Below are 144,179 nucleotides of genomic sequence, written 5' to 3' on the forward strand. Positions count from 1 at the left end.
GGTTTTCCTGGCATTTCTTTAAATAAAAATTCAAGATATTTAGATTATATTGCAATAACATGAAATGTACCTGGAAATCTTTTGAGGTAAACAATTTCTACCTGATCTCCAAAAATAAAGATTTCCATCTGTGATAAATTTTACTGTGCATTGTTCTAGAAATTTATGAATTTATTCATTCATTTAATGAGCACGTATGCCTATCATTCTTAAATTACCCTCTGAGGTGTCATGGAGGGAAGGAAAGAAAATAGCAAAACTACATTTCTTACCTTCAAGTTCTAAGATACGAGGCTAAGAAACCTTATCAGAGAAGTCCACCTTGTGGAAACTCAATCCTTACCCATTCAGTGGAAACTGATGTCTCATTTTGATAAAGCTTTTCTTGGTTTCAATATTGCAAATGTTGCCATTGGATTACTCTTCCCATCCTTACGCATAACTCAATTTTCTGCTTTTCACCTTTCTACAATTCTTTTTTGTCAAGCATATGTTGTTAATGCTGGGACTAAAAAAGTAACCGGAGGTGGGCAAATGGGGGCAATCTGCTTGGTACATTGTAATCCTATTGAGAAGCCTATGGGAACAGAGATGATTCGAAAGAATGGGGGAACTACTTAAATTAACAAAATGGCGACAAAGTCTCCTTAAGTTGAGAAAGTCAAATGACATTTAAAGATGATATTTGGCATATGGTCACAGAGCTGGTCAAACACTTAGAACCCAATTACACTACTAACACTCAGGGAAGGGATTAGGAAATCTCACAGAGACCTCATGAAGGAGGTCCAAGAGCAGCACACGTTCTTTGTGCCAGGCTCTGTGAGCATCATAAATACATCCTTGGAGAAGACCTTTATTTCAGTTGTGCACTTATTTTCTGTATTTTGATGTGTCGAGTATTAAAAAGTATGGAATGCCTGACAGTTCTCACATATATATGAATGATCTTAGCAACTGTGATCTAATGTGGCCTGCACAGTTATTTCATGTTATAATGGGTGAGCTCTTCCCCAGAGAGGTTAAGGAATCCATTGATGATAGAAGTTAGAGTTAAACCCAGGTCTTAGTGAATACTTTTTTTGTTTTAAGATTTCATTTCTTGATTCATTCCTGAGAGACACAAAAAGAGAGGCAGAGACACAGGAAGAGGGAGAAGCAGGCTCCCTGCAGGGAGCTCAAGGCAGGACTTGATCCCAGGACCTGGGGATCATGACCTGAGCCAAAGGCAGATGCTCAACCCCTGAGCCATCTGGGTGCCCCTAATGATACTTTTCATTGCAAACTTTAACTTGACCAAGGACCTTTCAAGGAAATTCCATTTAATTTGGCACCTTATGGACAAACCCAAGATGGAGCTAATGATGAATGAGGGTTCATACTAATTAATGTTTTAAGACCAATCGGTAGGCAGCTCAAAATGACTTGACTTCCATGTGTTATATTTAGGCCAAAATCAAGTTCTAAGTGATTGTTACATTTTTAAAAGTCAGACATGGCTCAGTCGTATCCAAGTGAAGGTAATTGATAACATTTTAAACTCAAAGTCTACATTTCCTCCAGATCCTTCTTTAAAATATGCTTTTCTCTCACAATTAAAATATTTGGGTTGAAAATTATAAATGTGTTTATTTTTTCAGTAAAGACAATGGGTCGAAATTACCCAATTACACGTATCCCCTAAGAGAACAGACTATTTAGAATAAGTTTTGAAGTAATTTTGATTTTTACAAAGAACAATCTTCAACTGTATCATTAAACATTTTGTGCTTACCCTCAAGCTCTCCTGTATTTTCTTGATAGAAACAGGTGAAAAAAACTTTCCTTTTTATAAAAGTGCGCAAGCAAAAGGAAAATTTGGAAAATATTTTTAATTGAATTTTAACTCACTTTTGTTAGTCTTAGAACAGAAGAATAACATATATATTTTTTAAGTCGCCTATCTTCTAACATCCTAAGCTTAAAGAATAAGCATGTGTGGCTGATATATGATGTAAACTATTTTAAGGTAATGATTTCAAAGTGAATACTGTGTTTCAGCTTATAATCTGTCTCAGAAAATGACGTATTTTTATTATTTTTATAGTTATGCCTTTTGAATGCTGAGTCTGTTCAATGACTCCTCCATACAATGAATAGATGCCATGACTATGGGAAAACCAGCTTCATAAATGGAATCAGGTCATTGGAACACCTCGAATTTTATATTATAAGACTGAGCCCATTACTTTATTCTCTTCAAAGCCTAGCTTTCCTATTTTTTTTTTTTTTTTTGTGAATGGCCCCAACCTTCCTCTACTCATACAACTTGAAAACCTTTACACTCCCTGTCTCAAACATAGCTCTCAACCTGAGCAAGTCAATCAGACATCAATTTGTCTTTAATCCTTTCTTGGACTCTGTCCCCCCTTTTTTTTTCATCCAAGTACCCCTACCTTTGTTCAAACATGTGTAGTCTATTTCCTGAACTATTCTGGCTTCCCTGTCTTTGATGTCTCCTTCATATCCTTCATTCAGACTGCTGCCAGAGGTTTTTTTTTTCACTGAATCACTGTCTAGATTTTTTTTTTTAAGTAATCTTTAAAAGAAAACGAATTAACAACAGAATGAAATCCCAAACTTATTTTTCATGGCATTTAGGGTATTTAAATCCCCTTTAGGACTCCCTGAAGAGGAATAGCTGGGTAACTGGTGAGTCTTCGCCTTTGACAGGCTTCTGAGCATAGCATGGCTGGGAGCACTGGCTGGGGCAAAACAGATGGGTTTGAGCTCAATGTTCTATCCCTGGGACTTGGGTCCTTGGGACCAGACTGGGTCATCGCCCCACTGAGGGCCATGGCTTGTTGGTCTTGTTGCAGAGAGTGCAGCCTCTCTGCAAAGTAGATTCTCAGTAGGTGTTTGCTGAATTAAACCGAATGCCCAGGAGACATCAAAAAAGCTGTGCCCAGCTGCTGACAGGGAAAAGGGCTTGTCCTGATGGCACAGACATCGGTCATTCCTCTCCTTTAAGTCAACTTTACTGACTGTTTGATGAGTGTGGACCAAGGCGTGCCCTTCTGAAACTTGGCTTCTCCCTGGTCGGGTGGAGCGCACACCGGCCCGCGCCCAGGGGCGCCCCCAAAGCCCAGGTCCCGCAAGGTGAGGCCCCGCCCTCTGCTGGGAGCCGGGGCGCAGCGCCTCGCGGCCCCGGGGCCTGAAGCGCGTCGGCAAGTAAAGGAGCAGCGAGTGCGGGAGTGGGGGCCCCGGACGCCCCCGGACGCAGGTGTGGGCCCCGGACGCCCCCGGACGCAGGTGTGGGCCCCGGGCGCCCCCGCACGCAGGTGTGGGCCCCGCACGCAGGTGTGGGCCCCGGGGGCCTGCAGCGCGCCCGCCGCCAGGTCGAGGCTCCCTCCCCCGGGGTCCGCGCGGCCGGGACGGGCGTGACCCGACGGCCCTGGCCCGCGCCCCCGCGGCGAGGCCGGAAGGGTCCGGAGGAAGCGGCGTCACCGGGACGAGCGGGGCCGGGCCGCCAGCCCGTCGGGCCCAGCCGCCGCCGCCGCCGCACTCGCGCCCCCGCAGCCCCGCGGCCCCGCCAATGACACTCCTCCCGCTCCTAGGTGAGTCCCCCGGGCCGCGCTCTTCGGGCGGGGGGGGCGGGGGGCTCCAGGGGGCTCCAGGGGGCTCCAGGGGGCTCCAGGACGGTGCTCCCGGGACTGCGGCGCTGCAGCTCGGCATTCAGGGCCCCGGGGACTGGAGTCCGGAGTCCCGGAGTCCCCAGAGTCCCCAGAGTCCCGGAGTCCCCAGAGTCCCCAGAGTCCCCAGAGTCCCCAGAGTCCCCGGAGTCCCCAGAGTCCCCGGAGTCCCCAGAGTCCCCAGAGTCCCCGGAGTCCCCAGAGTCCCCGGAGTCCCCAGAGTCCCCGGAGTCCCCAGAGTCCCGGAGTCCCCAGAGTCCCCGGAGTCCCCAGAGTCCCCGGAGTCCCCAGAGTCCCCAGAGTCCCCGGAGTCCCCAGAGTCCCCGGAGTCCCCAGAGTCCCCGGAGTCCCCAGAGTCCCCGGAGTCCCCAGAGTCCCCAGAGTCCCCGGAGTCCCCAGAGTCCCCGGAGTCCCCGGAGTCCCCAGAGTCCCCAGAGTCCCCAGAGTCCCCAGAGTCCCCGGAGTCCCCAGAGTCCCCGGAGTCCCCAGAGTCCCCGGAGTCCCCGGAGTCCCCAGAGTCCCCAGAGTCCCCAGAGTCCCCGGAGTCCCCGGAGTCCCCAGAGTCCCCGGAGTCCCCAGAGTCCCCGGAGTCCCCGGAGTCCCCGGAGTCCCCAGAGTCCCCAGAGTCCCCAGAGTCCCGGAGTCCCCAGAGTCCCCAGAGTCCCCGGAGTCCCCGGAGTCCCCAGAGTCCCCGGAGTCCCCGGAGTCCCCAGAGTCCCCAGAGTCCCCGGAGTCCCCGGAGTCCCCAGAGTCCCCGGAGTCCCCGGAGTCCCCGGAGTCCCCAGAGTCCCCAGAGCCCCCAGAGTCCCGGAGTCCCCAGAGTCCCCAGAGTCCCCGGAGTCCCCGGAGTCCCCGGAGTCCCCGGAGTCCCCAGAGTCCCCAGAGTCCCCAGAGTCCCGGAGTCCCCAGAGTCCCCAGAGTCCCCAGAGTCCCGGAGTCCCCAGAGTCCCCAGAGTCCCGGAGTCCCCAGAGTCCCCAAAGCACCCGGAGTCCCCGGAGTCCCCAGAGTCCCCAGAGTCCCCGGAGTCCCCGGAGTCCCCAGAGTCCCCAGAGTCCCCAGAGTCCCGGAGTCCCCAGAGTCCCCGGAGTCCCCAGAGTCCCCAGAGTCCCGGAGTCCCCAGAGTCCCCAGAGTCCCCAGAGTCCCCAATGTCCCCGGAGTCCCCAGAGTCCCTGGAGCCCCCAGAGTCCCCAAAGTCTGCAACGTCCCCAGAGCCCCCAAAGTCCCGGAGTCCCCAGAGTCCCAGAGTCCCCAGAGTCCCCAACGTCCCCGGAGTCCCCAGAGTCCCCAGAGTCCCCAGAGTCCCGGAGTCCCCGGAGTCCCCAGAGTCCCCAGAGTCCCCAGAGTCCCCGGAGTCCCCAGAGTCCCCAGAGTCCCCAGAGTCCCGGAGTCCCCGGAGTCCCCGGAGTCCCCAGAGTCCCCAGAGTCCCCAGAGTCCCGGAGTCCCCAGAGTCCCCAGAGTCCCGGAGTCCCCAGAGTCCCCAGAGTCCCCAGAGTCCCGGAGTCCCCAGAGTCCCCGGAGTCCCCAGAGTCCCCAGAGTCCCGGAGTCCCCAGAGTCCCCAGAGTCCCCAGAGTCCCCAATGTCCCCGGAGTCCCCAGAGTCCCTGGAGCCCCCAGAGTCCCCAAAGTCTGCAACGTCCCCAGAGCCCCCAAAGTCCCGGAGTCCCCAGAGTCCCAGAGTCCCCAGAGTCCCCAACGTCCCCGGAGTCCCCAGAGTCCCGAAGTCCCCAAAGTCCCCGGAGTCCCCAGAGTCCCCAGAGTCCCCAAAGTCCCCGGAGTCCCCAAAGTCTGCAAAGTCCCCGGAGTCCCCAAAGTCCCCAAAGTCCCCAGAGTCCCCAATGTCCCCAGAGTCCCCAAAGTCCCCAGAGTCCCCAGTGTCCCCAGAGTCCTCAGAGTCCCCAAAGTCCCTGGAGTCCCCAGAGTCCCCAGAGTCACAAAGCCCCCAAAGTCCCCAAAATCTCAGACATGGACTTTGTTTTTTTCTTTGTTTTCTGATCTCCCTTCAAGAAATCTGGGAAACCCAAACCAGTGACACTTGCGGGAGGTTTCCTGGCATTCTAAGGGGACAGCCAGCCCAGACGGGGGTGCCTTTCAGGTACCTTTTTGATGATGCTGTGCAGAAGGATAAATCCCTTCTGTGAAGCTGAATTAATCCTGGTTTCGACAGTCTACACAGCCCTGTGTGACTCCGGGATCCCCAATGGAAGGGGTAGCAATGTCTGGTGACCAGATGAGGACAGTTTATGTGTCATGAGTGTTTTGCGAACCTTTAACTTGCAGGATTCCTGGCTGTCCTTCCTCGAGAAGGCCCAGAACAACAGTAAAAAACAATCGGCCCACGCTTTTCCTTGTCTTTTCCTAAGAGTCCAGCTTCATTTCCAATGACTGAAACTCAGTCGGGTTCTCCCTTCTGCTTCATTGTGTTGGTCGCATCTGTGTCGGTGTTCATTTCCCAAAGATGGGTCTTTGACCAACACAGAGTTTACCTTGAATTCCCCTAGTGAAAGAAAACGTAGTTTACGTTTTATGATGGGAAATGCAGAATGTATTTATTTATTTATTTATTTTTAATTTTTATTTACTTATGATAGTCACAGAGAGAGAGAGAGAGGCAGAGACACAGGCAGAGGGAGGAGCAGGCTCCATGCACAGGGAGCCCGATGTGGGATTCGATCCCTGGTCTCCAGGATCGCGCCCTGGGCCAAAGGCAGGCGCCAAACCACTGCGCCACCCAGGGATCCCGGAAATGCAGAATTTAAAAAGAACATTGGAATACAGAAAAAAATAATAGTAATGATTGCATTTTGTCCTCCTGGATGTGATGGTATGTTGCTCCTCATCTTAAAATTACACAGATTTGAGTTTGAAAAGACCCCACCAATCAATTCATCTTGATTTCTTCGCAGAATCATTCCCAGAGGAGGAAAATTGCCATATAACCATGCAGTTCCCTCTAAATATATCTCACCTCAGAGTGAAGAGGCCAGTGATCTAGGAATGCTGTTTTCTTTCTAGAGCTCGGTTGTTTATTACATTATAGCTTTGTTGAGATTTATTTGATAAGCACAGATTGAAGAAAGTGCTAATATTTTTGCCTACTTGCTCCGGTGCTGTTATTTAGCTAAATACTCCCTTGGGAAATTCTCATAATCCATTTATCTAGAAAGAAAGAAGGGTTCTTGTGTTATGTAGGCTAACTCAACAATGGGAAGGGGAACTTTTTCTTTCTTTTTTCTTTTTCCTTTTTTTTTTTTTTTTGAAAAGATATATTTCTCTGTTTTCCTTAGTGGGCTTTTCCATTTTGCTAAATTGTTCCTACGCTCAAAATTGCACCAAGACACCTTGCCTTCCGAATGCAAAATGTGAAGTACGGAATGGAGTTGAAGCCTGTTACTGTAACATGGGATTTTCAGGAAATGGTGTCACGATTTGTGAAGGTAAACACTCTTTATTGTTTTCCTCTTTTGGATTGTTTTGTAAGATTAAATTCTGATGTGATTGCTTTTTCCTTGTCCAGAAATTGTTTTGCATTAAACTATCTGATTTCAGGGTTTTGATTTAAAACAAATAGCTTAATTAACTCAACAATAAGCTTGAACTTCCCACCTGAGCATTTATATTCTATGACTGATTTTTGAGGAGTCTGTGTATATCTTATTTTTGTGTAACTATTAAAGAATGTCCTTGAACTGAAGCTGGAAAACGGAGCTGCAGAGAGCAGAGTCAGTACATTCTGGAACAAAAGAACAGAGAATTCATCAAGTCTAGGCTATACTGCTATGTTGCCTTCAGGGACCTTCTTTAGTACGACTTCCTAAATCTGAGGACAGTATTAAGAGATTCAAGGGTTTTGCCTATAGACCTGCATGATACCTTGGGGGGGGGGGGGATTTTTAAAATATATTCTTTTCCAAAAAAGTAGATCTCATTTACAGAACTTGAGGCTACAGTCCAGAGCAACAACAGTAGAAAAGGTCCTGGCAGGGTTCAGTTTAGCTCACTGATTTGATAAACAGAACGCTATCTGACAATCACGTCTCCGTCATTTCTTATCTGTGGTTTCCACTGCCACTCTTCCTCTTCCCTCAAGCCTCACTCTGTCCTTATTCTCTTTCATTTTTAGTAGAATCTCAGTTTTAACTGGGTCAATGGAAAAATATTCTGTGTAGCAGAGAGAGAAAGAAGGAAAAAAAAAAAAAAGAAAATAGTTCCAAGTCATATAAATTAGTTTTAAAATATAATTAAATGACAAGTTCAAATTAGAACTGTGTGGTTTTATACTCCTAAATGTATTTAAGATAACATGGACTTTTTGTAATTAAGCCAGGATATTGTACATTGTTAATATTGCATGTGTTTGCTTATAGCGTAAACAAGTTGTATCTCGTGATTCAATTTGATAGGCTCTTAAAAAAGATTAAATATGCAGTACATAGTAAGACTAAACCTCATCATAATTAGTTTAATGTTTAAAAAATGTAGAGCACAGCTACAGTTGCTTAATGGTGCATTAGATCAGGCGTTTCTGCTTGTACATACAGCCGGGATTTGTAATATACTATTCTACAAGCACTACAAAATTCTATCTATAAATAATCTTAGATTTTTATTGTGTATTTAATTTAATGGCATTATGGCAAGTTGAATGTCGAGTGACCTTCAAAATATTGCATCAAACATATTAGTGTGCTTTTCCGCTAATCATTACAAATTGTACCATAATGCTCGAAAATGGTGTTGCCTTTTTGTTATTTAGATACTTTTCAACTGTCATGATTACCGTCATTAACATCAATAATTTTTCACAATTTGGACCTTCAGCAGCTAAATAGATTATAATCATCTTTTTAATGATTTTTTTAAACACATCTCCCATTATCCAGGGCACTTTTTTTTTTTTTTTTTGTTTCCCCTGCTAAGTCAATAGTCAGCTGAAGGGCAGAAAATACTTTCTGTTAAAAAAAAAAAAAATACTTCAAGATCTTTTGGCCTGTGATTTCTTCTCACACAGAACACAATTTGTAACAGCATTTTTTTTCTTTTCAAGTTCTTTTTAAGTCCCTTATTTAAAGAATGCTATAATTCACACTATATGATGTTTATAATGTCCCCTTTATTTTTTATTTTTATTTTTTTATAATGTCCCCTTTAAAACTGTTCAAACAGTGGTTCTCACCTTTGTCACCTTTTCTGAATCCACTGATAAATTTTTGACATTTTTCTCCATAAGCATATTTGATATGCTTTTTAGAATTAAAATATTGTGTTCTCAACTGCTGAATAGTCTAGGTTATGTATTTGGTGTGAAGAGTCTTGGCTTTCTTCATCTTTTCGTACCGTTCTTTAAAATTGGTATTAGGTCAATAATAACCAGACTGCACTTTTGTTACCCAGGATGCCTACTTCTTTTTTTTTTTTTTTTAAGATTTTATTTATCAATGAGAGACACAGAGAGAGAGAGAGAGAGAGAGAGAGGCAGAGACACAGGCAGAGGGAGAAGCAGGCTCCACGCAGGGAACCTGATGTGGGACTCAATCCCAGGACACCAGGATCACGCCCTGGACCAAAGGCAGGCGCTAAACCGCTGAGCCACCCAGAGATCCCCAGGATGTCTACTTCTTGAGAAATAAAAGTTAGTTTCTTTTTGGTATCATTACCATCATCTTCCCCACCTCCATCAAATTTGGCTCCCTCAGAGACCTGCCAAGTAAATGCTATAGTAATAACCAGACCTCACTAAATGTACTCTGTTCCAAGAGCTAGTTTTGAACAAGTCATTTAGAATTTCAATAACCTGGTCCCAGAGAAACAAGTTTTAGTAATAGTGACTTTATTTCATTTAATTATCTTTTTATTGAATAAATATTTATTATTTTCATCATCATCATCATCATCATCATCATGACCATCACATCAAGGTAGCTAATATCCACCATGCACTAAGTCTCAGATATTAATTAGCACAGCTCCTTCATCTATTATTATTCTCACTTTATGTATAAAAAAATGAGTGTTAGAAAGGCAAAGTGAATATCACAAGTGATGCAACAGATAAGTGGTAGAGCTAAGGTTTGAGCCTAAGTCTGTCTCCAGAGCCTGTACTCTTTCTCACTATGCTTGACCATAAGGCCTCTGCCTAGCAGATACTACTAGGTCTTTGGATTAAAATGATAAATAAGAAATCAGCCGTGTTTTCCAGGACATCTGGGGACAGTTACAGAACTACATGAAAGGCTTGATGCAATTGCATAAAATGTATAAATACAGGTAAATTTGACATGTGTAACCGACTGCAGGGGGACCTTTCCAAGTGAGGGTGATATTTAGGCTGAGAATTGAAGAATAAAAAGGATTGATTAAGATCGACAAAGTAACAAAGTCAGGCAAAAGGAATCAATAGTAACAAGGCCTAGGAGTTTAACGTGTGCAGTGTGTTTGAAGGAGCCCCAGGTATTGCATGCTGGATGTATTTCACAGGGTATATTGGCTGAGGGGACAGTAGGAATTGAGTTGGGATGTCAAGATATAGACTTTATTCTCTTAACAAAGAAGAGCCATTGGCAAGTATTACATAGCTGACTCACATGACAAATTGGACATGTGAGAACGATGACCCCACGAGGTAGCATAAGAATAAATTAACAAGGGTCAATCTAACTTATACAAACAGTAGTACTTTGTACAATTCACTATAGTTTATGTCACTTCTACCCAATATATTTTAATTTTCTTAATAAGCTTTTGGGATAAAAAGTACAGATACTGTCTTTTATTTACAAACACCATTCAGACTGGTTATCGCTAGCTCTGTTGAGCTCCACATCATAGCTTTTTGATGTGAGAGAAGCAGGACTCTGAAAGCCTGAGTTTCTCAGTGTCCCAAGGCTATTGTGACAAAGCTAGGATTCAAACCCTAGGGATCTCAACCTTCTCTAGATTACCAAAAATGCCACCTGACGTAATGAGTGTATTATAGGCTTTTAAACCAAATTGGTAAAACAGTATCATTTTCACAGGAATGTAGTTATTATTTTCAACAACTTTACTGAGGTGTTAAGAGGAATTTATTTACACACTTATACAAGGCTATTTTAGGACACAAGACGGAGAAGTGTTTGTGTAGAAATTTAGGGGTACGTTTAAAGGCTTTTGAAATTGTTGATGAGATTTTCCCCAAATTGAAGTTATTTTAGTCTTCCAAGCATATATTAGTGTTGCTCTGTCTTATGCTTCTCAGCACCGGTGTTGGTGTTACTCTCTGGGGCACAGTTATAAATCTGGAAAGTGAGACATCCCATCTCCCCTGGGTAATTAGGAAAGTTTTATAAAGGGAAGGAGGGTTGGAAGAGTTGAAAGAATCTTTCTATACACACGAAACATAACATTGCCTGAGCTGAAGTAATCTGAGTAGGAAGAGGTGAGAAGCGAGAACTAGGGGGAGGGTGCGGTACGATGTGGGTGTGGGTGTGTAGGGGGGAAGATAGACTCTCTTCTCTACTCTCATACAAACTTATTAAGTGGTGCTGTGTTTTGGGAAGTTGGGTGGAGCTCAAGTGGGGAGGAGGAAAACAGTTGACCCAGGCGAGGATAGGAAAGGTCAGGAAGGCTGTAACTGACAGCTTGTACGCGTGCATAAAAATCTTTCATAGTTTGGGACATGCCTAATACGAGCAACATCACAAGCTCTTTATAAGAAATAATGAAATCTCAGTGCCTGCACTCAGGGAGACATACTCTATGCTTAAAAAACAGTTTTTCATCATTATCTAATAACCATATATATGCTTGTAAAATTCAACTGGAAGGATATTGTAATAAACTAGAGAGCATTGTGACACTGGTCAATGTAGAGGGAACAGTGTCACGGTAGCTATCTAAGAGGTACCAAGAAGAAATGGTCTATGGGTTCAGAATATGGAAGAAATACTAATTAAAACAATCCTGCTCTCATGGTTCTGTCCAGGCTGCAGGATAAGCACTGAGGACGTGTGATTCTTTCCACAGCAGGTTGTGTTTAGTAATAAAGAGGATGCTCATGAAAATGGGCAAACCAAACGTCATCAGAACAGATGCAAAGCACACAAAACGTGTGCGTGTGTGTCATGTGTCATCAGTTAACACAGTCAGATGTACTATCTAAACTCTGTCCTACAAAAAGCAACTGCAGTTTTAAAATTTTAACAAAATGACCATTAGTAATTTCTGTAATAGAAATGTGACCAGCAACACTTAAACGATTCAAGTCCTTTCTTCCTTCTCCTTTTAAAAATAGAATATTAGGGCATCTGGGTTTCTTAGTCAGTTAGGCTGTTGAGTGTCTGCCTTTGGCTCAGGTCATGGTCTCAGGGTCCTGGGATCAAGTCCCCCTTAGGGCTCCCTCCTGCTTCTCCCTCTCCCTCTGCTGCTCCCCTGCTTGTGCTCTTTCTCTCTCTGTCAAGTAAATAAATAAAATCTTTAAAAAAATAAAAAATAAAAATAGAATATTAGCTTAAAGGAAGTTTTTATAAGTTTTTTTTATAATGGTTTCTTCTTTTATTTATCTCTTCCTATATGTTAAAGGAATTTGTCATCTTATGGAATGCATATTTTTGAGGAAATCCCACATAATTATTGTGGTAGAGTTTGTTCTCTCTATTGTGTAACCCCTCTTGTCAACAGACACAGGAGGTCACACTTCTAGTACAAGGAAAACGATTTCTGGAATTGGCAAAGGTATTTTATTTATTTAGAGGAAGTTCATGGAAATCATGCATCCTGGAATGTAAGCCTTGGGTTAATTTAGACTGTCACTTCTTAGATTGGTTACATTTTCCATTCAGTACAAGAAATCCCAAGGAAATATGTACCTCAGTTTAAACAAACCTGCTACTTGACTATCTAGAAGCACTTCAGAGTTTATCCTTTTTCAAGTTTATATCAGTATTCATTTACCTAAGAAGATGATTTGGAGTGTGTAAGAATGCATTTGTTTTACAAAAAAAAAAAAAAAAAAATTCCTCAAGAATTTTTTTAGTGTATCACATCTGAAGGAAGATGAATCTGTAATGTTATGTACCTTTCTTCCATCTAGCACCTGCAGTTGTTCAAATATTCTTTAAATATTACTTAAAAATTACCTGAAAAGGAGGAGCCACCTCCTTCTGAGGATTGCAATAAGAAAGAGAAAGAGGGTGTGGAAGGGAAATGAAGGATGGTACAAATAAAAAGGAAAGTGCTGGTCCCACCTGCTACTTACATCATTTGAGTTTTGCTGAGGAGCTACACAGTTGTTTTGTTGTGGTTGTTGTTTTTAAGATTTTATTTATTCACCTACAGAGAGAGAAAGCAAAGCAGGCATGCAAGCAGGGGTTGGTGTGGTGGGCAGAGGGAGAGAGAGAATCTCAAGCAGACTCCCCACTCAGTGCAGAGCCAGATGTGGGGCTTGACCTCCCAATCCTGAGATCAGGACCAGAGCAGAAACCAAGAGCCCAATTTCTATCGACTGAGCCACCCAGGTGCCCGAATCAACTGCACAGCCTTATAAGTAAACATTTACCTGATCTGACTTGACAATGTCATTTTTTGCAGACTGTTTCAGAAATCACTTTTTAAAATCCACCTGTCTCATATTTATCGCACAGGATAATTGGAAGAATTAATGAGATAATAAAGTAAGAAATAGGGATCCCTGGGTGGCGCAGCGGTTTGGCGCCGGCCTTTGGCCCAGGGCACGATCCTGGAGACCCCGGATCGAATCCCACATCAGGTTCCCAGTGCATGGAGCCTGCCTTCTCCCTCTGCCTGTGTCTCTGCCTCTCTCTCTCTCTCTCTCTCTCTGTGACTATCATAAATAAATAAAAATTTTAAAAAAATGTTTAATAAAGTAAGAAATAGTCTGAAATCTTAAAGGACCATTCAATATGAACATAGATTTTGGGTTTTCCCAAGTAATGTGTAATGAAATATCATGGAAAGTTTTCTTCCTGTGAAAGTCTCATTTATTTTTAATCATTTTTAGATCAGTATTATCTAGGTGGATTCAGAATCAGCATAGGGAATTAAAATAAATACATTGCCTCTGAGTTCTAATTTCAACAATCAAAAAGAATTGTTCAAAATTCTGTGTTAAATCAATTCCAAATAAGATTTGCCATCTGATTTGACATTATATTACAGTGCTGATTTTTTTTTTCAAAGTGAAGACTATCATTTTTGTTTTTTACCTCAGGTTAAAGATCAGTTCATAATTTGTGTGTGTGTGTGTGTGTGTGTGTGTGTATAAATATGTTGTGTGTGTTTGTGTATATATATATATATACACACACATCATATAATGTGTGCTGATGATAAGGCATTACTAAAAAATGGGTATTGTTTTTCTAGAATTAGTTTCCATTTTGCATGCAAAGTGAACATGGCAGCTGTGCCATCTTATACTTTCTGTTAGCCATATCTTTAGGAGCTGCTAGGAAATTAAAATTAAATGGAAATTGTGCTCTAAATGTAGAATTTTCATACATTTTAATCCTCTCTCACTTTTCAAGAAAAATACTGGTAGAAATAAGAGCAAAGGGACGATAGACTTAGCACCTTCAATACTACAAAGTAAGTCACCAAGTCCCAATTTCCTGCTTTGTTTACTCTAGCTCCGATCTTTCATCAATATTTTAAGTTTGGAAACTATGTGGCAAAATTGATGATATTTCCTTTGTCCTGGGATAGCTCCAGTTTTATAGGACATCAACATACTTCATAGCCAACCCCTGCTTATTTCTGAAGCAAAATGATCCAGTCTTCTCATTATCCATTTTTCTATTATTTCTCTTCTTCCTAGTTTAAATAACTTTCATATTTATAGTTTATTTACCAAAAAGACTCATAATGTTGATGTTGACTTTAGTGCTTTCTGTAAGCTACACACTTTACATGATTTTTATAAATTTATAAATTTAATCCTCATAACAGCTCTCCAAAATAAGGGCTAGTATTATCCTCAATTTGTAGATTAAATCATTTTCCCATGAAAACACATTCCAACTATGGCTTTTTACAGGTCTCAAACTTCTCTGTGAAGTAAGTCTGCAAACAAGGAAACTGAACCTCGCTGAGACAAAAATGAATTGTTTTCGTTCCAGCTCCCTACCTCGAATCTGCTTTTCTTCCCCACTACCCTCTCAAAACAATTGATCAAAAAGAAAAAAAGCAAGAGGTGTGTATTTACCGTTTAAAATACAGTAGGAATAAATGCAGGGAAGTGAAAACAATTTCTAAGTTTCATTATCTTGATGAAACTCATAGATCAGATACAATTGTTGAACTTGTGTACCTCCACCTCCTTAAAGCCCAGTGGACTGATAATAAAACCAGTGAAATGGAGGCCAGGAAGTTGGGCATGAGAAGTTGTGCTTGGAGAAGCCAACTCCAAGCAGAATCCAGGGGCACGAAAGCAGGCAGCCCAGTGTACACAGAGAAGGCTTCCATGAAAATGGCTCCATTTCCTTGTGGTGATAATCCTATCCCCTTCCTGGAAAGGGAGTGGCAATCTCGGTGACTGGTTTAGACATTATTTTCCAGAGGTTGAGCTGATTGGGCTTCTTATTCCCCATTTGTGTTTAATCCCAAGTAAAGCCAAGGAAAAAATACCCTCACAGGAAACGTGGGCATCTGCCTGGAAGGAATGCTTGAGAGTAAAAATTGATGTCTTACTTCCCAGTCTATGCTACCTGGAAGAATGTTTGGAAATTGTTCTCTCCCCCTCCTCCCCCCACCCCCCTACGGGGAATTCTGAACTCTCTTGCACTAAAAGGGTCGGAATGGCCGGCAGACAGAACTTGAGCCAAGCTACCTGTGATAATCAACATTGTTCTTTAATTAAAAACATGAAGGTCACGTAAGGATAAGCAGTCATTGGAGAAAAGCCAAAAATACGAACACAAAGATGAATAAATAGAACAATTGGCCTGGAAAAGGATACCTTTAGGAAGAAAAAAGTGGTTGAAGAGAAGAGTCTAGCTTAAATCTTCCAAGTGATTCTGGAAAGATTTGCATCCAACAAACAAAACAACTAAAATAGGCTTCTGTGTATGAAGGAACTATCATACCACAAAATACTTTCTTCTTCCATATATCTTAAAACCTTTTTGCTGCTCAATTCCTCGTACCCTTTTTCTCCTCCTGTGCTTCTCATTTTGCAGCAAGGGGCACCAAGACAATAAGCCGGTAAGGTTGGCAGTAATGCAAACCAATGCTTACAAATCACCAGAAGATTGAGACTAAAGTCTCCATTCCTGGGTTTCCTCTCCTACCAGGATGATCACACATAGAACAGGAAAAGCTACAAATATAAAATGTATTAACCCATCAGTGCAAGATACGTCAGGACTCCATAAGTCAAGATATTCTGAGCTGATCAGCTCAGCACAATCACCCTTTTTTATAACACAATTTCCCCCTTGTGTGATCGTTTCCTTCATCAGTGCCAAGACCTCTCCCAAATTCTTTCCATGCTTTATCTCAAAAGTGAAACAGGGTAGCCAGTGTGATTTCCGATCCTAATTGTGTGATTTATCTGTGGTTTTCACATCCTAATGTCATTAATATGCAGCCCATATACAGTCTCCCCATGTTGTCTGTTTTCCCAAGTGATTTCCTGAATTCACCGGCTAATACTTTTTGATGATTCCTGCCAGACACACCTAATGTATTTTTCTCCTCCAATAAAATGTTATTTATCATTTGATCAATATTATTCCCAAATCGAGTTGATAATATATAGCAGAAGGGCTGAGAAGTAATACCCAATGTATTGCAGAACTAAAAAGCTCAGATGAAAAATATGAGAACAAAACTAGGAAACAGGACCAGACACGCTGCGAACCTGATATCCATTTAATAGAAGTCTTATTGAAGAAAGGATCAGACAAGATTTAGCAGAGGAAATAATAAAAGATCTGACAATTTCGCAGAGCTCAAGAAAGACATGAATCTTCAATTAAAAGAGCTTTCTAATTCCCTCCTATCTTCTCCTAAATATGTTTGTGCTTCACTTCTCAGCTTATGCTTGAGGAATGCCTATTGATTGATAACACTGCTATAAAAGAGGAGTATAGTTTACTTCATAACCTGTCACTTTTATTTATACATTCAGGTTGTTTATTACCTTTATGCCCTTAAATAATAATGGAATATACTGACTGACTTATCAGCAGGCTGCTCAGTTCCTGGAGCCCAGGGTGAAAACCTATGCAAATCATAGGGACAGAATGCGAGAAAGGACATTGGGGTGGCTGTTGCCATCAGGAGAGTGCATGATGCCTAAAAACATAGATGCCCACTATAGGAAACATTTTTAGCAAAACTTTGAGCCTTATTTCTGCACTTATCCACTTTCATTTAACCTCTGCTTAGTTTAATTCCTTTTCTGAGACTAAGGAAGGGAAGGGGAGTGTATTTCAGAAATCCTGTGGTATTAATCATTATCTTAAAAATAAAGTAATTTTTAAACCAAAGTCTAAAAAAAATTAATAATAAACCAAAGTCTTATTTTTCAAGTTCCCATTAGTAGATCCATCCCTTATGCCCTTATATTCCAGTAGGTAAGACCAAGCCCTATAAATTGGAGTCTTCCTAGTATGTCATGCCCTAGTTACTAGATTCTCTGACATAAATATTGCTGTTCTAAGGTCTCCAAACTTGTTATAAATATTCTAGTCCTGTTCGACTGGAATTCTCATGGTAAGTCACACAGTGCGTCTGAGCCTGTTTCTCTGTGAAATGAGCAGATTTCACTAGGACACTATCCTCTTCCAGTTTTAAATCTATTTGATTCTATTATTGGGAGGCATGTATTTGAACTGTGGTTAATTTTCACTTCAGTCAATTTTAGGGTAACTAGCCTGGATTTGGAGCTTTATTTGAAACCTCAAAGTGAAAGAGGTTTAGGCTTTACTCTCTTGCCTCTATACTCAGTATACTTTTCATTGCATGACTCTGCTTTTTAAAACTCTGATCTCTGGAACTGGCATGACCAATGCAAGCAATGCTTTCATCTACTCCTTCTGCTCCCTTCCTTCTTCCAACTCATGCTCATCACATCCTGATACTCTTTCCTGCTGAGCCAGAATGGGACCTCAAAATTCTTCTCTAGGCAGGTGCTACGAATGAATAGAGACTGGCACATAGATGACACTTATTTTTTTGTTTTCTCTAATGGCTTCCACCATTGGAAGAAATTCTGGACAAATCTTCAGTGAACCCTCCTTTATGGCAGTGCTGAAGAGTTAGCTATTAAATATAACGTAATCAGCAAGATCAGTACTGTATTAGAGTCATTTGAACCATTAAAAACAAACAAGGCTATCAAATCTTGATTTCTATATTTGCTCTCCTTTTGGAGAGGTTTAGTTTCTGTCTTACATGATTGAGTGTACCCCCTTTGAGTAAGATGGTGTGCATTTCCATTTTGTAGGGAAGTGGGTTGTGATTCATGGGCTTTTATGATCGCCATTTAACAAACATCTGGAACAAAATGCTACAAATGGAACTTGTCCTTGTGTTGCAATTCCGAAAGAACGCTGATAATTGTGTGTTTACGAATATGTGATGAGCCAGGGATGGTGAGAAGGGCATTGACCAGAGGTCCAGGTCTCTCCGCTGGAAAGCTGGAGCCAAATTTCTCCCCTCTGAGGGTTACCTGTATTTACAGGCATCAAAGTGGCCTTGTGTCAGGCTCAATAAATGGGACAGGATAATCAATTATGTGGTGTTCAGGGGAGAAACTGGGCACTTTCCATGTTATTGGTTATTATAAACCAAGACTCATTATGTAAGACACATGCTGTTGTCTTTGCAAGGTTTTGTCATTTCTATCTATTAAGAATAATTGTTTCTTTTTTTTTCATGTTCTCTTTATAATTTCTTTTTATCTTTACATTTATACATAATGTTGGAGTAAGTTTGGATGGGGTCTACCTGCTTTTCAGTAGTCCCCGGAGGTATCTCAATAATGACGGCTCTTTGGGGACAGGGACTGGTTCTTATTCTTGATTGTATCCTTGGAAACTACCAAAATTTCTTGGATCAAATCTATAAAATATTATGGATTGTTTTTCAGTGGCTATTCTGACAAGTTGATACACACTATTTTTATTGTTCCTTGCCTGTGCCAAATGTATTAAGACATCACAGATGATATTTCCATTGATTGAATCCGCACTCAGATTTGGCTGAATTTTATACATTGTGAAAGGCTATCTTGGTCTTAGGATCATACCTAAGATAATCTTCACAAATATTTTGCTGTAAATAATGAGATTCTGTTATATCCAGATGAAAAATTTGCAGGGATGATCAGCGAGTATCTTCATATACTTTTTTCCGTACTATCTTTGTTTCCTACTTCATTTTGAGTGATCTTCTATACAAGAATGGATACTCATTAACTTACTTATTGCTCTTTTGAGCACTTTCACGAATTAGGAAGTAGCATGTATTAAGGCAGGGCTTTTAAAGTCACTAATTCTTTGTGATGGTCCCCTAGTTTTGAGGCCCCCTGGTCTTCATCTGTAGAGTCCCAGGAGTTTTGTTGACTATGGTATTTCCTTTGGTGTCTTATGTGTCAAAAACGGCTCTTTCACAAAAATCCTAGGAAGTGTGAAATTATTGGCACTTAAAAATGATATTTGTACTCTCAATCATACTAGTACTTTGATAGTTCTTTCTTTAATTGCAAAAAAGAATTTTAATCTCTGTGTTATTAAAAACACCTGTCTCATATTTATTGCTTCTTCCAATGAGCTGACCTTTTAAAGTACAACTTTACATGAAATCATGTTTATTTTTTAGTTAAATATTTAATATGAAGTTTTACCTTTTTTGCATTAATGTGTACAAAGTGAAGGATTGTTGTTTCATTTTGCTTTTCTATCAAGCTCTAAATTTGATTAAAATAGAATAAATGATCACATGAAATGGGAAGAAATAAAATATTCTTATTTTCTATAACTTTAAGTAATCTCATTAGAATTTTGATACTTCCGAAATATAAAGATTATAAAGACAATGTTGTCTCCATCTACAAAAATGTTTTGATAAAAATAATTTATTTTAACCTTCCCAAGAGTTACTCACTTTCTTGCTCTAGAAAAGATTCTTTTCATTCCATTTAGCAGTGCTGAAATCACATAAAAAGATTACATGTTTAGGAGGCTGTGGGGAAAATGATTTGAACAACTCTAAATGTATTATCTCAGATAATTTTCTATTTCCTGTCTGCTTCAGATACAGTTTCATATGCTGTATTTTATCAACCATCAAACATCATCTTGGTCCCAAGGATCTGAATTTACAGTAGATTTGTATAATTTGTTAGTCAGCTGTAAGAGAAAATGCCACTGTGTAGTGGATACAGCCCTTATATAAATATCTCAGACATTCGCAGTATTAAAAAACCTAGAACACAGAATTCTCATCTGGCATGAAAATTGCAATTTTCTGAATATTAAAATATTGAGGCAAGACTATTGAAATAGTTCCTGTAACTATTTTGGTCCATTGCCACTGAATATAGATAAAAGGTACTAACACTTAAATTACTATAGTCTTATATGTAGTTGTGAGTAAGGTGAGAATGAGAATATTAGGAGAAAAAAAGATTCAGTTTAAGAAATTGGAATATAGAGAAAGAACTTCAACCCCTGAATTTAACAGATGTGGTGTTTTATATTCAAGTCAAAGCGTTTTCATTAAAAATGTGATTATCTTGAGTGTCATTGGTCAGACAAGCTCAATTCCTACAAAGTGCCTTTATGTGGATTAACTGCAAAGTGCTGCTGTTTTCTATATTAACATGATTTTCCCCACAACTTTATGTTTAGATCATTAATTTCTATTACCAAGAAGTCTGGTTAGTTTCAGAGATTCTCTTTATAATTGTTTAAAAATTCCCAAATAAATTGCCGGAATATAGAATGTCAGAACTGTTCAAACCTAGTACTTACTTGAAGGAGGAAATTAACACTGTGGTCCTTTATTTGCCATGGAAAGAGATAATGACTTTCTGTAGGAAGATTAGAATCTAACCAAACATTGTAGGCTATATATAGCATACAAAGCCTTGTGCCATTTGTGAAAATGCTATCAGGAAGAAAACCCAATGACTGAGCTTCTGTACTGTATTTTTTGGGTACACAGATTTAATTTAGAGATTATGGTTTGAAAATAAAATTTACTGTATGAGTGTTTTTGGCTGATAAGAAATTGATTTTGTGACCTTGCTACACATTAATTGAAATATCTGGCAATGTGTCTTGACTAGATTTAAGAAACCATACGTACGTGGAACCTATATTACTCTTTCGCATTGAACTGGCAAGTTAATCACTTTGTTACTCATATAAGGAAGAAACTACTCTTTTCTAGTTGGCTTACTATACTGAAGGTGGAGCGCTTTAAGTTATTTAAGAGTGATCTTATTTATGAATTAAATCCAATAATTTATACTTCCTAATATTTTAAAGTCTATATTTATAAAACCAAAAATAAGAAAGCATATGCACATGAGCCCATTAAAACATAAATAAAGTTTGTTATTGATATTATTCACAAATTTTAGAATGTAGTTTTTAAGATATTAAAATAGAATGAAGGTAGTTACATTGTCAGTGTCTTTTATATGTCTTAAATATCAGCTTACTTAACAAGTATTGACTCAGGTTGTGCTCGCACAGGAGAAATGGATTGCAGACAAGACTTAAATTGTGCAATTTGGAAAATCTTCCCAAAAGAGTGCCCAGATATATAATCCCCATGAGATTCTTTAAACTAAACTAAGCAGATCACTTACCTATACAGAATTATCAGCGATGGGGACATCTCTACTTTATTTCTCTTTTGTGGATATAACATAAGAATCAAAATTTGGGTCATGTTTATGGAGTACCTTCACACTGTTGGCCCTCTGTTTAACAAGAACACATCTTAAGTCTTAAATAATTTACTATTAAAAATATAATTAAGTTGTGTTTTATATTTAGAATTTGAGGGAAGAAATGTGCTGGTCTTTGTGCATTTTTTTGAGAATCGGAGATAACATATACAGACAACTAAATCAATTTTGATGAGATTAAACAGAGGTGGAGGTGGTTCTAACACTTGTTTGACAGTTTTGTATTTAGGGCAATTTTGTGATATTTTGAAATAAAAGAATTGTATATCCTTTGTGTCAGAAAGGTTCTTATGCCACATTTCCTGGTGCCATATGGAGGATAAGTTCTGAAGATAATTCCTGGACCTGTATAAACACAGAAACCTATTGAGAATACTGAAAAAAAACTACAACAAATCTCTGCTGTATATGCAATGCAGGAAGGCAAGCAGATGCTTGATTATAGTGTTATGTTTGTTCAACTAATGTTATGTTCATTGCTGCAGTTTCATAATGGAATACCATGTGGAGAAGAATGGTTTTTTAAATGTGTTTTGGACTTTGAATTTCAGTTTATTAGTAGACAAATATGTCAGAAAATTTTCAGTAGAGGCATTAATTGTTGTTTTATAGTCAATGATCTCTTTATATTTATCCTTTGAAAAAAAATCAGGTAGCCACTTTAAGAATAAATAAGTATAGAGTTAATCTGACTCAATTTCATTGTTATGATAAGAAAACTTCATTATTGGTGATACAGTTTTAATAAAAGATTATAGTGATTCATACATTGTGATCCAAGGACATGCTACTACTAATGCCTTAATATTTGTAGATCTATTCCTCTATTTATGGAAAATAAATTATCTTTATAACAACACTTAAAAGAAAATGAATGCTTGATACATTTAAAGAGTAGAATTTAAAATAAAATTTTGACATATGGTAAGTATTTCAAAACTAGGATATCAAGTACAGATAATAAATATAGAAGAGAAAAGGAATGGCTATAATTTATTTTGAAGTTGGTTTCAGAAGATGAAAATATGGGCCTCGACTTTTTAGATTCAGACACTGTTCACAATTTCAACCAAGATGGCTCAAAAGTAGAATTATAGCTTATGGAAAGCAGGGCCATGAAAGAAGCAGAGCCCTCTGAGGAAGCCATCCATTGGCTTAAATCCTGATTCTGTCATTTACCTACAATCAGATTTGGACCAGTTTCTACATCTTCACCATATAAATAGTTTTATCAACATCAAAATATTTTTTGAGGATTATAGGAGGTGATACCGAAACAGCACTTAGTTATGGCACTGGCTGGGTGGAAAGACCCCCATAAATGATAACTGTTATTAATCTAAAGCCATCCATCACTTTCTGCCAAACTGGTTTTGGTAGGTTCATTCTCTTTCTACTTTCCCAAACCATTCAGAAAGCCAGATTAAATCAGCTAGGTTCTGTGCAGACATTACACGTATATAACAAAACGCTCTTCTGCTTTTCTCCAACCCCATCAACAGCAACACATATGTGCACTTCAGCACCTATCTGCAATCAGGGCATGTTACTACCACTTGTTAACAGCTTGTTAATCCTTAATTTATATTTTAGACTTGCTTTGTCTGAAGAAAAACTTACACACACACACACACACACACACACACACCAAGGTCTCTGCCTCTCTCATGAATAAATAAAATCTTTTAAAAAATTACAAAATAAAAATAAATGTTAAGCTTTGGAGACACAGAACCTAATAAAGTATAGAAAGAAACATTTAAAAAGTATAAATTCTCAGTAAAGTTTATTTTGTATACTATGACGGTTTATTGTTATTGATTAACAAATATGTTAATATTCCTCAGCCTTTTTATTGCTTGAAATAAGGCTTACATAAAAATGTGAACAAATCCTTTATCAAATTCTATATATTTTTGTTTCATTTAACAAATCTCTAACTAAAATTAGCTATTTTTTAAAGATTTTATTTATTTATTCATGAGAGGCAGAGACACAGGCAGAGGGAGAAGCAGGCTCCATGCAGGGACCCCTATATGGGACTTGATCCCGGGTCTCCAGGATCACACCCTGGGCTGAAGGCAGGCGCTAAACCACTGAGTCACCCAGGCTGCCCTAAAATTAGGTATTTTGAAGTATACAAAGATAAATAGACACAGAAAAATAGGTATTTCTATATATGTAGTTGTTTTTAAATATTATTATGCAATTTTTAAAAAGACTTGCAGGATACTTTGTCATCAAGTTTAATAGAATAGAGAAGTATATATATATATATATATATATATATATATATATATATAACATATATATGTTTGCATACATATAAGATCACTATATATGTAATAAGGTTGTTAAATATAATAATATTTATTTTTCATTGAGTTAGATCATTCTGAGAAAAATATGAGGGAAAGTAATATTGCAGAGTAGAAGGATTCAATGTTTTGTACAATATTGTTTCAAAGATAAGAATTTGGTGTCTTACTTTTTAATATAATCTCCAAGTAGATTCTTAAATTCTGAGGGAAATCACGGATCCATAGAGTAACCTCACAGGACAGTACTTACCAGGAATTTCAGTGCCTGGGGAAAGTGCTGTGTGTTCACTGACAGGAACTGGTTGAGAGTAATGATTGGAATTCCTCTCTCATGATTCTGCTCTTCCATGGTTGTCCAAGCATTCATCAGTGTAATATATCTCATCCCGAATAAGGATAGATTTGAATGGAAATATGTCAAGACACCTTTATTTAGTTCAACAACATTTCTGATTACAGCTTAACTATGTCAACCCAAGATCACCAAATACGTATTCATTGTATTTGAACTCTGTAATTTCTTGGAAAATTTTCCAATAAATGAAAAAGTAAGGAGACCAAATACAAATTCAATTGATTAAGAATGAAAAGGTATCCTTTTGAAACTAAATATCAACTAATTTTTTTAATGTCAAAACAGACTTCTTAGCACTTGATCCATTAGGGTCTCCTAACTCTGAATATACTCCTCTCATTTTTTTTAAATCTGTCATTTCAGAATTATTAACAAAGAGCTGAGGATCAATATAACTTTTTTAAAATGTCCTGAAATAGAGTGTTTAAACCCTTGATATGATAGCATTTGTTTGTTTTCCATTTTATAATTTGGCAAAAAAAAAAAAAAAGGACTAGGTTATATCTTAAATTTCTTCACTTTTAAATTTTTTATTTTTAATTCTAATATATTTTGCAACTTTCATTCTAATTTGTCAATATTTCTGAATTATAGACATCAAAAAAAAAAAATACAGTTGCTGGGGCACTTGGGTGGCTCAGTGATTGAGCATCAGCTTTTGGCTCAGGGCGTGTTCTTGGAGTCCCAGGATCGAGTCCCACATTGGGCTCCCTGCATGGAGCCTGCTTCTCCCTCTTCCTCTGTCTGTGTCTCTGCCTCTCTCTGTGTGTCTCTCATGAATAAATAAATAAAAATCTTAAAAAAAAAAAGAATTGAGTAGAGAAAAAAATAGATGAAGGGAAAAAAGTAGAAGAGTAGGTTCAATTAAGAAACAAATGGATGGAATCAAGCTCAGGAAAGGGCCCCCAGGCTAAGTGCAGGGTACAGAGCAGAAGAAGATTCTGCGTTACGTGTAGGCACAGACACAGGTTTGGCATCTAGAGCATTCTAGCATGCTATTTCGAATTCTTCCGTGGTGGGGAAAAAATGTGGTTTGTCTAGGAAAATGAAAGGAGTCCCGTAGTATTGAAAAGGATAGCAACAAAGAAATTATCCCCATAAAATAACCAAGCAGTATTTGCCAGTGCCTAGAGCAACGTGCCAGATGATGGTTCCAGCTACGCCATGTTCCTTATGTTCTCCTGTAGATAATTATCATCATTTCTGTCTTAATCAGTCCAAACTGCTCTAACAAATATCATAGAGTGGATGGACTATAAACAACAAACATCTCTGTCACACAGCTCTAAGGAATGGGAAGTCCAAGATCAAGGTACCTGCAAACTAGGTGCCTGATGAAAACACTTGGCAATGGCCATTTTCTCTCTGTACCTTCATAGGGCAGAGAGGGAATACTCTAGCCCCTTCATCATCTCAAAAGGACACCAATCTCATTCATTAGGTTTCTACCCTTATGACCCAATTACCCCTCAAAAGTTCTACCTTCAAATACCATCACAATGGGGAATAGGGCTTTAACATATGCATTTTCTGGGGACACCATTATTTAATCCATAGTAGTACCCTAAACCAGCACTGATTGAACATTCCCTTAGAATTGTCTCCGAACAGTGTATTGTGCAGTAACTACCAAATAATTAGAACTGCCAGGCAATCAATCCCATTTAGGTCAATGAGGGTGATATTTTGGGGGGATCCTGCATTTATGCTGTAAATTAGAATTTTGCAGACTGCACATCCTGTATATGTACATTTACTAATTATATTTACACTATATTATGAAAGATCCCATGGAATCTTAAAAAGGAATCGTAAAAAGGAAAAGATATAAATAAATGAAGAAATATTAATATTTTTTCCTGTATTCCAGTGGATCATTTTGTACACACTTCGGGTTGCATTTCCCCCATGGTAATTTGGAAACGGCTGGTAGTGATGAGGTCTTCTTTGACAAGTGATGGCCAGCCTGTCACATGTATACTGTCTAGCTGTCTCAAATCATACATGCAAAATATAATTATTGTGCTTTCTGTTTAGATATTGAGATGGACAGCTACTTTTAAGTAATGTTCTTGGTGGTGAAAAAAAATAATCTGAAATTGAAAATTTACTATTGAAAATAGAACTGACAGCTCCTTCCAAAATATCATTTTTAAATGATACCATTGTGCCATAATTTATCTAATTTTGTTCCATGACACACGGATTGAGATTAAAGTGCCTTCAAAGCATCTTATTGCTACAGAACACCTCCCTTATGGTCATATTCATTTTTAGACTCTTGATCCAGTCTCTTTGCCAAGATACATTTTTTTTTCTATTCTCAATAATCTTTTGAGGTGTTAACTTAGATTGTTTGCAGTCATTTTGAATAGGACACCAGCTGCTTTTAGTTATGATGAGTCAACAACTTGGAAAAATATTTGAATTTGAGTAAAAACAGTTTGCATTTGGATCTCAATCTTATTTTATTAGTTGCAACATATTATTTTATCTGTCAGCTTTTGAAAGTTTCAATGAGAGGAAAAAATAATGTGTACTGCTTCTCAAAAAATTAACATTTTTGTTGTAGATTTCATTGCCAGAAAACAAAGTGAATTGATCATTAGTCTGCTGCATAAAAACTTAAATGTGAATCATATTCTTCATATATTGCTTAAATTTTGCCATTCATATCTTCCACAGTCTAAGAGGATGTTCATCTTGTGTAATTTTTATCTTTTGTCTTCATTTAGATGTGAAACGAGAGATTATATAATAGCTATCAATAAATTTGAAATTACCATTGCAGGAAGCATATTATGTTAGTTGTGCAAAACAATTAAAAGGTAAAAATTAAGATACTGCCATTAAATTTATCAAATAAGGAATAAACTCTGTAGTTTGTTGTTTACAGTTGTTTAAAAAGATTACTTTAGGATAACATCTTTGCTTTTATGTGTGATATGTACTCACAATAAGAATTCTGAGCCATTTAAAAAGCGTGAAGGACAAAGCAAAATATCACTCAAATCTCTCTACTCTAGCTTTTATGTATTCAATGAACAGTATTCTGTGGATCTTTTATGGGTACCTATAAAAGGATATTATAGATAAGAGAAATGATAGATAGATGATAGATAGATAGATAGATGATAGATAGATAGATAGATAGATAGATAGATAGATAGATAGATAGATAGATAATTATAGCAGTAAGATTATTATTTTACTAAAAGATGCCCACTCCCATTTTCCTGGAAGTTAAGAAAAAGAAACTGAAATGAAACTGAAAGAATTGCTGATTGCAGATATCTATTTTTAGCCACAAGAGAAATAAACTTTAAAGGAACTTTAAATGTAAGGAAAAAAAATGTAAAAATAGAATCAGAGTGCTGAGATCATTTTTTTAGCCATTCATTTTAATTTCAGACAGTACTGATTTGCTCGTTGCTATAAAAGATGAATCTGTATCATAGTAACACTTCCTTCTCCCTTCCCTTTTCACCTGTTTTGGTTTTTTTGTTTTGGTTTTTGATTATACTATTTTTACTTTGTCAAAGCTTATGCTATTGATATTCTGTTCCACCGCAATTCCCCTGGAAGTTTCGTCTTGATTTTATGTTTAAAAGGTTTTAGTGCTTCCCTTGAGTAATTTTCACTATCGATTCTCCATTTCTGGAATTTAAAAATATCTCTAATTAGCTGAGTTTTATCATTGAAGATGTTTTTTCAAGAAGAGTTTCTGGCCTCTGCATTTCCACTGTTCCTGTACATTTGAAAATGTCCAACAGCTTCTTTTATACTTGAAAATTTTGCATGAACATACTGTCTTTAAGTCAGACTGTCTTTTCATTAGACCTCTCTGCACCCCTTTCTGTGTCTCCTGTGTTGGCTGTTGCACACCAAAGATTCAGGCTGGCCTAACTTTTACCTCTCATAGAGGACACGCCTTTCCTGCCTAGATGGCTACATTCAAAATTTATTCAGATGGTCCTAGCAGACATTTTCCTTTTCTGTGTCTTTTCTTTTAGTAGTGCCCTTAATTTTTAGCTTGTGTAATTAACTAAACAAGCCAAAGATACTTAGCATCTCTATGCCCCTCTCAAAAAATAAGAACTCAAATATTTCAACACCAATCACCCATCTCTTGTCTGAATTGTTTTTATAGTCCAGTATTTTAGTTTGCTATTATTTTTGTTCCTTGTATTAGTCATTGTTATTTTGTAATATACTAAAAATAATAGGAGTTATTATAACATGCTTATTTTGTGCCAGGAACTGTTTTAGGGTCTTGGCTTATACTAACTCATGTAATCCTCATAACACCTGTCTTTCAGATGTGGAAGCTGATATATTATCAGCCAGCTGACTAATGACTGAATGGAATTTAAGGCAGGGGCAGGCCAGCTCCGTAAAACATGATCTAAACCACTAGTCTACTATCTTTTTGAGTGTACTATTTATGTAGTAATATTGTTTTAGATTTATCTGGTTATTTATCCATCTCCTTTTTAACCATTCCTTCCTGTCTACCATTCTTGACTTCTGGGGTCGATATTCTTTGCCCTAAGGTTTACTCTTGGTGGCAAATTTTCTGGTATATATTTAGCTGCAGATTTTTTTTTTCTTGTTCTCTAATTTATATAACATTCGGAGTTAGCAGGTAATTTTCCCTAAGATCTTTGAAGGTATATGATATATTACTTTCTAGTAATCACTGTTTAAAGTCTGTTGTCATCCATCTTTGTAGGTTATCTATCTTTTCTGAATAGTAATCTATCTTTTCTGTATTAGTTCACTTGGGCTGTCAGAATAAAATACCATAGACCGGGTGGCTTAAACACAAGAATTTATTTTCTCATAGTGTTGGATACTAAAAGTCTGAGGTCAGGGTGTCAGCAAGGTCAGGTTCTTGTGAAAACTGTTTTCCTGACTTGAAGACACTCACCTTCTTGCTTTGCCCTTATATGGCAGAAAAAGGGAGAGAGAGGCAGCAAGCTCTATGATGTCTCTTCTTAGAGGCACTGATCCCATGAGACCAGAGTCCCACCCTCATGATCTCATCTAACTCTAATAACTCCCAAGAGCCCCATCCCCCAATATCATCCCATTTAGAGACTAGGACTTCAACATATGAAATTTTGTGAATGCAAACTTTTAGTCCATAACACTGTTCATAAGATCATCAGTTTGTAAGATTGTCTCTATAATTTCACTGTGATGTGTCCAGGCTTAAATTTTCTTTCATTTTTCTTGCTTGGAATTGTATTTGCCAAATTGAAACATTCTTGTCTTCGATTCTGTAAAATTTTTATCTACACCTCTCAAAATGATGACTCTCCCTCATTAATGCTCTGTGGAATTCCAGTGGAATATTCTAGCTCTGTCTTTCATGGCTCAAACTTTGCTTCAATTTTCCATCTCTTTGTTTACATATGATCCACTTAGGTAATTTCTTCAGACATATCTTGTATATCAACATTTTCTTTACAAATATATTTATCTACACTGCTGTGTAACAGTCCACTGAGTTATTAAATTCAACTATTTTTTTATTTTTAAATTTCTATTTGGTTCTTTAAACTCTCTTAAATACTTCTTAATAGAGCCTTTTTTGTTGCTATCACATATTTTGAATTCCATCTCGTTAATGTTTTAAACATAGTTATTTTATATTTTGCACCCAAGAATTCCATTTGTGAAACATCTTAAATTTGCTTCTTGCTGTTTTCTGCTGGTCCTCACTAATGGTGGGGGTTGTGTGTGTGTGTGTGTGTGTGTGTGTGTGTGTGTGTTCAGTATTAGTTGTATAATTTGTTTTCACCAGTCTCTATGTGTGGGAATCCTGCAGTGCCTGTGTCAAGGGTCTTTCTGTGAAGGAATAATATTCGTTTGCTTTCTCCAGCTGCCATGCCCTCCTTAATACCACCTCAGAATCACTTTCAACTCATTTTTCAGCTGGCGGTTTCTGTAGCTACAGACATGTAGTCATGAATCCTGAAATGACCTTCTTCCTTCCACGTTGTATAAGCCAGGACATGCAGTTTTTTGTGTTACCTCTTTTTTTCTGGTGAAGACCTTTTTAAAGTCTATCCTATCGCTGAATTTGTGACCCTGAGAGTAAGCAATTATTTCAGTCCCAGCTCCATCTTGCACAGGTTCACTTCTATCTCCTCTGCCAGAGAAGCCGTTAAGGATCATCACTTCTAAAAAGTAGTTTGAGACTTGGTTTTACACCCTAGTTTGTGTCTTTCTCTTTATTTTTGTACCCAGAGGATTTCTCTTACTTTGTAGTATGCTCAGTTGTAGCTTTAGCAGTAGGTTTGTTTTCGTTGTCATATTGTATCTGACATTTCTAGGTATCTTCTTGGGCAACGATATTGAAATTATCTAGTCTTACATAATTAGGATAAAAAAAAATCAAAATTTATTGTAAGTCATCTTAATGACCGTGAAGAAAGCTAGTGCAAGGAAAAAGCATCAATTCTGTGGATGACAGAGCAGAAGGAGGAAAGAACCTTGATGACATGGTTGTGCTACTAGATTAATCAACCCTGTAGTCACTCAACTGCAGCACTTTTTCTTTTTTGAGATAATTAATTGCCTTATGGTTTAAGTCACTTGGAAATGGGTTTTCTGTTACTCAAAGCTAAAGCACCTACCATGATCTATAATCGGTTTGTTTGCTTTGATTCCTCAACTGTTCCCACCTGTGCCTTGACTGTAAGGCCAGGTTGGTGTGATTTGTTGTCCAGCCTTTCAAAAGAGAACATTAAAGCAAGGGATTATCTGGCTCTAACAAAAATGACAAATACTTTGGACTGATGTTTGCAAATATAGGGAAATATACATGAGATTTTCAATGGAAAACCTCTTAAGATTGTGAAATGAATCAGAAAAATTTTCAAAAAATATTCAATTAATATATATGAAAACAAAAATTATGTAAAACTCAAAGAAAATTATAGCATCACATTTCTTAGGAGATCCTAAAGTTTGAACCCAAGGGGAAGTAAAATAGACAGGTGAAGCAGATTGCAAAAAAGCCTGAAAAAGAAGTAAAAAGTGAAAGTGGAGAATTAATTAGAATATCTATGGAACATAAAGAAAAAATAGTAAGATGTTCCATAATCACATTGAGGAAAATGAAAGAATGATTATTTACAAACTTAAATTATTTCAGATTGTATTTAAGTTTTGTTCTTTATTAGTATTATTTAAACTTAATTCATCCCACAGAAATAGATATTTTCATGATTCTTAGAAGCCACTTGTATAAAACCAAGGAAAACCAGGGTACCATATAGACTTATATGTTTCTGTTAAGACCATATTTCTAGTCATTTCAGAGCTTCCTGAGAATTGCAATTATATAATATGACTCATATGTTTGAAAAGAGTAAGAGATCATCACTCCTCTGCAAACACTACTACTTACAACAACTAACATTTACCAAGCACATCCTCGATGCAGTGACTTTTAATTCACTCATATTGTTGTCAATCCTATTGATTGATAAGTGTTCTTATTGTAACCATTTTTTGGTTAAACATAGTTACAATTTAATATCTATACCTAAATCAGCTGTGGGCTAAATTAACACAAAATAATTGGAAACATCATGAAGGGAATGGGAATAATAGAATCATGGCTTCATTACAAGCACTTTGTCTATATTAGTCACTCCATATTAATTAATCTATTTTACTTTCAACAGATTTTTTTTTATTCCATCCTCCTCAAAGTTTGCACGATAATGTGACTGCTTTCGGAGGAAAGGCTTGTTGAGGGACAGGAGTGAAAATTAGAAGGCCGTTGTGGAGAGTCTGGTGCCTTAGGCAAGAATTGTGAGAGTTGCAGCAAAGATTAATACAATTTTGGAAAATGACTATTCAACCTGAGATAAAGGAAGTACTCAGGGCTCCAGTAATGGACAATACTGTTCAAGCTGCTGCTCACATGGTGGAGATTAACCTGCTATTCTCAGGCCTGAACAGCGATGGTACAAGAGGAAATAGGTTTAAACCCTAGGAATAGAAATTACATTACATTTTGGGAGAGATTTTTAAGGTGAAAGGTGTTAAATACTGGAATGAGTACAGAGAGAAGTTGTCATATCTACTTTTACAAATAGTATAGCTTTTTATTTCTCTGGGATGATTTAAACATGAGAGATGAACTCGGTGACCTTTCTGGTTCACTCCTCGCCTTGTAATTCTGTGAAGAAATAAAATATTTCTTCAGAACTGCTCATAAATTTCATTAGGCTGCAGTTAGTATTCTCAGTGGTAAACTAGTTACTAAAGATTTCTTCTAAGTTTTCTGACCTTACTATATAAATAAAGCTTTGGCTCCTCAGTGGCTATAAAATTTTCGGTTTTAAGAATATTAAGTAAAATTCTTTTAGTTGTAGAAGTCAGCACAGTTTTTCAATGAAACACTCAAATGGACTTGGTTTATAGGCCTCTACTGAAAGCAGTGCTATATTGTAAGAAGCAGTGTTTTGTTTTTTTTAAAGACTTTTTATTTATTCATTGGAGAGAGATACAGAGAGAGCACAAGCAGGAGGAGAGGCAGAGGGAGAGGGAGAAGCAGACTCCCCACTGAGCTAGGAGTCTGATGTGGGGCTGGATCCCTGGACGCCGGGGTCATGACCTGAGCCCAAGGCAGACGCTTAATCGGCTGAGCCACCCAGGCGCCCCTGTTTTGTTTTTTAACTGAATACTTATTGTGTCTGTTCTCAGCAGGAAAAGTATTAAGTGCTGGAAAGAAACAAGGATGTCTTTACTCTTCAGAAGAAAGATCAAATGAAAAAATCATACAGCAAATAAAAAAGATTCGAACTCGGGGTGAAGCACAGCAAGAAGACAGGTTGCGTATCAGAGAAGGGGGTGCCTTCCAGCCGGGTGCATGCACAGATGAGAAAGTAGGAAGCGTGCCCAAAAAGGATGAAATCTGAGCAATGTCCTAAAATATTAGTCTTTATTAAAATGAGGTTAAGAAGGAATACTATGTCAGAAGCAATATGGTTCTGAAAATGAGCATGAGTTCTTTGGAAATCTTCAAGTACTTCATAGATCTGAAATATTGGCCACATGGTGGGGTGAGAAGGGAGATACAGCCAAGCGCTGGCTCCTGGAGGAACTTCAGCACCAAACTATGGGAAGTGGGCTTAAATAGCAAAGGACAGGATTTGAAGTTAATTTTGAAAACTAAGTTTTTTTTTTTTTTTTTTTTACGTTGGGACAGGAAACGATATGTTTTGGGTCTGTATCTGTCATGACTGTGAACAGTGTTTATTATTTTTGAGGGGCAAGTGAACCATTTACCATTCCAAAATTATCAGGAAAGTTTGTTTTCACTTTCTTAGGAAAGCTATCCCCATTAGAGAGATCCTTATGCCGGGGCTAGAGAAGGCTGCGATGTTTTCTTGCTTTAAGGCAGGCACATTTGCAGATGTGTTTTCATTAAATTTAAGTCATAACTAGTTCTAAATATTCCTGCTTCTAGTAGTAAATGGTAGGTATTAAGAGTCCAAAAATATTAAAATGTAGAACATCACACTAGTTATCAATCTAATATCGATGCTATGCCAAACTAAACTATACTATAATAATACTATACTATGATAGAGATGCTGGGGTAGAGAAGAAAGAGGATAAGATCTTGGGCATTAGATGAACTTGTATTTTAGTCCTGACTCTAAGCTTTCCAACTTGGGAAACATCGAAAAATCAACCTCTTTGACTCTAATTTTCTAACTGGTGAAATTGAACTAATAAAATCCAACCCACAGGAATTTTTGTAAGGATCAATTGAAACAACACATGTAAAGCACTTACAGATTTCAGCACTTGGAAAGTACTTGATAAATGTTAGTCTGGTCCTGTGCATATTTGTAAGATACAGTAAGGTTGCTGAGGAGGAAGTCCTTCTCAAAGGCAAGTATATATCATAGATGTTGAAGAGTAGAGTTATGAGGAAAAAAATGATAATGAGAACAGAAATATCTGGCAACAATGGCCCAAAGAATGACATGAGAGGGGAATGGAAACATTGGTTATTCCGGAAATTTTCTACTTAGAAAATTGTAGCTTTTCATCTTCCATGTTCGTGTGGGCAAAAATAATACTGCCTCTCACTTTTAGAGTGTCAGCTATAAGGCAGACAGTATATTTTTAATGCCCAAATAGTTGTATGGATAAAAGGATAAGTTGGGATCCCTGGGTGGCGCAGCGGTTTGGCGCCTGCCTTTGGCCCAGGGCGCGATCCTGGAGACCCGGGATCTAATCCCACATCGGGCTCCCGGTGCATGGAGCCTGCTTCTCCCTCTGCCTGTGTCTCTGCCTCTCTCTCTGACTATCATAAATAAATAAAAATTAAACAAAATTTTTTTTAAAAAAGGATAAGTTATTCCAACAAATGGTCTATCAAGATCCTCTGTCAAGAGCAAGAAAACCCACCAAGGGTCCCCAAGCTCCAGAAGTCTGGCACCTGACAATAGGCACAGAGATTAGAGTCAGAAATGTAGATCACAATGGGTACTCTTAAACTGAAAGAAAACTGGAATGCTGATGATTTGACACATGGCTTCAGATTCAAGAGCCAAGTAGAAGTCCTGTTATTTTTGGATTCCAAAGAAGCTGAAGCCCAGACCTTTTTCTACACGGCCAACGTACATGAAAAGACAGAGCAGAAAGTGGAGTGGTTATGAAAATTTACATGATTGCAAAACTTGGTGGGGAGAATACTTTTAAGTAAATTTTAAAATTTAATTATTTGCTGAATTTTTGTTTTTTTAATGAATTGCTTTTCTGGCCTAGTGGCCTATACTTCTTTGCTAATACTTTCCACCACTAATACATAATGGGTTAGTCTTTGTTAATTAGTTCCAGGTGAAGTTCACACCTGCATAGACACTGTATTCATCAGCATAAATAGTCTATAGCTAGGTTCTAGTAGTGCCAGATAAAAAAAAAAAATAGGACTTATTCTCCAAACTACTCACCAATATACACACATACTAATACTACTATCATTACTACTGCTTCTACACACACACACAGATTTGCACATGGATCTGTTTCTGAGTTCTGTGTTCTATTTCACGGGTTCCTTTGTCTATCCTTGCATCAGCACCACGTGGTCTTAAATACTGTCACTTTATATTGTCTTTACTGGTAGACTCATCCCACCTTATTTTCTTCTCTTCCAGAGTATCTTAAGAATATTCAACTATTAAAAAAAAAGAATATTCAACTATTTACATTTTTAATCAACCTTATTGTGGTATAATTTGCGTACAATGATATTCATCCATTTTAAATGTATCTGATGAGTTTTGATAAATTTATAAAGCCACGTAACCAATGTCACAGTCAATATATAGAACATTTCCACCACTCCAAATAATCCATCATAGTCAGTCGTGTCCCTAGCCCCAAGCCAGGTCTGAGGCAACTCCTGATCAAATTTCTGTCATCATAGACTAGATTTATCTCAAATACATGCCATCTTTATTTTTTTTTTTTATTTATTCATGAGAGACACAGAGACAGAGAGAGAGGCAGAGACACAGGCAGAGGGAGAAGCAGGCTCCATGCAGGGAGCCTGACGTGGGACTCGATCTCCAGGATCAGGCCCTGGACTGAAGGCGGCACTAAACCGCTGAGCCACCCGGGCTGCCCACATGCCATCTTTAGATATACACTTTTTGAATATGACTTCTTTTTCTCAGCATAATGATTTTGAGATTCAACCATGTTGTGAAATGCATCAGTAGTTTATTCCTTTTCTTCTAAGCAATATTCACAATTTACTGATTTTTTTTTACTGTTGATGGGTATTTGGGTTGTTTATTGTTTGGGGCTGTTATGAACAAAACTGCTATGAACATTCATATCCAAGTCTTAGTGTGGATAATTTCTCTTGAGTAAATGCCTAGAAATAGAATTGCTAGTTCATTTGCTAAGTGTATGTTTAACTAAGAAACTGACAAAAGATTTGGCAAAATGGTTGAACCACTTTACTTTCCTATAGATAATGAATGAGAGACCTGGTTGCTCTAGTCCTCATCATCATTTGGGCCATCAATTTAATTTTAGTTTTTCTATTAGATGTTTAATGGTATCTCATTGTGGCTTTAATTTGCATTTCCCAAATTACTGATGAGGTTGAGCATCTTTTCAAGTGCTTCTTTGCATTCCCTATCTTTGTTACAGTGTCTGTTCAAATCTTTTGCCCAATATTATTGAGGTGTCTTCTTACTAGTGAATTGTTAGTGTTTTTAAAAATATATTATGGATATGTCTTTCATGAGATACATGCTTTGCAAATATTTTCTCCCAGTCTGTGACTTTATATTTTTAAATTTTGATATAGTTTATCAATTTGATCTCTGCTTTTTGTGCTTTATCTAAGAAATATTTGTATAACATAAGTCACAGATTCATCCTATGTTTGGTTTTACATTGTGGTCTTTGAGTCATTTGAGTTAATATTTATACGTTGTGTAAGATATGATTAAAGTATTTTTTAACATATGGATATCCAAATATTTTATAATCATTGGCTAAAAAGAATATTCTTTCCAAATAGATGATTGTGTCATCTGCCAGTAAAGACAGCTTCAATTCTTTCTTTCCCGTTTAAATACCTCTTATTCATTTGTCCTGCCTTATTTCACTAGCTAAAACCTCCAGCACAATGTTGAACAGAAGTAATGACAGCAGATAACCTCGTTTTGTTATTCATCCTAAAAAAAATCTTTCAGTCTTTGCCATTCAATATAATTTTAGATGATATTTTTGTTTCTTATGAGGCTGAGAAAGTTTCCTTCCATTTCCAGTTTGCAGAAAGTTGTTTTATCAGAAATAGATGTTGCATTTTGTCAAAATACTTTTTCTGCATTGTTAGAGATAATCAGATTTGTTTTCTTTTTTAGTTGTTAATTATTTATATTGATTGATTTTTAGAAGTTAAAATTTGCTCACACTCCAGGGATAATCCCAAATTGGCCATGGGTATACTCTACTTTGTATGTATAGTTGCAAATAAATTTGTCTCAGTTGTGTTTAGAATTTTTCCATCTGTTCACAAAGGGATATTGGTCTGCAGTTTTCCTGTAATATTTTGTCTGATTTTGTTATCAGGGTAATGGTGGCGTAATAAAATGAATTGGAAAGGACGTCCTTCTCTTGGATTTCCTGGGAAAGTTTGTGTAAAATTGGTTTGGAAGAATTCACATTGAAGCCATTTGGGCCTGGAAGTTTTGTTTGTTTGTTTTCTGGAAACTGTTTTAATTAAAAATTTGACTACTTCAGTAGATATAGGGTTGTTTAGATGGTCTGTTTCTTCAGGTAATTTCAATAGTTTGTGTTTTACAAGGAATTTTTCTATTTCATCCAAGTCAGGGATTGGCAAATTTTGCCATAAAGACCCAGAAGGTAAATACAAACCATCCTTAGCTCACAGGACATAAAAACAAAACTGAAATTAAAACAAAAACAGACATGGTGGATATTTTTCACATCAGACATTGAAGATTTTATCTCTGGATTTTTTTTAATATTCCATGTCTATATGTAGTTTTTGAACATATGGGAGAAACTGCTGAAACTTGACCCTATTAAAGCATTCTACCTAATGTCCTGTTTTCCATCTGGTCTGTGGGAACAGAAACTATTGCTGTGAGCAGGGATACTGTGCTCTTAGACTTTTGGACGGTTTTTTCTTCACATGCAGCACTAGTCAGTTCTTAGCTGAATCCTCAAGGTGAACCTTTGCAGTCCTCTAGAACTTTGTCTTTCTGCAACTTCCCTACTTCCTACATTTCTTCCTTCCTTCCCTCCTTCCTTTCCTTTCCTTTCCTTTCCTTTCCTTTCCTTTCCTTTCCTTTCCTTTCCTTTCCTTTCCTTTCCTTTTCCTTCCTTCCTTCCTACTTTCCTTCCTACCTTTGTTCCTTCTTTTTTTCCTTCCTTCTCTCTTTCCTTTTTCCTGTCCTGTGAACCCAGATACCCTGGTCTTCTGACTATAAGCGCCATCTGCCCAACTCAGAGAATTCATTAGGCTTCATCTGGGTCACAAGCAAGAAATTCTCTCAAGACAGTAAGCTTACCTCTTTTTTTTTTTTTTTTAAACTCATCTCACAGGGATTTCTGTCTTTTGATATCTGTTGTCCAATGTCTTTAAAATAACCATTGTTTCATATGTTTTTCTTGTTTTGTTGTCATTAATGTTGATTATTTCTGGTAGAAGAGTAAATCTGATATCTTTTATTCACTTTCATCCCTTTGTATTTTTATCTAAATTGAAAAAGACAGCATGAATTCTCCATAAAAGCTTGGTTCTTTTGGTTGGAATTTTGTTGCTAAATGCAAGGATTCTATATATCAGTTTAAAATGGATATCTGGGGCAGCCCCAGTGGCTCAGCGGTTTAGCACCGCCTTCGGCCTAGGGCCTGCTCCTGGGGACCCGGAATCGAGTCCCACGTCAGGCTCCCTGCATGGAGCCTGCTTCTCCCTCTGCCTGTGTCTCTGCCTCTCTCTCTCTCTATGTCTCTCATGAATAAATAGATAAAATCTTTAAAAAATAAAATAAAAAAAATAAAATAAAATAAAATAAAATAATAAAATAAAATAAAATAGATATCTGTTTAGTAAGGAAGTAACCAATCTGTGAACGTGGTATATGCCTGCTTTACAATAATTCAACATTTCTCACTTGATCTTAGCCAAAAGGCCAAGAAGCAATAACATTTCTCAATAGTAGTTAATCATCTTTGTAGACAGCTTGCACAGTTTTTAGGTTATTTGTAGAAATCTGTGATTTTTTTTTTGGTATTTTAATTGATATTTTAATTTTATTGCTTCTTTTGTTAAAAAAGCTTATTGCTTTTATTGCTGTATGAAAGGAATGCAATTGATTTTTTTCTTATTTTGACTATGTATCTAATGAGCTTGCTACATTTATTAGTATTTCTGATAATTTATCAAATCATCTACAATTTTATTTTTCTTTCCTTTTAATACTTATCCCTCTTATTTCTTTTTGTTACCTCAGTGGACCTCTAGTACAATGATGAATAGAGGTAGTAAAACCAGACATTCTTATCTCATTTCTAATCTCAAAAAACCCACTTTGTTGTATCATTAAATATTGTTTGTTGTATTATCTCTTTTATTCCTAACTTTCAGAAATTTTCATCAGGGATAGATGTTAAGTTTTATAAAGTCTTTGTTCTTTATCTATTAAGATGATGCCGTTTTTCTTATTCATACTACTAGTGTGGTAAATTTAACTGATTTTCAATTGTTAAACAATCTTTATATTGCTGAAATAAATCAATGTATATACAAACATGTATTACCCATGTTTGTATTTTATTGGATTAGATTTGCAGCTATTTGCTTATATATTTTGCATCACTTTATGAATAAAGTTGAACTGTAATTTTTATTTTTCATAAGGTTTTGTCAGGCTTTTAAATTTTTAGATTTTTCTGGCTTCTTATAATTTGTTAGATAGAATTCCATCGTTTCTATTCTTTGAAAGAATTTTTGAAATGGCCTGTTTTTCTTTATATCATCCAGATGGTATACCATACAAGGCCTGGTGTTTTGTTTAAGTGGAAATATTTAATTACATTCAATTTCTTTAATAGTTAATTTAATATTTCTATCCCATGCTTATTTTTATTTACAATAAGAGAAGGACTGCAAGCACTGGAGAAAGAATGGTCTTTTCAGCAAATGGTGATAAAATAATTACATATCCATGTAAAAAAGTGAAAAGTATGCCCCCTACGTACAACATATATAATAGCCTCAGTTGAATTGTACATCTTTATATGAAATTAAAATCAGAACAGCTTGTAAAAGACTAGGAGGAGGTTAGGAAATGATTTCTTATACAGGAAAGAATAGTAGTAACCATAAAAGTAAATATAAATGAAACTAGGTTAAATTTTTTTTATCATCAAATGACATCATTAATGAAAAGGCAAGCCATATAGTGGGAGAACATAAAGGCAACACATGTAATCTATCAATGACTTTTATGTAGAATACATAAAAAAAGAACTTCTGCAAAATAATAATAAGGTAAAGAGCCCAGTAGAAAATGGGCAACAGACTTGAGTAAGCATTCCATGAAAGAAGATATCCAGATGCCCAGAAAACATAAGAAAAAGTGCTCACACTTAATAATCACAGAGATTAAAAGTAAACAACAATGAATCAATACTGCATATTTACCTGGATAGGTAAAATTTTAAAAGATTGTCAACATCAAATGTCAATGAAATTTGGAGACAAATGGGTACTGCTAGTATGAGTATAGGTTGATATTACCACCGTGGAAACTAGTTTGGCATTATCTAGTATACTTGAAGATTAAGCATATCCTATAATCCATCAATTCTACTACATAGACTTCAAAAGACATAAAAATAGTTGTAGCAGGAATATTTCTAATATTTAGAAACGTAAACAGCTCAATTGACCATCATCAGGAGAATGTATAAATCAATTGGAATCTAATCACATAATGGAATAATTATTAAATAGAACCATAAAAGTAAATAGGGGCAAGCTACACATAAAACCATATAAGAGAATCTCACAAATACAATTTTGACTAAAAATAGACAAACAAAAAAATCAGACCTTATAGGATGCATAGTGCATTATAAACTTCAGGACCTGGCAAATGCGTATAGTGTTTAGGTAACCACACTTGTGCAATGAAATTATAAAGACAAACAGTGATGTGATTTCATAAAGTCAAGATAGTTGCTACCTCTAGGAGTGAATTGGCATAATGATTAAGAGAAGGAACAGGGAGAGTCTTATGAGATGCTGCTAATGTTCTGGTTTTTGGCCTGATTGTTTATTACATAAAGATTTCCACTGACCTCTGCATCTTTATTTTGCCCACCTTTCTATATGTGCACAATAAAGAATTTTTGCACCAAAAAAAGTTTTAAAACCTTATATTTCTATAAACATATTCTTTTTTTTGCACTCAAACATCAGGTCGCTCTGACTCATTATCTACATCTAGGCTTCTCTCACTATCCATCTGGGTGACATAAGGCATATCAGATTTTTTATTTATAAAACGAGAATGTGTTATTAGTATAGGACTATCTTCTTCCTGTTCTGAAATTTGACAACTTTATTTGCTCACTGTTTCATTATTTTAACTATAGAGTTTCACCATCATTGTTTCTGTGTTACAATTGTCATATCATTACTTTATCATGAGATATTTATTCTAAGCAATAATTAACATTCCCTCCAACAGAGTTACAACTCAGAAACCATTTCAGTTCTACCCCTCAGAGTCATATCCAGAAACAAATGGTGATCAAGACTGAGGATTGCTTGATAATGACATAAACTCTCAATTTTAATCTTATGCTAGAAAAAAAAAGAAATGGTTAAGTAATGTATTTTTTCTCTTCGTGATTGTAATAGGATTTGAAAAACAAATGTTATCACCTTCCCACTACAGTCTGTTTGCTAGTTTTGTTAGTGTTTCTTCACCATATGAAATAGGCGCGAGGCATTATAATGGCCCCCAAGGACACCAATGACCTAATTCTCAGAATCTGTGAATATGTCATTTTACATGACAAGAAGAAACGAAGTTTGTGACCTTAAAATAGGGCAGTTACCCTAGATTGTCTGAGTGGGTCCATGGTAATTTCTCAAGTTACATGAAAGGAAGGAAGAAGGAGGCAGAAATATTAGTTTTCGAGTGAAGAGATATGGAAAAAAACTCAACTAGCCATTTCTGGCTTTGACAGTGGAAGTGGGGCATAAGCCAAGGAATACTGGCAGTTTCTAGAAGCCAGAACGGCAAGAAAATACATTTTCCCCCAGAGCTTCATGGAGAAAACCCAATCCCACTGACACATTTTAACCCACATTTAGCCACATTTTAGGCCACTGAACCCATTTCAGTCTCCAAGCTCTAAAACTATAAAATAATAAATTTGTGTTGTTTATAGCCACCAAGTTTGTGGTAATTTGTTATAGCAGCAAAAGGATATTTATACAATAATACTGTTTCCTTGGGTATAATATTGTGGAAAAGTGAAAGCATCATAGATGTATTTCCATTCCTATTATCATTATTATTATCATTATTATTGTTGTTATTTTTACCTCCTAAAATCTTGGAGTCATATTTTTAAAAGAGACACCATAAAAAATTTTTAAAGCCAAATGGCATAACTGAGTTGCCAATAAATACCTGAGAAAGTAGAAGAAAATAGATCATGGTGCTAAAATTCACCCATATCCACAAGAAGACGTTACACAGGGTTGTGATTTTTCCCCCAATTTTGTAGGTAATTGTTAAATAATAATTTAAAATCAGGGCAGTCCAGGTGGCTCAGCAGTATAGCACCTGCCTTCAGCCTAGGGCATGATCCTGGAGACCTGGGATTGAGTCCCACGTCAGGCTGCCTGCATGGAGCCTGCTTCTCCCTCTGTCTGTGTCTCTGCCTCTCTTTTTCTTTCTCTCTCTCTGTGTCTCTCATGAATAAATAAATAAAATCTTTAAAATAAATAAATAAATAAAATCAGAGTAGTCACTCCAAAGGTAGAAATCAAGTAGAAGACTTTTAGGAAAGATGAACTGATATATAATAAAGATACCTGTGTGCATGTATATATTTGAGAGAATACTACGAAAAGTAGTCACAGGGAGCGGAGGTCTGTGGTTGTGCATGCTAGTAAGGGGTGCTTGAAAGAGAGGTGTGTGTGTGCAATATACCGATCAAAGATAAGAGTGTATATTTTTCTTTAAAGATTATTATCAATACAGTCTCAATAACTGAATAATGAAGTCAAAGTTAAAACTCATGAATACCCAAAGATTTTTGTCAGTTGCCCTAACCTTAATTTGTTTGTTAAATTAGTCAAAACTCTTCTTAGAGTTTTTAAAAAGGAAAATTGTAGGGTACGAACATATGTGAAAAAGCAACATGAAACAAAAACCCTTTTGCAGTAATGGAGATTATAAGCACAGTTTACAAGTGAAGGAGGAAAACAACCAGATTAATTTATCACAAAGATTTTAGGTGGCAAAACTCATTGAAAAATGTGTTTTATATGTTTCAGTTAACATTGTATAACTAGACTTCCTTCTTATTTCTGTTGATTCTTAAGTGTTTTCATGTATGCCATATCCCCCATCACTTAGGAGAAATTGCTTTGTATTACATTTCATTCAAAATGTATCTTTTAAATATATTGTACTTGCTCATGAAATATCCCTTATTTGAAACTGTAGGTATAGCTGTATGAGTAACTTTTAAAATCATATATGTTTATGTGAAGGGTTTTTAAATAATATTTTTAATTATAAGCTGAACAGGAACTCAGAATCCTTCATCTCCTTATAAATGAAGGTATTCTCTACCTACAGCTTTTGTATAATGCTTATGCTAATATGAAAAGGAGTTCCTGGATATTTACTCCATTACATGGAGTCCAAATAAACTCATTTTAAAAAGATATAAGTCGGATGCTAAAAGGAGTTCTTGGTTTAACTCTTAAAATCTGAACCAAAACTAAGAACTTGTTTTTCACAATGCTTTGGAACTAGCTTTTTGGCGGGGGGAGTGGGGGGGTGCGGTAGAGGAGACTAAATCTGGTGTAGAGTGAAGGAAACTTGATCTTTGAGAGAAAATGCAAATGCTAACAACCTAAGGGTGCCACCTGTCTGGCTTCCTTGAGAACCACAGAAAATATGTGCTTTTGCAACTGAACTCAGTCTGATGTTCAGAGCTGCAAAGCCCCCCACACCTGGTGGGAGCGGGGTCCACCAGCAAGCTTATTTCTCAACCAGACTTCCCACACTTTTGGTGCTGAATGGGCAAGACAGCAACAACAGATGGAATATTACTGCGGCACAAAAAAACATTTGAGGGAAAACATGTGCAGATGTATTTTGGCCATGAAACTATGTGAAAGGTCTTACAATTTGAGAAATTAATTAGAAAACAGAACTGTTGTGTAGAATTTGAGAAAGTTTTTGGCAGTAAGCAATTAACATTTATAAAACCAAATAGCCAACGCTTTTCTCCTCATCTTTCAAATAAAACATTTTATTTCAAAAAAAAAAAAAAACATTTTATTTCCAACATTTTCCCTTCCTAATTTAACAAACTCACAAACCCATATCAATGTACCAGTGGTGAATGGATACAGCCCTTAACTGATAAAGCTTTGCTATGGGAATGGAACTTTTTTTTTTAATGTAAATTCCTCACATTTTGGATTTTATTCTTTTTGACATATTTGTGATTTCCATTTGTTCTAAATTTGCAAGGTGAGAAACCTTTTAGGTCAACCAGATTTATAGTGAAATCTATTCATTCTATTTGTAGAATTAGGCAGTAATCAATAAGTTTTTATTTACTGTCTTAATGAAGACTTGGCCCAAAGTATTAGACTTAAACATTCATACTGATAGAAAATTCAGACTTCTTCAGCATAAAAATGCAGTGTGGTGATAAATACATGCTTTACATAACAGAGCTAAGATTCTATAACCTGAGAGAGGTTAAAAATAATTGTTTACCTTCCTACATATTTATTCAAAAGTTAGTATGCTTTATTATTCATATTTGTATAACACCTCCAGTGTGCCAAAAACTACCTGAGGATATTTAATGCTTTTTTCCCTTTGTTTTTATTTTTTAAAGCAATATTAGGTTTACACAGAATTGTCCATACACCCCCTAAGCCCACATTTATTACAATTGCTGAAACTATGTGGACACATTATCACCCAGAGTCCACAGTTTACATTAGGGTTGCTCTTGGTGGACATTCTACAGGTTTGGAAAAAAAAATGCATAATGAAATATATATACCATTATAGTGTCATACAGACCATTTTTACTGCCCTAGAAATCCTCTTTTCTCTGTCCTCCTCGACGGATTTTTAACCTTCACAATAACCCTACAGTGGACATCCTTAATTCCATTTTGCTGATGGGGGAATTAAAATCTGGACATGTCATATAAGATTCGAACTTTGTTCTGTATGACTCTTCAGTCTGTGTTTTTCCCAATTTCACAGTGGCTGTTTTCAACCAGGATTCCAAATGACCACCTTTTGTTTTGTTTTATATTGTTTTATTTATTTTTGGTTTGTTTTGTCTTGTGCTGTCATCACTGTCAAACTGAAATAAACTTTCCGGCCTCATTGGAGAATAGTTCTTCTGGCACCACGTTCATTGGAGATAATAGAAGTCTTGCTTAATATTTTACAGTATCAGCTCAGCTGTCAGATTTAAAACCCAGTTCTGACACTCTGATGCTTCTCCTGCTGTGTGCTGCCTCATGCTCTATGCCTTCAGAGTTTTCATCCATAAAACAGGGGCAATATTATTTCAAAGATTTAATATTTAAATGATTCTAAGGTAACTGCCTCACACATAATAAATGCTCAATCAATGGTAGCAATTACTTTCTGATTTTAAGAAAGAGATGGAAATGGGTTCAGTAGTTTTAATACTTATAATCTCTTGTTCTTTCCATCTGTTGGAGTAGGTTATTTAAAAGAGGATTCTAGTTACACTTGCTCTTGGTAAATCATTTTATTGTTTGTTACAAAATTGTTGGGATGTGAGACCAGGAAATGCTGTGTTTTTTCCTTTAAATTAACACTTTATTGTTTGGGTATCTCCGGGAGTACTATAAAAACTGAAATGTTGGCGTGTTGTTCTACATTATTTATATTTTTATGTTAGCCTGCAAGGTTTGCCTGCTATAAACAAGCAAGTACAAGGAGTAAGTGCTCCAAAGGAGATATTCCTTTCCTAGCACAGTTAAAATTGAATCCGCAGTTAATTTTTCACTTCCATTTTATTCTTAGAACAAAGTATTATACAGATTATGGTTTTTTGAGTCATATGTAAGAATGATGATTATAAGGATTTTTAAAAATACAAAATTTTAGCTTTTATGTTAAAAATGGAATCTCCCAAAAAAAATGGAATCTCTCAAAATGTATACTTAGATTTTATCAGAACTCTGGACCAAGTAATCATAAGCATCAATTATATTTTTATATTATGACTTAGGCGAATTCCTATTTTTAAAGATTAAAATACGTAGGAATAAAATAGCTTCACAGTTTTACGTATTTAAGTCCATCTACATTCACTATCTCTTTTATTGCCAAAAACACATCCCCAGAAATTTAGAAAATATAGTATTAACATCATCACTTTGTAGGTGAGAAAACAGAGACACAAAATAGAACTGAGTGACTTGTCTGAAATAACACACCGGTTGTAAATAAATCCAGGACTGGGGCTTATCTTCCCTATTTAAAGTCTTTGTAAAATTTCTTAACACACCAATAAGCGGAATTCTATTCTGATTCCACGTCCTTCTGCTCCCAAAATATCTAGTATGAGTCGTGTAGCCCGGAACCAAGATGTTCCCATTTTCTAAATGTCTGCACAACCAAGTCATTAGGCATAACTAACTGCTATCACAGCCATCTGTAAATGAGCTTTGAAAGAAACAACTTTGATACTGTAACAGAAAACATCACAGAGGCAGAGAACAGTATTTTATTTGATGAGTTTAACAATATCTCAACTAATAAATTGCCTGTCATCCCTGCCCAGTGTAGAGATAAGGGGATGAGGACATGTAGATGCCCTTTTTGGCTTGCCAATTTGTAATTATTCCATGACAAAACACAGTGTTACTATGATTGATGAAACATTTTAGGGGAAAAAAAAAGGTGAGGGGAGACTTAAATGGAAAGATTTTATTAGGTTTTAAAATGACACTGCTAACAATAGTGCTGGGGAAAAATAAACACAAAAACATTTTAAGTAGATAGCAAGAACGCAACCTAATCCAAACTGCTTAGAATGTCCTTGCTGTTCTCACTTACTTTTGCATCATATATGGGGATGCAAACAACTTAATTCTAAGGTTATTGTTGCAACCTTTTCTGCTTTGTACTTTGATCAGAAATAGTGTCTGAAATAAAAATGAGGTACCTCTAAGACTTCAGTGGCTTGTCATAAAAGGATGTTATTAAACATAAAAAAAAATCCAGTAACTGCATACCCTGAGCTAGAAAAGCACTAGAGTGATAAGGAAATGTACATTATACAGTAATATTAAGATCACTCTGATCTTGAGCATTCATTTTTAAGTTGGACAAAGTTTTTGAATCAATCTCCCTTGCTCTTAAGTATTCGTATCTCAAGTTATATAATCAGTTTTACCGTCCCATATTGGGTCAGATCACTGGTCCAGAAAATAAGGCATCAGGTCTTTTCCCAGAGTCTGTGCTATTAGCTAAATCATCTTCACACTGCTCAGTGTACCTAACCAGTGGTATAAGGCTACAAAACTGATGGAGGAAAGCAATTTCTAACTGACCCTTAAGGCAATTATTTTAGAGCTGGAAGCGTGATATTTGATTACACCTAGTATCATTTTCAATTTAAATAGCTATAAATTACTCACATCTTTTTTTTGAATGGCAACAAATGGTTTTAAATCAGTGAACTCTTCTGAGAATTGAAGAAATGTCCATATGTTTATTATATGCCCCATAAAACAGGATTTCTTTACATGCTTTAATTATTTCTTGGGGCCATGATTTTATTATGTGTAAATTTATTTTTATTTTTATTATTTTTTTACTAAGAAATCCTATAAAATAGTCAAGTGACTAATGATTTGAGACCAGCCATACATAAATGATAAAATAATAGTTTTGTGACATGCTTTATGATAAAAACAGGTTTGTCTTAAAATATAAACAAACGTCATGTCTAATCCTGCTGGGATGAAAACTAGGAGTACAAGATTTATTTTTCACAGTCCCAAAGTAGATCTCAAATATCTAAATTCAATTAGAGGCCTTTGTCCTCTTAAAGAGGCTTCGGAAGGCAGAGGGAGTTAATCTTGGCAGCACTCTGGAAATGAACAAACCCCAAATAGCCTGGGTCAGAGGAGTTTGGGATCAGCACACAGGCAAGCAAAGGAGCAAAGTAGGGTCAGGGAAATACGGAGTATGAATTACCTACTGAATACCACAACCTCCATTGCAGTTTGAACACTAGTATGACTTAGACCTCTTACAAACCATATACCAAGTAATAAACAGTTTGTTGATAAAAGGTGTATGACATACTCATATCTGGGTGCAAACAAAAAAACTCAGTATTGTGTTCACCTCATTGGACAACCATTTATTGTGCATGTACTATGTAGCATATATATATATATAAATGTCTGAAAATACAAATATCAATTATTTATGGTCTTTTTCCTTGATAACCTCACAGTTTAAAATCAAGGACATATTTATAGTGAGTTCATCCAGTTATAAAATATGGAAAACTTGTTTTAATAATAATGAAATATGAAAATAAGCTTTTATGTATATCATAGTTTGGCACATCAAGTCTACTTAAGAAAAAGTAAGCTTCCATGGCCATTTTTTCTCAAGCAGATTGGCGCCATGTTTTTTATTCATCAAAAGTTGTTATTTGAGTAGCTTAGCCACAGATTTTTAAGTCTGTTCTTACAATTATTGTACTTTATTTTGTACGTGTTAAGACATCTGTCATATTTGAAAGGATATGTCACCAAAAAGATTGAAAAATTATTGAAATTAAATTTCTGTATTTTTTCTTTCAATGATTAAAAACTATGTATACTTATACAGACATATATATACATGTATATATATAATTATAAATACATAAATGACAGTCAAAATACATAAATGACATTTCACGATAATTTTTGATGAATGTCTGATATGACTTATGGCAAATACCTAAAGAAAAAGAGGTCATCCTGACATTGTCAAGATAAAGTTTATGTTTGGATGGAGAAGATGGAAAGAAAAGAATCAAAGGTGCCTTCAACACAGGTCTGCACAAGGACTCATGAAATAATGATGTGGATAAAAAGAACTTGAGGCAAAATGGCTGTCATCTTTGAGGAGGAAGGTAATAAATTAAAAGGTCCCATAGTTAATTTAGGGAATTGTTGGAAGAGGTAAGTAGGAATATCTAGTAGCTATTGAATTAAAATGCAGAGAGAGATCAAGGATGTAGAAAAACAAAACAAAACAAAAAATAAGCCTGTCCCCAATGGTAATAGTTGACTACAGAGAGTGACTATGATCTCCAAGAAGGAGAAGGACAAAGGGCTGCTAAGAGAGACATATTAGGGATGCACTAAATGTTGATTGCAGATAGCCTGAAATGCTGCCCATGCTTTGCTTTCTGGGCCCTGCACTATAATTAAAGGATCTGAAAAAATGGGTGTTAGGCTTTTGCCCTACCAAAAATTAAAATTTAACATAGATTTGACCATTAAACAAATACTATTTTTTTGATATTTAATATTGATCAGTCTGATATCAAGATGCACCTATTGACTGATGGAGAAGTAAGTTGTGATTTTTGCCATTTCCTTCTCCGAAATTAACATAGTCTTGTCTCTAGGAATGGATCATAAAATGTGCAAGACTTAGGCTGGTACCATCAATGTAGGTATCAGGAAAGAATATCACTAGACATCAGACAAGCAAAATCCTAGTTTAACTAAAAGAAAAAAAAAAAAACACAGACAAAACTGATAGTTTTTGCATTTCAATACCATCTCTCACACCTAGATGCAGTGAATATAGAGGTCAAAGTTATAATCGCAAATTATAGAAGGCAGCATATCATCATTATACTATGTACAGTTGGACCTCATGTAATATTAGAATGGAATGTGAAAGGATTAGAGTCAACTTCATGATACAGTTAAAAGAGTACTAGGTAGCTGTATGGATAAATGTTTAAACTTTTGGTAAGTATAGATTAGATACAGGGTTTTTTTTTTCTAAAACATTCTATTACATTAATCAAGTGTCATAAAATTTATGGCATCTTAAAATCAAGGAAACAGGTTCTCATTGATAGTTAAATCAGGCTGCGAGTGATGTAGGTATATACTTCGATAGTGTGTCATCTCCATTTTCGTGGTTCATGGATTTACTTTTAAATTTGCTTTAAACTTTATGTGCATTCATTATTAGCAAAATATAACTGAATTTCATCTGTAATCTGATCTAATAAAATGTGTCTTATAATGAGAAATATAGGTCTTTTTCATGTAATGTAACAGTTGATAGATTTGATAGATATTTTTATTCTAGCAAAATTATTTCATGTTAGGTATTTTATTTTACCTATAGTTTCATTTTTTTCCCTCTTAATTTTAACTTCACAATTTACTATTCCTCCCTCTTTTCTTTGTTTTTTTTTTTTTGAAAATTCAGTTGTGAATTTTCAGTCCATTTCCTATCTAGGGGCCAAAGGCAGGACCCCCCAAGATGGGGCCACTTTAGCATGAAGGTTCTTTTGAGTTACAGAGGTTAGAAAAGAGACCTGCTCCAGGAAGAAAGCTATCACCAAAGACAACTATGTTATACTACAAACCAGGTATGGTAGACACAGAAGAATCTAGCAAGGCCTGTTTGATCAAAGTCCTCTGTGACCCACTGATTCTGAGTGGTCCAACAAACATTTGTTTATCAAACTTGAAATCTAAAAATTAATTAATTAATTAATTAACTCTTTTCAGCATCCTGTGAATTGCATTCCTTTGAAGTCCTGCACCCTAACCTCTTTCTCCTTAGATCAGAATGACATAAATACATTTTTGCCTGACTGTCTTTAGCATTTCCACATCTGAGTGGCTTCTCCCATCCATACACTATTAAGTTTGATTTTCTTCTGTTCATCTGTCTCATGTCAATCAGATTCTTAATCCAGCTAGAAAGACCTTGAATGGGACAGGAAATTCTTGTTCCCTGACACCTATTCCTGGTGCTCATAATCAAATCCATATTTTTATCCTTTACTAATAGTAAGTAACACCACCTCCTTTCTGCAGTGTGCTCTGCTTGCCCACTGTACCCTATTCTCACCTTGACCAAAGTAATATCAACTCTATGAACCTTCCTATGTCCTTATTATTAGTTTTTCCTGTCAGTAAATATAAGAATCTTAAGCATCTCTTATTTTACACGTCCGTAATCCTACAGTCATTATCCATTTGAATTCATATATTGTAGAGTTGATCATCCACCATTAGTACACCTCAATCTAACCTTCCTCTGTGTTGAGCCCTGTCTACTAAATCCCATCCTTATTTGATTAAAACATTACCTTGAATGTTTATTTCACAGAGAGCACTTGGGTGGGTGATCTACTCTCTGAATCCATGTGTTTCTAAAAATGTTTATCACCCTACTGAGTAAAAGGTTTCTTTAGCTGGTTAGAGAACTATAGGCTCAGTTATTTTATCCCAGTGACTTGCACATGCTAGCCCACTGCCACTCAGTTATGTTAGTGAGAATTTGATGCTATTCTAATCATTTTTCCTTTGTTAACTGGCAACTTTTTTTGGTGACTGAGAGCTTATAAGATTTTTCTCCCTATCACGGATTTGATTTTCTCCTTGAATATGTATTACTTTAATGATTAGAAACAAAAATCAATAAAACTAGTTTCTCAAAAACTATTTCATAACCATCACTTAAGTACCAGAAAGACTATAAGAGTGTTATTCATCTTTACTATTAAAGTTAATAGATACAACAGAATGAGAAAAAAATTAGAATCATTGATTCATAAATTGAAATAAATGTATGAGGATTTTTATCCTACCCTCTGCAGCCAATGAGCAAGAGAAGTGGCTTCCAGTGTCTAGAGAAATAAGATGGCTTGTTTTCTTTCTTTGTGTATTCTGCTTGGTTTTACTCATTTGCTCTAAAAGGTGTGTTTAAATAGTTCTGACAAAGAGAGGAGCAAAAAATGATCATAGCATAGAATGGGAACATTTTCTTAAGTGCTACATTTCCTTCAGAAAATAAATAAATCAAAAACAGCAACAGAGACCATTCTATCCATGAAGGGGTGTTGCGGCGGCGGGGGGGGGGGATATATCCTTGACAAAATCTGAACCATAATCAAAGGCACACTTTTCCTTTCAAAAAACTTGAGGTAATATCTGTTGCTTCAGTTTAAAAAACACATTTTCATTGAAGAAATTCTTTAAAATAATGAATACCCAGTGGGAAAACTTGATTCTTATGTAATCTTATTTTCTTTACCATGATAATTCTAACATCTTGCGTTTGATATATATGACTTTTCTTTACTAAATTGGATTTGCTAAATCAATGGTCATAGAAACATGAGTTTATACCAAGTGTTCTATAATCAACAATGGAAAAGTGAGAAGTGTATCTTCAGTGCTGGATTTATTTATTTTTTATCTGTCTTCCTAATAATTCTGCAAATGTGAGTCTGTGTATATGGAGGGTGGGTCATGTGTGTATCATATTCTGGCCTGCACTTAAAGATTCGGGTGCAGAAGAAATTCCTAGAGGGGAAGAAGAATATAACTCTGTCTTTCTTTTCCTTGTCTTATATAGAGGATGTAATGACGTCATTTCAGTGTGGAAACAATAACTCCAGTTCTTTTCTTGGCTGGCTGAACCCATTCTAATTCCATTGTAGTTCTTTTATCTTTCCCTTCTCCTGACCTTTTCTTCCCTTTACCTGTATGTTTACTTTAATATTCCCAAGAAAAGTACAAACCACAGAAAGTCCATAATTGAGGAGGCTAATAATGATGATTTTTCTAAGTTCATTAGAGCATTGGGGATGAGAAGAGAATTGCCAGTGCTACTGGAAACAAATGAGCCCAGCAGGCTGCCTTGGGGAGAAAAAGAAAAGGAAAAAAATAAAGCTTTGGCGTTGCTCCACCTTTGACATAGAGGGCCTGTTTCACAAGGAATCACATAATAGTTATAGTCATTTTAGTGTTCAGATTTACGGAGCAATACTGGCGATCATGTCCAGAGGGAAAATGTGTGTAAGAGCTATGCTGCTGTTAAGGTTCCATGGCTTTCAAGTTGTTATAATCCATTTGAGCCCCACCAATATCTCAAGTGCTTGGAAAAGGGAGAATAATATTTTCTCTTTTTTAATTATTTTTCCCTGACTGAGGTCAATAGATTAACCAAAATGGAATACCAACTCAAATTGTGTTCAGCTTCTGGAATGCCAGTGTTTTATAAAACCACAAAAAAGTCACAGAATTTTACTTTATTATACAGAAAGCAATACAGTATGATTTGTTGCCCAAAATGTGTCATTACTTGGATAGTCAATATCACCCTTAAATTTAGAGATTTAGATGCCCACTAATTGAACCTTAAGAGACAACTTTATGACAAAGTACACCTTACTCTATAATACAGAGATAGAAGGTAGAACCAGCTAGTCTTAAGTATAAAAAGCACATACAACAGATTTTTCTCTCTAAAATGCATGATTTAGCCCATGAGAGATTTAGTTTTGTCATAAGTAAAAGAGAGATGATACTAATCATTGTGTTGTTGTAACAATTAAATAAAATGAACCATCTAGCAGAACGCCTGAGAAATGTTTTCTATCTTCTTTCAGATTATTAGGTATAAATCACACTGATCTAGTTTTTTATATAAGCCCACAATACCAAATTGAGTAGCTAACCACCAACCACAGGAACAAGTTGCCCAAAAATTTGTTGAGAGAGAATGTTTCTAGCATGTGCATCTGATTATTATTTACACCCCGGCGTGGTTTTCTGGTAAGCTGAACTGAACCACGTGGAACCCCAAAGATTTTTTCTGGCCAACACTGGGATCAAAAATAAGCTAATGGGCTTTCTTGGTCCTTGTTCTCGTCTCTCATATCCTAACCTCCGGACTGTTATTACTCAGTTGGTAGGAAGAGCCAAACCCAAGTGAAAACAAACAAAGAACAACAACAAAAGGAAAAAAACAAGAATGTAGTAATGGCACAGCAACGTCCATTAAACTACGGAGATCAAAGCAGATGGTGTCAGGAGAGGAGGTCCACCTAGAGATAAATGCAAAGAAAGGCAGCAAGCTGGCTTGCTCCTTGCACTAGAGCTGAGGAAATGCCAGGCTCCTGATTCTGACACATCCTCTGGAAGAGGAGGGAGCCTTGAGTGTTACCTCATAATTAAATTGTGTATGGCTCTATGCTTGACTATTCGATTGTTAATACTCTTGTCTTAATGTCCTAAATGCACCTCAAACTTTCCTTGTCCAAAAGCAAACTCCCTCCTTAGCCCCAAAGGGAAGCTCCTCTTCTGCTTTTCCCTGTCCTGGTAAGTGGATCAAGGTATCAGCCAAAATCTTCTAAGCGGGAACCTGGGAGTCATCCCTGCCTTCTCCCTCTCCAACTAACTCATATCCAGTTAGTCCCTGATCCCCACTAATATTTTTAAAATTCTTTTCCTCTGAAAAATCCAAACACACAAAATTTTAAAAAAATAATAATAATATAAAGATCGCAGGTAGCCATTATCCAGCTAATACAATTATCAATTCACGCCGAATCTAGTTTAATCCTAACGACCTTCCTTTCTCTTCTCGCATCATTGATTTTTAAGCCCTAAGTGTTTCTGAAATACAGCTCATCCCACTTTTTTCCCTGATTGTGCTTTGGTTAGTTCTTCATGTCTTGCAGCATTCTACTAGGTCTCCCTCTCTCTCTGGCAAATAAATAAATCTTAGCTAATTTTCCTTATATTTCAAAACTATTTTGAAATTCAAATCTAATCAGATTTCTCCACTACTGAAATCTGATAATGGCCATTCTTTTTTACCCACTGAATATAGTCCCAAATCCTTAGCAAGTGTTTTCTGAGTTTAGACCATGCCCACTTGCACAGATTCTTGCCTCACGCCCAACAATACAGCTCTCCTGTAAATTATGCCGCTCGTGCAGGCCTCCAAGCAGTGGAGGTGAGCTCTCGCCTTTGAAAGGATTATTGGGAACCCCTTTAGTTTGTCTACATTCTTATACTTCAGTGCCTGGCTCCAGCATCCCCTCTTCTTCTTAGCCTTCCCTGCAAATAACCTTCACCCTTCTAGCCAAAAACTTGCCCAGGAAGCCATTCTCCTCTCTGAGTTACCTCTCTACTGCTAAATTCCCCTTGTGTTCATTACCCACACTGCATTCTAATAACTTGGGCTTTTATCCATCTTCTCCAGAAGTCTGGATCCTCTTCTGTTACATGCCTTTGTTCTCACAGCACTCAACTCATGATGTTAGACATGAACCATTAAAAATTTTTGCTGGCGTGTTTTAATGATATTTGATAAATTAAAAAAAATTTTTGTCTCCAACTTAATGGTGTAGCAATGAATTTTTCGGGTGATATTCTAATCTAAATATTTATTTTATAATCCCACAAGAAGGTTTAAATGGAAGCTTTAAATATAGCATTACAGAGAGCAGGAAACATAACTGGTAAATTGATGTGAACAATGAAAATGAGAGCACAAAAGGAGCAGGCTTCTATTTTCCTATATTATAGCCATCCAAAGAAACTTTCTCCTTGAAAATTAATTACTGTGAAGCTGGACACTGGAAAGTTTAAAGTTATTTAAATGCTTCAAATTTATATATTGCTTCATGAAGATAATTTCTTGCCTATCTCCACTATCTTGGGGGAAGAGAGGAGGTTACTTTCAGATAAGTGCTATTTTATGAAACAAGATTTGACTCGGACCATTAGGGAGTTAGTCCTTATTGTATATCGAGTCCAGAAGATTGGGAGAGAGATAACAAAATACTTTTATTTCCCAATTCTTGATAAGAGAGCTAAGAGGTCAAGTGCTCAAAACCACACGGTAGAGAAAGACACAAAAATCATTGTTAATCTCTTCCTTCTGCCTATTAATAGTGTTACCCAAGACTTTTAAAAAATGTTGGAGTCCAATAACTTATTGCCATATTAATTTATTTTTAGAAAACATAATCAGTTGATAATAAAGTGTCTCATTTTCTTGGACTCTGACCAATACCTCAAACCTAGTGAGTCCTTTTTCTCTGTATTTTTGCATATCATTTTTCAGCTGTAGACCACAAGGGATACAATCTTCCTCGTTCTCTATATTACCAATAACTGATCTGAGAGCACAATTTCTTTTAAAGTTAATATAAACTTCTCCCAGTATGCAGTAAAAGGAGTCAAATTTTGAGATAAAAATTGAAACTTTTATTTTAATAAGAACTCAATTATATGCTCCTGTGTTAACTTGCTTTAGAATGTGAACTCTGACAGCAGGGCACATATCCTGACTTTTTGATTAATTTTTACTTATTTCCCAGTGTAGACCATATTCACATTTGGGGACTAGGAAACTCCATAAATATTTGAGTAACTAAATGATTAAATCAAACCCAGGGTTAGGAAATATTTTTCCTTTACTCGATTTGGATGATTGTGTTCAATTTGTGAGCTACTCGCAGTTAATTTTAATAAACTAGTTTTGTGTATGCGTACATAAACATACATGCTCGCTCTGAGTATATATGTACATGCTGTCATTAGAGTTGTAGAACTCATCTCTGTACACAGAATAAATTAATAAATACACACACGTTAATGAAGTATTACCTCTTAATAAAGTTTCAACTCCTTAGCACACTAAAGCTATTCAAAATTGATCTTACTTTATTATCAGACTTTCAGTGATTTTCCTCAATTCTTCCAGCCTTCATATGCTTTTGCTTAGGGTTGGCATATGTCTAGCCAATGGCTAAGCATGAACAAAGTGTTTTAAATATACTTTTTGAGGGGCACCTGGGTGGCTCAATGGGTTAGTCATCTGCTTTCAGCTGAGGTTCCAATCCCACGGTCCTGGGATTGAGCCCCGCCATCAGGTTCCCTGCTTAGAGGAAGTCGGCTTTTCCCTCTCCCTCTGCCCTTCCTCCTGCTTGTGCTTGCTCTCTCCCTCTCTCTCTGGCAAATATATAAATCTTTAAATATAAGTAACAAATATGCTTTTTGAAATTTTTGAAACATATAACCCTTTAGGTCAGCTGTGTACTGCCCAGTATCACAAGCAATGCCACCTTCTGTTATCTGACACCTGATGGAGTCTCCCACCTGGCCCATTGGAGCTTTTGAGAGCTCAGCCTTTGTTCTTATATGTCTTATAAGTTGTTGGCCCCTCAGGGGAGTTCAAAACTCATCTCTTCCTGTTCTGCCCTATTTATCTAAGAATAAATCAGGTTTTATGTTGCAGATTAGAGCTTTCAGTGAACAAGGGATTCAAAATCAAACCCCTCAGAGAGGTGCCTGTTAAGGTAAGGGGAAAAGGCCTGGCGCAAAAACACAACAAAAATCTTAGGTGCAAGGCCTGATGTAGCTGTGCTCTTGATACTGGAAAAAAAAAAAAAAAATGTTCTTACTTCTCACAGGCTGATTGGTTTTTCTCTTGAACTGATTTTTCCAAGCAACTGAAATAGTAGTGTGCCCATAGTAGACATTTGGGTGTGTGCTCAGAGCAAAAGACACACTGAGTGCTTCTGGCTTGCTTTGTTTTAGGGACAGGCCTTCCTTAGGCCCAGGAAGGGAGTATAGCACAGTCCTACCAGTCTTACCATGAAATAGGTCTGAATTGTAGGACATCCTGCTAGTAGTGAAGATCTTATACTTGTTGAGTTTTGGACCTCATGGTTAACACTCAAGGCCAAGTCTCAAATATTTGAAAGTCCGTTTACAGAGATCTTTGGTAAACTAAATGGTATTTTTCCACATCATAAAATGGAATAACACCATTTTATTGATATTTTGGCTAACTCAAATAACATGGAATTCGTAGGGAAAATATGTTAATGTGATGGTCCTGCATAAAGTCATTATGCCAAAGTAGATATTCTACATCTGAATTATTAAAATGGAAGTGGCTCAGAGGATGAGTGGTTACCTTTGTGTAATGGCATTACAGATGATTTTTATTTTCTTTCTTTTCAGCATTCTTCTGAAGAATTATACTACGCAGCATTAAATTACTGGAACTTTAAATTTGAATTATGGGAAAACTAATTTTAAGATACTATGTTATAGAGTCTTTACGAGTATCTTTATTATCATATATATGTCAGGATAAGTGATTTAAACTAGGTCCCAGACTCCTGAAGTTCCTTTCCACATAGAAAGGGGATAACATTACATGCTAATGGCCAAGTAGCCTTTAAGAATTTTAACCAAAGTGTAATAGGACCAGAATCCTAGAAATTTAAATAGCAATAGTAATATTTTTAAAATAATGAGATTAGCAGCTCGGATATAGGGCTTACTGCATGCTAGGTGCCACTCTAAGAATTATCTGAACATCAATTTCTTTAGTCTTCTTGACAATTACCTGAGGCAGTCACAACGTATTTTCCATTTTCAATAATCTTTCTATCACGGTGACTAGCACATAATAAACACTCAATAAATGGTAGTTATTACTACTATGAACTCTTATAATGCAGTATTTAAGAAAAATGAGATCACTTTGACATTCAGAATGCTCCAGGCCTGAGTCAGACTTTGCCACTTATTAGTTGAGTACCTTTGGGCAAGGTAATCCAACTTTCTATATTTCTGTGTTATTTATACAAATAGAAATGATGTCTGTATCGGTAGGTTTATATGAGGATTAAAAATGAGTGTTAGATAATGTATATGAAGTGCTTAGTATGGTGCCTGGTTCATTGGGAGTCTTCAGTGAATGGGAGTCAATCATGTCAATCAGACAGCTGCATCTTAAAATGTGCTCCCCTGGAAGCTACAGGGTAGGAAACTACCTTGAAGTCAGGTCAGAGGTGAAATGACATCAATTACATTATTTCCTTCTCGTGCCATAACATCTTTTAAGAGTTCCATAATATGTAAAATTATGTCCAAACAGAATTATATGAAAATGTAACCCATGAAAACCTCAACTTTTAAGACTCAATGAAATCTCTTCTGACCTCTTTTCCTGCTCTAGTAAAAAGAATGAGGCCATTATTCACCCTTGCAGTCTTCTTTCACCACATACACACTTCCCTGTCCTCTGCTTACACCCCCCTCCCCATTCTTTTGTCAAGGTGCCTAGATTCTGAAGGGCAAAGGCAGGGCTGTGGTTCTTCTTTTATCCTCCAACAGAGATACAACGTCAAAATATCAAAACAAATCAAGGGAAATGATTGGCCAATGGAAGAGTAAAAGCTATTAACCCAATGGATATCCCTAATTTAAATGATATTTATTAAGGAAATTACAATAACATAAAAAATATAATGTTATCTTCCCTTTTGTGTTCCAGTCAATTAATTTATGTAAGTTTACTATTAATATTTGGTAATTTTTTTTGTATTCATATATGTCTGGTTTCATTATTCAAATGTCATTGTATTTATGAAAGAATAAATATGGCAGAGAGTTCTGACTATTCAGAATCTTGTCTTTATTTGTCCTGGCCTACCTCCCTTCCTGCCTTAAGACAACCAGCCTTCCTTGCAGTCAGGTGTGGCCATTTAAATGACTTCCGGTGAATAGAATGTGGACCAAAGTAATGGATGACTCTTTTACGCTCTCAACTCCCTACCTGGACCGATACAGAGAAGCCCTATGGGGTGGTGGAGCCATTAGATGGAACAGTTGTGCTTGTGTCCTTGAACCATTGTGAAAGAATGACCAGAACCCTCACCTTGGTCTCTGACTAGAGCAGTAAATTATCTTTTTATTGTTCTGAGCTGTTACATGTTTGGATACATTGATAGCACTTAGCCTATTATAATTACTATAATAAGTCAAATGATAAAGCATATAAATATTAAAATAAGAGTATGAAATAGAACTATACAGGTTGAATATCTTGAAAGGATAGTATTTGCAAATCTTACCTGACCTGTCCATAGTAGTCATTTTTGAAAAAAAAGAGAGGAATGTACCTCCAGGTGTCTACCATACAATAATGTCTGTACATATATCCTTAGTGTTTGAAAATGAGTAAGTGGAAATAAAATTTGAGTTAAAAATAGAATGCAGGGATACCTGAGGGGTTAAGCATCTGACTTAGGCTCAGGTCATGATCTCAAGATCCTGGGATCAAGCCCTGCTTGTGGGGAGCCTGGTTGTCCCTGTCCCTCAGCCCCTCCCCCTGCTAGTGCTCTCTCTGTCTCTCTGCCACTCTCTCAAATAAGTAAATAAAATCTTAAAGAAAATAGAATGCAAATATAAAGTTTCCACTTTCCTTCTGAAATCACTACCTCAGTGTCTTTCGATCTCTCAAAATAGACCATAATTCATTTGACAAATCCTTATTATACATTTTTGGCACTTTAAAATAATTCTCACAGAAGCAGCAGGATGCAACAGTTAAAAAAAATAGGCTTTGGAACCAAACTACCTGGCTCTGCAACTAAATAGCTGTGTGATGTTGGCAAGTTACTTTTTCTCTCTATTCCTTATTTTCTTCAGCAATTAAAGGGGGTCACAATGATACCTACTTCCTAGAGCTTAGGTAAGGATTCAGTGATTTCATATTTATAAAGCATTTGGAAAAATCTCCAACTTTCAGTTATCACTACATATCTGCAATAGCCTGTGTACAAATTAAATGTTACACAGCTTATTCTGAAAGCGAAATTAAACTTGGTTTGATAATAATGGAGGATAAAAATTAAAAATATTTATCAAACTTGTTTTTGCAATGATTCCCCTATGATTTCTCTCTGTACTCCTCATTTGCTCCCCTCTACCTTCAGAAATATTTCAGTTGCCTTATGCTTCATCTTTGCCCAACATTCTGTCTTCCTTTTAGTGACCTGTCTGCTCCCTAACCAATACTTAGCCTACCCTGGATTGGCCAGTTGGGGTCTGTTTCAGACGGCTGCCTTGACAGACTAGCACAAACTGGGAGGCTCCAAACAACACAAACACAGCCTCTCCAGCTCTGGGGGCTAGAAGTCTGAAATCAAGTCTGTTGGAAGGGGCATGTTCCCTCCAAAGAGTCTAGGGAACCCCAGAGTTTCTAGCTTCTAGTGGTTGCCCACTGTTCTATTCTTGACATCCCGTGACTTGCAGCTGCATCTCTTCAAGCTCTTCCTTTGTCCCCACATAGCCTTTTTTTCTGTGTCTTCATGTCCAAATTTCCCATATATTTATTATAAGGATACCAGTCACTGGATTAGGGCCCACCTAATTCGGTGTGACATCATCTTAGCTTAATTACATCTGCAAAGGTCCCATTTCTAAAGCCATGCTCACAAGACACAAGGTTAGGACTTGAACATCTTTTTGTGAGACATAATTCGACCCAAAAGACTTAATGTCAGCTGAAAATATTCTCTTTCTCCTCTAGCCCATTATGGTCACTTCTGAAAGGCGCTTATCTTCTGTTTTATTGACTTGATAGGTAATATAAATTTGCTTTCTAATTTTTCACAAAGGGCTTATGAATCTATATATTTTCTGATAAATTATATTACAAGACTATAAGGTAAGGACCATGGACCATGATATATTTTTTTTATTTGTGTACTCTTCATAGGATGATAAAATGTACATGGTATTTAATGAATAAATGCATTAATAAGTAAAGAGATGTAGACCGAGTAATGTAAAATCCTTCTAGGGAATAAGAAAAAAAATAAATGGTACATGATTAGAGCATGTCAATTTGTAATCTCTGATTTTTTTTAACTTACAGTATGCTTTTGACTAATTATAGAAAGGATTATAAATTTACAAATGAGTATATATATGCATTGACGTTATTATAATTAAATTACATATACAATTTGGAACATGTTCCAATACAGTTTCAATAATTACGTTCAGTGTTTCAGAAGTAAGAGATTCTATTTTGCTTTGCAACTACAAAGAAAGTGTCACATTATAATAAAATTAAGACAACTGTGGAATGTAGATTGTTCTGTTAACTCTTCCTAAAAATTGACTTTGCCTTGATTTAAACTGTTTAACAGTCACAGTCCCCAAACCTTGGTGGAAAATATTGAAGTTAATTTCAATCATATATAAATAATGTTTTAAATGGACATGTCCACAGATGACAATGAATGTGGAAATTTGACCCAGCCCTGTGGTGAAAATGCCAACTGCACTAACACGGAGGGAAGTTACTACTGTATGTGTGCACCTGGCTTCAGATCCAGCAGTAACCAGGACAGGTTCATCACTAATGATGGAACCATCTGCATAGGTAAGTTTGGCTGCCTAACTTGGATTTGTATAATCCTACAAATTCTAACAGGACTATTCCTAGTCATTCACTTCACATCAGATACAGCAACAGCCTTCTCATCAGTTACCCATATCTGCCGAGATGTAAACTACAGCTGAATTATCTGATATATACATGCAAATGGAGCCTCCATATTATTTATTTGTTTATTCATGCCTATGGGATGAGGATTATATTACAGCTCCTATGTATTCATAGAAACATGAAACATTGGAATTATTCTTCTATCTGTGACCATGGCCATGGCATTCATAGGTTACGTCCTCCCATAAGGACAAATATCTTTTTAAGGAGCAGCTGTTATCACACATTTACTTTCAGCCATCCCTTACATCAGAACTAACCTGGTAGAATGAATCCAAGGTGGTTTCCCAGTTGATAAAGCAACCCAAACATGATTCTTCACATTCCATTTTATCCTCCCATTCATTATCACAGCCCTGGCTATAGTTCATCTATTATTCTTAAACGAATCAGGATCCTTCAGGGATTTCATCTGATTCAGACAAAATTCCATTTCACAATTAAAGATATCCTAGGAGGGATCCCTGGGTGGCGCAGCGGTTTGGCGCCTGCCTTTGGCCCAGGGCGCGATCTTGGAGACCCGGGATCGAATCCCACATCGGGCTCCCGGTGCATGGAGCCTGCTTCTCCCTCTGCCTATGTCTCTGCCTCTCTCTCTCTCTCTGTGACTATCATAAAAAAATAAATAAATAAATAAAAATAAATAAATAAAATAAAGATATCCTAGGAGCCTTATTCCTCATTCTAACATTAATATCACTAGTCCTATTTATACCTGACCTACTGGGAGATCCAGATAACTACATCCCTGCAAACCCAGTTAACCCCCCACCACACATAAAACCTGAGTGATATTTCCTATTTGCCTACGCTATCCTACGATCCATCCCTAAGAAACTAGGAGGAGTACTTGCTCTAGTATCCTCCATTTTAACCCTAGCAATTATCCCCTTACTCCACACATCTGAACAGTGTGGAGTAATATTTCGACTACTCAGTCAATGTCTATTCTGACTATTAACACCAGATTTACTCACAGTAACATGAATCGGAGAACAACCAGTAGAACACCCCTTTATTATTATCGGTCAAATAGCATCAATCCTGTACTTCACAATCCTCCTAATTCTAATACCAATCATTAGTATTATTGAAAATGACCTTATAAAATGAAGAGTCTTCATTGTATAATTATTATTTTGGTTTTGTAAACCAAAGATAGAGAATAATCACTCTCCCTAAGACTCAAAGAAGAAGCATCAGCTCCACCATCAGCACCCAAAGCTGAAATTCTTTTTTAAACTATTCCCTGATAGACAAATCCCACCCAACAACTTTCCCAATTCATATATTGCTACAATTCTACTGTGCCATGTGAGTATGTCTAAAATATTTAACCATAACTACCTATTCAACCAACACAGAATTTTTTTTCAATTTTTGTCATGCATTAATGGTTTGCCCCATGCATATAAGCATGTACATGCTATTATTAATAGTACATAAGGACATACATTCAAACACTTATCCATTCCAAAATAAAATGAATCAGACTCCTCACCCAGTCCGGAAGGGCTTAATCAATAAGCCTCAAGAAACCATCAATCCTTGCACAAAGTATCCCTCTTCTCGCTCTGGGCCCATACTGCATGGGGGTTTCTAGCCTGAAACTATACCTGGCATATGGTTCTTACTTCAGGACCATATAATTCTTTACTCCTATCCTTCAACCCTCTCAAATGGGACATCTCGATGTCCAATCAGCCCATGATCATACATAACTATGGTGTCATGCATTTGGTATCTTTTAAGTTTTAGTTGGGGGGACAGATATCACTCAGCTATGACCGTAAAGGTCTTGACGCAGTCAAATAACTTGTAGCTGGACTTAATTAATATCATATACCAGCATCACATAACCATAAGGTATAATTCAGTCAATGGTTACAGGACATATAAATTTATACACACCTACATATACACGTACACGTACACAGCCCTTGCAGTGACTATTCTAGGTTTCATTCTGCCACTAGAATTAAACCTCACAATACAGGCCTCAAGTTCAACTATCCATCAAACTTCTTTAAATTCTCCAACCTACTAGGTTACTACCCTACCATTATACACCACCTCACACCAACAATAAATCTATTAATAAGCCAAAAATCAGCATCAATACTTCCTAGACATAATCTGACTAGAAAACGTATTACCCAAATCAATCTCCCATTTTCAAATAGAATCTTCTAATCTAATATAATCTTCTAATCTCAAACAAAAAGGTCTAGTTAAATTGTATTTTCTCTCTTTTATAATTACCATAGCCCTTAGCCTACTAATACTTAATTACCATGAGTAACATCCATAATTACCAAGACACCGGTTAGTAATGATCAACCAGTAACAATCACTAACCAAGTCCCATAACTATACAATGCCACAATTCCCATAGCCTCTTCACTGAAAAACCCTAAATATCCATATCATAAATTACTTAATCACCTATTCCATTAAATTTAAGCACCACTTCAACCTCAGCATCCTTTAAAACATAACAAGCAGCCAACAATTCAGATAATAAACCAGTAATAAATGCAGCCGACACATCTTTATTAGAAACTCAAACCTCAGGATACTGCTCAGCTGCCATAGCAGTAATATAACCAAAAACTACAAGCATTCCCCCTAAATAAATTTTAAAAACTATCAACCCCAAAAGGACCCTCCAAAATTTAACACAATAGCACAACCAATATCACCACTAATAATTAGCACAAACCCACCATAAATAGGAGAAAGTTTTGTAGCAAAACCCACAAATCCATTACAAAGACAATCCTTAAAATAAAAACAATGTATGTTATCATTATTCCTACATGGAATCTAACCATGACTATCTCTTACTGCTTATTACTGACAGAGATTGAAGCCTATCTGAACCAAATTCTACCTGTCGTTGAGTGTACCCTACTTGTGCAGTATTTTTAGAAACTTCATTCATGCCTTTAGTTCTCTAACGCTGTAAAATCAGTTACTATGGAATATTTATCTAAGGGCGCAAGGAAAATATTTGGGGGGAGAATATCAAGCAGTTCACAAGAAAAAAATCATCAAAGTTATGAGATCTAGCATGGCAACCAACGACAGAATAAATATTTACACTTTAATTTGTTGACTCAATAAAATTATCATTTGCATGACAAGATACTGATACTGATGCTTTCATAAATATGCACTCCAAGATGGGCTCCACATTTTCTCAGAAAATGTTCAGAAAGGCATTGGTTATAAAAGAATTGTTCTAGTGCATTTAGTATTGTCTGCTGAAGGTAGTGACACTTAAGATCTGCATTAAGTTTTTCTGAACATTAGAGTACTATTTAGAAAATCATTTCCAGTTCACAGAAATGTCCTCTGAAATGATAATAATTTTAATTAAATCCCTATGTGAAATATTATTCTGAATTGGAAGAGAGTATCTAGAAGTTTTTAAATGTCCTTATGTTGTAATTTGGTCATGCATTTGATATACCAGACTATAGAATTCAGAGTACAGTCTGAGAAAAAAAAGACTTCTTAGGAAATTCAAAAAGATGAACTATTTTCAGAGGCAAATTCTCTGAAGCCAAAGGCTTAAGCTTCGAAAGTAAGTTATACATCATCTTAATCATGGTTTATACAAAAGTGTCCAACTTACCCACAACTAGCTTAATTAATTATGGCTGATACTAATCAGCAAAATTAATACATAAACTGTGGCCTGAGAGTGAAGCCATATGGCCAGCAGAAAATGCTAGACTAGAACTCAAGACTTTATATGCAACATGGACAAGGGTAATGTGCTGCTTCTACTTTACATAGTTAGATAAAAGAGAGATATCCAAGTTAATCTAGATCACACTGAAGCCTTTGATTAGTTCCCTACTGAGATTCTCATCAGTAAGCTGAGGAGAAGTCTAATAATGTTATTATTAATACATGATAAGTTAGGAGACAATGTTCACTTTATCAGTGAAATGTCTGTATCAAAGAACTTACCTTGTCTATGGTTCATAACAGTGCCTATGGTTCATAACAGTTACTCTGCTATATAAACAAAAAATAATTTATTCTCCTCATTAGATAGCCAAGGGATGTGCAGGCTACTCCAGAGTCACATGTTTAGGATAAAGGGAGGAGGATTAGAATCACGGCCTTGTATCTGGAAAGCCAAGGGAAGGCGGAAGTGGGTGGCTGTCTAAATCTTACGCATTGTTTTGAATCATACAAGTGCAATGGATCATGTTTTTGCAAGGGCATAAACGATTTAAAATATGAGAAAATAGGACTATTTTTGCTGAACAATAATTTTATCTTTAGTATTTGCAACAACAAAAAAATTTATTGGAACATAGCTTTACTGTATATTCAAGAAATAATCTACAAGGCTCTGCCCAGAAAACTTGGAGTACCTCACTATCTGTTCTCAAGCTCATTCTCTTGTTGCTGGTCTTCCTAGAATGTTACGCATGTGTCTATTCTACCCGTAGTAGTTAAGTTCTAATTATAGAGCTCTGTAAACTTTATTGGAAATGTTGCAGTTAGTGAAGAAATAGAATTTACAACAGCTTAATTACTGGAAATTAATACAATTTTAACTATGTTCTCCATCCTTCTTGTCTCTGGAAGACATCTGTCTTTTCATCTGATCATATTTACTTTTAGTATGCCTCAATTCACAAAAGGCTATGCTTCTCTGTTTGCTTTCCCTACAAGTTGAGAATTCCTGTATTAGAAAAAAATTGAATCAAGACACAGAAAATACACACACAAACACACACACACACACACACACACAAAGATGATTGAATGCCAACATTTTATGGAGGTATAACATATTTGTAATTTCAGACTCTTTCTCCCAATCCTCATTAATTATTGAGATATTGTGGAATGGCCCTAAATTTTGGCTAACTCCCTTTTTAGCTATTTTACATAATTAGTAAACATAAGAACTATATTAAAACCCAGCACCCAATATTGAGTCCTTCAGCTTCTACCTGTTTTGTTTGATGGATTATTCACTGAAGAACTCATTCTCTGGAAAATTGTTATTCCTCACCAATTTTGTTATCCTTAAGGATTAAGCTTTTTTGAGAAGCAGAACGGCTATATCTTTTTTTTCCCTTCTCTAGTCCTATAGTAATTTTCATTGTGCACTATGGTAGTCTTCAGGGATTTTGAACAGAGAACTATAATTCTGTTTCCTTTTACGATAGTATATCACCTTGTACTGTATCGCCTCTGACTTGAAAGTTTAGCTTATCCTTAAATTTGACATGTCTGGTAATTATAGTCATTAAGAACCTCTATAAATAGATAATGAAATACTCCAGTTCAGGGCAAGAAATGACGCAAGCAAAATTCTTTACCTTTAGTCTATATTCAAATAATACTGTCCACAGATAAGGTAATTTTGTTGTTGAAGGCTTTGAGGGAAATTTAGCATCCTGCACATTTGTTTTCTCTTGGAATTACAGTAAAACAGAATTTCAGATCCCTAACGCCCAAGACACCTGGTTCCAGACTCACAAATGGGAAAACCAAAGCATCCAATAAGAAAGTGAATTCTCCCAAGGCCATATGAGTGCAACTCAAGAACTCCTTCACATTTACCATGTGTTTACTGCTTCTAATTTTGTATGTCCTATTGCCTTGGGTACGCTGATAATTTCACTTTTTTTTCTGGCTTTGAATAATATTAACATTCAATTTTGTCTTTGCAAATTACTTTCAGTAATTGAACGTGTTATCTTTTTTTTGCAGTCTGTGAGTTAAACATTAGACAATTCAGTTATTGATGAAAATGATAAAAATCAAAACAATCATAGGATCATGTTTTGAAAGAAGATTATGATAAAATACTGCTGGCTTGGCTCATTGTAGACATGAAAAACAAGCACAGCCTTACTAATGAAAAAGTAGCAAGTGAATTTTTTGATGTGCAAAACAAGCAAATGATTATTATGATGTGCTCACATTTGGCAAAATCAAGTTATTAGCATTAAGCCAAGTGTTAGGTTGGTGGCAGAAAAAGTGGCTCAGTTATTAAATATGGTATGTCAATTCTAGCCTGACTGAAATAATTACATAATAGCAATTTAACTTTTATTAAGATGAGGGGGGATCTTTTCCTCTTTTACATCTCTGGGGAGTACTAAGACATGGCAATCTAATGAGACACTCATTATCAATCTGTTTTCTCCAAGCCTACATATTCACAGTGCTCCTGCTATTAAGAAAACACACAATGTAAATAGAATCACTGGATCTGTTAGATCTTGGGCACGACTTCAAAACACCATCACATACATTTCCTCATTGTTACAAAAAAAAAAAAAACTCTATTGAGGTAAAGGGTATTTTTTATGGCTTTACTTGAAGTCACAAGGCTAATGAGTATGAAAGCTAGGATTTGAATTAAAATCTTCAAAAGGGCCTTTACTTATAATAGGAAGGATACATCGTGTTTTTATTAGATCTCAGCTAATGAGACCCTGCAAGAGAAGTGGGCGTGGATCTTGCTGCCAAATAGCAGTCATGTTCATTTTGGTAAGCCACCCACATCCCACTTGGGCATGGCATACTCTTTCAATATTTTATTATTCTCTCTATATTATTAGGTAGCAAGGGGCATAGAGTGATAACAACAGTAGAGGCTTTTTGACTACTCTGGCACTCTGTGATAGTTAGATACTCCATTAGCAGGTTAGATTCAATAAACTGTACTACTGAGGCACAGAGTGAGAAGGATATCAAATTCAGCAAACCTCACTTCCACATTTGGGTAAAAAATTATAAAATCAAAAAAGTATAAGCAAGACAAGTCCAAAACAATTTGGAGACCATTTCGTTGATGGGATGCATGATTAAGATTTGAAAACCACTACTTTGGTAGATAGTTAATATTCTTGTATAACATTTGGAGTCAGGATATAAAAATTTGCATAATACCAATCTTGAATGCTGGTCTCCTAGGAGACTACCTCCTTGTTTTTTCTTACAAATTACCAGATCACCATTTTGTCATGTGGTGAATTTAGAGTTGAAAAACCCTACTCAGTCCAAGGCTGACAACCTGGGATTATAACTAGCTAAGTGAGTGGTGGTAGGAAGGTCTAAACTAGAGCAGAAACCCAACAAACCCACCACAGATGTGGAGGATGCACAGGGAAAACTGAAACATAGTCAGTTATAAGCACCAAGATTATATACCCCCGTGTCCAAAATATGAGAGAGAGGATGGAAATTGAGTTTCCCAAGATTTGTTGCTTAGAGATGAGTTTGGGACAAAGTTCCCAAGAAAATTTACAGCTTTAAATAATTTTATTTATTTTTTAAGGATTTTATTTATTTATTCATGAGAGACACAGAGAGAGAGGCAGAGACACAGGCAGAGGGAGAAGCAGGCTCTCTGCAGGGAGCCCAGTTGGGGACTTGATCCCAGGACCCGGGATCGCGCCCTGAACCAAAGGTAGATGCTCAACCACTGAGCCACCCAGGTGCCCCTAAATAATTTTAATTTTTAGAAATCAACGCCTCATTTCTTATTAGCCATAAAAGACATCTAAAAATATGAAATGGCATGAAATAAATTATTCTATTTGATATCATATGAGTCTCTTCACATCTTCATTGGGATTTTATCCCCATTTGGGTGTATAATACATGGTACTTCTTCGGTTCTGCTCCAGAGAGGACTAGTCTTTTGTTCTCTTACATAATTTTTTAATCACTTCATGGATTTCATGAAAGATAATAACCTGAGTCTGCACTTCCACTTGGCTTCTTTTTTTTAACCTAACCAGAAATGCTTTCCTTGATGATTCACTGTATCTTAAGAGTCAACCTGCTGTTGCTCATCCCCCCCTACTTTATTTTCTGTGTGTGTGTGTGTGTGTGTGTGTGTGTGTGTGTGTGGCGGCAGTCTCTAAACACACATTTATAGAAATGAGAGGAAGAGGATGAGGGTGCTAGGATAGTGTTCCTGTTTTTTTAAAAGTAGTGTTCTTGGATTTCTGGGGAGTACAGATTATGAATATATAAGCTTAGCTGAAGGACAAGGAGTTTTCTACTCTTTTTTCAGCCTATGAATTGTTTTCTTAAATCTAGTACCATTGCCTTTCTAGCTAATGGAAATTTCTTCAAGAACTACCAAGAGGCTTACTGTCAGTTCCAGTTTTTAGTAGTTTGAGTTTTAATATCATTTCTGTGCCTTCGTTGAATTTTTGAAGTGAGAAATTAGGATCAATTACTTTTAAAATAACTGGCTAGACGTCTTAAGTTGGACTTTGATTACTCCACCTTTTCTATGGCAAACACTATTGTGGCACTCTATTAGTTTTTTTAAAAAAATCAAATTTTATACTTAACATTACAGGTTTATTCATTAATATAACACAGAGTATCTCTAAGATGTCAGAGCCAGACTGGGAACACAAAAATCTTTGCATTAGTTGAGGGTAATGATCTGGACTCTTCCGTTCCTTGGAATCATTCCCTATTGGAACACTGCCCTCTGGCAGAGTATTTATACTATATTTATAACTTTAAGACATATTTCACTGCAGTATGTAAAATTTTAAATTAAGAATATAAATTATGTGAGCTTAAAACCTAACACTTTTATTGTGACTTTGCTATATAGCTACTAAAAATCTAAGACTTAATTCTATACAATTTGCTACTTTATCTATGATGACTTTGCATTCAGAATCATGGTAAAATATAACCTAGATAAAAGTAATAAGTTGTGATAAAATTTTAAGGGAGTTGAATCACACATTCTGCTAATTTTTAGGCTAACTTACATGCAAAAATGATGCTTTGTAAAGAAGGTGGGCAACACTTTTTATTCTCCAGATTAAACTGGGTTGTTACAATTGATTTAGTTTCATAGTAAAAAACAGAATTTTAGATGTATTTTAAAAATTGAGCCTTTATTAAATTAGGACTAAATGTTAAATTGCCAATTATGGAAATTATCCTAATGACTTTGTGGATGAGTCATTCTACTCAGAAGATTAATTCAAGAGTTTGGTCCATAAATGACTTTTTTTAAGCACACTTTCCGAATGGATTGGCCAAATCAGGGTTTGGAGAAATATATGCAGCTAAGTTTTTTTCTGTCATTTTCCAAATTATGGGATTTTCCTTGCTTTCTTGTAATATTTGATATGAAATCACTAACCATACATCATACTGTATCAGCAAGGTAGCAGTTGCATAAATAATAAATAAAAAATTAAAATTTTCAAATATTTCCAGATATAGATGAGTGCAGCGAATCCGCTGCCTGTGGTGACCATGCAGTGTGTGAAAATGTGGATGGTGGGTATAATTGCTCCTGCAAGGAAGGTTATAAGACATCCACGGGAAAATCACAGTTCATACCTAATGATGGCACTTACTGCCAAGGTAAGTTACATGATTAAATTTTATGTATAATTGAAGAACTATATAAAATATAATACTACACTGCAGTCAAGTATACAAAGGACTACATCTTCTAAAAAATGTGCCAGTATTCTTTTATTGTCTATAAAATGATTTAAGGAAAGTTACTGTTTTATTTAATGGAAGAGGTAGACCATATGTTTTATGTAGTTAACATACTTTATTCCTTGGAGTAACTACGGTCTTCCTTTTTCCATAAAATATTGTGTATTTTAATGCATAAAAATAAATAACAAATAAAAATAAATAAGGAAAAATAAATGAATAAAATGAAAATAAATAAATAGGTGTTAACAAACAAAAAATAAAATAAAACTCAAATGTTAAAAATATGTTTTTAATATTTAAATAAGGGAGTAAAATTATTGGAATCAATATAATCATCTTAGGAAAAAATATTTTTAAAAACTTACTATATAATCTATTTTCTTTTTCTACAGAAAATGTCAGTGCAGACTGCCATCTGGATAATGCCTGTATTGCTGCAAATATTGATAGAACGCTAACAAAAGTAAGTTAGATTAAGAATTTATTGGGGGCTCCTGGGTGGCTCAGTGATTGAGCATCTGCCTTCGGCTTAGGTTGTGATTCCAGGGTCTGGGATCAAGTCCCACACTGAGCTCCTGGCAGGGAGCCTGCTTCTCCCTCTGCCTATGTTTCTGCCTCTCCCTCTGTGTCTCTCATGAATAAATAAATAAAATCTTTTTTAAAAAAGAATTTATTATATTTTGACATATTGGTTTCCATTAAAATCCTTCCTAAGTCACATTTTAAGTAGAATTACAACCAGCTGATCGTCATGTAGAATTAAAACATATAGAGATTTAAGTAGTTTGAGTCACAAAAATGATTAATTTGAAAATCCCCAAAGTGTTGAAGAAGACTGAGATATTTAACATATATTACTTATTCACTATTTAGTATACTGAAAATTTTGTTTTCAACATATAATGAAAATTGATGAATAAAATAGTAAAAACACACTTTGACCCCAGACCCATTCCCACATTCTAAGAAAACATAATGAATGCAACTAGATTTTGTACTTCAAAGGAAATATTTTAAAGAATAAATAAAGTAGGATGTTCACAAAATTATCATCATGTGATTGGAAATGTGACCCTCAACATGACTAACAGTCAGCTAAAAGCAAATTACCAATATGTCACATTGTAAAGAATTTTCTCTGGTTGATTAAAATCTAATTCAAAAAAAGTTATAGTATCTTATAACTCTTAAAAGCTAATTTTTAAAAGTTATTAATGCAAACGTGTTGTTTCTTTTCTAAAGTAACTTCTATGCTTTTTATTTGCTAAGCTTTTGTAAATAATTCCAAGTTTCAGTGCTACATGAATGACATGGTTTAGGTATAATCTGATAATTTATTAATACATAGCACACAAAACCAAGCTTAGAATAAATTTAGCATACAACCTTTATTCCTGAAAAGATCCAGTAGTACTCTAAATTGGTTTCTTTTTTTCTGGGCTCATTTGTGTACAGATGAGACACATAAAAGAACCTGTGGCTTTGCTACAAGAAGTCTATAGAAATTCCGTGAAAGATCTTTCGCCGGTGGATATAATTACATACATAGAAATATTAGCTGAGTCATCCCCATTACTGGGTGACATGAATAGCACTAATTTAGCCAAGGACATCCTTTCTAATTCAACTCTTACTGTAAGTATGTTGAGCTAATTTAACTCAATATAACAGAGCTTTAAACTTTTCCTTACATCTGTGATTCATGGAAGTTTCCAATGTTTTTAAAAGACACTCTATTTTTTTTCAACAGGAATTTATAAAAACTGTGAATAATTTTGTCCAAAAGGACACATTTATAGCCTGGGACAAATTATCTATGAATCATAGAAGAACTCATCTCACAAAACTGATGCATGCTGCTGAACAGACTACCTTAAGAATATCTCAGAACTTCCAAAAGACCACTCAGTTCGATACCAATTCAAGTGATATAGGTAAGAAGCCAAGGTCAATTTCAAAACAATACCATTTGCCAAAGAAGCCATTCTCAAAATGGAAAGTGCTTGAAATGCTGCTAATTCAATCATCAGCTGTTTCCTCAATGCAGAAATGAATGGCAATGCACATTACAAGAGTAATATGAATGAAAGATGAGTAAAAACGTTGAAACATAAGCATTGCCTCTTTCCTACCATCTTCACCTTGTATTCCTGAACCATCTAGCATTTAAATGCTTCAGAGTACATCACTCCTTTGTCATGAATTAGTCATCTCATGACTTGTTAGCATCTACCTTGACCAAAGATGTTCTAGACAGATTTTCTGGTATGAAGCAATCAACATGGCAAACTAGGATGTTTCCTGCTTCGTGCAATCTCATATTTAGAATATATAGAATCTTGAATCAAATTGAAGATGCCTATAAAGTTGCTCTGAGGAAGCAAAGTACATTGTTTGATGATCATTGCGTACATCTTAAATGCTTTATTGTGTGGGTGACATCTTGCTATGCAGCAGTAAGTATGCATGAATCTCTGTCTTGTGTCATGATTTACCACTTACTCAAAATTAAAGTAGCAAGCATTATGACTAATATATAGAATACCTGCGTTTCTGTGATATTCTTGAGTAAAAAAGGTGAACTACTCCAGGTAAGGAAATTATCACTCGAGAATTTAATTCAATCACTCTCCATATAGTAAATTTTATTATAGATACCATCCTCTAAGATATTATGGTTGCTTTTCTTTGATTTAGTAGTTATAATTTATAGCTCCCTCATGCACATATGTGTTTTGTCCTTTATATAATCCAATGATTAAATTAAATCCCAAGTGTTATAGTCAAATCCAAAAAGTTCAACCTTGAATCAGATTTTCAAGATACAATGTTTAAGCATGTTCAGAATATGTTCATTCTACCTGCCAAAAAATGTTGAAACACAGTAATGATGGATAAAATAAAATAATGGTGGATAAAACATTGTCCCCAATTAAGCCAACACATTGATTAAACTAACCTCAGAGAATTTATGATTTTCATGGTTTCATTTCAGCACTCAAAACTTTCTTTTTTGATTCAAATCACATCAAACATACTCATCCCTATATGAATGTGGATGGAGATTACATAAGGATATTTCCAAAGAGAAAACCTCCATATGATTCATATGGTAAGACTTTGATAGTCTTTATTCAATATGTTAGTAATTTGCAATAAATACCTTTCATACTTTTGATTATATCATATGTACACATAATATGTGGTTTCCTATAGAAAATATTTGGTTTATATACAGAAATTCTGCATTTGTACTCAGGATTCTCAATCTGATGTTGATGAGAATTTTAGCAAACAATGTCTATATTCTTCTTGTCTTATGCTTCGTCTCTGAAGCTATCTGATATTTTTGAGATTCTAATGAAAAATATAAAGGAGCTGTGATTCTATTCCTTCTTTTGCAGCAATCAAAGGTGCTACAATTTGCATAGGATTCTTTTACTATATCTTCTTCAGTAATCTTTCATATTCCTCACTGGGAAGCTGAATTTGAAATTGGGTGAGGAAGACAATGTTCCCAAAGACAGAAAGGTAGTGTTCAGGCTTGGATTTCCTTTCCACTTGCCATTTCTTAGTTCTTGTACAGTAAACTACTCAACTAAATGCAGGGTTTCTTGGGAAATGGAATCCGAGAATGCCAGTACTAGGCAACTTGATGATTACCTACCTTAATTTCTTCATTTTATGGATAATGGAATGAAGACTCAATGAAATTGATGGATTTGTTTCCATGCACATCAACAAATGATACAGAGCCAATACTAGAAGGGAAGAAGTTGAAGAAATCAACCCTGACCAGCTTTTCCTTGTCACCTAATCAAAGGCAAGCAAGCAGCTATTTTAGCCATTTACCTGCTCTCTTAGTGCAGTGCACATAGAAAAAAATTTCTGCCAACAGAAGAATTGTTATCATTCTCATATAGGTTAAAGTATATTACCTAAGCTAAATATGAATTATAATAGCTTCTCCAAGAATATGTGAGTGGCCATAAATGTAAGCAAAAAATATATATAATAACACAGTATGGTCTCTTTTATAGATGTCATTTCATAAATGGATGTGTTGTCTTTTTTCAATATTCTGCACATTCATTCTCAGAAAAATATCCTTTAAAAAAATTGTACAACACTAATGTGGGTTTTTCCCCAATCCATTGATATTATCTAATCTCTTCATTTTTTCTTGTCATTTTTATACAACAATAAGAAACAGATGGCCACAAAACAAAGAAAAAATAACTAAGCCATACTACCATTGAACCCAAGGATCTTACCCTACTACATCATATTCTAACTAACCAAGCACACATATAATATTTGGGAACAAATCCAAAGACTGTGTTAAACTGTTGAAATTTCAAAGAGAATTTGAGTAGTATTTAGAAGTTGAGAATAAAGTCATTGAAAATACTTATACTGACAGATGATGAAATCATCCTGGAATTAATTTCTCAAAGAGATCCTCTCTGAATATATGATAGCCTTGTTACAATTGAAGATCATGCTTGACACTTAACAGAAACCATAAATATCAGCTCTTAAGAAAACACAGGGAGAAAATTTTATTTCCTTAAGTTTGTATCTTAAAAATAAGGGCAATTCTAACAAACTGATAAAACCTGCTTTATAATGTCTACATGTGATTATTCATTTAGTGATAAAAATCCATTAATAAAACACAGGCTTCAAGTTAAAATCTGTATAGTGGCATTAGTAGGAAAATCAAGGAAGTCCATGGAGGAACAGGTGAATTTTAAATCTTTTTTTTTATATAGGCTGAATTTTAGTCTCTGTCATTAATGAATAAACCCCTCATTTACTGAATGAAGGTACTACCAGAAAGAGAGTTAAAAGCTAGATCAGGCTGAGAAATCATGGGAATTAGAAGAGGTTCAAATGATGAGAATAGACAAATACCAAAACAATACTCCAAATGAAGGTATGAAGGGATTTTGGAGCATTCTGTGAAGCACGAATCCCATTTTACCCAAAGTCAAAAATGTGATGTTAAATATTTTGAGAAAAGATGGGAGTGATTAATAGATTTTAAAGGCCCATCTTATCTTTTGGGGGCTTCATTTGATTTTGGACCATCTCCTACAGCAGCTTCTGAGAAGTCACTGTGACATGAACGGGTTCATCCACTGGACTGAGTCAAAGATCTGTCCTTTCAGATCCTGCTGCAGGCCCTGGTCTGTCCACTGCAAAGGCCGGGCTAGTTGTTATTATGGGGAGTCCTCATAGAGTCTGTAGCTCAGCTACATTAGACTAACTTCTCAACTTCCTTTCTTTTTCTGGTGTAAGTTTTCTTAAGCTGGCAGTTGAGAAAAATTCTCTTATATATGTAGATTTCAGGAACCTCTTTGGATGTTTCTTGTGATACCTTTTTAGATAAGATAGAAAATATGAATCATGTGGCAATTTCTAGTTCACATAACCATAGCGATATCCAAAACTATTACTTATTAGTGTGACGTGGTGATGTAGAAGGACTCAGATTTGTCTCACACTTCTTTGTTTTGGATTTTTTTTTTCTTTTATTAACTTTGTTTCAGACTTTATTCCCAGACTTCTTCAGCTTAATTAGCTGCAAAGAACAAATTGTGTCAAAGCAAACACTGCAAAGAGTTGCAGTGTCCAAAGGAGCTTGAGCTTAAAAATATTAGAGATCTAGATTTTATCCGATCCGTGAACAGAGTTTTAAAAAGTCATCATAATACACAGTAGCAGCTCCCAGTAACTTCTTCCAAGTTTTATCTTCCTCCGAAGTTGACTTGATTCTGTTTGCTTCATCCTTGGAAATTTCATCAAAATTCTCCCCACATTCTGGAACTTCATCATCATCCTCTTCTCCAGTAGCAAGTGGTGCTTCTCCATCCACAGATTGTGTGGCCAGAGCTTCAACCAGTCTTCCTAAAACTAGTCAGACTGTCTGCACCAAGTTGGTTGAACATACTGGGTAGCATTTCTGTCAGCAGCTTTGTCTCAGCCTGGCCTGTGATGGCCAAAGTGTTTGTTTCCAGGGACCCCTGCCCTTCAAGGGGGCATCACTGTTCCTTAGTGTGTGAACGTACTTCTTCAATACTAGAGATACAGCTTACTCCCAACTTCTTTAAGGAGAACTGGAGTTTTTGTGTGGTCTGTTGCCATTCTGGGGACCACTCTCTTCTCTTGACCAGCAGTTTCTCTCCCACCAGTGCAGACCTGTGCAGTTTGCTGGGTTTCTCCTGGTTCATGGTAGTTTCTTTCACCTTGCTGGAGCCCAAGTGAGACTAGGGTTGGTGCTCAGGGGGTCTGAGCAGACCAGCTATTAGGAGCACACACGCAGTAACACAAGATGACCGTTAGGGGGCACAGATTTGTGTGTGTGTGTGTTTTTTTATTTTAAAATCTTTTTTTTTTAATTTATTTTTGTTTTTTTTTAATTTTTATTTATTTATGATAGTCACACACACAGAGAGAGAGAGAGAGAGGCAGAGACATAGGCAGAGGGAGAAGCAGGCTCCATGCACTGGGAGCCCAACGTGGGATTCGATCCCGGGTCTCCAGGATCGTGCCCTGGGCCAAAGGCAGGCGCCAAACCACTGCGCCACCCAGGAATCCCAGATTTGTGTTTTTTTATGATACACTCAACATTTATATTTACCATTTTGATTAATTTATGCCCATCACATTATTCTGGTGTGTGCCACAAATTTGAGGGAACAAATATAAAAGAGTTCTTTGTAAGTTGTCCCAATAACCTAAAGCAAGTGTCTACTACTTATAATAATGTGTCTACTTTAAAAATATGACAAGAATCATATTAATATAGCACCTTAAATTTTACAGAAGACTCATGTATTATTTGATTTGGTCTCCACCTCAGCCAAGTGAGTAGCTAGAGTGAGTATCACTATTATCATTTTATAAGTGAAGAAGCTGAAGTTCAAAGCACTTTGTCCATAGCCACACATGGAGGAGCAATGACTGAAGCTGCAACTTTCGATCCCAAGAGTAAATTCTATATGCAAAGTTGTAAATTTTGTGTCCATAATTCTGTATAACAGAGAAGGTGTATGATCTAAGTGGTGAGAGGAATTTTAAAAAGACAATAGATCTAGATTTTGAGTTGTTCACATACTTAACATCAGTAATAATAAGCTGCTTCCAAAACCAAGACAATTTGAGATCCATTAATACAGGTGTAATGTCTAGGCTAAGGGAAAAATAGTCACACGATAATCTGTATTGAACAGGTTGCATTTCTAGTATTGGGTTATTTGCTGATTTACTGCATTTGGAGTGTCAGGGGCACAGATAAATAGCTGTCTTGGCAAGGCAATAAATTTCCTACCTGGAAACTGCATAACTATATATGTCATCAATATTAACTAGGAAACATTTCACTGCACATGAGGTGGAACTCAGTGGCATCTGACAACTTGTTTAATTCTCAACTTCCTTAATAACTCCAAGGCCATGATAATTTTCTTCCAATATCTTTCTAATCCCTATATTTGCATAGCAAAGTAGTAACTCCAAATTATTTTCCTTTAAGTGAATATATTTCACAGCTTGGTTCTTAGGAGTTGCATATACACTTATCTAGGACTGTTTTTCTCCTAAATATAGCTTGTGCGAAGGGGATGCTATCGTCCTTGATCATTGTCAGAGTCTTGGGGGTCAGGGCATATGTCTTAATAGGATTTGATTATACAGACATGGACTTTTTATGATCCACATTTTAGTGTCTAGGTATTCGTATGATTACCTTAGAGAAAAAAAATTTGTCTGCTAAATGTTTACGTTTCTTTTGAGAGTTTAAATATATTTTTGTTTTATAAGGATTTCATTAAATAGGGGCACCTGGGTGGCTCAGTGGTTAAGCATCTGCTTTTGGCTCAGGATGAGATCCCTGGAATCCTGGGATCAAGTCCCGCATCGGACTCCCTGCAGGGAACCTGCTTCTCCCTCTGCCTATATGTCTCTGCCTCTCTCTCTCTCTCTCTCTCTCTCTCTCTCTGTGTGTGTGTGTGTGTGTGTGTGTGTGTGTGTGTGTCTCATGAATAAATAACATTTTTTAAAAAAGAATTTCACTAAATATACTTATTTGATTGATAGGCAATGTTGCAGTTGCGTTTTTATATTATAAAAGTATCGGTCCCTTATTTTCATCGTCTGACAAATCCGTATTGGAACCTCAAAGTGATGATAATTCTGAAGAAGAAGAAAGAGTCATTTCTTCAGTGATTTCAGTCTCAATTAGCTCGAACCCACGCACATTGTATGAACTTGAAAAAATAACATTTACATTAAGTCACATAAAGGTAAGCTGTTTTTCTGGTGACTCTATGTTATGAGTGTGAAACATTTGGTGAAGTGAACGTTTTTTATTGTGTCACTTTAATTATGTGTGAATTCTTGAGTTTAAAAATTAAAAGGGTAAAGTAATTTCAACTAATTTTTCTATAAAGGATTTTTGTACTTTCAGTGCTCTGTAATCTTTCTAATAAATATCAAGGAATTTTACACGTTTGATTTTCTGAAATTAAGCTATATTTTAATTTTATTTTTAATTACATTGTTCATTTTGGAAGTCTCCGTACCTTTTAGGAATGAGTTATAAAAATGTATCAGAGCCAAAGAGATAGATGTCATTTGTGCAATGGCAGAGTTGTTTGATTAATAATTGCCATTTAAAATAATATTTGCAGGGATTTAAATGTTGATTAAAATAAAATTACAGAGAAGTTTACAATATATCATAAAGAAATTAGCTGAGACCATTTTATTCCTTTATTATTATTCCAAACCTTTTTCAAGCTCATATGTAATTAAAACTCATCATAATCAACATTAGAAAGAACTAAGTATTCAGTTCATTCAGTTATGAGTGAAGAAACTAAAGATCATAAATTATTTGCTGGTTTGTTTTTTTTTTACAGTTGATGGTTTCTTGGATTTTCAATAGAATTTGAGTCCTGGTACATGATTAAAAGTACCTCTGATGCTCCATTTGGAGACCCTTGAAGCTGGACAATTGGATTTGCATGTTTATGGGAGAAAGAGGGGACTAATATGCCTACACACAACACAAACGTGTCACTACAAATACAGACACCTAATGTACAGAGAAACTAAATGTAGAGAAGATAGAAGAAAATAGTAGCCCAAACCTAAACATCGGTAGGCATTATGTTCAGTGTAGGAGAGGGTGTGAAATGTTTTAAGAATGGAAACGAAACCTAGATACTTTCAGATGCTAACTGCCCTTTTGATGCTAGAATCAAAACATTGTTCTTTCACATGCTCTGATGGTTTTTCTTCAGTTTTTACTAGCGGAATGTTTTGGCAGCTGAAGAGATGCCATGGACAACCAACTTCACCAATCTCTGACCCAATCACAAAACAAAACACAACACACATTTAAGTAAAAATTCTTCACCAAAACTCATGGGAAAACTTGATTATCCTTAATCTTCCTTTCTGTTCCAATCTTTTTCCCATTCGAATTAATGACCACCATGAAATTTTATCACTTTATTTGATGACACACCTACCTAATTCATGGTTTCCCTCTCTCTGAGAACAAAATTTGGATCCCATTGTTTTCCTAAAAAAAAAAAAAAAAGAAGTTATCTCATATATACCACCTTCAGTTTCCTGATTCCCTGATAATTTATTTGCAATTTCACCAATTAGTATATACTTCTCCATTACTTCAAAGTAATATTAAAAGCAGTTGTCAGAATATTATGTTATGATTACTTAATATAAATATGTGATAAAGAGAACTCTACTTATTAAATAACCAACCTGTCGTCTACATGATCAGACTCTATGTCTGATCTTGCCTTCAATTTGCTCTTTATCTCATTCACTGTACCCAAAATACACTGGTTTCCAGCGTTTCTGAAAGATTCTTATCTAGTCCTAACTCAACTTTTTCATTCCATCCCAAGTCTTAGGGTTTACTCTCTTTCTCTAACTTCCCTGGGGTATTTGCTTTAATATCATCTCCTAAGAAAGGCTTCCTCAGACCAACCACAACTACTTTCTTTCTTCTTTCCCTGGTTTATTTTTCTTGTTTAATCATTTCTCATCTCATGGGAATCTAAAATCAACAGTACAAATACTTATTCTTTTTCTGTTTAGTATCGTATTTTTAGTACTTGGGTCAATGACTAATAATAAATGTTTATTAAATAAAGAATGTGTGATAATTATGTGTCATGTACTATTTTAAATGATCTCATTTGATAAGAAATTCACAACTTTCGTGGCACAGGACTTGATAAAATATAGCATTATTGCAATAACCAATTCTTCCACATAATGTCAGGATTCATTTATTAGCACTGATTTTTATGCTTTACTTTCTAGGCATGGTTTTAATTATATTGCTATGCAAAATCATGTTTTAAATACGAGAGATGTGATACTATATGTATATTTTTTTCTTTTTCTTCCATCAGTAAAATGTCTCTTTTTCAGGCCACAGATAAGTATAGGAGTCAATGTGCATTTTGGAACTATTCGCCTGACACCATGAATGGCAGCTGGTCTTTGGAAGGCTGTGAGCTGATATACTCAAATGAGACCCACACATCATGCCGCTGTAACCACCTGACACATTTTGCAATTTTGATGTCTTCTGGTTCTTCCATTGTAAGGCAGTTTTCCATCATTTCATATTTATAAACCTGCTTATTTTCTTTTTTTCTCTTGTTTGCATCAGTCAAGAGAATTAATTTTTTATGTTTCTTTGGGTGCCAATATATTTAGTTAACTAATAAAACCCCAACATTATCTTTTTGGTGTTTCATTTCTTCCTTGTCTTGTATGAAATATTTTGACTAGATTTTAGGTTATTTATTGTCTAGGACTTATCTAATCTATAATAGCTAGCAGGTTGTGCATTAAATACTACCCATTGACTCTTAATTTTTAATGTTGCTTTTAAAAAAACACTTATATCTTTTAATGTATCATGGTCTTTAAGGGCCTTTGCCTTTATATTGAAAGCTTATTTTCAGCAATTATAAAGTAGTTAAAAATATTTGAAACCTTGTCTATAAGTATTAGCATATTTATAACTATTACCACGTTTTAGTAATGTAGAACTGTACAAGATTTTTAAACATGAACGATCTCTCCACAGCGGATAGGTCTAGGCTATGTATTTCCCATCAGTAATATCTTTCTTTTACACTCTACAGTTTCTTATTTTATATCTCTGTATCATAATATTCATTAAATTACAGGTTCATTTCCATGTCTACTGAGAATCCATCAAATATATAAAGTGGCCAAATAAATCTACCTAACCATAATGTCAGTCATAAAGATTTTTTTCCTGAATGTTAAGTAAGCAAAGAAGCCTCCACTCTCTATATAAGATATAAATATTCATCCAGTTAGAATAAAACCAACTTTTCCCATTTCAAAGTCTCTTAATTTTACTATTTTGATATTATATATATTCAGCATTTCTGATACCTTTCTTTAATGTGTTTTAGATGAATTGCTGCATAGAAATAGGACTTGTTATTGCCACTGATAAATCTGTTTTAATTAACCATTTTCACATTACAATAATGAATTGCCTTTTTAATATCATGAAACTGATGACGATAACATTGCTAAACCATATACTAATATATACTATGCCCAGAAAAAAAATTACTAATTACAGAACTTTTAAAGTGCTCCATGATTTATATCAGATTTCTCTGAATATTGAGCATTTGCAAAGGTACAAAATTTTTCTCATCTAAATGCACATTTGTATTTTTACATTTTATGAACATTTTGATTAATGTTTCACCAAAAAAGGAAGTTCATTATATGTTGTAGTTCCTTTGACAAGTTACTGAGTTATTCTCTTAACAGCTTTATTATTATTTTTCCTTAGGGTATTAAAGATTATAATATTCTTACAAGGATCACTCAACTAGGAATAATTATTTCACTGATTTGCCTTGCCATATGCATTTTTACCTTCTGGTTCTTCAGTGAAATTCAAAGCACCAGAACAACAATTCACAAAAATCTCTGCTGTAACCTATTCCTTGCTGAACTAGTTTTTCTTGTTGGGATCAATACAAATACTAATAAGGTATGTAGATCTCCCCTTACTGTCTGTTTTTGTTTTCTAAATTTGTACTTTCCTAAATATATGTGTGATAGAATCATGAATTATAATTAAGAGCTTAATGGGCAAATGTATGGTATACTTTGTTCCCAGGTCTTTTCTAAGTTTTCTAATGCTAATATATCTAAAACCTGCCTATCAATTCCATTAAGCATAATGTCCCTTGTTATAATGAATGAATCATTGGGACAAATGAAAACTTAGCAACAAACTGAAGAAATAACCTTTTTTTTTTTTGCTTTGTTTTTACATGGACATTAAGCAAAAGCAGAAGGGATAAAGAGAGAATTGAAAATAAAAAGTTTATCTTAACACAGGGACTGACTATAAAAGCAGTGGGTTCATCATCGGTTGAAATATGACAAATTGGCTCCACCTACTCACTGCACTTTCCTACCTATTTCCCACCATTACTGATCGAGAGTCTTACAAAAGAATTTCTATATTGTGTGAGTCTGGGTCCTTCTAGAAGCAGACATTAAAATGGGATTACACTTGCAGTAAATTTATTAGCCAAAATGGCTGAGAGATAATGGGAAGAGAGACCTAGAGAGCTATCAGACCAAGATGTGGGGCTGACCCCAAGTAAAGGAGAGAAGGAAGAAAGGACAGGTAGTAGGTGGAAGCATTTTACAACAGCAGTGTCCTTCTCAGGGAAGCTCAATGTGGTTGTCAAGGAGTCCTTTGAGGAGACCCCGAGCCAGAGTCATGTGGTAGAGGAATGTTCTGTGTAGTGGCAGCCTGTGGGAAAGATGAACACAGCAATGGTTTTCCTGGTGTAGCAGCTAGAGCTCTAGGTCAGTTGCCCTCCCTGCAGGTAGAGATTGGAGAAGTGTATGCGAAGGTCGCAAGACATTAAATTGCCTCCATATTTCCATCCCAGTTAGAAATCTTTCAAGTACTGACATTAATCCCCAGTTATCAATGTTTTCCTCTGAAGTAGATCTATTTTAAACAGTATCCCTAGTCTATGGACTTCATATCTGTTTTTTTGTTTGTTTGTTTGTTTGCTTGTTTGTTTATTTTGCAGTGGTACTCCTGACATGTGCCAATTTTACATACCACCCACCATCTTCCAATGCCTAGTTCCTCCTTCAGTTTCATCTCATTATCCTTACCCCAAAACCATTCCTTAGAGTGTTTATTTTCAATTCTATTTCACCCATCAAGTTCTTCCCATTTGCAAGCCATATTTCAATCTCACTTCCTTACTAAAGTAGTTCTCAAATTTTGATCACCAGTAATCTCTCTGTTCCCAACCTTACATAGTACTCCCCAATTGATGTTTAATATATAATCTCATCATGCTTGGATTATACTCTTTTATTAAGTACTATAATAGGTATGTAAGTGTGTATTGTGTTCTCTTTCCAGCAATAGATAGTTCTATTATTACAGGAGTGTGTAACTATACTTCTTTTACTGTTCTTATAAGCCTAACTCCAATTCTATGCAAGTAAATACTAGTAAGTTATATTTAACCAAAATCCATCTCAAATTTACCTGATAATCCTACAACTTAAAGTGATTCCATAATGGATATTTTTGTAAAATATATTATCATTTGTTTGTTTTATAATTTCAATGTTTGCCACAATAATCAAGATACTATTGTTAATCAAGGAAATCAGTTATTTTCATTCTCTGAGCATGAATAAAATTAAGGAAAGGAAAGGCATTTCCCAAACAAATCAACTTAAGTCATAACACAGTCAATAAGGTATCATGGTTTGCATGTGAGGAATCCACAACTTATCACATGATATAAATATATAAAACTGTAAGTCTCTGGACAAGAACAGTAAATTAGTTCTATGACAGGATTGCTTCACAACTGATGCTTCACACTGATGAAGCTCAGCTGGAAGCAGTACGTCTTGAAAAACTGGCACTTGACGAGGATATTTTAATGTGATCAAGCATTACATCGAGTGGCATAATTTAAGGAGAAAGTCAGGATTTTATGTTATGCTAATGTTAAAGCAAACATTGCTTACAGTTTCTTTCTTTCTTTGACTTCTAGCTCTTCTGTTCAATCATTGCTGGGCTGCTGCATTATTTCTTTTTAGCTGCCTTCGCATGGATGTGCATTGAAGGCATACACCTCTATCTCATTGTTGTGGGCGTCATCTACAACAAGGGATTTCTGCACAAGAATTTTTATATCTTTGGCTATCTCAGCCCAGCTGTGGTAGTTGGATTTTCAGCATCACTAGGATATAGATATTATGGCACCACCAAAGTGTAAGTTAAGATGATCTCATAAGTATTTGAAATGCGATTCTGAATATGCTTCATATACATCGAAAATGTTGCTTTGTGAAGTACATACAAACATATTTATAGACTTATTATTTACTTTTCAGATGTTGGCTTAGCACAGAAAACAACTTTATTTGGAGTTTTATAGGACCAGCATGTCTAATCATTCTTGTACGTATATTTAACATTGGTTGAAAATCCAAAATGTGATGATTAAAATTCTCTGCAATAGGGCATTACTCTGAGAGAAAACAATAATTTTGAGAACTTTACAGTATGTTACTTATTAATATTTTACATGTATTCATCATGATTGAGAAAAAAATATATATATACATCTTAAATTTAGAGGTATTATAATTCATCCTCCCCTCCCAGAGGAGGAGGATATATTTCTGCACCTCATATAGGAAAAGCATTTTTCACTTATCAGTGGTGTCTCAGCATACTTCAATAGTGAGAGTTTGCCAAACAGCTGATAATCTGGCATTTCAGATGTTTGTGTTATTTAATCTTTTATCAATGAGCAGTGATCTTTGAAGATTAGACTGTCATCTTTATAGTTTTATCATCCTATGTACCCTGTCATCATGAAAGTGATTTTAAACTAAATTGCAACGTCAGAGACAAGAACCCACTATTTCTCATGAGCCGACAAGTCATATATTGATAGTCCCATTTCAGTGAGGAAGAGGGCCTTTTAATTCCTATTGGAAGTGGTTTCAAACCTACAAATTTGGCAGGTGTTATATGTTCCTTTCTAAATAAAGACATTTTTAGATGTCTCAAGAGCATTTCTAAGTGCTGTAACTTTTCAAAGCCATTCTGAATATAATAGTCTGTCAGTGAATCTGGGAGGTCTGACAAGGCTCTAGAATGGAATGAATTGTCAATGGAGGAGCTGTGACGATATTTTGGACAACTTTGTCCCGTATGTTTTGACCATAAGCTAGCTATCTTTTTTGAATTGTTTTTTTCTCTCACTCTTTCCCCTTGTGTTTTTATATTTGTAAGGAAGCTGCTAAATGGAGAAAGACTTGAAATGTCAAGCAGAGCATTTTCACCAACGGTTATTTTTTAATGCTATGGGTGAAATAAATTGCATTCAGAGGCTATATTTCTTAATCATCACAGAAAATTGCTTATAATTCTCCCAATGAATCTAGTAATATAAAAAGAAATCATTGGCTAGATTTCAGCTACAGCAATTTCAGAGTTAGTTCATTACAATGCCAAAATTTTTAACCCCCATGAGAATACAGACCGAATGTTGTCCCTTTCACATACTTTCATGTATTGCCCTGACAGGAGTATTTTGTGTAAACACACTTTCTATGTATTCTGATTTTACTGATTCCATCTCTACAGAATGGACCATCTCTTATTATTTTGTACAAGCCAAACATTCTTTGGATCAGTAATTCTTATAATTAAGATGAAAAGTAGTGGGCTAGAAATTGTAGTGAAAACAAGAAAAATAGGAGTATTTTTCTCTTAAGTAAGAAATGGAAAGTGTTCCCTGAAATGGTTTTTTATTTTTGCTTATGTAAGGGAAAAATATAACTTTGGATTATCTTACAGTAAAGTCCACAGACTTTCGATGGGCTTATCTAAAAATGAGTCCTGCAAACTTTCTTAGAAGCCTAAATGAATAACGTCACACTGTCCTAGTCTGGAATTAATGAACCAATTTATCTTCCATAGTTTCAGTATGATAATCATTCCATTTAACCTGAGGGTCAGTCTACTTAAGAAATGGATGAGGCACCTCAGTTTTACTCTAAAACTGAATAATGTTTATCTTTTTTAGTATCTTTAAAGGCAGCAGAAATTCCTTAATTACTGAATTGAAGTGAATTCATTTATTCTAGTTATTCTTGGTTTTCTGGGCTAATAGTGGCTAATCACTATTATTGTTGCCATTGTGATTATTTGTTGTTGTTATTATTCAGCTCTATGTTGTTGTTCCATTGTTCTAATGTTACTATTTATCTGTATGACACAGTGTTGAGACCCATCCTGTTGTCCCAGAATAGTATGCATCTTTAGTTCAGAAATGGTGGGCACCAAACATTTGAAAAAGATCCACTAACAGTTTGAGTCTGACACTTCCCACAGTGTGATAAAGAGACAGTAGGACCAGCCGTAGCCCAATAAGAGGACTATAGATGGGTGCTCCAGAGATTGTGGTTTAGAATTAGGAGTCCTTGACCTTTGGAGGAGTGCAAAAGCTTTTCTTTTTGCTGCCAGTGGAAAAAAAAAAAAGGCAGATACTCCTCTATCTTTTTGAAGACAAGATGTGGACAAGTACTCTGAAGGTTTGTAGAGAATGGGATCAGAAATGTATAGAAAGAGTAAAATCGCATTCTGGTTGCAGATCGAATGCCAGTCTGACTTGATTTTCTTGCCTCCTCAATATATAAGAGCTGAGTATAATGAGCCAATTTTTATGAGAGCTTGACATACGTCCCCTGACTTTTGGGCCAAATCTGAATATAGAAACTAGACTTGTTTTTGTTTGGAGTTTCCCGCAAGCTGCAGGCTTACTGGAGTATTTTTTGACAACAGGGAAGGAAAGGATTATTGTATAGCATGCCTAGGAATAAAATAATGAAGGAACATATAAGACTCTAGCTATTCTATAAACACAGGAAAGTTAGGGAAGTGGACATAAGTTGTAGGGTTGCCCAGAAGGTTGCCAGGTCAAAGGGAAATTATACACAACCGAAAGAATGGGTTGAATAAAGGAGAGGTTAAATGGTGACTTGACGGTCATTCTCTGAAGAATAGAAGGAGCCAAGATGGAAAGGAAATTCTATAAACACTAAGAAAATCATACATACCATCTAAGTGGAGGCCACCACATAAGCCAAGATTGCTACCAATAGTAAGAACCAAACTAAACCAAAGTGATATCAGGAAGCTCCATCAGCAAGAGGTAATCGGGTCCTTCCAGCCTCCAACAGCAGAGGAGTTGAGCTTTATCAATGAAGGGACAGTACCTGAGAACCGACTATGCTGCCCACACTCGTCTCCATCAATCTACTGAATTGAAAATGATTATCCCAGGGCACCCGAGGGGCTTAGTCAGTTAAGTGTCCAACTCTCAATGTCAGCACCAGTCAGGATCTCAGGGTCATGAGATCGAGCACTATGTCGGGCTCCACACTGAACATGGAGCCTGCATGAGATTATCTTTCCCTCTGCCCCACCCCCCCTTAAAAAATCATTATTCTATGTTTGGGTATATTCTGGTAGGTAAAGATGCCAAACCATATAATTAAGTTTACCGTGTTAATTGGGTGGTATGAGCATGATGAGAGAACAAAAGAAATATAAGAATTATCTCCTGCCCATTATAGTATCAATGAGAATAAAGCAAGACAAAACAAGTCAAAAGAGCGATATATAATAAAATATAAGTGATGTTGATAAGATGTGGGAGATATCAATATGAGCTATGATAATCAATCCACAAGTCTTCATTGAAAGATGAACTTGTTTATAGATAGGGCAGGAGGTAAATTTGGTTTGACAGCAGATTCTTGATGTGAACTGAAGTGTCTGCCAAGGAGCCCCATAAACGTGACAGATTTCTTTTGAAGGTAAACAAAGGGCACAGACATAATGGTCACCATTGTCAATGGTGACAATGCCAGAAATAACAAAATTATCATCATGTATCTGTTATTAAGAATAGTAAAGCATCTGGGGCACCAAGGTGGCTCAGTCAGTTGAACATCTGATGCCTGATTTTGGCTCAGGTCATGATTTCAGGTCCTGGGATCCAGCCCCACAGATTGGGTACAGGTTCAGTGGGGAGTCTGCTTCTCTCCTTCTCTGTCTCCCTCTTCCCCCCGCCCTTGTGTGTGTGCTCTCTCTCTCAAATAAATGAGTAAGTAAATAAAAAATAATATTTAAAAAAAGAATAGTCAAGAATCATCATTTCATGGATTCATTACATCCTGGTTTGGATGCTATTAATTAAGTCCTCCGTAAACTTACCCATTTCTTTTCTACTTTCAAGATCAAACTATTGCTATATCTTCCTCGTATTCCAGTATTAATAATAGGAGTTCTTAAATGCATAATTTGTTAATCAGCTACTGCTCACAGCTAATTCTTGGTCTCCTTAAATCACCCACATTGCTATTATCTATTCATTTTATAGTTAACAAAAAATAGGATGTTATTCAAAATGTTAAGTGATTGGCTCAAGGCTCTAGGTCTACAAATAAATACTGATTCTAGAACTTGAGACTAGGAGCACATTTTCATTTTACTTTGCAGTTGCCTTAGGACTTACGTTTCTGCTGCCCTTCTTTCCAATTTTGTTTTAATCCATCCATAATAAGTGGAGAGAGAGAGAGAGATAGAGACAGAGACAGAGAGAGAGAGAGAGAGAAGCAGACTCCCTGTGGAGCAGGAGCCTGATGTGGGACTTGGCAATGGCAACTATTAATAAAAAAATAACATTAATATTTAACCCTATTCTATTCCTGACAATAATCTAAACATTCTCTGTGTGTTGGCACATTTAATCTAATCCTTCAAACAATTCAAAAATGGCTATGTATATGTGTGTGCGCGTGTGTGTGATTATTTTATCTTGAAGCTGGAAAACTTGAGGCATAAGGTTGATTACACAGCTTGATTAACAGCTTGTAAGTTACCTGAGCTGAAACCCATATTCGTGAAGTTGAGTTCATCAAGTTGAGTCCACGGCCTGCTTTCTTAATTCCAAGGCTGATACTCCACTTCACCTACAGGCCAAATTCTATGCGCTGGAATGTCAAGTTCTCAGTCACTTAGCTGAACCCCGCTTATTTTCAGCTTCCCCCCACCCACACACTGCATAACCTCACAAAACAGCCTCTCCAAAAACTTCATCCTTGTTAGAATACTTGCTCTTCTTGAATATTTTCTTGGTCCTTTGCACTCAATAATCCTACCCCCTTGTGCACAGTTCTGACTACAATCTTATCATTAACTAATACAGGACTTGATGAAAACTTTTCCAGATTTTTAACCAATCTCTTCCTCTATTGTACTCCCATAGACTTTTTATTCAAACCTTCTGCAGTGCTGTTAATGCTCTGTTTTTGTTGCACATGGTAATTTTCCGTGCGTGTCATGCTACCCATCCCCTATATCCAAACACCCAAAGAGAGGTATGAGTTTCTTCATTTACTGGCTATATCTTGCTCAATTATTAGTGTCATTTGTGGTACACAACCTTAGGGGCCTCCATTCAGTAAACCGCAGTTATTCTCTACAGAGCAACATTCACATTGCATTCTCTATGAACCCTGGACTATAAAACTGACTCCTTTTGGTCATCCCGGAATATAGAAATATGTAGCAAGTCCTTAATAATTATCTCTGTGTTTTAATTAATCTGTTAATAAAGACCATAGTAACAAATGAGGCAAGAAGAAACACCATGAGATCCTTCTTAAGCTATGCAACCACTCTGTGCCCTGGATTTCTAACAGATAAAATGAAGATATCAGGGCCAGCCCTACACAACAAAGCTATAGTGAAAGCAAAAACAAATGTTTTAGGGAAAACATCCACTCTTCAAAATTAAAATAAGAAAATGCACAATAATTTGGAGGGCAATGTTTGGCTCCCTAACTTATACCTTTTGTATTAAAAAAATAAAGACTAATTGTAAAGCCATGGTTTGCACAGGCAAAAATTGTATGCAAGGGAATGTATTTTGGCCAATACAGTGTGTGTGTATACATATGTATATACATTTACATATATATATATAAAATAAATTTAAGCATAGATCCTAATTTTTAAAATACTGGTGAAGATAAGACAGCATTTGTTTAATTATAGCAAGATACAATTATAATATACGTGCTTCTTACTTCCTGGAATTTGTTAGAAATCTCTAATACACTCTGCCAGAGAAAGCTTAACTGAAATTAAAGTGTAAAATATCTTAAGAAAAGCAATAAAAATTTAATAGAATAAAAAGATAGGATAAAGACAAAATGTAAGTGAACCTTCAAATATAAATAGATGATTAGCGGTGATTTTGTTAGGCCAAGCCTTAAATGAGGGATAAGATTGGTTTTGGGACTTTCTCTAAACAAATCTGGGAAGACCAGTATGCCAGAGTAGACGTCTCTCTAGAACAATGGCAATACCTTTCATTCACACGTGGAATTCTTGCATTTCTTCTATAGACTGGAGACTAGGTCCTACAAATGATATTTGCTTGTTTTTATGAATGGAACTCTTTAGCTCATCTGGTTTGAGGTTATAATGTAAAATGCCTTTAAGACAATATGTAAATGAGTAAGAACTGAATGGGATCAGCACTGGTGGCTTTTCTACCCCTAGGTATTTTGTTTCAAAGCAATGTTCAGGCTTTTAATCTACTCCGATAAGTGTTAACAATTTAGGTATTTGAGCAGCAACATTCCCCCCATTGATCAAATGAGAGTATTTCCTCAGGTGTTGACTCATTAATATTAAGGATCTCTTAGAATTCTGAAGTATGAACCAGTGACCCCGTGGATTCTATCTAGGAATCACTAAATTTAAAACGTTAAGATTGTAACTATACATAAAAAGGCCTAGCCATGCTTTTGAAAGATTGAGCTGTACAAGAAAGAGGCTTCTAAATCTTTGTAAAGCAAGCTGCAAACTGAAGATAATTTCCATAATTCATTTCTTTCTTCAATATTTTTAATCTTTAATGCTGAATCCTTTCAACTAAAACTGCACAAGCGATTAGATTCAAGTACACAAATATAAAAAAGAGTTGGTGAAAATAATTGGACTTTTAAGTAAGAAATTGAAGTTTCCCATAGACATGTTCAGTATTGAAGAATAGAATTTGCTTGATTGAGGCAAATACTAATTACACTATGTCCGAATAAGGCATTTTCTTTTAAAAATGTGAGCTTTCATTTGAATTTAAATCACAACCCTTATAATTGAGTGTTTTCTATATTGCTACTCCTACCCCTTTCCTTTTAGGTTTGCCCAGAATTCCACTCAGTTCTTTATAGTGTCCTCCTCTAATTGTTCTTTCTATGTCTGCAATCTCTTAATTCCCTTTCGCCAGGAAATGCCTATTAAAACCTCCTTAAAAGTGAATTCCTGGGAAGCCTGGGTGGCTCAGCAGTTGAGCACCTGCCTGCAGCCCAGGGCGTGATCCCCAGGATCGAGTCCCACACTGGGTTCCCTGCATGGGGCCTTCTTCTCTCCCTGCCTGTCTTTGCCTCTCTCTCACTCTCTTTCTCTCTCTCTGTGTCTTTCATGAATAAATAAATAAAATCTTAAAAAAAAAGTGAATTCCTCACATAACCCTTACACAACGGACAGTATGTATGTTTATTATTACGTAAGCTATTCTTATTACATTTTTTAGTTTCACCAATTGCACAAACTTGAAAGAAATGCAAATATTATGAGACTATATAGAGTAAAAAGTAGATATTTTATCCCACACTCATATTTTTTATTACAATTCTTTTTCTTAGTATTTGTTCTACATCCTTCAAGACCTTTGGTGTGCGCACACACACACACACACATTTATATAAGTTTAAGCAAAAAAATTGATTACGAATTCAAAAAACCTGAATCATTTATAACCTGAAATATATCATATTCATCCTTCTTTCTCATAATATACAATTCTACCAATTTTATCATTACATATTATCCATATTATGCTCTAATTTATTTTACCACTTCCTTATTGATGAACATCTAACTGGTTTCTAATATCTTCTTATTATAAATAATACTGCACGCACAGAGAATTCTTGTTCCAATATAGTTACATATATGATTATATAAAATTGTTAATAAATGCTTCTTAAAAGTAGAAATGCAGGTAGAGACAGATTTTTAAATTTACAAACTGCCTCCAAAACATTTACTTCAAGGATACTTATACAAACAATATTTAAGAATGTCTCTTTTCTGACATTTTTACCAATTCTAGATATTATTATCTACTGTAGAGTCTAATTAGCTAAGCTGGAATTTATAAATCCAAGGGAAGAAAGGATACGCCAGAGTCCTACAACCAAGGCACCATTGACACTTTGGAACAAATCTCTGTTGTAGGACCTGTACTGTGCCTTATAAGGAACTTAGCAGCATCTTTGCCTTCTACTCACTAGATGCCAGTAGCACCACTACCACCACTGCCTAGACATGACAACCAAAGGAATCCCGGTACAACCATATATCCCATGGGGAATGATATCCTGGATTCTTTCCATTAGAAATCACTAGTCTATACTCAGATATTAAGCATCTTATATAGCTGCATTTTGCAGCTTTCCTTGAACGGCAAAAATAAAAGGAAAAAGAATTAAAATCATAGTTTGGGCAATGTCCTCTGGATAACCCCATTGAAGCTATATTAGAAACACTAACCACTATAAATTTTACATGTTGTGGATAACAGCATCAACATTTTAATTACAACTTTTAATTTAGTGGCACCATATTCTTTAGATTCATTGTTTAGTGACCTCTGTGGTTCAAGGCATTTTAAAATTCTAACCATTTCTTCATGTTATATATCAATAAGGATCTCAGTACCTGTAACATTTTGTTACTTTTTTTGTGGTATTCCAACCTTCTTGAAACAATAGGTAGCTAGAATTTTTAAAAGAACAAGTTAAAAAAAACATAAATAATACATTTGTAGTTTTCAATATATTCTCATATATGGGAGTTATATTCTTACTAGAAATACCTTCACAGAAAATCTCCTTGGGATTTGTACTAAAAAATTTCATAAAAATTGAATAACTTTATAAAAATTAGAGATCTGAAAAAAATATATTGAAAACATCCCTTGGGTCTCTCAAGCCCAATTAGGAAAAACTGGCCAAGGTAAAGTTTGTCACTGATATTTTTTAATAAATATAGCTTTACAGTGAAGGATGTTACATCATGTTATGGTGAAGGTGAGTTGGTAGTGGAAGATATCATTAGAATTATTATTCACATCATATTTGTATAGTCTTTTAATCTTTACAAAACCCTTTTTACACTTCAGTTAATCCTCACAAAAAGCTTAGGTAGTAAAACACAATAAAAATAGTCCTAGCATTTAGTGAGAGATAATGTTTTACTAGATTTTCACTAGATCTAATAACTATAATCTTGACTTGTCTATTTATAAATATGAAGCCCATAGGGGGCTTCTACTATTTGTAACTTTTTAAAGAAGTACATCAATTCCTTGAGAAGAACCTATTATACTAAATCAAATTATGTACATTCTTATGTAAGCAATGGATAAATCAAGCTTCTACTCACTAAGAAGTCATAAAAATCCTTAAACTTGGTTAAAAGCTCAGTACGTGTTCTGAGTGTTGTGATACCTCTGATCTTCCTCTGAACATAAAACAACGTCCTAGCTGAAGCTGGTCTGCAACAGAAGCAAGCCCTTTGAATCAGTCCTTATTAGCATTTGCAGAGATCTTATTCTACACATGAGACAATATTTTATCTTCCCTCTAAGTATTTATTATATCCCTTGGTCTCCTTCAGTATTCTCTGCAAAATACAAAGACTCAGACTGAGAGAATGGATTATCTGTGGGGCTCTGTCTTGATTTCTGTCTCTCATATGAAAATGTTGTCATGTCTAGTTTCAGAGTTTCCCAAGAAAGGAACATTTAAAATTCCTTCTGATGAAAAAAAAAAAAAATCTGATCAAAAAGAGAGCCCAAGGTGTTCACTGTTAGGACACAGGCTTTAATCAGTAGAGCTTAATTTCCATGTGTTAGGATAAGAGCCACCATTTTGTCTGTATTTTCAAGAAGTGAAAACTAAGGCTTAGCGAATTTAAGTAATTTACTCAGAATCACCCACCTACCGAGCGGTAGAGACAAGCTCATGCTTTCCAGGGTCACATTGTACAGTTTCACTACTACATATCCTTTCCTTTTGAACGGAGCATATTTTGTTAGGTCCCTGAAGAACTTCTTCTTATCTTCTAGATTCCAAAAATGGTTTTAGGCTAAGTTATGAAAGACCTAGCAACTACAGACCTTCTAGAAATTATTCATAAATTTCAATTTTTATTTTACTTAGTAAAGGTATCAAAATAAATTACTTTTCATCTTCTTGAAAATGAGGGAAATCCTGTCCACTATAAATATCTCTTCCCCCATTTTGTTTTGTTTTATCTAAATCTTGCCAAGATTATCCAACAACTGACCAAAATGCCCTACCTAAAATCATGACTATATCAGACTATATAGGTCAATATGTGGAAAACAGGTAGTCTGGAGGTTTACTATTCTATTAATTGATATTCATAAATAATTCTCAATGCCCTGTTTGACATCTAATTGCTTAAATTCCTTTTTTTTTCCATTTTTGTCCTATTAAGAAAAAGCTGAGAGGTGAGTATAGTGCTTCACCCATTTTTAATCACCCTTAATTTCATATTTCCATTTAGAAAATTTATTTTCTTAGGAAAAAAAGTCTTTTTTGTTCTTTTAAAAATCCATATTTTATTTAATTAATGTTTATCAACATAGGTAGTATGAAATCAAAATGAAAGTACAGATAGTATGAAAAAAAAAAAAAAACCTAGGAAAACAGGTACAATGCTTTGAATATTTCAGAATAGGCCAAAACTTTATCAAGTATTAAAGACACCCCCACCCAAAAAAAGACCCAAATAAGGCTGTGCTAGAAACTAAGGGGAGAGACTTTGCTGGCAAAAAGTGTTATCAGGGAGATATATGTAAACAAACAACCCTAAGACAACACATTAGTATGCTTGAGGTAATATTTTGGAAAAACAAATCTGAACATTTCTTTACCGTTATTTATATCTGTCTTGGCTTCGTTGCTCTTGGGGCCAAATCTAAACCTTTTAACAAAGCCTACATACAATAAGGGTGACCATATTCATTTATCAGTCACCAAAATCTGGACCTTTTTAGGAATGAAAGTAGGTAATAAAAAACATTCAAATTGGTTTCATTTTATTGATGGACCTATAAAACAGCTCTATTCAAAAAAAAAATCTGTCTTCAAAAGCAATTTTTTTTAAATTAAAAAATGTCAGAGCACTATGTGCTGGACAATATGGCCATTTTGAATCTTTCTCCCACTACCCTGGATCATGAAGAAGGTAGCTGTCCCTAAGCACTCATGCCAGAGCGTGAGCTGAAGGTGGTGCTTACACCATATCTGGGTAGGGTCTGGAAAGAGAGGTGGGATATTGCTGGCCGCCATACATATTTGAGCACATGTCAAAGTCAGAATGGTCACTACGCAGGTGACTCTCACACAGTGTCCTAAGAGACATGACAGGGTGGAAGTGGAGCTTACCAAATTTCCCCTGGCTTATCTTAATAAGGTGTCAGCAAAAAAAAACTCAAATGCCAAACTGAACAGAACACTGGGCAACCAACCTTAAAAAGACTGTGACCAGCAAACAGGCATCAAGTGGATGCTTAGTTAGGAGGCACTGCATGTTCTGGCACCTGTGTGCTGAGCACCCTCGTCTCACATGACCCTTCCGTGGGCCTTGGTGTTTTAATCACATGGCTTTACAGTTTCTAGGAGGTTCTATGTACCTTCCCATCTCAGCACCTTGGCACTAAAACATTCCCTATCACTTCCCTCCAGCCATCCCTTTGTCTAGGTAATTCCTGTTTGTCTTTCAGATCTATTCAAGCAACATTTTCTGAGGCAAGTCCTCCCCGACTCCCCGACTCCCTGAACAAAATGTATTTTGTTGTTGTTGTGAGATGCCTTCATAAAAAAAAAAAAAAACTTTCCTCAATTTATAATTATACAGGTATTGGTGTGAATAATGGATTAGGAACTGATTCATATCTGTCTCCTCCAGGAGACTATAAGTTCTTTGAGAGTAAAGCTTTATGGATTTTCTCTCACTATATTATCCTTGAGGTTTACCAGGTAGTAATTACTCAGGTAATACTGCTGGGTAAATAAATAAATGATGTACCAAACACAGTATTTAGTCAAAAATGTTCACACCTTTCCCCCAAAGAGCTTTAGAGAAATCATCACCATCATGGAAATGGGATTATTTTGAAAAGTCTTCTCAGAAGAGAAAATACATGAAGCTCACATTATAGTACATCACTTTTCCTTCATTTCTTTTCTCCTTAAAAACAATTGCTGTATGTATCTACCTACATCAATCTATCTATGTATGGAACTCTTTCACTCAGGATTGTAAGATTGGCATTTTATGTTTAACTGAATAAAATGAGGGCCTGGCCAAATAATGTGAAAAGTTTTCAAAAGCAATCCGACTGGTAAAAAAAGTATACACAATGGGTTCTTTCTGTGCCCTGGATTTCTAACATGTGCACAAGGATAATAATGCCAACCCTGTAGACAGGTGCTATTAAAAATGAAATTAAAAGTATAAAAGCATCTTGCAAAAGTTCAAAAAGGAAAATTTGGGGGCAATCTTACGTCCCTTCTATTTTTACCTTTAAAATTACCTTTAAAACTTTAAATACCTCTTTGCATTTAATTGTGCAAGCTCTATTTTAAATGTGAAATGACAGTCAAATGACCTATCTGTGTGTACATATATGTATGTATATATACACCTCTGTCCTCTCTTTCTATAGTAAGTATACACAAGGAACATATTTTCCTTGCTTATATCTTAACAAAGGAGATTTAATCACCGGGTTTTCATTGTCACATTAAACGGAACTACTGTTGTAAGCATTCTTCATATATAGTTTTTCTCATTCACCTTTGTTCCTTTTCTATTATCTCGCTATGGCTTATAGCCACCTACAGTTAAAACCAGCGACAAAAATAAGCCCATGGAATTCAGTTATTCCCATGGAATCACTTTATCCTTCATGTTTATACATTTCTAGTTCTCTCCACCTTTGATTCTATTTTTGGAGACAGTAAATTACTTTTTCAAACACTGGGAAAAAAATCAGCTATTGAAATATTCCTAATGTAAACATGTTAAAAATACGAAGTGTGAATTTTTTTAATGCCTAAGGTGATTATATGTTGGCATGGGATTTTTAGTCATAATAAAATAGAAAAATTATTTAGCTATTACTTGAAGGGATGTGGGAAGATATTTTCCTAATGAGGCAGTAGTCTGTCCACTTATGATTAAGACATTTGTTGTGGCCTACCTGTGTGCTAAAGATTGTATTTAAGAAATACATATAAAAACCCATGCGTCTATAGTTTCTGTTAGATGCAAAATATTGTGTATACCCAAGGTATCCACCTGTAAAATAAAGGAGGTATACCTTCATCCTTTCCCTTTATGCAAAATTATTCCTAGAGGGTCAATACATTTTAATAATGTATAATATATCCCTCAGTTATTATTGCTGTATCTATGGATAATAGATTCCTAATAAGATATCATTTTGTCAAAATCTACAAGATATGAAACAAAATAAAAAATAATTATTTTACTGTTTAATCAAATTAATGGTTGAATGCTCTTTTACATAGGTCATAAAGGATACCTGGGATTTAGGTGTACCATCCTTCATCCTTTTATTCATTCAACCAACGTTCATTCAGCATCTTCCATACACCAGTGTTTGAGGCCTTGAGAATATGTCAATGAATAAAATAGAAAAAAGTCCTAAGTCTTATGTATCTTGAACTCTAGGCCAAGAGTCGGCAATGGACACAGTCTGTTTTTACAGATAATTTTTTACAGGAAAACAGTCACATTCACTTGTTTGTGTATTGTCTATGGCTTCTTTAATGGAATGGCAAAGTTCAGTGGTTGAAAATAGAGACCATATGGATATGGCCCTCAAAACCTAAGCTATTTACAATCTGTCCCTTTGCAGAAAAAAATTTCCTGACCTCTGTTCTACACGAGAGTGATTTAAGATAACTATCCTCTCCCATAAAATGTCCCAGAATATCATATTGGATTCATGAAGATTATGTTTCTTATATTTAAGGTATCTGGTAACTTTATCTATGTATTGCCCTTCGGAATACTCCTACCTTTTCTATAAACTTCTTAAAGATATCCAGATTTTGATCTGGAAATTTCAGTTCGACCCTAGAGGAGTTTCAACAACAACAACAACAAAAAAGAGAAACTGTATGAGCAATAAATGTTTGCCTTATTGTTAAATGATATTACATTATTGACTTATTGTTGAAGTGTTTATTTTGCTGACATTATTTTAAAGGAAAGTCCTGAAAGTAGGAGAAGATCATCTGTTTTCTATTGAAATCATATTGTCCAAAATAAAGACTGAAAGATCTAAGTTCTTATATAAGGTGCTATTTACAGGTCTAATGAGATTACATCACAAAATAATTCTTTTCCAACTGTGGAGTGAATATATTATATTTACCATTGGGCATGTCAAATACTGAGACAATTGGGAAGAACACATTTTCATATAAGCATAATAGCCATTAGTGGTAATAATTGATGTTTGCTGAGAACTTACATATTGAGCACTATTAGTACTTTATGTGAGTTATTTAATACATACATCCTTATACGTTAAATGTTATTTTATTCGTATTTTACATAGAAGGAAAGCAAAATACAAAGAGTTAAATAATACTGACCAAAAAAATAATAATAATAATACTGACCAGTCATGGGACGCCTGGGTGGCTGAGCAGTTAAGTGTCTGCCTTTGGCAGCATCTGTATTCCAATGGTACATGTCTTTTTAAAACTCTCAGTAGAAAACTTTAAAAGAGACTGCTAAACCCGTATTACTGACTTTAGAGAAATGATATGTTGAATTGATTATGAATGACTTTAACTATGAATGAAAACTGTGGATCTGAATACATACTGCAACTAGTCCTCTTAATAATTTGAATTTTAAATAACATTTTATCAAATTGGATTAGATCTTCTAACTTGGTTCACTTACATGGACTTAGAATTTAGCTAGCAAATAACTTACTCTCAGAGTGGGGAAAAGATCAGTTCTGTCATTGTCTCACTTGATATATTTTTTATCAGGATGACTTTTAACCCACAGTGTACTTGGAAACATTTGGGTCTTAATTTTTTACTTAGTTAGTGTTACTTTATTAAAACTACATAATGTTATTCAAAAATCCATTTAACAGGCACACATACAATATGTTGCAGTAGGCCATAAGATCCCAAAAGGGGTGAACCTTTCTTCCTTTAGGAATAAATACTAATTCCATCGAATGGCTTCTGTCTGACATGTGGCTCCATATGACATTGAAAAAGTGACAGCACCAGTATCATATGCATTTTAAAGAGTAAACCTTAATTTTTCCTTGGAAACATATCAATGGAAATTCTAATGTGTTCCTCCTATACCCCAGAAGATTATTTTAAGACATTCTACTTGACCACTAACGTGAACTCAGTGACCATATTTGAACTCTACAGGATAGAAAGCTCTGTTGTTCACCAGCACAGAAAGACTATGGCATTCTTAGATCCTTTGACGGCAGGGAACAGTGAAGACAGTTGCCTCCACTGGGGGGTCACTGGCATAACTCATGTTTACGAGGCCTTCACTGCTGGTGTCTTGACTAAGTTCAATGAGCACATTAAGGCCAAACAGCTAACTATATCACTACTCATTAATGTTTTACTCTTATACTTTTAACCATTTCTAAAACGACATAACTGTTACCAGTTAACATAATAAATGCCTAAGCAGTTAAGTTTGTGAAATTTTAGATGTCAATTTAACTTTTCTCCTTGGCCCTTCCTCTGTAGTTTAGGAGTTTTGTAATGTACTTAAGGGCATATCCTCTAGAACCTGTCTACTAGGTATGAATCTTTGCTCTGATAACTTCCCAACTGTGTCACCTTGGGCACATTATTTAACCTCTCTATGCCTCTGTTGCCATATACGTGAAATAATGATAATAATAAGAATTACTCCATGAAGTTGGTGTGAGGATGAAATGAGTTAAAAATAAAGAACACAGAATAATGTCTAACACACAGAAAATGCTCAATAAATATTATGTTTTTGTTACCGACTCACATCTCAATGTTACTGTAGTTTGTAACTACCTGCAAATGCTATTTTATGCCAGAACAGCGGTCCATCCAGTTGTACACCCCAGCAGTCAATACTTGGTGGGAGAGCACTGCTATCTTCTAAAGTATAAACCTCAAGGTATTAATACCATGAATGCTGTTAATAGCTCAGATATTCAATGAAGGATACTCTCCTCAGATAATATTTAGAACTATTTAGATATATCTATTATAGTTTCAGATTGTTTCAGTATGTTTCACATTATTCTTAATATAGTTTTCATAGAATTATAGACTGCACTCCTATGTCTCTCTGGACTCCTCTCTCCTGAGCCAAGTGTGAATAACCTGAGCCAAGGAGTACCTCTTAAGTCTGTAGATATTCCCAAGGCTGCTCAATCCTGAGCCTCGGGAATGTGATATAAGTTGGGGCTCGTGATGTTGGAGAGAGATGCTTCCTAGCAGCATCATGTAGGTATACATAGGAGGAAAAGCTACTCCATTCCATGATTCTGACAACAGGTCAACAAATACTGTGGCACCATAATTTCTGTGAGTTTTCACTAAATTTATACTAATGTAATTTAAAATCTAAGCTTTGGAAATTTTATTTCTAACCATTAGTTTATTAACAAAAGTTTTTTTTTTAACAGGTACTGGCCTAATCCATTGCTTCCCACCACAGCTTCATGATGCACACCAAGGGGTTTCAGAGGGGAGGGAGTCCTACCTGGCCTGGGCGTATTCTTTACTAGGCTCAAACCTTTTATATGTGCTTTCATCCTCTACATACGTTTAGAAAATGTTATAAGTCTCTGCACATACACACATGTTCAGGTTACACAACAATTGCAGCATCTGAAAATTTTCCCCTTCTTCCTTTGAGATCTCTTTTCAAACTGTTGTATGTGAAGAGGGTAATGTCCTTGGGGTTTTCTACAAAGAAGCCAGTGTCCTCAGATTACAAAAAGGATCAGATATGAAAATAATTTTGAAGCTATGAAGTTATAGTTGCCAGACAAAACATAGGATGCCCAATTAATTTGAATTTCAGCTAAACAACAAATTAGTCTTTAAGTATGCCCCAAATATTGTATGGGAGATACTTATACTAAAAAATTATTTGTTGTATATCTGAAATTCAAATTTAACTGGTATTCTGTATTTTTATTTACTAATGAAGCAACCCTATGACAAGGGCCTATACATGTGTGCATTATACAGAAGAAAATGTGACAGGTACTTGAAAGTACGAACTGTATTTATGAGTTACTGAAAAGGAAGTTTTCAGTAAATTTAAGTAAATTATAATTTGTTGATCTTTTTGTTTTAATAAACACAGATACAGAACCCACAAGTAAGTTTTGACATAATTAATTACTCATCAAATATCCAGAACATCAATAATAAATATGAGTTATTGATAAATGAGTATTTATTGTAAACTGGATTTTAAGTTCTTATTTAAAATATAGGAAACACTATAGGGCATTTCATATATATGTATATATATATATATATGCAACTTTTATTTTATATTTATGTCTTTTACTTTGCATTAGTTTTCTGTTGCTGTCACAGCAAATTACCGCATATTTAGTGGCTTCAAACAACAAATCTATTATTTCACAGTTCTGGAGGTCAGAAGTCTGGGTACAGTGTGGCTCAGCTGTTTATTCTGCTTAGAGCCTCACTAGGCTAAAACTAAGGCATCAGCCATTCTGGAGGCTCTGGGGGAGAATTTGTTTCCACTCCTAGTTAGGTTGTTGGCCAAATTCAGTTTCATGCGATTGATTTCCTTGCTGGCTGTGGAACAGGGGTCATCCTCCATTTGTAGGGGCCTCCCACGTTTCCTGCCTGACCTGAGGACCCCCCTTGTCTTCAGTTCTCTCTGACCTCCATTTCTGCCCCTCTTCTGTAGCCCCTGGCTGCTGAATCTCTTCTGCCTTCTTCTTTCCTTTCTAAAAGCTCACATGCTCACATTGGGCCCAACAGGATAATCCAGAATAACATCTTTATCTTAAAGTCCATAACCGTATTCCAGCGGCACCATCCTTTTTGCTGTACTCACAAACTGCAGACATTAGTTGTGCCTGTTTTCTTGGAAGGGGAGACTTTTTTTTTTTTTTTTTTTGCTCACCACATACCCCACTTTTTCTGATACTCTCTGTGTTTAGCATTCTAAGGCATGTAAGGGTGTGATTCCAGTGGAGAAATAAAATCAAGATGAACGCAAAACTCTCCTTGATTCCAATGTTGCTAGTAGATATTTTTCTTTGATTAAGAGAGGATATCCTTTGATTTGAAAAGCTTCCATTGAAAACTATTGAGCCATCTATGCAGTGCTCTAGGGATGGAGAATGGGTCACTGTTTGGGGGCAGGGGGGTAGGTGGGTGGGTTTTGTTTTTGTTTTTAATGCCCTCTCCGTAGGTTAGTAAAAATCTACCCTCTGTCCATGGCAGAAGCACATTAACTAGGCCAGTTCGTCTAAAGGTAATAAAACTATTTGAAAGGACACAGTAGTTGTGATCATGACACATTCTTAAATGAACCAGACTCTATTTGATGTATGTGAAAAATTAAAGCATAGGTCTAAGAGTGCTGTAAGAGACATTTTCTCATTCTTTTGGTGAGATCTGACATCAGCATATAGATGGCTTCATCAATTATTGAGAAAAAGACTAAGAAAAGAAAAATGACTGATTGGGATGCTTCATTTTGAAGTCTGAATTTGAAGCCCTTGGGTCGAATGTACCTGTAGGTCTAAATCTTTCAGAATTAGCTCCTGCTCTCTCTCCAGCTTATCTGTTTAAGTTTCTTGTTTAAAAAAAAATAAAGCATTTAAAAATTTTTAATGCACTCTGTCAAACATCAGAACATGTGTGCCAGACTTTGAAGCAACTGCATATATCAATGAAGGGAAGAAACAGATCTCCGTGTAGATAAATATTCCTTAAGATGAAGCCAGGAGAATGATTTTAAATTTAAAATACCAGTTTCTCTCAAGGGTTAAGTTTTCACAACTTGAATGATTTATTTTTTCTTCACAGCTGTTTTCCTTCTCTGTATTCTCAAATGCAACAGTGAATTTCAGAGTTCTTACGTTTGCCACCTAACGGTCTTGTCTTGCTTATTCCTCGCCAAGTATTAAGGACTTGTAGTTGACAAGCTAAAACTGTTTTTTTTTTTTTCAATTGAAACAAAAATGACAACAAACGACCTTGTTCATTTGCAAGTCATTCATTAGCCTCTGTGGCTTTTGTGGCACTAATATTTAGAGATAAATAATGAGGGAACCACAGCTGATAAAATCAGCACGCATAGGTAAATATTAATGAGCAAAAGTGTGAATCATCTTAAAAGCACCATTCCCTTAATTACGGCTCATATTAACAATTTTTCTTGTGTTTGAAAGAATCGCGCAAGTATTCAAATCAGTTATCGAGATAGCCTTGCCTGTGAACACAACGCTAGTAGTATCTTTCCAGTTATTTGGCCTAAAATGCCCATATTTATTTAGCCTCAAAGCCATTACTTCTGGAATAACTGCAAACCATTTACTATCAGAAATACTTTTTAATTCTATATAATCTTGTTTGGGGCTTTTGTTTTTATCTCACACTCTTCGTACTTATTTCGTAAAACATCCCCTCCAGAAAATACTTTTCCATACCATATAAAATGTGGTGTTTCAACTTAATCTCCACCTCTAAGTGAATCAAGTCTTGTGCCTTTGGGTGATGCTGATTATTTATGGTTTTTCACTCTATTTTAAAAAGGGTTTAAAGTAGCTTATATATTTACAGATAAAGAGGGAACACAGGCAGTGTAAAAGCCGCAAAAACAAATTTTTCCAGTTACCCCAAATTTGCTCAATATTATAATATGATGTTGCATTTGTCTCTGCGAGTTTCGTTAAAGAAAAAAAAACCTACTCTGACACTTGTTAAAATGGTAAGGAAGACTTTTTCCAGGACTACTGTGATAGGTGTCAACACTATTGCGATGGGGAGAGAGATTCAGCTCAACTCTGAATACAATGAAGCCAGCTGGGATTTACAGGATCAGGTGGTGTGGTGGGGAGAGGGGAGTGTGTGCAAAATTGCTAAGAGTGGATGGCTGGGGTCGGGAGAATTCTTGCTAAATTTAATTTAACAGGACTCTTGCTGGAAGGTGGGCCAGTGTGATCAAACATCAAGGGTGGGAGATGAGGAATTTAATTAGATATTGAGAGTGACCAGATACCAAGGGTGGTAGTAGGATTCTCTCTAAGCTGATTTAGCAGGATTCCTGCTGAAACTGAATTCTGCAGAGATGGACACCGAGGCGCATGGCTGAGGCTGACTAAAGTGTGGCCAAGGAGAATTTTTTTTTCAGTGTCCTATTGACCAGGGCAAGGGAAGAACACGTTTGCATGCAGAACTTACACTGTCCAAAGCAGTGAAGGACACCATCATCATCTGTAGGTCCATGGAATTGAGCTCCAGGTCTGATTTAATCATTTGGGTTTCAGTTTTTTAATAAACATACATTGGGAGGCAGTGTATGGATAAGGCGGCATTTAAACAGAGCTGGTGAGGGAATTTGCCTCGGGAATACCAGAGAGCCCAGAAAGTACAAGCACCCTAAGGCCTGCTGGTATGCTGGAGGAAGGACAGGGAATCCAATGTGAATTAGTGAAGTGATCAAAGGAGAGAGAAGTAGGGCTTGAGAGAAGAGGGATAGTGAGAACCAAATCATTTCAAATCTACAGCCCATTGTGAGGTCTTTAGGTTTAACTCTGAGTGCGAAGGGAAGCCATCGGAGGGTTCTGAAGAGAGACTTGGTCTGACTTACATTTTAAGGGGATCAATCTGCCTGCTGTAAAGAGAACAGATTGTAGGAGGGCAAGGATGGAAGCAGAGAGACCAATTAGGGGCTTTTGCAATAGCCCAGGTGAGGCACAATGTGGCCTCTCCCAGGATAGGCGCTGTGCAGACAGTAAATGGTAGTCACATTCGGAGTATGTTTTAAATGTAGAGGTGAAGGGTTTGCTGATGAATAAAGCTGACCTGCTTGAAGGATGAGATTACTTTTTCTTTTTTTTTTTTTTTTTTTTTTTTTTAGGTAAGGAAGATTGAAGCAAAATAGGTTCTTTGGGGGGAAGAACAGCAGCTTGGTTTTTGACATTTTCAACTCCTGATGCCTATTAGACATAGTGAAGCAATCAGATAGGATGTAAGGGTAACATTTTGAGCCATAAGATCTGATCACCTAAAAAATGAGTGAATGTGCAGAGATTGGTCCAATGAACTGCTATACTGAGCAATCACTTTCTCTGGGTTTCTCTCCTTTGGCTTTACTAGTCATTCAAGACTGGCTTAGAAATCCTATGTTAGGGTGTCACTACCTGTGTTCTTTTGCTCTTCTTTGCAAACAAACACCGGGCACTTACTGAATAGTGTTTACTTGCCTGTTGACTGGTTATCTCTTCCATTATACTCTAAGTTCCTTAAGGAAAAGGCTTAAATATGTAAGTGTTCTTGAGTGAAAGAATAAACTAAAACTCTTTGCATTTAAGGTAAAATCTAAGTAATATTCATCCCTGTGTACTTCACTCACCTCTTCTCATATTACCCTTCCCTTTGTTGACTTCACCCCAGCTGCCTTTGCTAATTCCTTCAAGACTTGCAATACCCTCAACTTTCTCAAGCTTCATGGATTCTTTGATCTGTTAATGTATCATAATTTAGTAGGTCTTGGTTTAAATACTAAGTCCTAAGAGAAGTACCTCCCAAACCTTTATCCTAATCCACCCTCATTTTGTCTATCCTAGTAATCCAAATTTGTGACTTGATAGCATTTATCACTGTTTGTAGGTTTACAAGTATTTATGTCATTACTTACTATATATCTTCTTAACAAGTTTATGAGAACAAAAGACAATGCCTGTTGTGTTCATTAATATGTACCCACTCCTGGGATCCCTGGGTGGCGCAGCGGTTTGGCGCCTGCCTTTGGCCCAGGGCACGATCCTGGAGACCCGGGATCGAATCCCACATCGGGCTCCCGGTGCATGGAGCCTGCTTCTCCCTCCGCCTGTGTCTCTGCCTCTCTCTCTCTCTGTGACTATCATAAATAAAAAAAAAAAAAAAATTTAATATGTACCCACTCCTAACCACTATACCGGAGGCTTGGGCCTTCTATAAAATATTTAGAATACATATAAAAAGCTTCCTATATTTGTATTAGTACCAATGAATATGGATAATAAAATCAATGTGTTTGTGATTTTTTATTACATAAAACAGTAACATCTTTTGATAAAAATATTTTAATCTGTTTCTCTTATAATTGGGAAAGTATGAGATCATGGAGTAAGAATTAGTCTCCTACTTGTCCAGAAGCACCTGGTTTTTATTACATATGTAATATGTAAACATTCTCCCTATTGTACAGAAAAATGTGCTTTCCAGAACTGTATCACCCGTAGGGAATGTTATGCCCTTCGCTATTTTGGCTTATGATGTGGAACAGCATTTCAAATGTATATGGCCTTCTGAGAAGACACAGCAGTATGAGCAACTATTTTTCAAACCTTTTTTATTGAAAAGAGTTTAAGAAACTTTGCTCAGTATAACAATCAGTCACATGGAAAGATTATGCATCTAGAAAACAATTTTTTTTGTTAAACTTACCTCATAACTCTTTGTTGAGATAACAGATTAAACATTCCATAAAAATTCAAACCAATACTATTCTAACCAATCATGGTTTGAAATATATCATTTATACTAACCAAATTTTAATACTTTGTATTATTTTAAAAATATATACCCATATTCACAAAATTAAATACAATTATTGTTTCCAAATTTATTTAAATAAGCTATAGCTATAAAAACCTAGAAAATTCTATGTATCCTTCTTTTGCAAGTAAAGACTCCCCACAAAATTAAATATTATTAAATTATCATTTCAATTAGTTATTTGAGCCTAAGACAGGGTGAAACTATTAATCCAATCACTTTTAATATGCTTTGTCTCTCCTCTACAATTGCTGAATTCTTTTCTTTGTATGGAAGAATTACTGTAATTAGAATTAATTAATCATATAATTAGAAGTGATGGACATTTGGAAGCAGAAGGAAAGGAATAGACTCATTCCTTTAAGATTTTCTCTCAAGGGCTTCTCCATGGAGAAGTGACAACATGAAATTATCTGACCCATTCTTCCATATTCCTTTATATAATAGTAATTAGTAAACTTTGAGAAGCTATGTAAAACTTCTTAGAATATAGAAGAAAAATTATTTTTCATAACTCTAAGGTTTTGAAATACTGCTGTAAGGATTAGGTAATAATATACAATAATATACTATATTTATATACAATAATACACATTATTGCACTTTGCTATTATTACAAAATGGCTTTTGAAAAAATCTGTTTGGATTAATAAAATATATTCAATAAAGGATCAACATACAAATTATTTTTATAATCTTTAATATTTCTAATTGTTAGTATTTTCATATTAAAGTAGATACACATTTAAAATACACCCTTGATTTAGTCATCTGGCATCAGAAATAGGACTTTAAGTTTTCCAAAATGATAGGAAAAGAGGAAATTTCTCACAATGCTCAGTTTAAAAGGAGTAAAAATTATATGTACTCTACTTAGCCCATAATAGGAAATACAAATAACAGAATGATAAATATTAGTAAAAAGTATATACCTTCAGATAAACATTCATTTCATTGATTAATATTTTGAAAGTTTCTGAAGTTAAATTTAGAGAAAGGAAATCTGAACACAAACTTTAGGAGACATAGCTAGATGAACCGTACAAAAGAGTACACCCAAGCATTTTCTAGCAAAAGAGAAATTGAAGGTGTTTTGTTGGGTTTTCTAATTCCTCTGAATATCTTTTTTCCAGTTTAGTTTTTTAAAGGTTGACGGAATTATCGCTAACACTTCTCCTTGAAGCAGCATATCATTTAATGAACAAAAATTTGATTTCTCAAATGTTCACAAAGTTTTTCAAACCAAAATGCAATTTAATATGTAGATGAATCCTATTATTGGCAGCAGATGATCCTCATCAATCTGTAGATGTGATCTTACATCTGAAGAAGTTCCTTGAACAGGGTGTTTAATACAACCTGCCACATCGTACCACCATTTGTACTATCAATTTTCAGTGATACCATAAAGATCAACCACAGATTTGCTTCCTTAAATCTACCAGAGGGTTTGTACTTTGCAATATACATAAAAATCCCACAATTTTCTAGTTTCTATCTTATTTGAAATCTTTTATCTACTTCCTTCGTATGTATCTAATTGACTGTGAAAATCATCTCTTTTTGGAATTCACTTATTTTCTCAGGTTAATCTCTTGGCGTTTGGATTTATCATATACAAAGTTTTTCGTCACACTGCGGGGTTGAAACCAGAAGTTAGTTGCTATGAGAACATAAGGTAAATGTCTCTCAAACTCTATTTCTTTAGTAGCGAAAATCTTTAGTGACTTGAGGCACAAATAATTCTTGGAAGGACTATTTTTTAAGTCATTTTTTATACTTTTTTCTTCCGTATCCAGAATACTTATTGTTAAATAACAATTAATATGTCTAAAAAGACTGTCATCTCGACAGATGAGATGGTAAGTGAAGCATTCTTTTCCAACATGCCCATTGAAAGAAAAGATGCTGGTTGTGTTTTAAGGCCAAAAGAGACCTTCGTGATTTTTCTTTGGAAAACATTCCTCGGAGCTTAGTAACTGTGTTTCTTTCTTGTGATTCCTAGTTTGCATGCTGCCATGATTTTCCCTTCCACCCTCTCTTTAAAACTGATTTATTGAGACCTTGAAAATGGTTTGTTCAGGAAAAACTGAAGTGTACTATAGGGAACGTTAGAAACAACTAACGTTTGTGTTGCTTGGAAACACTCCTGGAGTTTCAATACCTCGCACAAGATTTATAGTTCGGATTTAGCAAACGTTTGATCGATTACTTTCTTTTACTCCTCACCATTCATAGCTTCATGTAGTGTGCTGGTTTTAATAAAGTTGAAAATGACTCATTTTCTGAGGGTATACCACTAAAACATCTTCTGCGGTACGGAATGATTGGACAAAGAATGAATAAGAAAATAATCATTAGTTGCCTCATTTTCAAAGCAGTGTCCTCAGTGAGCAGGATTGAATATTGCTTTCCCAAAGTCATAGGCAATAGACTGAAAATATGTAAGAGTGTTTCATCTAATTTTTAAGAAATCAGTATTCTGACCTGAATTTATTTTGAGATAACTACATTGCAGCAGTGAAGAAAAAAAAAATCTAAATTTATCCCTATACTTTCTTTACTAAACCTGAGAGAAAAGCAGAAACTTCCTTTGACGTCACGTGCAGGTGCTGACCCAAATCCACGCAGTCTACAAGGCTTCTAAGGGAAAATACTTCCTAACAGATACATGTCTTACCTTCAGGAATGATTGCAACATTTGATTTGAAATCAAAGCATATACACTGCAGTACACCAGATAAAAATAATTTAAGATTAAGGAAATTCCTTGAAAAATACTCTTTTAATCGTTTTGGAAGCACATCCTGCCGCGGGGCAGTAACACACCCTAAAGGCTGTCCCGTGAAGCTAGAATTAATAATTCATCAGTTTCAAAATAATCTTTTGGTCTCTGCAGATTTCTTAATTGCACCAAACACTCATTGCCCACATAATTTGAGGGGTTTAGGGGTGTGGGGGGGTATATATGTAGTTTTCTTAACTGAAACGTTTCTAACATGTTATAGGTCTTGTGCCAGGGGAGCCCTTGCTCTCCTCTTCCTTCTTGGCACCACCTGGATCTTTGGGGTTCTCCATGTTGTGCACGCATCAGTGGTAACGGCTTACCTCTTCACGGTCAGCAATGCCTTCCAGGGGATGTTCATTTTCTTATTCCTGTGCATCCTGTCTAGAAAAGTAAGCAATTTTGTTTTACTTTTGTTTATTTGCTTTTTTAATTTTGGTGAGCCCTATACCCTATTCGTGTAGTATCAGTTACCAAATTGATCAAAATTCTTATTCTCATGGATTCATGTTGAATCTTCATAACCTAAATACAGGACATTTTCAGAGCAAAATCAGAACACCTAGCTGTTCATATGGAAATATGCCTTCAAAAAAAAACTTGCCCTTAGGAATGTAAACATAGCTTATATTCATTTGAGCATATTCTGATAGGCAATGACAAAACGATACTTCTGAAAACCAAATATAACAATTTAATGTGATTTGAAAATAACTTAATGTGACTTGCAATTATGTTTAACATTTCCTTTTTTTTTTCTTCTTTTCTTTTTTTTTTTTTTTTTTAGATCCAAGAAGAATATTATAGATTGTTCAAAAATGTCCCTTGTTGTTTTGGGTGTTTAAGATAAAAAATAGAGAACTATGGATAATTGTTACTACACATAAAAAAGCCAAGCTGTGGATGACCAATGTGTGTAAATGACTTGAGCCAATTACCCAATTATTAATTACTAGCTAGTCAAATCTTTTAAAACAGTTTTTCTGTTTCCAGTGTAGGAACTGTAGGTAAGATATCTTAATTGTGTACCAGAGAGCTATAGTTTGCTTTCCTACGCGACATGGTTAGTTATGTCAAAACAGTATTGCAGATATGTGAAAAGTAATTGGTTTCTCAGGAGTGATATCACTGCGCCCAAGGAAAGGTTTTCTTTTTAACACAAGAAATATATGAATGTCCTGAAGGGAACCACTGGATTGATATTTTTGTGACTCATGTTGCCTTTGAAACTAGTCCCCTATCACCTTGGTAATGAGCTCTGTTACAGAAAGTGGAATATGAGAGGATGAAAGGGCAGAATGAAAAGCAGGAAAAAAGAAATGGTTATTATAACAATGAGATGTATTTCGAGTAAACTCATTTTTTTTGCAAACCAAATGAGAAATTATAGATAAAATAATTGAACAAACACACCTTGCCATTGCGTGGATTGTTCTGAACTTAAGTTTCTACTAAGACAACTTAGATTTATATTTGTTATATCCATCTTCCTTCCTAATGTTCTAAAAAAGACACAAAACTTCACAGATGAAAATGACAAACAGTTATGTCCTGTTTTTTTTTTTTAGGTGATGCCATAGTGGGGTATATACGGTTTCTGTACTCCTTTCATTGATCACAACTTCATATGCTTAATCAGTAATACATAAATGTGTCAAACTATAATATTGTTCAAGGCTGTAAATGTAAAAATAGTGTATATAAAGCTGAAGTATTCTATTCTATAACCTTTTCAGTTAGTGAAAAATATTATATCTCATTAGGCTAGTCTGGGTGAGTTCTTTACTTCTTTTAATTTTAGATATGTTCTAGTTCACATCACAATTTTCCCTTTTAACTTACTATTCTTAAAAGGGCATTGTAAATATGAAAGTTATTCAGAAAGTGAATTGCTATTTTTTTTCTGTTCAGAAAAGTACACATTTAAAAAATGTTATTTATAACAAAGAAATCCCTGAGAACTGTAGAAATGTTCACAGTGGATCTATTTTCTGACAGTTTCCTACTATCTATTAAAGCATATCTGCTTCAATGTATGGCTTCTATCTATCCTCAAATCTTCTCATTAAAATGTAGAAGCAGTGATTTTATTTCAAAAACATGTAATTGCACCTACCTGTAGAAGTATGCCAGTACACTAAATGTTGTGATTTTAAATTAATTTCTCCAGCTGTTAAAATGAAGTCTGTCAAAACTTACTCTAACAAATAAAATGTTATCTAAATGAATACAGCTACTGCTTTGCTGAGTCGTTTGCTCAAGAAAGATGAGCTACCCGCCGATATGTCTTATACATTTTTAGAGAATCCATGATACATTTTCATTATATCTTCTGATCTCTTATATGCTAAGCCTATGACCCGTTATTAGAAATGTCATTATAGAACAGTGTTATAAGAATGTGATATTGAAAAACCAATCTGTTCAATCGACATATACAAATGATGTATGGTAGGCAGAGTAATGGCTCTCCCAACACTTGCATGCCATAATCTTCAGAATCTGTAAATACTACCATTAGGGCACATGGAGAAGAGAATTGCTAATCAGCTGACCTTGCCATGGGGAGAGTATCCTGGATTATCTGGGCAGGCTCAATGTCATCACAGGGGTCCTTATCAATGAAGGAGAGAGAGAGGGAGGGAGAAAAGGGAGCATGGTAGAGCGATACAGTCTGAGACGTCTTGACCAGCCATTGCTGGCTTTGAAGACACAAGCAGTCCACAAGCCAAGGAATGGCGGCAGCTTCTGGAAGCTGCAAAAGGCAAGGAAATGGCTTCTTCCCTGGAACCCATAGAAAGAAGTCAGCCATGCTGATACCTTTCTTTTAGCCTGGGATGACCCATTTTGGACTTCTAACTTCCACAACTGTAAGATAATAAGTGAATATTATCTTAAGCTGCCAAGTCTGTTGATAATGTTTCATAGGTTTATTGATAATTTTTTGATAATTACAGCAACCATAGGGAATATTATGGAAATATCTAATAGCGTCTTTAGAGACAAGTGATTGTTCACACCATTGGGCAAACTTTTAACTCTGGATATTGTTTTTATCAACCCTCCTGTAGATATCATTGGATAATGCTTGTACTCTGTAGCATGCTGGATTGAAACCTCCTTGGGAGTGTCCTGGGTATATTCTGAAACCAGCCCCCATGTATGGAGGGCAGGGAGAGATCGAAGAAGAGACAGGCCACTCTAGATTGGGAGGTGGTAGGTTTAATAAGCAAGAAAAATTGTCTTACAAGATTTGTCTTGAGTGGCCACAGATGCATACATCTCTGCACCCACTCACCAAATCTTAAAAGTTTATATGGAAGCTCTAACTGGATTCAGTCACATGTACCATCCAGAGAGTTACAACACCACATTCCTATCCCATGGCTGCAATGTTGGGGCAGTTTTGGGGAGCAGTGAAGACAAGCAGAATGCACATTCCAAGGACTGTGAAGCAGTGAGGAGCCTCCAACTGCCCCAAGGTCTAGCTTGCAGGTCAACCAGATGTCAAGTCTTCTTGATGACCTCCTCCAACAATGAGATTTCAGGTTTTTTCATACCTACTTACCTCCCTAGTTTTCATTTTTTCCTACAAAAATTTCTTTAGTCACACCAAACTGTTTCTCTTTCCCAAAACTTGCCATGGTTTACCATATCCCCAACTCTGGAAGTTTCCTCCTTATTACCATCATTACCCTGACAAACATTTTGTTACCCCCAATATGTCTTTATCTATGAAGCCTTCCTGGGCTCACTCAATGAATTAATCACTTCCACTTCTGTGTCACCACTTGGTGTAGCATTTAACCTATTTTAACATTCATCACATTTTATTGCAATTATTTAGGCCAAGTGCGGGACATTCACCATACTTAGCTGTGTTCTTCATTAATGGCAAGTACCCTTTCTCTTTTTTTTGCTTCCTGAATCAATGTTACTGCCTTCTTCTGCCTTATGAGTACGTGACTGATAGGAGGTCCAGATCCTCTGAATAGCCTGGCTTTTGCTTTGTGTATTCCACACTGGAAACCCATTCGGTGAACTGGCTTTTTCAGGTAAAGCCCTCTGTGCTGGTCTCTAACCATCAGGGAGCTCAGTGGAAAAGATGGCCCAGCAATCTCAGTTTGGCGCAATATAACAGATAGAAGAATTAGGACCAGTGTAGCCTTGAGTTCAGACTATGGCTTCAACTCAGTTTTTCCAGGGAAGACCTCTGGGGATTTGTAAGGAGCTTACAAAACTACTAATAAAGAGTGATTTATTTTCCATTTCACTGTTATTCCTCATGTACTACTCCCCTGTTTGGTAGTGAGACAAGTATTAGGATTTTAGACTCAATCTCCTCAACTCCTAAAACATATCACAAATTCTGTTAGATTAATTTATAAACTTTTCTTTTCTTGATAAATAAATGGGGATAAAAGGAGATTATAGGATCTCAAGGGATCAAATCAAAGGATTCAATAGTTTAAAGTTGGCCTCCATGAGAAGAATGGACACCAAAGAAGTACAAGATAAATTCCCTGTGAAAACTTGCTAGTAACTACACATAATAATCCCCTAATAAAAAAAAAATATATGGCTTGATTGATTACACTGTGTAAATATATTTACACACAATATATATAAACACATTTACACAGAATATACTAATTAGAAAAAGTATTTTAAAATGTATCAGCAAATACTCTACATCTGCATGCTAGGTGTAAGCAACAAACAGTACTTAGTAGTTTGATAACATCATTTCTTCAGTCCCTTTCGATTCAATGCCACTCTCCTAAAATTAGACGATGACTCAACATTTCTTAATTTTCTACATAGTCAATTTAACTTATCATACCTATCTTCTATGTCTTACACAGTAGGTGTCTTTTCTAGGTACCAACATTATTCTCTAATTTCTCCAACACAAAATCTTTAAAGGAAGCATAAATTATGGATCCAGAAAGAGTACCCATTGTCCATGGTCTTCCTTTACCTGGAATGTCTTCTCCCCTGCAGATTCCACCCATCATCCAAGACTTCTCTTTATGAAGCCTCCTCTGGTACATTTGGTCCTTACTGATTTCCCCAATCTACTAGAGCTATAGCACAGAGAGAGTGGACAGGATAGCACAGCGCTTAGTGGGGGTTATTGTGAAATTGTCATGCAGCGGTTCAAACTTAAAACTTCTAGGTTTTAGATTACAGATAATGAGAGAAATAACTTAGAGAAGACATTTAAAGCGGGGAAAAGATTTCTTCCCAGAAGTTGATAGTGATTTCAATTATTACACCGCATGATCTCGTTTCATTCTCACAGTAACATGGAATTCTATCCTCATTTTTGAATGTGAAAAGTACTCAGTGTCACATAGCTAGAAAATTGCAAAGTTAGCGTTCAAAGTGAAAGCCCCAAGCTCCTTCTGCTCCCCCATGGGAACTTAGGAATTGGCTCACTCTCTCAGAAAGTTCCAAGTGGCCATAAACTCATATAGTAGGAGGACAGTATTCCTGTTCATATTTATGTTCTCTTGGGGATGACATGCTTTTATAACATGGCATTTTGACAAGTCTTTTCTACATGCGTATGCAGTGTGAAATACCTGCATATCACATGTTTTAAGGTGCAATACTTCTCTTTGCCTGGTTGCTTTTTCCTTGCACATTTAGTTCTCTTGTCCCCATTCACACCCTCAGCTAAGCAATTCAGTTTAATTCCCTGTTATATAAACTTTCACTTGTTCTTCATGTTTATATCATCACATTCAAATCATTAATAGAAGATCATATTATAAATTCCTCTCTTTTTTCTTTTTTTTTTTTCTTCCTGACTTGGAAAGCTAAGAGGTATAGCTCTCTCATTCTTTTTGGTGACTGAATAATATTCTGTATTGAAGATGGACCATAAGTTGCACAGCTGTTATGCAATTTGGATTAATCCAGCAATACAGTAGACTTTGGTATCTTTCAGAAGGAATGTTCTCTATGCCATATAGCTCAGTTTTGTCGTCAGAAATACCAAATGCCGTCTTTTCTCTTATGTTCCTATGACAGATGTGGGCTCATGTTGATACGACAAAACACTATGACCCTTTCTTTGACGTAGAGGGTTTCTTTCCTTGTTATTTCTTGTAAGTATTCAGTGAAACGGTGCCACGGATTTGAGAAAATCTCCTTGAGCATTTTAAGTGAAAAAGATTTGAATTATTTACCCTAGACTGAAGGCTTGGACAAGCATTGAGATCAGGAGGCAATCTGAGAGTACAGAGCATTTGACTTGGTCTTTCACTCAGGGGTTACACATCACAGGTTTGCGTGGTAGTTACCCTTCATATAAAATGAGAGGGTTGGTTTAGCTACACTGGATCTCTTCCGGTGCCCACGGACCATGATTCTAATTCTGACCCCTACTGGGAGGTATGGTAAATAATACAATCTATAATGCATATTCCAATTTTATGCACTCAAAAATAAGGGGGTGGAAATAATAGGTTTCTTTCAAAACTGCCCTTAAGTAATGTGGTTTCACTTCCCATTGGGCTGCAATTTGCCATATATCAGAATCTAAGGACCAGGCTGTTCAACCTGAAAATGATTATTTTCTTTCTTTTCCTTAATGTGTCGGAAGTGGATCTAAAAGAACCTCCAGTATGCAGGGGGGCTCATTATCCTGGCAGTCAGTTAAGCCTTGGAAGGTTTAGGTGATAAGCACAGAGCCCTAAAAAGGACTCCCTGCTACTGCTGCCTGCTGCGAAGAAAGAAACATGCGCCGCCATCCCTGCAAATATTGCACAAATTACCCTAAAATTCTCCTGCTTTCGTGTGCATCCTGGCTCCTGAGCTAGCGAGGTCACTTCAGCCCCGCTCGGGGATCGTGCCCCTCCGGCCTTCCCGCGATCCTAGGCAGGAGGCTCTTCCGCAAGACCTTGTGTGACCCCAGCCGGCAAAGTGATCATTCAGAACAGGCCGTGTCGTGTGCAAGTGCCACCAGCCACGCAGGGGCAGCGCCCCGTGGCCCCAGCTGGCCTCCCCGTCTCCCACAGGTGCGGGCCGCCCCGGGGCTTAGGGCTCCAAGGGGGTTAGGGACGCGGGGCGGGGCTGGGCGGGGGCGGGGGCGGGGCCGGGCATCTCCCCAGGACGCAGCGCACCTGCCCCACAGCCTCGCCTGGAGGACTGACTTTCTTTTTTTTTTTTTTTTTAAGATTTCATTTATTTGTTCATGAGAGACCCAGAGAGAGAGGCAGAGACACAGGCAGAGGGAGAAGCAGGCTCCACGCAGGGAGCCCGATGGGGGACTCGATCCCGGGTCTCCAGGGTCACGCCCTGGGGCTGAGGGGGGCACTAACCCGCGGAGCCACCCAGGATTGACATTTTCAACCCGCAGAGGAGGATTGATTCCCTCGCTGCTTGGCGGTGTTGAAGGATTGGCCTGGATTCTTAGAAGCCCGGGCGAGCAACTCCGGATTGAGCACCTCGTGCCTGCAACCAGGAGAATTCCCTGGCCAAACCAAACTAAAATATATATGTTTATATTTGTATTTGTATTTGTATTTACATTTATTTTTAAATATATTTATATTTAAATATACTTATATGTTTACATTTAAATATATATGTTTATATTTATGTGTATATTTATATTTAAATATATGTTTATATATTATATTTAAATATATGTTTATATTTATGTGTATATTTATATTTAAATATATATGTTTATATTTATATATATTATATTTAAATATATGTGTGGTGTGTGTGTGTGTGTTATATATATATATAGACAGCCCAGGTGGCTCAGCGGTTTAGCGCCACCCTCAGCCCAGGGCATGACCCTGGAGACCTTGGATCAAGTGCCCCGTCGGGCTCCCTGCATGGAGCCTGCTTCTCCCTCTGTCCATGTCTCTGCTTCTCTCTCTCCCTGTGCCTCTCATGAATAAATAAATAAAATCTTTAAAAAATAGTAATAATAATAATAAATTAATTAAAATCCAAAAATAAAAAGGACCCTTATCTCTTGTGCAGAGTGGGGGCTCCTAGAGCCGACTCATCATCAGAGAGCTATTTCTGAAATAGCAAGGAAGCAAGAAACACAAAAATCAGCAATGATGTCAGATTGTGGGTCTACTGTCTCCTTCCTTTCTTCCTTTCTTCTTTCTTTCTTTCTTTTTCTTTCTTTCTTTCTTTCTTTCTTTCTTTCTTTCTTTCTTTCTTTCTTTCTTTCTTTCTTTCTTTCTCTTTCTTTCCACTTATTTTTATTTAAGTTCCATCGGCCCATGTGTAGTCTAACACCCAGGGCCTCGGTGCCCCTCACCCCATGGGTTTCCTACCAGCGCTGGATGGGCCTGGCCAGCCGCCCCCCCCCCCCCCCGCCCCCGGGCAGCCCCTCATCTCCAAAGTCCCTGCCATGCGCTGAGAGGCCGGGAGGATGGCAGAAAAAACCTCAGAAGCTTAACATCGTTGCCATGTGCTTTGGGGGAGAGGCCCCCACACTGCTCTGCACCCATTAAAATCTCGGCCCCGGTGGGGCTGATGTCCTACAATTTGATGAAACTAGCTTTCCTGTGCCAAAGTACATCGATATATTTTTATCTAAATATAAACACTATTAGCATTTACAGGAACTTGAAAAATAGAATCTCTTCTTTAACCAGTGCACATAAGCAAAGATCGTTTGGTATTCTCAGCCTCCCATATATGCCTTTAAATGAGAGACATTTTTATTGGCATTATTTGGGGACTTCACGTTCTTTGTTCAGGACACTCTTGCAGTCATTTCATTTGCTCCTGCTGAATGCAAAACCATAGAAACCGTGCTCCTTAAAACACAGGCTTTGATTTCTTTAGAGTCATAAGCAAATGAGCTATTTGAATACCTGAGGAAAAAAAAATACAGGAATCTTCAATAAGAAAGCAGAAATATCCTTTAATAAATGCCTATTACTCACAGGTAAAATGCATTTGGTTTTAGCTATCATTTATACTATTTCAATGTTCACCATTGTTTCCTGAGAGATGTTTTTGTTATTACATAAAGGCGATTTCTAGTTTCCATATTTAGTAAACTCGATATTGAAAATTTTTTGAGATAAATAAATTCGGAATTCTATTAGTTAGTAATTTAGGAATTCAGACATTTTATCTGTCACCCTCATCTGCATACCTCATCATTACAATGAAGAATGCCCTAGAGGTCAGAAACAGAGTTCTTTATTCTTCTATGTGCTAAAGTATAAGACATGTTTAGTGCTGTGATTTTTTTTTTTTACCGAGTAGATTTACATGCAGAGGCTTGAATAAGCTGAACACACAGCCAAACACTTTTTCTACTTGTAGAGACAAGTAGAATATGAAGGCCTCTTTTGCTCACCAAATCTTGATTTCCTTGAGACTAAGAGTATAATGCTGTTTCTTAGCATGCCTCTATTTTCTTCAGAAAATACAAAAAAAAAAAAAAAGGTAAGTGGATTAATATATATATTTTTGACTTGGACATGATGTGAATTTTATACACAAAGAATTGTGTACGCTTCAAACTTCTTGCAAAATGAACTTAAGGCGCTTTATGAAGATGGATAAAATAGAAACTAGATGGTATAAATGCGAAGCACATACTAGAGTCGTGTCAAAGGAAAAACAAGGTTACAGTCATAAAATGGAGGTAAAAACTTTAAACGTGAGTGCTTTATTCATTCAAGTTCTGTCCTATTACCCGTTGCCAGGGAACAACACCACTCCAAAGTGTGCCTTTAGAGAAATGGTTTATTCTTAGTTTCTCACATTTCTGATGGTTGACTGGGTTCAGGGAGGTAGCTCCTGAAACTACAGTCTGATGCTCACTGGGGCCGCAGCCAGCTGACAGGGCTGGCCACTAAAATCTCAAAAGGGGCCGTTGGCCAAGCACTTGTCCATAGTCTTCTCCATGTCATCTGGGTTTCACACGACCTGGGTTCTGGGTCCACGAGGTAGCATCCCGAAAGCAAGCATTCCACGAGACCCTCGTAGAGATGGCTTTTTACCACCTAACCTCTGAAGTCATACAGTTTACTTCTGCCAAAGCCATTGGTCACCAAGCCCAACCCAGATTTAAGGGCTTGAAGAAATAGATCCACTTTTTAATGGAGGAGTGACAAGGTCACACAGCATAAGAGTACATGGAAATGGAAAATATTATTGAGGTCATTTTGGGAAAATACAATCTGTCCTAAGTTTTATGTTCCTGCTAATATCTATATATCATAATAATATCCTTACATTGGACAAAGCACTGAATTTCATAGGACTGTTTCCTCAAGTGTCCTTGAGGGTAAGCCAATGAAATCACACCAAAGAACAATTCAATAAAAGCAATAAAAGCCATAAAAGTTCCAAGGTATATGACCCAGGTAACTATTTTTTTGCTACTATATCTTAACCCAGAGGTAGATTTAAAAATCCATGTCTATATCAATATTTCCCGTACTGTATCCTAGTAGTCTGAACACCAGTATTCTGATTGATGGTAGTAGGGCCTTCCTGAAAATAAAAGATAAAAGCATTCCATAAGTAAATTTTTTTAAATCTCCACATAGATAACTCATATCATGACACAACTCCACCATTGACCCTGAATCAGCCTGTCAATTCTTTTAATGTAGAAAATGTTTGCAGAAATACTGTTGTTTGAAAAAAAAAAATACACACAAGCCAAAATGCTGATGTTAGTCTAACATAGCTTTGTCATATTTTTTTAAAGATTCTATGTATTTATTCATGGGAGACACAGAGAAAGGAGAGAGGTAGCTGGGATTCCTGGGTGGCTCAGCGGTTAAGCACCTGCCTTTGGCCCAGGGCGTGATCCAGGGGTCCTGGGATCGAGTCCCACATCGGGCTCCCTGCATGGAGCCTGCTTCTCCCTCTGCCTGTGTCTCTGCCTCTCTCTCTCTCTCTCTCTCTCTCTCTCTCTCTTTTTAAGATTTTTATTTATTTATTCATGAGAGACACACACAGAGAGAGAGGCAGAGACATAGGCAGAGGGAGAAGCAGGCTTCCTCCGGGATGCCTGATGTGGGACTCGATCCCAAGACTCTGGGATCATGACCTGAGCCAAAGACAGACACTCAACCCCTGAACCACCCAGGTGCCCCTTGCTGTGCCTTTTTAAACACAAAATACAGCAATTAAGAGCCAAGAGACCTCACAGAGCAGAGACGACAGTACGTGAATGTGGTACAGTAGTTTTCACATCCTTCTACTCTGACTCCTCCACCATTATGGACTCTATCACTTGAGCTCTTCAGAAATACTGAGTAGTACTCTACTTGAGAATATACTCTAAGTACCTATTATATATAAAATAATATCTCTTTCCATTCAATCAAATCAAGAATACAATTGGTGCTCTTTTGTGAAAACAACAACATAAAAGGACTCAGGAGCAAAGCAAGGGAATATGTCACCACGGACATAACAAATGATTGGGTGACAGTGAGTACAAAGTTCTGCCCCATATATGTGGCACGGTAAGAACAGTTTAGTTAAAAATCCTCACTGGTCAATATACAGCCAAGTAGAAAGCAAGATGAACTTTTACAAATAAAGCAATCCTAATACTTAACTCCAGGTTATAGTATAAAACGTAGTTAGGGTAAAAATCTACGAACACCTTTCTTTCACTTATTGGACAACTTTCAAAAAAGTCTCAAGTTCAGAACATGTTTGCAAGTATTTAGTTCTTAAGAACACTACAATCCTAAAATTTGGGTAAACTTATTTGCTTTGTATAAAATGGCATTTAAGTGATCTTGGATAACTCTTTATTATTTTAAATCTAATCATCGTAGGTCTAGTAACAATGTAATGTTTTCTAAATTAATGTGAATGAACTAATGTCAGTTGATCCTATGCCCTCGACAGTATATGCCATTTACAGAATAATATTTCTGACCAGAAATAAGGGAAAACAACTATGTAATACAAGAAAAATTAGAAAAGTTTATAAATACAAGAAGTCTATTTCAAAAGTTTGACATACTTAGCAAGACCAAACTTAAACTAGGTCATATGTTCTCATACCACAGCAACATGAGTCGGAAGGCTAGGACCTAAAACAGATTGTCCTCTAAGACTACATTTCATCTAGCCTAGATCTAGTTGAGGAACATTTTCAAGACAGAATGATTCAAAAATGAAAAGTGTGCTACCCATGAGATTAAAGAACTCTCAGGTCCCTGCTTCACTGTGACAGTGTACAAAAGGGAGAGGGAAATAATGAAGTTGTGCTTAATGGAAAATGAATTTATGAATTAGTGAGGAAATGAAAGAAGCTTTCAATGAGAGCAGTTTGCAGGGATGCCTCCCCTGAAGCTACACAAAATTGAAAAGGCATCTACCGAATCTTAAAACCGCATTCAGTGTTATCTTCTAGTCTACCCTTTTAATGGATGATTTGTATGCAACACTTCCAAGTGAGATGAGAGTATTACAGGCCTACTGAATCAGACATAATCACCCTATAGACCCAGCAGGGGCAGCCTGAGATAATAGGGGGAGAGTGAAAAATCCTACGTTCAGAAAGTAGTTTTCTCTGAAACCACCCAAGCAACACAGTCTGTGAACACCACACACATCATCGCGTGGTCTTCACTGTAGCTTATGCCTCTCATTGTTCAAGGGAAAATACCCGCCCTCCCCCAATTAGACCGTTTTCCCTAAGCATTCTGTCTCTAATAAGCTAAATCTCGAAGGAAGTGGTGATTGCCTTTTGGTGGCACTACAGGCACCAATGTGCTTGAAATATGCTTGAAAGATACAGCTATTTTGGTTTTAGCTAAATTTGTTTTCAAGAGGTGACATTTCAAAAGTATTGTAAGCTAACAGAACCCAATGGAGAGAGCTTTGTGTAGTAACCCAGTCACTGAAAACCAGACACACAAAACACTTTATAAGCAAGGGATGATAAGCTAACTTGAAAGGATTGCGAGCCTGGTTGGAAGACCACACCCATGAAGGGAAGACCATGTGTGGGGCTCTTCTCTTTCCTACAATGTTAGAGATAAACTTATAAAGAGGCTTATAAAGAGGCCCATGTAACAAGAGAGAAAGACTCCAACAACTGAAATGCCTAAATACAAAAATTGACCACTTTAAACATCTTTCTTATCAAAAAGTTTGCGTCACAAAATGCTTAGACATATTATAATTTATAATCTACTTAGAAAAGGAAAACGTTATAAGTTCTTTAAAAGTCTCAAAGTGTGCTTTTTTTCGGCACTGGCAAATACCATCACTACCATGCATATTTAAATTCTGTTTCATGATATTTAAAATTCATGTATTTTTTTCTTATGTTATCTGATCTGTAATGAAGAACTAACATTGCCCAAAGAGAGGTCTGAGCTTTGCCTTCAGCTTCTGAAAGGTGATCTCCAGGTCTCCAGGTCCTGCCTGATTAAGAAAGCCTTTGTCAGCTCAGAGACTGGCCAACAGACGGCCTAACAGTGTGATTTATAGTGAGAGCTTTGGGCCGCACCATACCGGTTCTGTATCCCTGAGGAACTAGGGACTAATGGTATTAGCTCAATCTCTACAACAGGCTGAGGCTAAAGCCCCAATAAAAACTCTGGACACCAAAAGCTTTGGTGAGCTTCCCTTGTTGTCAGTACTCTATGTGTATTGTCTCACACTGTGGCCAAAAGGAGGTAATGTTGCCTACGATTCGATGGAGAGAGGACAACGAGGGGTTCCACATTTGAACCCCTCCTGGACTCCGTTCTGTGTATCTCTTGCTTTGGCTGATTTTTTAAAAGATTTTTTAGATTTCCTTATTTGAGAGAGAGTAGGTGTGAGGGTTTGATGAAGAGGGAGGAGCAGACTCCCCACTACACAGGGTACCCAATACAGGGCTCAATCCCAGGACCCTGGGATCATGCCCTGAGCCAAAGGCAGATGCTCAACCAACTGAGCCACCCAGGCACCCCTCTTTGGCTGATTTTAATTTGTATTTTTTTCACTGTAACAAAAACCTGAATCATAAGCATAGTCCATTTCTGACTTAGTTGTTCTAGGGAATTACCAAACCTGTGAGTGGTCATGGAGACCCCATGAATTTGTAACTGTATCATATATATTATAGCTGTATTATATATATGAACCTTGTTTCTCTTGGGAACCCTGACTGACCATTAAGAAAGAGAGGGAATTTTTTTTTATAAGAAATTGGCTCATAAAATTTCATAGTAGCTGGCAAGTCCAGAATTTGTAGGGCAGACTGGCAGTTTGGAAACTCAGGCAGGAGTTGATGTTGCAGTCTTGAGGCAGAATTTTTCTTCTCTGGGAAGCTTCAGTGTTTACTCTTAAGGACTTGGACTGATTGGATTAGACTCATCCACATTATAGAGGGTAATTTCCTTTCCTTAAAGTAAATCGATTGCAGATGTCAACACTATATACAAAATATTCTCACAGCAACATCCATACTAGTGTTTGAGTAAACAACACTAGCTGACACATAAAACTAGTAATAACAGTAGCCAGCTGGTCTGAAGTGGGGGTAGTCCTAGGGATCCCTTGAACTTATGGCTAGTGTCTGAAATGAGGACTGTGTCCTCTGACTGTATATTTGGCTAAATTCCAAAAATAGACCCATACAAATATAGTCAACTGATTTTTTACAGAGGCACAAAGGTAATTCAATAGAGAAAGAACAGTATTTTCAATAAATGGTGCTAGAACAATTGGGTTTCTGTATCAAAAGAAAAAAAAAACTAGAACTAGAAGTACACATTACATCTTTCACACACACAAAAAAAAATCACTGGAAGTGGATCATAAGCCTAAATATAAATTTTTAAACTATAACATTTTTGGAAGAAAACAGGGAGAAAAATCCCTATAGCCCTGAGTTTGGTGATGAGCCTTTAGCTATAGCAAGAAAAGTACAACTATGAAGGAAAAAAATGATAAATTAGACTTTTTTTTAATTAAACACTTCTGCTCTACAGAGAACTGTTGAGAGAATGAAAAGACAAGCTATATATACCGGGAGAAAATATTTGCAAATCACACATCTGATAAAGTATTTGTATCCAAAACATACTAAGAACTCTAAAACTCAACAATGAAAGCCAAACGCAATTTAAAAATGGGCAAAAGATCTGGACACTTCACCAAAGAAGTTATACATATGGCAAATGGGCCTAGGAAAAGCTACTCAACATCATTTGGCATTAAATAAATGCAAATGAAAGCAACAATGAGATAGCACTACACGCTGACTCGAATGGCTAACATCCAAAAAGCTGACAATATCCATCTCTGGCAAGAACACAGAGCAACAGGATCTCTCATTCATTGCTGGTAGGAATGCAATGCCACCACTTTGGAAGACGGTCTGGCAGTTTCTTAAAAGCTAAACATAGTTTACCATATGATCCAGTCATTGTGTGCCTAGATATTTACCCAATTCATTTGAAAATTAATGTCTACATAAACCTGCACATAAATAGGAGAGAAACTTTGTTCATAGTTACTAAAAAATGAAAATGACCAAATGTTCTTCAATAGGTGAAAGAATAAACAAACTGTGGGATATTCATACAATGGAAAGCTATTTGGTGATTAAATATAATGTACTGTGAAGCCATGCAAAAACATGGATGAACCTTGAATACATACTACTAAGCAAGAGAAGCCAGACTGAAAAGTCTATATACTGTATAATTCCATGTAATAATTATTACATTATAGTAATTATAATTATTGTATAATTCCATGTAAATAATGTTCTGGAAAAGTCCAAATTTTAAAGATAATACGCAAATCAGTGATTTCCAGGGAGAAGTGCCTGGTGGGTCTGGTTAGGGGAAAAAAGGGATTTTTCCCAGTGCAGCTAAACTGTTGTGTAGGATGCTACAATGACACTCTGCAGTTGTCAAAATCCATTGAAATTTATAGCACAAATAATGCACCCTAATGCATGCATACTTTTATAAAATCATTTAGAAAGTTGGGGGATTCCATGATATAATGCAAAATGTGACAAGAGGGTATAATTCTATTACAAACGTATGATACATCCTCGCTGAAAGAGGGTGGGGGGAAAGAGCGCCAAGTAAAGGAACTTCGGAAGTGAATAGTCTGTAAGACTAAAGGGGGGAGAAAAAGAAATGTGTATAACACTGTGTTCTATAAAGTTGTTTTCTGTAGAGGTATGGGTTAACAATTCTGAAATTATCATATATGTGTACCAGAATTGAAAAGTTAAGTAAAAATAAGATGGATGGTGGTGGCCAAGTTTCTCATTTTTGGAGTAAGAAGTCACAGTTAAGCAATGGAAAAAAGCTAGGATGATCTATGTGGCAATGTATTATAGCTGGAGACATCAGTATGAGCTGGCTAGCTTAATACAGGTACAGAGTTACACAGAGAAGTATGTGTGTGTGTGTTCACAGGTGTATGTGTGTATATGCTGGTTGATAGACACATCTATTTCACTGCTCTGCCATCTAAGAGGACCTAAAACAATGATAGCCCAATAACGATGTGCATATCTAATAGTCGGATCTTGGTTTCAAATTCCATTTTCCAATAAAAGGAACCAGAGCTCCTTGAAGACATAGTTGTACCAGGAGTGAGGCAGGAAATATACAAAATGAGCCTGGCGTATCTTGTAGTGCCAGAAAATAAGGAAGTTCTCAAAAAAAATTATTTTTCTAATGATGGGAATATGTCAAAGGGGACACTTGAGCAATGGAAAGAGCTCACATTGGCCAAAGCTAGAACACATCTGGGATATTTGATGAAGGAGTAAGGGCAACGCATTGGAGAAAAGTCAGTCTTTTCAACAATTGTACGTCCACATGCAAGAAAAAAAAAAAAAAGACTCTAAACACAGTTTTCAGCCTTCACAAAAATTAAACCAAAATGGAACATAGACCTAAATGTAAAGTGCTGAATTATAGAACTCCTAGAAAACAAAATAGGAGAAAATCTAGGAGGCGCTGACTATAGCAATGACTTTTCAGACTCAATACAAAAGGCATGATCCACGAAAGAAATAACTGATAAGTTGAACTTCACTAAAATTTTAAAATTCCGTTCTGTGAAAGATACCATCAAGAGAATAAAAAGACAAGCTACAGATTGGGAGAAATTACTTGCAAAAGACATATCTAATAAAAGACTGTTATCAAAAGTACTCGATGAACTTGTACAATTCAACAATAAGGAAATGAACAAACTGATATAAAAATAGGCAGAAGGCCTAAACAGACACCTCACCAAAAAGATGATACGTGGGACACCTGGGTGGCTCAGCCATTGGGCGTCTGCCTTGGGCTCAGGGCATGACTCCAGTCCTGGGATCAAGTCCCACAGCAGGCTCCCTGTGGGGAGCCTGATTCTCCCTCTGCCTGTGTCTCTGCCTCTCTCTCTCTCTCTCTCTCTCTCTCTCTCTCTCTCTTTCTCTCTGTGTGTGTCTCTCATGAATAAATAAATAAAATCTTAAAAAAAAAAAGATGATACGTATGGCAGACAAGCATATGGAAAAAGTTCAATGGCATATATCATTAAGGAAATGCAAATTAACATAAGAAATCACTATTAGAATGTCCAAAATCCTGAGCACTGACACCACCAAATCCTGGCAAGGATGTGTAGCACTAACGGCCCTCCTTCCTTGCTCTGAGAATGCAATATACTCGAGCCACTTCATAAGACAGTTTGGCAGTTTCTTGCAAAACTAAACATACTCTTACCATGCAGCCCAGCAATCCATCACACTCCCTGGCGTTCACTCAAAGGAGCTGAAAACTTCTATCCACCAAAAGGCTGCACACAGCTGTTTATAGTAGCTGTATTCATAATTGCCAAACAACCAAGATGTCCTTCAGGAGGTGAATGGATAAAGCGTAATACCATACGAACAATGAACTATTATTCAGCACCAAAGAGAAGTGAGCCATCATCTGTGAAAACACACAAAGAAAATTTAAATGCACTTTACTGAGTAAAAAAAAAAGGTAATCTAAAAAAAAAAAGAAGAAGATAATCTGCTGAGGCTACACAGTGTTTGATTCCAACTCTATGACTATCTGGAAATAGTAAAACTGTGGAGGCAGGAAAAAGATCAGTGGTTGACAAGGGATTAGTAGGAGGGAGGGATGAATAAACGGCAGCACACAGAGAACTTTTAGGTCAGTGGAACTATTCTGTAGGATATCATAATGATGGATACATGTTCCAGTACAGTTACTAAAACTCCTAGAACGTACAACACCAAAAGTGAACACACCTGTGAAGTATGGACTTTGGGTGGCAACCATGTGTCAATTTAGGTGCATTGACTGTAACATATCCCACCCTGGTGTGTGATGTTCATGGGCACGAGGCCATACGTGTCCAAGGGCAGAGGATGTATGGGAACTTTCTGCATCTTCCACTCAGTTTTGTTATGAACCTGAAACTTCTCTAAAAAAATAAATAAACAAAGTTTATTAAAGAAAATACTAAATTATAGCCCAAAGTAGAAGACAAATACCCATGAGTTCATATAGATGTACAAAAAAAAAAAAAAGATTACATAAATGAATACAGGAAAGTAAACAAATCTTCCATGCAATAGAATTTGAAGAAGTTTACGTAAATATGCCCCCAAAGGAGTTAGACCTTAACTCCCCACATATTAATTGTGGACTGTGCATAGATACTTCCTTCCAAAGGTTACATTATGGGGGGGGGGGAGAAAAAAGAATAGCTTTACACTGGAGAAACCTGATAAATACTACCTCACTCAGGTGCTCTACGTCAGCACCTACAGTGATAAGTCATGTTGTTAGACTGTAATCTTGATACAGTAAGAATAGTAATTTATCTCTGTGATCTGCTTCTTCAAAGCCCATAATCCCAGGCTAATAAAGAGAAAGACATAAACATATCCCAACTGAAGGACAATCTGCAAAAATCCTGACCAGTACTCCTTAAAGCTGTCAAAGTCATCAAAAACATGGAAAATCTGAGAAGTTATCACAATCAATAGAGCCTAAAAAGACCATGGCTAAATGTAGCATGGTATCCTCAATCATAGAACTCTGGAACAGAAAAAGGACATTAGAGGACAATTAAGGAATCTGAATAAATTTTGGACTTCACATAATAATAACACGCCAGTATTTGTTCACTGAATGTGACAAAGGTACTGGGTTTGGGGTCTATAGGAACTCTGTACTATCTGCCCAATTTTCCTATAAATCTAGAATTTTCATTCTACAATAGAAAAAAATGATTTTCTAAAATGCAGGGGATTTTTTCCTTTAATTTCACCTTGAAGTGTAATTCAAATCCCATGCCAGAAATTGAAAAAATATTTGCAAGTGGAAAAGATAGCTTTTACATTTTTTATTTATAAACTGGACCCACCATCCCATCTCTGTTTACTTTCAGCTACACAGCATCACTTGGTAATGAGGAAATTCTCCTCTATCACTCAAATAACATATGGAAACAGCAGATAACCTCAATGTTTGACCTGAAATATAACTGACCACATTAATACCTACCTAACAGTAGATATAATTGCCATAGCTGACTAATCTCTTCAAGGTTTTGACCCTAACATCAGGAACCAAATTAAAATACTTGAGTAGAGCAAGGGTGGCCTGTGGCTCTGGGAGACGTGGAACAAAGAGATGATGGACATTCTCTAGGCTCAAAAGAAGGGTGAAGACCCAAGCTGGCAGAATGAATAATCCAAAGAAGACAGCAAGGTGGTAGAAGGGACTTCGGAGGCAACAGGATTGCAAAAGGATAAGGGCAACTATAGTTGCAGCCTTTGGGATTCGGGATACAAAGTGGAGAGTTTATATCTGGTGTCTGTGGTGTCACCTGCCCTCATAATTGCAGGGATCTGTCAATGATGCTGAGCATGTGCCAACTAGGACAACAGCTTTTATATCCCTTAGCTCTCAGAAACTAAGCTTGAGACAGGAACAGGATTCTCTCATTCAGACTATTAGGTATAGGAATTTTGAGAGGATGCAGCTCATAATGAAGTACTAATACCGGAGAACACTCGCTGGGGTATCTAACCCCTTGGGGAGAAAGCCCCACACCAAGAGAACCAATGGAGAGAGAAAATGGGTCGTACCACTCTCTGACTCTTCTACTAATACCCAGTGATAGCGCCCTGGCTTCCTTCGGTGTACCTAACTCTGTTTTCTGACCTTATTTGCTTCCCCGTTTCTTACCCTTGGGTACCCTATGCTTTGTTACCTCTGCACTGGTTTCTCACTCCTTGTCCTATAGAATGGGTCAAGTCTAACCCGACATCCAGTGGTGCCCCCAACCTTCAGTTTGGGCTGATTCACCCTTCCTGATAGCATCACATAGAATCCAGGACACTGACCTCGTTTATATACCTCTCAGAGGCTTGATCTCTATAAGGTACTCCTTTGCTATAACTGAAATATTCTCATTTATCCTCATGAGTCTTCCTAAAATAGTTTCATCTTAAGAACCTTATCTGCATGCCACTTGATAGTGTGCAAAAACATTTCACATCTATTTATTTATCTGAGTCTGCCACAAAAATCAATGAAATAGCCCATTAATGGTTTCCCCACATTAAAACTAAGTTTTAAGAGTGCTACTTGCTCTAGATCCCAGAGCTAGTGGAGGGATTTCAAAGTCCCAAACCAAAAAGTACACTACATCAAGTACAACATACTCTGCTGGTTTGGTTTGAAAACCATGATTGACAAGACTGGCGTGAAAGCCTAAGATCACAAATATGTCAAATGAAAACTGTTTCTGAAAACTGCATCTCTATACTAACCACTAACGCTTAAAATTCCCTCAAAATACACTTCCTTTCCCAGCTGCCCCTCACCATCAATTGTAGCCATGCTCCGGAATTATTATGGAGATTAGTCATCTAGAGGAAGCAAGAATTTACGATTAACCTCAAATTACAACCAGCCAGCCCATTATCCTATTTTCCTTCCACCATTTCTACATGTATTCAATGCCCTTCATATATTTTGCAGGCTCTCTTGTCACTGCATGTTGAGATTGTTACTGATGCCTCTTCTCCTACTCCTCACTCTATGTCTTTTTAAACGTGGTTACAACAATCTCTCTTATCGTATTTGGTGTATAACTTTCCAATAGAACACATTTTAACACCCTCCTATTCATCCTTATCTAAATTTAAACTTCTTAGCAGAGCATCCAGGACCCTAACACGTTGTCCTGTTAGGAAATTCATCTCTACTCCCACCCATACATGCCAATCAAGCCAGCATCTCATTGTTCTCTCAAGTAGGTGCTGATCACTAATCACCCTAGCCTGGATTTTATTTAACATCGCCATCCATTAATTAATATCTCTCACTAAATTAAGATCACAAAATTAAGATTTCCCTCTCTTAAAAGAATGTATCTGATTGTCTCTACTATTATCTGTAAATTCCTCTTTGATAATATTATTTTCAGAATACATGTTTCTCATCTGGAGTAATGGTGTTTCAGATGTCAGGGGGAAAATACCTTCTCTGTCCTCTGCCAAAAGCCATGCTGGGCACTTAAAGCATGAAATATGCTCTTCTCATCTATTGCTTCAGAATAAGCCAGTCAAAGCTAGTGGTATAAAACAACGGCCTTTCCATTAGGCTACTTTGGAGGGTTACAAATTCTACCAGGATCCAGGGGTGTCACTTATCTTCCCCAGACTCTCCTCTGGAGTCTCAGCTGAGAGGGACACAAATGACCAGGACCTAAAAAGGCTGGGGCTGAAGGGTACACTTCCGAGACAGTTATTTCATTCGCATGGGTGGTGCTTGGGCTGGAATTGCTCAGACTTGGCTTAGCTAGAACTGTCGATCAGAGCATGTACAAGTGGCCAAACCAAGTGGCTCGGGCTTCTCACAGTATGGATTCTGGATTCCAAGAGGGAACATCCTGAGCACAAGCTGCAAGACTTCTAACCTGGCTCCAGAAGCCAGGCAGCATCAGTACTGCCCCCGTTCTATTGCTTATGGTCCACGCTTAGGCAGCAGCTGGAAGGAGTTAGACCTTACCTCCTGACTGGGAGGTGGTAAGATCACACTGAAGAAAATAGGTGGGATAGGAAATGTGTTGTAGTCTTACAAAGTACCACAAGGCAAAAATAAATTTTGTTAGGATGGCATTCTATGTCAGGGTGCATCCTGCTTCCCTCATTGTTCCAAATTGGACAACGTAATCTCCACTATTAGGTCATAATTGTAGACATACGCTGAATGGCCAACATCACTTTTTTTTTTTTTTTTTTTTTTTTTAGAATTCTCCTTATAACTAACACACGTGATGTTATGGTGCTGCTACATGTGCTGCCCGGCACACCCTGGCCACTGGAAGTGAGGAGGGCTTAGGTGGGGAGGGACACACCGACCCTGGACTAACCATAAAAGCCAGTGCCTCTGCAATTAGTTCTTAGGAACTTTGTGTCTTGCAGGACCAATCAGTCTTTTCTGAAGACAAAGGTTAGAGGGAGAATGTCTATTTCCTCTAGTGTTATTAAGCTGGAAACAGATAATTGTGCCCTCTGGTAGCCTCCTTAGCTAAGGACATGTGAAAAGCTCATCTCGAATATAAAAAATTCAAACTGATACACAGCAAGAAGCAGCATTGAGGGATGAAGAGAAAAGCCTGATAACATCATTAGACTCTTAGATCTTAATGTGCGTGAAACTAGATCCACCCCTGATTTCCAGCTTATGCAAGCCAGTAAGTTCCCTTTTGTGCTCACAGTGATTTAGCTTGAATTGCCAGTACCTGTGCTGAAAAAGTCCTGATCTGAGTAATGTCCACCTAGTTCTGTCACCTATGCATAAGAATATCTGAAAGAAGATCTTTAATAACAGATGACATTCAATCAAAAGGGTTTATATGAGAAGGAACGTAAAGAATGACAAACTCTTATACAGATGTCCCAGGCACAATTAATAAAGCAGCTTCGAGTACTGTAGGGTAAGTTATGATGTTAACTTGATCACTTCAGGAACTAATAAGAAACCTAGCAAGGAAAACCAAAAGAAAATCTTTGAATCAGTTGGATCTAGATTACTTTCTACCTACTCACATCACAGACCCACTGTAACTTCTCCGTATGTTCAACAGTAAGCTCACCGTTTAGCACTAGAATCAGGTCCCATATTTCAGTCAAGGGACTTACTTTCTAGTTTTTGTGCTTTAACAAGATCAAGACTTGCCTTTTTAGATGCATTGGTGAGGAAGGCAAAAATCCTCTTTCTTTAGTAAAAAGAATCACTCAGCAATGGGGATTCATTCTGAAAATAACTTTCATGCTGACCAATGAACCTGATAGTTTCTGGGTAGTATTACTGATCATCACCCTTGTAGCAGTAATTTGGGCAATTTCCTCTTTAGCAATTGCTTATTTTGTTTCACATTGTCTATCCAATGGTTATTTGGGTGCTGACATGGTCTAGAACTGGACAGAGCACTATGCCATACTAGCACAGTAACAAACAATCCAAATACCGAAAGAACCCAGTGGGAAGCCAATGCTGACACACAGAAGCCAACTAGAGAACAGAGTATTATGTGAAAAACATACCAAATAAAGAACATGAATAATGAGGCATAGATAATTAGATGGTACATAGAATGTCTGAAAAGAATGAGAAAAGGGAGGCCCAACATGGGACAAAATTCTTGGAGAAGCTCTGTAAAAGCATAGGATGGGATTCTTGCAGAAAGGGGGAGTTGTGGTTGGATGAGTCTGGTGACAATAGCAGGAAACTATTGAGGTGCTTCACTTTGGTGGCTTGAGCATTACGGGGTAGGGTGTACAGGTGGGAACATGTACAGTGTGTGGAAGCAATTGAAAGAAAACTGGTCTAATTAGGGCAGTGAGCACACATTGGAGAGTAGTCAGCAATAAAAGCGAAGATTTAGGGAGAGTCATGCTATCAGGGAAACTGAAATCCAGGGGGAGAAAGTTTAAACATTTTTATGGCCACAACAGAGAGTTCCAGCCATTTTTTATGGCCACAAACTTACAGGTGCTCTCACCCAGAGGCTCCAGCTGGGGAAGCAGAGATGGACGGTGCCTTACATTGAGCTGCCCACCAAGCAGATGATGGCGGGGGTTGGGGGGAGGGTCCCCAGGCCAGTAAGAAATGAAGGATCTGCCAATAGGAACGTTGATGCTGATTATTGGGTGAGCCAACCACACTGACTGCATGAAGGACTGCTCAGGAGGGAGTCAGAGTTAAAAAGAGGGAATTTGTGGATAGAAGCAGGTCACAGAATCTTGTAAGTCGTAAGGAAGACTAAGACGGAAGGCAGCTTCTTCCAATAAGCCCTGACAGGAAACACGGATAGGAAAGACTCTGTTCTTTCATTGAAGAAGCCCTAGTAGCACATGGACATCATGAAAGCGACACTTCAGGGCATCTCTATCAAGCAGCGCAGCTGAATCTTACTAAGGAAAAGCAAAGCAAAGGGAACCACTAGGAATATATGGAAACAAGTTAGCTCTGGGAGCGGGAGGCCTACACACCGTGATAGTGGAAGTGAGCCCAGGGAAGAGAGACACGACCATGTGATCCTGAGAAAGGAAGCTCCAGAGGTCTGGGTTCCTGAGCTGACCGTCCTCAGAGTCGATTCCCTAACTGAATTCATAGATCGTAGATAAATTCTTTATAGGGCAAATAAGTAATGCCTATGTCCACAACTTCAACAAAACAGAGAGAGTTAGAAAAAGAGAGAGAAAGTTTCCTTCTTTCTTTAATGTGAAGGACACTTTGGTTGAACCACCGAGCCACCCCACCGGCCCCCCTGCAGCCCCAGTCAGGCAATCAGGTTAACTTGGATAACTATGCCTACTTGACCCTGAGGAAAACTCTGGTTGGTTTATCAGTGGTCAAAGAATGACATTCCCAAAAGCTGAGTGTTTTTGAAAAAAATAATAATAATTAAGTCACAATGGACGATAAAAAAATAATGAAGCACATCACCCCACGGTAATATTTAGTTTCTAAACGCAGGCAACCACAGCACTGGCTCACAAATCTGAAGCCTAGCTTGGGGGCCTGAGCTGTTCTATTTGCAGTTCCGAATTTCCAGATCCCTGCACCTCGTGGCGGCATGACCTACCATGCACATTCCCCCGTGACTCTGCGAAGCTGTAAAACCTGCTCAGTGCAGCTGGTTTTGTGCTCAGCACTGTTTCCAGGCAGCACTGGAGGAAAGAAAGCGTAAAAGACAATCATTCCCAAGGTTTAGTGGGGGTAAGAGTCATTAGGAGCTGCGTTATAAAAACAGATTCCTGAGCTCTGTCCCTAGAGATTGGGCTCCAGTGGGTCTGGGGTGGGCCCAGGAATCTGCATTGCAAGAAGTGCTCCCAAGCTGACTGATACAGTCAGTCTGTGGGCCACACTTTGTGAGACTCCGATTTGTGAGAACCACCGGGTTAGTGCTCCATCCCGCATGTGCCCGTAGCAGGCCGTGCGCTCCCTGTTAGGCCAAGGAGTACGTCGTATTAATGTGATTTGTTTATATTTTGTCCCGCTAGAGTGTGAGCTTCTTGAGGGCATGTCTTGGTCAATTAATTTTATGTCCCCAGTGCCTGGAACAGCGAGTTTAATGAAAGATAATCTAAAGTCGATGCCACAAGAGCAAACAGAATGTTTCCCGATGACGAAAAGAGATAAAAGAGCATTACAAGTTAATTAGAATATACTGTTTGCCAGGTTATTCCCCATAGTGGGGACCCCACTCTGACATCTCAGGGAACTATTCCTTCTCCTCCCATCTCAATAAGTGCTATTAAGCTGAATCACCACATTTTTTTTAAGATTTTTTTTTACTTTATTCATGGGAAACACAGAGAGAGAGAGAGGCAGAGATACAGGCAGAGGGAGAAACAGGCTCCCTGCAAGGATCCTGATGCAAGACTTGTTTCTGGGACCCCGGGATCACCGCCAGAGCTGAAGGCAGATGCTCAACCGCTGAGCCACCCAGGTGTCCCACCACAGTCTCATAGTAACTCACCTTTCTATCTAGAACGTACTTTTGTTTCTGTTTTCTGAGAAGTGGTCCACCACCAAATGTGAGCTCACTTTGCCACTTAGGTTCCTGATCATGGGATTTATTGGGAAATAGACACAAGCCTGAAGCAGGGTGGCTCAGTCATTCTGGGAGTTATTTGTTGTTGTTAAGCAGAGCCAGCATGGTAGAGTTTTCCCTTTTTAAATAATCACTCGTCTATTCATTCAGCAAAACCATATCACTTCTCTTCAAGTGCTGACAGATAACATCAAGTCTCTTGGTGAACTGACCTTCTTCACTTCACTCTAACTTCCTCCTCACTCCACTCGGCCACACTACTGACAACTCTCCAATCAAACTCCAGCCTCAGGGCCTTTGCACCAGCTATATTTGCTGCTGGAAATGCTCCCCCACCTTACATCCACACCCATCTGGTTCACTCCCTCACATTGAAGTCTTTGTGCAGAATTAGCCACAGGCCTCCTCAACAGCATTCCCAATCTCCTGTTTCCGTGCTCTACTCCTTCCCATTTCATAGAATCTATCTCCTTCAAACAAACTAAAAAATTTACTTGTATAATTATTGTTTTCTTCCCCCCGAAATCCCCATCTAAAGTGAATTGTGCAAAAAAAGCAAGGATCCTTGATACATTCCAAACATCTAGAATAGTGTTTGGCACATAGTAGGCACACGATAATTCATTCAATTCATCCAACCAATACTTGAATATTTCTATGTGTCAGGTGGTTAAGCAAACAGATCAAAACTCTGTTCTGAGTGAGAGGATGGATGAAACAAGTGATGGAGATAAAGGAGCGCACTTGTGATGAGCCCTGGGTGATGTATGGGATTGAATCACTCTACTGTACACCTGAAACTAATATAATACTGTATATTAACTATCCTGGAATTTAACATTTTTTTTTATTTTAAAAAAGACTGTTCTTATTGAACTTATGTGATAGTGGAGAACTCAGATAACAACCAACAGATACAATGGCCAACTACTGATAAAGTGCTTAGAAGAAAATAGAGGGAAAAAAAGGGTTAAAAAAATCTTTTTTTTAGGAAAAAAAAGATAGATAGTACCAAGGGTATTATTTTAGATAGGGTGGTCAGGTCTTTGAGGAGCTAGTATTTGAGCCAAGTCCTGAAAATGAAAACATAAAGACACAGACTCGGAAGCCACATTTCCCAGGCTTGAATCTGGCTATGCTACTGATCAGCTGTATGACATTGAGTAAAATACCTTTCTATGAATTCATTTCCTTCATCTGTATAGTGGAGATAAAATACAGTCTTTTTCAGAGATTTGATGTTGAATATTAAATGGATTAACTTATATATAAAGTACAGAGATCAGTACCTGAACATAATAAATACTCTTTAACTGAGCATTACTATTATTATCCTGGGATGGAGAATTCCCGTAGAAGACTTGCGATGGTAGCATGCTTGGCAGTCTCACAGGACACAAGGAAAGAGTAGGACTGGCTGGAAGAGCCAGACTCAGAAATATCTATGGGCTGGTCCAAATCATGGGCCAGTCCTCGTGAAGGGGGCTGAGAAGTCCCAATATCATGTTCCCCGCTGAATGAAGGGAAATATTCTTCCATAAGAGAGGACAAATTTCACATGTAGATAAAAGCAGAGATGAGAGACCAACAGAAAAAAGCTTTGATGACACTTGAATTGCTGGGATCCACAGAAAGAGTTTCACGTCTCTCTTTTCCAAGAGTTCCTGATCCTCTTCCCATCTGGGAACCACCTCAGAGCCCTTCCAATAAGTCCACCTTTTCCTATTCAGCAGGATGAGAGGGTGGGTTTCTACCCTCTGCAACCAAGAGGGTCTGGTACAGTGTACCTTCTAGCAGCCCTATGAAATAGGTACTGCTATTATTGCTCTAATTTTTCAAAAAAGAAAAAAAGTGCAAAAAAATAAGATTTCTTCAAGGTTATGTATCTACTAAATGGACTAACAGAATTGAACTTCCTATGATCTTACCTTTTCGTATTTTGCCTAAATATTTATTGGCACTGGGGTTAGACTGTGCCAGACTGCCTGGGCTCTTTTCTTACCTTTTTCACTCAAAATCCTGCTTTGTCACAAATCATTTCATCATTTACAAAACTTGGCTAATAATAGTGCATGCTTTAGTGGACTGTTGCAATGTTTAGAAATATTAACAAATGTAAAGCCCTTAGAACAGTACTCCGCTCCTGTCACCTGTCAATAAAATGTTGTTGTTGCATTATTAATACTGAGCTGGCTGAGCCAGAGCTCCATATGTGTGTGTCCTATTTTTCTCTAGGTTTTTATTGCTGTGTGGCCTATGAGTCAATGTCACCAATTCTTCCAAAAAGAGCAGCACCAAGCTCACAGCAGATCTGTATCCATCCCACTTCTAGTTCTCCTCCTGTAGAGCTGCCCACTACCTCTTTGCCATTGACTCTGTCCCCTCCCCTTGTGTTCCTCCTGAAGACAATTTATAATTGTCCTGGGGTGACTTTTTAGTCCTCTCAATTTCACTTTACATTCCCCCTTGGAACAACCTCACCGGTCTCCCAACTATCGGGTCGCTTTAAATAAATCCCAAGTCTCCCATTACTGCTGTATCAGCTTCCTATCGCTGCTATAATAAGTTACCATAAACTTAGTGACTTTAAACAACAGAAAGTTATCATCTTGCGGCTCTGGAATCAGAAGTTTAAAATAGATGGACAGAGCTGCATTCCTTCTGTAGGGTCTGGGGGAGGATTTGTTTCCCTACCTTTTCCCCACCACAAGAGGCCACCTGCTATCCTTGGCTCACGACCCCTTCCTCCACCTTGAAAGCTGACAATCAAGCATCTTCCACCCTTTCTCTGACTCTAAGGCCTCTGTTTGCTTCCATCATCATATCACCTTCTTCCTTCCTCTTAAAGAGTCCCTTGCGATTACTCTGAGCACATTCAGAAAATCCAGGATAATCTCCCATCTCAAGATTTTTCTCTTAATCACACCTGCAGAATCCTTTGATGTACAAGATAGCATATTCACTGATGCTGAGGATTAAGATATGGACATCTTTGTGGGAGGGGGGCAGGCATTAATCTTCTACTACGTGCTTTGACCTTTCCCTCAAGCATTATATAAAACTGCCCAATGTTTTGCTTCTAAAAGTTCCAACTCTTCCTAAAAATATTTTTACATATAATGATCTCTCAACACATATTCAAGGAACCTATTCCTTCTTCAACTAACGTTGCGCGTAACTGTTATCCCAGTTACCCTCCAGTTATCCGGACCAGAAAACATGATGAAAGGTAACATGATATATAAAAATGTTGGCACTAGGGGAAAATTGCCTGGACTCATATCCCAGCTTGAGTATTTGGCTAAGAAATCATCAGCCAACCTCTCCTAACAGCTCTGTATCTTAGATCCTCACCGAAATACAGGGATAAAAATGGTGTCTACTTACTACATTCTTTCTGAGAACTAAATATGATCATTCATGAGTAGTACACGTCACTAGTAAGTGCTCCATAAATGTTAGCTAGTTCCCTCATCCTCAAGACTAGTCAACCTGAACTTTGCTACAGTAACAAATAAACCTAAAACCTCAGTGGTTGTAACAACAGTGTCTTTTGGGTTTGTTTGTTTGTTTGCCTTATTTTGTTTTGTTTTTGTCATTCATAGAACATGCCTCTCATGGGTCAACAGGCTCTCTGCTCCTTATATCCACTCAAGAATGAGGCTGAAAGAGAACTCTCCTTCTCAGATGTTGTAAGTCACAATAATAAGAGAGAGAGAGAGAGAGAGAGAGAGAGAGAGAGAGAGAGAGAGAGATGGGGAAACATTGGTGATTAAATACTCAGGCAAGGAATAATGTACTTGACTCCCATGTATAGCTTACTGTTTCTAATTAACCAGGTGACTCCACCCAACCACAAAAAGACAGAAAATGCATTCCATGTGTCCAAAAAGGGAAAGAATTGAGATTATTTGCCTGAGAACATTAATGACAAGTGCATCCCCGAATTCAAACTATTTGAGTCCTTCTCAGATTACCTTTGACATTGCTTTCACGGCCAGTCTCTACTTTTCATTTCCACTGTCATTTCTATAGCTATGCCTTAAATGACATTTTGCTTGGACCATTGCAATAATCTTATTGGTTTCATTACTTCCACTGTATTTTCCAATGCAACCTTTAAACTGATGATGTGGTTCCAATCATATCCCTTCCTCCTCCAAAAGCTTCTGATAATAAAGCTGTTTAGTATAATAGTTTCGAGCCCTGCTCTGGAGTCAGATCTGGATTCAGACAGATACGCGATTAGCCCGATAGGTGACTCTGGGAATATTACTTCAACTCTCTAAGCCTCAGCTTGGTTTTGAGGATTAAGTAAGATAATGTTTGTAAATTGCATATTTACCCACTTTAAAACTTGGTATTACCACAGTTCAATAAATACCCGTGCTCATTTCCTCTACTGCCTCAAGTACAAAATTCCTAACATGACATTCCAGTCTTCATAACCTGAAATCAGTTTAATTTTTCATCTTGTTTTCTGTTTCAGTTTTCCCCCATGAACCCCAAGTTGCAGCCCTTGCAGTCTGCCTTCCGTGGATAACATAAACTCTTACTGTTACATCTCTTCATAGACTGACCCCACCTCAAATGCACATTTTCTTTATCCTGTGGAAAGTTTCCTCATCCAAAGCCTATCTCAAACACTAAAGTGCTCCATGAGGCCTTCAGTGATGATACAGTCAGAATGAATCCTTTTTTGGGGCCCCTGGGTGGTTCAGTGGATAAGCATCCACCAATTGATTTGGGCTCAGGTCATGATCTCAGGGTTGTAAGTTGGAGCCCCATGTCCAACCGTTCAGAGCCCCACTTGAAGGCTCTGTGCTAAGCATAGAGCCTGCTTAGGATTCTCTCTCTGTCTCCCTCTGCCCCTCCTGCTGCTTGTGTTCTTCTCTCTCTCTCTCTCTCTCTCTCTCTCTCTCTTTCTCTCTATCAATAAAATCTTAAAAAAAAATTAATCCTTTTCTTGCTAGATTCTAAGGCCCTAATTCATCACATAAGAACTGAGGTGCTACTATGTACCCAGAACTGGGCAAAGGACTGTGGACATATTAATTAATAAAACAGATGTGAGTCCAGCCCTCTTGGGCGGTGCCTTTCCCACTGGCGTCCCTCACACATGAGTGTTGGGTGAATTGAATTATTTTCTTTACACAAGGCAGCCTTCTCTACATGAGGAATCTTTACATCATTCCTGCTCTCTCCCCTGGATTCTCTCCAGGTTCCCCATATCTGTTTAAATTTCTTTGGTCACTGCTAAACACAAGGCTCTTACCAAAGCTGTACAAATGCTAAGGCCTGTGAGGATTAACTCATGTTTTCTATAGTTACACTCCTGTTTATACGTCCCAGAATCGAGCTTTGCTTCATGAACAGCAGGACTATACTGTGGCTGTGTTTTGCTATACATTAAAATATGTGTTGGGGAAGGACCAGATTCTCAGCCTGTACAACTATAAACATTTTCTCCAAATTGCCTACAATGTGATCCACCCCACAAAGAATTTATACAAACACAAAGCTTTGAAGCAAGGTATTTTTCCAACTTGAAATGGAATAAAATATAAACTACCTAGCAACACTCCAACTCTTCTATTTTAAATTAGCTAATGAAATGTGCCAAGAGAACGTATTCCCCAGTCCTGAGAAATGCCTTCTCCGTGAAATCTTACCTGCTCACCTTGGCTTGACTTGATCCTTTCATTCCCAAGAGAAGGAACAACAAGGTGTAGAGGAAGACCTCAGTCTCAGAAGCCTGACAGTCCTGGGTTCGAGTGATGTCTTTGTCCCTTGATAAGGAACACCTCGGCCATGTACCATAATCCCGCTAAGCCTTAATGGCCTCATTGGTAAAAATGGAGATAATGATATGTATTTCATAAGGCTGTTGGGAAGATTAGCAAGATGGGGTATATTAGATGCTTAGCAGGTATGTGTCATTCAGAATTACTAGGTTTATGGCTGTGATTAGGTCCTCTAGTTTCCTCTGTGTCAACCTGCCTTGCCAGACCATGAGTCCCCTGGGAACAGCAACAATTTTTGAGAATCGGGATTTTTTCAGTCACCGCCCCCACTGCCTTCCACAATACTCAGAA

The 144,179-nt window shown here is 36.8% G+C and overlaps 1 protein-coding gene across 1 annotated transcript; it reads left to right on the forward strand.

Annotated features, from left to right (window-relative positions):
- Positions 1-3,424: 3,424 nt before the first annotated feature.
- On the forward strand, positions 3,425-114,218 carry ADGRL4 (adhesion G protein-coupled receptor L4). The gene is made up of 16 exons (XM_041748817.1): positions 3,425-3,596; positions 6,959-7,108; positions 62,244-62,396; positions 71,772-71,921; positions 72,401-72,471; positions 73,464-73,643; positions 73,759-73,942; positions 75,004-75,120; positions 80,112-80,317; positions 82,485-82,658; positions 83,905-84,108; positions 86,168-86,388; positions 86,511-86,577; positions 110,792-110,883; positions 112,214-112,382; positions 112,778-114,218. The coding sequence occupies exons 1-16, from the start codon at positions 3,575-3,577 to the stop codon at positions 112,838-112,840; spliced, it is 2,223 nt and encodes a 740-aa protein (XP_041604751.1). The 5' UTR covers positions 3,425-3,574; the 3' UTR covers positions 112,841-114,218.
- The last annotated feature ends 29,961 nt before the right edge of the window (positions 114,219-144,179 follow it).

This window comes from Vulpes lagopus, chromosome 3 (assembly GCF_018345385.1).
Source record: "Vulpes lagopus strain Blue_001 chromosome 3, ASM1834538v1, whole genome shotgun sequence".
Lineage (NCBI taxonomy): Eukaryota > Metazoa > Chordata > Mammalia > Carnivora > Canidae > Vulpes > Vulpes lagopus.

Bases quoted from the DNA above. Each gene is read 5' to 3' on its own strand.
- ADGRL4 (XM_041748817.1), top strand. From the start codon at position 3,575: ATGACACTCCTCCCGCTCCTAG. The intron at 80,318-82,484 runs GTAAGCTGTTTT...TCTCTTTTTCAG, and splicing joins TTACATTAAGTCACATAAAG to GCCACAGATAAGTATAGGAG. The intron at 112,383-112,777 runs GTAAGCAATTTT...TTTTTTTTTTAG, and splicing joins TGTGCATCCTGTCTAGAAAA to ATCCAAGAAGAATATTATAG.